The sequence below is a fragment of the Microtus oregoni genome, unplaced genomic scaffold (genome assembly GCF_018167655.1).
Source record: "Microtus oregoni isolate MIOR12 unplaced genomic scaffold, Mior012 000042F_ref0000377, whole genome shotgun sequence".
Taxonomy (NCBI): domain Eukaryota; kingdom Metazoa; phylum Chordata; class Mammalia; order Rodentia; family Cricetidae; genus Microtus; species Microtus oregoni.
The window spans coordinates 844,780-966,675 of NW_024543209.1; the positions used below are offsets into that span (position 1 = coordinate 844,780).

The window sequence follows — 121,896 nt, forward strand, 5'->3', positions numbered from 1 at the left end:
TAGATTGGAGGCTCCATAAACTAAGGCTCTTGAGTTCAGCACTTTTGCCTTTGAAGCAAAACCTGGCCTGGTGGCATTCAGAAGTGTCGTTAGCTTCACACATAACCTGCTGGGCTTCTTTTCCTCGTGGAGAAAGTGGGGAATATAGAAGGTAAGCATCCATGCCTAATTTTAGCAAAGCAGGTAATTTTTGAATGGGGAACAAAACACTAAATATGGCCAAGAGCCCTACACCGTCCACTCAACACACTCCCGAGACACTTTGATCCGGTCCAGGCTTCCCTGGGCAGCATCTACTCCCTCTCGCCCACAGTCAAGTATGACCTTAACAACCCAGCCAAGCACGCCAAGCTGGACTTCCTTAACAACCTGGCCACGGGACTGGTATTCATCATCGTGGTGGTCAACATCTTCATTACGGCCTTTGGGGTCCAGAAGCCTGTAATGGACGTGGCACCCCGGCAGTAGGGCACCCAGGTGAGTTGCTACCTGTTGCTACCACCACCATGGGAGACTTGCAGGGTATGGTGGGTTCTAGGCTGGCTGTCCCCTCATGTGGCATGGCCAGGCCGCTTACTAATCTTCTGAATGTAGTCCTTGATGCTTCCTGAGTATGTAGGTCATCTGGCCAGGAGGCTGGTACCAGGGCCTGTGGAAACTGGCCCCAGTCCTCCTGGCTCTGGAGATACTCTTCATGGTTATCTCCAGAGGTTTCAAATATTTGGTGACAGCATGATCTGCTGCTGCTGACAGCTGGAGTAGTGGCTTCTGCTAGGTGGGTGGCCATGATCACCATGATAGGCCCGTCTTTCAGTCCCGACAGAGACCCAGGAATATTGTATTCACCGTGAAAGGGCTGCAGCATCTTGCCCATGGTGGATAGATCCTTACACCCAAGACCAAGTAGCCCTGATGCCCACAAGCTGGTCACTGGCATGGACTAGGTACCCCGTCCAGCCTGGGGCACTGTTAGTTGGCCCTTGCAGCACTCACGCCTCTTTTCGTCTTCCCAGAGTCCTTAAAGTGATCTGACCCGCAGCCCAGCTGTCCAGACCCCTGCAGCTGCCGTGCCCTCCAGGCATCTCTCCTCTTGTGTGCAGCACTCCCTTAAACCACCAGAGCCCAAGCTGGCCACCACTGGACCATGGCCAGGGATGGACTTCCATCCAACTGTGACTGCTGTGTGGGCAGCCACCCAAGGCATGTGGGATCTGGATGCACGGCCATGAAGATTAGAACTGGACAGCCCCACAGAAACTCATGCCCGGAGAATGGTCGCTGCCCACCCAAGGACATGCAGCAAGTTCACGATTGGGCTCGATGAGGGGCCAGCACTGGCCTCTGTCTCAGGACATTCCAGAAGGACCAGGATATGCCCCTCCCTCTGTTGATGCATCACTGTCCCTATTTCCCATGGAGCCTGCACAGGTCACCCTGGAGACTGCTGCCTCTGCTGTTTCCTAACCCCCGGACCTTGGACAGCCAACGGTATCATCAGCTCCAGAACTGGCCAGTGGTTCTAGCCTCAGTGCCTGGGCTTGGCTGCCAATCATTAAGAGGCAGCCATGCCAATGGGGGCTACAGGTCATGCTGGCACCATCTGCCAGCAGTGACCTGGGAAGAACCCTAACCCCCTACTCAGGGGTTTAGGCCCCACTTTTCTAATCAGGAACGACAATAAAGCTTATATACTTCCCTGCTGGGTTCCATGTGCCACCCTCCCCTCCTGGGGCACCACCCTCTACTCCCAGACAGCCCCTCCCTGCAGGGGCATCAGCACATTCTAGCTAGGGTCTTTGGGATACCTGATTGAACTCTCAGCCTTTCCTCTTTCTAGGGTAGGTTTTGAGGCAGAAGTTGGGATCTGAGGCTCAACAACCTTTATGTACAGAGCAGTTTTAAGAGAGGCTGGGGAGATAGCTCCGTGGTAGAGTGCTTACTACACAAGTTTGAGGACCCAGGTTCAAATCCCCAGTGCCTATGTACAATTCCAGGTGCAGTGGCTTGTGCTCAGATTATCAGTGGGGGGGTAGCAGAAGGAGCCCTGTTGTCCACTGGCCAGCTAGCTAAAGTGACACCTGGTTTTGATATCTGGGCTCTACACACACATGCTGCACAATGTCATATGTATATATTGCATGCATTTGAGCGCACACACACAAGTTGCAAAAATAGTTCATAGAACACTCTCACACACTGAACGTCTTACTAGGCATATTCTCTGTTGTTCTGGAGTGTGCTCTGCTGGCCTTTTCAGGATTTGGGAGTACAGGTGCCCAGGAGTGTGCCAGCCTCTGGGTACAATGTTGGAAGGACACAGCAACTCTCTGCACTTTGACTGCCCAGTGTTGGCATGCCAAGTACTAGAAACTGCTGGTCTTCCCAAATGAACATCAGTCTCATGCCCAGGGCCTGTATCATTTGTAACAAAACAAGACAAAACCTTTCTTAGGACACCACATGCCCCTTACTACCTCTCCAAGTTCGGGAGGTGTCCCTCAGGCCTGCTCAAGTGAAGGAGCTCAAGGATGGGTCTCCTAGGTACCTGGGGTTGCAGGGCTGGGAGGTGTCATGCACCATGGCTGCCCAAGATTTGTCAACTGGAATCTTTGAGGCTGTCTCTGGCCATGCTGTACTGGGAAACAGCCATGTTCTTGTCTCTAGTTGCCAACGCTGGCCTCAGTGGGGTCACATGTGCTCTCTACCCACTCGAGCGCTCACTGATGCTGGCCCCTCTTGTGCTGACACTTAGACACATCTCTGTGCCGACTGTCGGACACCTCCAAAGTGGTGTCCAGCACTGCCCATGGTCAGCAGGGACCCTCTCCTTGATAGGAGATGGCCTGAGACTATCTTACCTAGAGGTCTCCCTCTCCCAGCAGAAGCAGGTTCCCAGGCCCTCCTCTCCTCTGCTCTGTTATTCTCACTGTCCCTCCCAGCCTCAGCCCTCCATCTGCCCCATTTCCCTCACACTGGCCCTGTGCTGAGGCATAAGACCCACCCATACCCGATCCCCTCCAGCCAGCCTCTGTCCTCTCTAGGCATCCTTCCCAGTTCAGAGAGTGAGGGACCAGGGCTTCCCTCAAAACCCCCACTTCCTATCTATCCCTCACTTACATGAATAAGCCCGTTTAGAAACCAGGGCTCTAGGACATCCCAGAAGCCCCTGCAATCTTGGGTGAAGCTGACCAGTCAGGTTCCCAAAGTAATGGATGAGAGAAATCACCTCTGGGGGAAATGGTCAGATCCCCTTTACATACTCCAGGAGAAACAATTTTATGATGCATGTTCGTAATTCCACTCGGGAAGTGGAAGCAGGAAGATCAGAAGTCCAAGGTTATCCTCAACTACCTAAGTAAGTTTGAGGTTAGCTTGGGCTACAGGAAAACCTGTCTTTAAAAAAAGTTCCAGGGGAAATCTGGGTGCAGGGGTACATATCTGTCATCACAGCTATTCGAGAACTTAAACTTGAAACTGCGGGCACACAAAGCAGAAGGCTGCCAAGTGTAGTCAGCAGAGTCCTGTGTGAGGGCCTGGGTCTCACCAGACCTGTCCCAGTGTGCCCTCCACCACGTGGACTGGCCAGCAGCCTCCTGGGTGCCTGGACTCAGCAGCCGGATGTTGACCAACACATGCTTTAATTTAGTTCCTTCTTCATCAAAAGAGGAAACCCCCAGATGGGACTAAGGGGCTCTGAAGTGGTTTCACCGAGGTTAGGCTGTAACCCAAGCCAGAGTCCCTGGTCAGGGTGGCTCAGCGTGAGCACATAGCCCTCTCTGCCATGGACCTGTGCTCAGAGCTGACCTTTGACCATCTTGATGCCCCTGGTGAGAAGAGGACCCCTCACAGCCTGATCTGATGTGTGTGTCCCTGTTCCGCCATCTCCATCCTTTGGTTTGTGCTTCCTCCTGTTGCCCACGGCTCTGTCCTAGACGACTCCCTCACACCGGATACCTATGCCAACTGTCCCCCACCAGCATGTAATCTGATGCAAGGCCAACACTGGCACCCAGGAAATAAGAGTTCTGCCAGGGAGCTCTGCTGGAGCTGGAAGAAATGGGTATATCCCGTTCTGTGCTTTTTTACTCTACACGCATGTGTGACTGTGTGTGTGTGTGTGCGTGTGTGTGTGTGTGTGTGTGTGTGTGTGCGCGCGCGCGCGTATGCACATGTGGAGGTCAGAGGTCAACATTAGATGTCTTCCTCAATCACTCTCCTTTTTTGAAGCAGGGTTCCTCAGTGATCCTGGAAATCACTGATTCTATTAGACTGGCTGACCAGCAAGCTCCAAGGATCCTGTCTCTAGAACTGAGACCCTAGGCAACACAGCCATGCTAAGCTTTGTATGGGGTGCTGAGAACTGGGTCCCCATACTTGCACAGCGGAGGATCTCCCCGGCTCCCTTGCTTCTCTTGATGAAACCTTGGCCTGGGCCAGCTCTCCACCCACCATTGCCCATTTGTCAGTGGCAAACACTGGCAGTGTCTAAGCATCAGGTTCCCATGCTGTTGCTCTGGTGTTTCTGTCCTTACCACGTGTCCTTTAAGAAGCACTGTGTGCAGTGGGGCTGGACTGGGAGGAGCGCCTGCTTGAAATGTGAGCTGGTCCTATCCAGCCAGACTGCAGGTGTCTCCTCCCACACCTGTCATGCTCAGCCTACCCCCTGTCCAACTACCCAGGTATCTTTTCTCCCCTCTGATTTCATTAGGGGCTTAATTCCATTTCCTACCCCTCTGCCTTCATGGCTTTCTGTTGTTCCTTCCAAAATACTTAATTTTTGGAAAGCACTGACTCTGGTGCCACTAATCTGGGAGGGAGGAAGGACACCCAGAGGCTGTCTTCTGCCAGTGGGTGCCACCACCCACTCTCAGGCCCGGGTAACCCTCCATCGCACCCATGTTACCTGCCAGGTTGACTGCAAAATGGAACTTAAGGATCCTTCCAACACAGCCTCACTCAAAGCCCCCTTGCTGCCCTGGTCATCAGCAAGATAGGGCCAGAATCTTGACTTGCTGTCAGATTAAAGCCAGGTAGTGGTGGTACACACCTTTGATCCCAATACTTGGGAGGAAGAGGCAGGCAGATCCCTGTGAGTTCAAGGCCAACCTGGTCTACAAGGCAAATTCCAGGCCTATACAGTGAATCCCTGTCTCAAAATACAAAAGAAAGAAAGAAAGAAAGAAAGAGAAAAAAAGCTAAAATAACAACAGAAAAAAAAAACAAAAACAAACAGAAAAATACCACAAAAAAGTAAAAACCTTGGGAGGGTGCCCTACAGTGATTTAATCAGTACCTCCCTAAGCTAGGCCTGTCATGCATACCCTCCTGTGTCTAGATGCCCCACCCTCTCATCCACCATATAGGTGAGAGACAGAGAATTGAGCAATGATGGGACAGAACAGTGTCCCTCAGCTTTCCATCGCCCTGAGGGCCCTTTAGCTGCTAAAGTCAGTGGGAAGAACAACAGGTCTGCCTGTCCCAGCTCCTCATCTGGTCTGGAGGAGAGGAGAGTAAGTGCCCAGGACCCCTTCAACTGAGTCATGGTCTGTGGCTGATTGGACTTGTGGCTAGGGGACCTTGGCAGGGCCTCACAAGCCATCTGCAAAGGGGAGATGGCCTAGCCCGCAGGGGCTGACCCAGCAGGAACTAGAAATAATGCCACCACACAGAAGCAGAGTCAGCGCACCCCAAATCGTCAGCTTGGGTTGTGTAAGCTGCAGATGCATTTCTGGGCTCCGCCCTCATGCGTCCCTGTGTCCCCACTGACCTGTGCGCAGCTTGCTCAGCACTCTGTCCCATTCTATCTGCTCCACTCCAGAACCCCCCCCCACACACACACACACTGGTTCCTTCACCACAAACTCCTCCATTCTCCGCTACCCTCGCTAGCCCCTTCCCTTCTGGGAACAGTGCCCAAGGAGCAGACCCTGTTTTCGTTTGAGTATCCAAGACAACCTAGAGGAGACAGTGGCATCCTACCTAGGACACAGAGGATGCATCAGAGGACAGATGACAAGGGGTGTCCATAGAGAACGGCTTATTCCTTACAGGAACCCCTTACACTGTAGTGTGCCAGCACATGACCCCAACTGTCCTGTGTTTCAAGGGACATCAGTGAGCAAGTGGCCAGTTGTGGCACTTGTTCCTTGTAGACTTAACTCATTCCAGGTCACAAGGTGACAAGGAGGAAGGCCAGGGTCCTATCAGGATGCTGAAGCCCAGGTAGGGGAGTTCCTGTACTCTCTCTTCCATGGGATACAGCTTGAGGGAGAAGGCCCGTGGAGAATCAGCCTATCAGAAGGTGGCAACTAAAGTCCAGGATGTTGAAAACCTCAGCCACAGGCTTTGAGTCCAGCTACAGGATGGGGCTCAAGTGGCTGGGAGGGGCATTCAGGGATAGCCTGTGTCCAGGGGTTGTCAGGCTAAGGGCCTCAAGGTAGGCCTTTACAAGGTCATGGGCAGAAGAAGGAAGTCAGCAATCCTGGGAAGCTAAGCAGGCCTACATTATGGTATCGGCCTCCTGTACAGCCAGGGGACCAGGCCTCACAGGTCTTCGAGGTGTCTCTAAGGAAGGACAATCATAGTGGAGTCAAATGGAGACCAGGCCCAGGACCTTCCCAGACACCATTCCCAGCCCTTGGCTGACAGAAGCTAGGGTTTCAGTGCCCCTAGAGACCCTCCTCCACTTTCCAGGGCCTGTCCACACAACTGACACAAGGGGCTGCCACTTCTACCCAGGCATCTGTCACCTTGAGTGGTCAGCTCACCCAGCGCTCTCTGTGGCCATGGTTCTCATAAGTAGGAGCCCAGAGTAGGGTTCCTGTGTTACAGGGGTACAAACTGAAGTTTGGACACTGGTAAGTACATTCCCTGCTCCTGCAGCTCTGAGGTGGGGCAGCGAGATGGTAACTGAGCACTGGCCCCAAAGCCACATGTTCTCACTGGGCACAGTGTGTCCAGGATGACGGAAAGGCACTGAAGAAACACCCTTCCTTCGCCTTTGCCCGCAGTTCTCCAATGGAGCATGCGCACTATGCCTGCAAAGCACCAGCTTTAGGGCCCGGGGTCAGCCAGTCAGCAGATTGGCGACCAGAGCCCTCACGTGCTCTATGAGCCTGAGACTTGAATGGAACCTCTTCCCGGGTACTGTGCCCGACTCGTCCCACATTTACGTTTGGGTCCTCTCAGTCTGCAACTGCCTGGGTAACTTCCACAACCTAGCACGTGTAACTCTGGAAACTCAGTGACTCCTGAAAACACAGACTCATGATGACTCTGTGAGTTGACAATGTTGTTTCCTCAAAAAAGCCTGTTTGGGAGGAACTGGCTGGGAGCCGCTTAATAACAAACCCTTCAGGCACCCGGCCCCGGGCGCAGTAAATGTCCTGACTCATATCCCGTGTCTGGTGCCTTGCATGTGTAGAGTATGCATGCAAATGGACCTGTGTATCTGTGCATACAGCATATATGTGAGTGAACATGTACACAGCATGAGTATGGATGTACTATGAACATGTATGTGCTGTGAACATGTATGTAAGTTTGTACGTATGTTGCTGTACAGGACTGTCTTCTGTGCCAAAGTGCCACCATCTTCAGTAGTTTGGCTGAGCCTGCTCACAAAAGATCAGCTGGCTTGTTGACTGTTGGCTTCCCTCATGGAAGGAAGGATGGGAGGAGTCATGGTACCTGCCCCTGAGTATACAGCCACCCCTCCCACCAGACGTGTGCAGTTCTGCCTAATGACACGTGGTCTCAGGTGGGCTGGCTGTGGCTGGAGACCTGTGCTGAGGACCTCAAATGTACCATGCCTTTTCTTCATCTCTAAGGGATCTAGAAGGTTCTATGAACTGGATGTCCTCCCGCCTGGGCAGGGTGGCTCCGGTAGGTCAGTGACAAGGACTGTGCTTCCTACAGCGTCACACACAGCTGGGGCCCGGTCGGTCTCCAGCCACACCCAGCCAGTCTGTGGCAGTACCGACCCCATCCCCACACTGGATATTGGACAGATCTGGGCTCCAGGGCTCGGCTCCATTAGGGCTTTCCTTTTCAGGTCAGGGTGGCTAGACAGTGATCACCAGGCAGAGGACAGGAGCTCTGGGGAAGGTAAGCCAATGAGGCTTCCTCAGACACAGGAAAGAACAGGGTGGACTGATCTCAGCCCCGACCTACTGCCCATCTCCCTTCATCCTGGCCGGGCTGCAGCAGCCAGTGGCTCACCTCCTTAGGGGAAAGTGAGGAGAATGGTCCACACTGTGAGGCTTTCGAGGGAAATGGTGTTTCTGAGTGCTGACACGCTTGGGCTCTTGTCACTACCGCTATCCCAGGGATCCAGTCAGCAACAGAGAGGGACTGCTATTCTCCCCATCCCCTGTGGGCTAGATGGCAAAAAAACAGTGATGGGGTCACCAAGGGTATCCAGGCAGGAAGAACCAGGAAGGCTAAGAGACAGCACAGGAGGGGCCTGTGCTGGGAGGGGCCTAGCAGGGGGCCTATGTGGTAAAGGGGTAGGGATGGTGTGGGACATCTCCAACGTGTAGATGATGGAGGAGAGGGATATCCGAAGAGGGAGGGATGGGGGAGAACCTGGAGGAGGCACTGGGCCAAGGCTGGACTCAAAGCCAGGAGCATCTGGGTCAGTCCTAGGTGAACAGCCCCTGTTAGAATATTAACACACACACACAAAACCAGCTCAAGAAGAGGACATGGGATAGGCAGAGACGTAACATTTCATGTTAAGCACCTTGTAGAGTGAAGGTGATGTGTTCTCATAGAAATTATAAATAATGAAAAATAAGTATTTAGAAAAAGAAGTGCAGATCCCACAGTGGGTGGCCAGGGGATTCTTTGGTTAAGCAGCAGGTAAGGCCCAAGGTCTGGGTTCGTTAAAACCCTCCGAGATCATCTGCCAGGAAGGCCAACAGGTAGCGGCTGACATGCCTGTCAATGATGACGGGTGAGAAGGCAAGGATGCGACGGGTCCCAGGAAGCACTTTGGGGTCTAGAAGACAAAGGGAGAAATGATAATCCAAGGACCAGCCATTGGTCACTGTCCAATTCCAATTCCCACAGTCTGCTTAGAGCGTTGGGGGCCTGCACTCACCTGGAGGGCAGCAGTAGAGGAGGAGGGCCAGGCCTGCCGCCAGGCCTAGGCCTGCCAGGAAGCTCATGGGTCCTGGGGAGAAAGGAGTGTGAATGGCCTGTAGCAGTGACTGAGGACTACAGGGGGGCTGTCCCCCAACAGAAAGCCAGGAATAGAACCCGATGTGGGATGGAGAAGCCCCTGGGACACAGACAGAGCCCTGAGGGAAAAGGGAAAGAAAAGGAGGTGGCGGGGGCGTTACCCCTGTCACTCAGCTCACGGCTCTCGCTGCCCCAGTCCAGCTCTCTGCAATCTGAGTTTTCTGGAAACAAAATTACAGAGCATGATTAGTAGAGGGCTGAGCTGAGAGCGGGGTTGTCCCCAGGGAAGCCCAAGGCGGCGCCTCTGCCTCCTGAAGGTGCTGGGCTCACACGTTTCTTCATGGCCACTGTACCTAGTGCCCTGGGCAGGCCCAGTTGGTCACATAGAGAGATCAGCTCTCCAGAGAACACTGCATAAATTTGGGTTTCCTTTGGTCTAGTTTCTAGGATATCATAGGTGTGGAGTAGGCTACTGTGTCCTTTTGGCCACACATCATCAAATGCAGGACAAATATCCACTATCAAGAGCCACCTGCTAGCATCATAGGGACTGTCATGGCAGGCAGAGGAGGCCAGAGCTTTTCCCTAGACTTCCCCACGGGGTTAGCAGACAGATGACATGCCACAGAGACCCTGGGGCACCCGCGGACCAGAAAGTGCTTCATTTCCAGTAGGGACATGGCTTGGATCCAGCTGGGTTCTAAATAAAGCCCAGGGAAGCAGTTTTTGTAGAGATGGGGGAGAAAGCCAATTCAGTCTGTCCTCAACTGTTCCCACTGTGCCATGTGAGGTCTGGGGAAGACTCCTCGGGATCAAAAACACCAGCCCAGGGTCCCAGCTGAGTGCATGGGCAGAGTCACCTCATCTGCCTGTCTGGAGCAGCAGAGCCTCCTTTCAGGTCCCCTGGCCTTATTCCAGGTCCTAGCAGCTCCAGTGATCCCAGACCTTTGGGACCTACCTGTCACCTAGAGCTCTGAGATCACACTGTCTCTCACCAACCACCCACACCTATACCCAAGGATGCCCTACAGAAACCCCACATGAGCAGACCGGTGAATACAAAAGGTAGACACAGCCTTGGGGTCTACGCAGGCTTGGTAACTCCCCGTTGGGATGACCAAGGGGCAGCACAGGGCTGTGAGAAGGAAGCTGCTATGAACTGAAAAATGAAGACACAGACATGGTAAACAAGGGGGTCAGACAGGATACATGGAGCACTGGCTTCTGTATGAAAACTGGTACGGGGGAGGGGAAAGAGAGAGGGAGAAAGGACAGAGGGAGAGACAGACTGATATCCACCTCCCTAGGTGGTCTCTGAGGAGGAATGGAGAGGGAAAAGAAGCCCAGGTTGAGCTGCTGCAGACTCAGATGGGCCCTGAGGACCACCATGCAGCTCGCAGTTGGCGCCCTCCCTGGTCAGTGTGAGGTGCTGCAGGTAGGGATGTGGGGGGAGGGACTTACGAAGAGTGTGGCGGCTGGGCAGGTTGCTGTGCAGGGGCTGGGCATGGATGTACAGTGCTCGGTAGAATTCCTGGCAGTGCCGCTCCCCACGCTGCTGCAGGTGGCTCAGAAGGTCACAGAGCCGCACACGCAGAGATGCCTTGGGGTTCCGGAACTGGGGGCAGAAGAAAAGGTGGGCTGAAGGGGGGCAGCTGTGAGGTGGTCCCCTCGGAACCCCAGCCTCAGTACCACAGACCTCAGAATGCTCTCAATCTCTCACACCACCTGTGTGGCACCCAACACTGGAGTAGTTAGTTAATTAACCGGCTAAGTCTCGGTTAATCCTTGTGTCTCTAGGGCTACAGGCTGGGAGAGGTCACCAAGGAAGCAGGGTGTGGGGGACATCACCCTAAGAAATGACACTCGGTGTAGATCCTTCCCATGTGGCCTCAGTGAGTCACTTCAACCCCCTGAGACGCAGTTTTCATAAAAAGAAAATAATCCCCCGTGGTGGGTGGTTACAGAGAACGAATGGCGGCATCCGTGACAGTTGCTCTTACTTTTCAGACTGTGGGAACAAGTGTCTAGTATTTCAAAAGTCAGTTGAGAAAAGAACAGTTTCTTCTGATGAGGTTGTGAAGGTCAGTAGACAGACCACTTGGCACTGAGTCCAGAAACGGGAGCCTGTGGTCTGTGCTGCCCCCTGATGGCTACAGCTGAAAACTGACCAGAGATAAGGGGAGCAGTAGGGCCTCTGAGAAGCGAGTTCCCCCTTTGAGGTATAAGCATCTGAAGTTTATGCATTTCTTATTGCAACAATGAGATGAATTTGAGCCTGTCACTTTTTAAAATCACTGGGTGGTTCACACTAAGTGTCTAAGTTGACACAAAGCCCGGGGACTGCATCTAAAGTGCTATCTCCGGCAGAACAGTCATGGTGTCTGTGCTGTCTCTCAGGCCTCAGTAGTCCCTTCTGCCAAATGGCGTGATGACTTCAACTATTTGTAGGGCTGTGGGTGAGAAGCAGAGATGACCCAGAGAGAGTGTGCTATTCACCTGGCTCAGGGGAACCAGGTCACATTCCGGTCTCTGAGCCAAGTGGATAGCATGCTTCTTCCACAGATGCTGAAGTTCCCAATGGGACCAGTCTCCCTCAAGCCTGCTGAGTAGGCAGGCCAAGCCTGGCTGCGGGATGAGGTCAGCTTCCCCTGCCCACCTATCACAGGCTGGGCCTTTTGGCCTTACAAATGCAAGGAAGACTGACCAGCAAAAGACAGTGAGTCTTTTCATACTTTGACCCTCTGGAAAAGCCACGGTGTGGTTCCAGGGTACCAGTAGGTCCAGACTTCTGGTGTGTGTGTGGTGTGTGTGTGTGTGTGTGTAATCTGTGTGTGTCTGTGATGCACAATTGATAAAAACTCAGAGAGATATATTGGAATTTAACCTGAAGGTCAGAAAAGCAAAGCAGCCAACCACTGGCTCTTACCTTTACCTAGTTCAAAATGGCGATCCTGCCTCCAGGAATTTCAGAATGAGACTGTGTCTGAGAGCTGTCTCCTCCTGCTTTATATTCCTCTCTAGTGCTGGGATTAAAGGCATGCACTGCCTGATTTCTATAGCAAACTAGTGTGGCTACTGTATTAAAGGTGTGTGTCAACACTGCCTGGTCTGTAAAGCTGATCAGTACATCTGTTTTACTCTCTGATCTTCAGGCAAGCTTTATTTATTAAAATACAAATGAAATATCACTACATGTTTGTGTGTGTGTCTACATGTGTGTGGGATGTGTATGTGGTGTGTCTGTGTGTCTACACATGTGTGGGGTGTGTCGGTATGTGTGTATATGGTATAGGGGTGTATGTGTGTATGTGAGGTGTGGGTGGGTGTGGATGAGTGTGTGTTTGTGTCTCTGTGTGTGAGTACACATGTGGTGTGTGTGTGCGCAAGTATGTGTTTATGTGCTTGTGGGTTAGGTGCCTACCCATGGTGCATGCAGAGGCCAGAGGTTGATATCAGGATGCTTTCCTCAATGGCTCTGCACCTGACTATTTTGAGACAGCATCTCTCATTGAACCTGGAGTTCACAATTTGACTAAACTGGTTAGCCAGCAAGCCCCTGGGCTCTATGTCTCTGTGTCTGCTGCACTTACAGGTTCGAGATCCAAACTCAAGTCCTTGTGTTCACACAGAAAGCATTTTACCAACCGAGCTATCTGCCCAATTCCACATCCAGACTTCCGATCCCTCCTTCCTCTGCCTTCCTTCTATTATTATGTTGTTGTGTGTTCTAATTTTATGTCAACCTGACACAGTAGAGTCATCTGAGAGGAGGGAACCCTAACTGAGAAAATACTTCCATAAGATTGGGCTGTAAGATAAGCCTGTGGAGCAATGATGGGGGAAGGCCCCTGCCCATTGTGGGTGGTGCCATCCCTGGGCAGGTGGTCCTGGGTTCTATAAGAAAACAGACTGAGCAAGGCATGAAAAGCAAGTCAGTAATCAGCATCCCTCCAGGGCCTCTGCATCAGCTCTTGCCTCCAGGATCCTGCGCTGTTTGGGTTCCTGTTCTAACTTCCTTCAGCTATGGATGTGGAAGCATAAGCCAAATAAACCCTTTCATCCCAAAATTGCTTTTGGTCATGGTGTTTATCATAGCAAGAGCAACTCTAAGAGACTGTGTATCACCTCCTGCAAACCTTCTCATAATTCTGGAAGGGCCAGCTACCACAGGACCATCTGGAGAAACTGAGGCATCAGCATCAGATCTGATGACAGGAGGCCACTTGCAGCTGACCAAGTGCAGCTGTGACTCCCATTCCTGAGATGGTATGGGAGGTCCTTCTGTCTATGTGTTGCTTTTATTGGTTAATGAATAAAGAAACTGGCTTCCCATTATAATTCAGAGTAGAGCTAGGTGGGGGTGGGGGAGGACAGGACTAAACTGAATGCTGGGAGAAAGAAGGCAGAGTCAAGGAAGACACCGCCATGTAGCCCCATGGGAGACAGACGTTAGAAATTTACCCAGTAAGCCACAGCCTCGTGGCAATACACAGACTAATGGAGATGGGTTAATTTAAGATATGAGTTAGCCAGAAATACACTAGAGTCATTGGCCAAGCAGTGTTTTATTTTTTTTTAATTTTTTTAAATGTTTATTTATTATGTATACAATATTCTGTCTGCATGTATGTCTGCAGGCCAGAAGAAGGCACCAGACCTCATTACAGATGGTTGTGAGCCACCATGTGGTTGCCGGGAATTGAACTCAGGACCTTTGGAAGAGCAGGCAATGCTCTTAACCACTGAGCCATCTCTCCAGCCCCCGCAAGCAGTGTTTTAAATAATATAGTTTCTGTGTGATTATTTCGGGTCTGAGCTGCAGGGCGGCTGGGAAACAAACGAGTAGCCTCTTGCTACACTAAAACAATTCAAGGCCTATGCCAGCTTCTCCCAGCTCAGAGAGGAGTGTTGCAAGATATCTGATTATACTGTGTTAAGGTGTGTCACTGTGACTGGTTTTTAAAAAAGTTAAATGTCCAATAGCTGGGCAGGAGGTATAGGTGGGACTTGTGGACAGAGAGAGCTCTGGGAAGAAGAAAGGGGGAGTGGCCAGTCAGACACAGAAAGCAGGACGTGCAGGAGAGGAAAAAGCTACAAGCACACGACAGCATGCAGATTAATAGAAATGGGTTAAGTTATAAGAGGTGGTTAAGAACAAACCTAAGCTAAGGCCGAGCTTTCATAATTAACAAAAGTCTCTGTGTCGTTATTTGAGCCCTGACTAGAGGGAGAGAGAGACCTGTTACAGAGGGGGCATGCCCAGGTGGTTACCCGGCCCCGCTCACCCCTCAGCACCTTTTCCGCCTCTTTGTTGGTAAGGATTTGTGGGTAGTAGCGGTTCAGCTGGAGGATGATCCTGTCCACTTGTTGCTCGCTCAGGCGACCCTGTCCGGTCAAGAAAGGTGTGTCTTGTACCAGCCGGTCACAGTAGGTCTGATCTGGAACACATATGGATAGCATGGGTGAGCCAGCGCAGCCTTAAGAGGCACCAAATACGGCATCCTTGGTGCTGACCACAGGAGGCCCACACCTGCTGGAAGGGCAGCAGTCTCTCTGGAGGGTGCAGCTACAATTCTCTCTCATGTTAACCACAACGAAGAAATCTACAGAATACACATAAAATAAATCAAAATGTTACCACAAAATATTGACTAAACACAAAAGGAGTCAGCAAAGGTAGAAACAAGGGCTGTAAAAGCTAAAAGGCCTACAAAATACAGATAGCAGAGACAAATCTTTCATTCTCAGCAATTACTTTAAATGTAAATAGGATAAACTCTCTAATCAAAAGGCAAAGATTGGCAGAATGGCCTTAAAAACATATGCTCCACTCTTTCTGGTCTTGGCTCCAAGGTTACCAGAAGAAGAAACAGCAGTCATGCCAAAAAGAGTTGTGGCCATGTGCAGTCAATTTGCTGCATGAACTGGACCCGGTGCATGTCCAAGGACAAGGCCATTAAGAAGCTCGTCATTTGAAACCAGAATATTGTAGAGGCCGCTGCTGTCAGACGCTAATCTGAAACTTTGACGCCTGTGTGCTTCCCAAACTCTGTGTCAAGCTGCATTACTGCGTGGGCTGTGCTATTCATAGCAAGGTGGTTGGGAATCGATCTCACGAAGCCTGCAAGGACTAAATACCCCCACTACGATTTAGACCTGCTGGTGCTACACCCCATTCTTTGTGTAAAGAAGCAGCTTTGTGAAGACAGAAGAAAGAAAACTCCTTGGAAAAATAAAATGTGACATATACTTAAAAAAAATGCTCCAAGCCGGGCGGTGGTGACGCATGCCTTTAATCCCAGCTCTCGAGAGGCAGAGACAGGCGGATCTTTGTGAGTTCAAGGCCAGCCTGGTCTACAAGAGCTAGTTCCAGGACAGGCTCCGTATCTACAGAGAAACCCTGTCTCGAAAAACCAAAAAAAAAAAAAAGGGGGGGGGCGCTCAGAGGTTAAGAGCATTGCCTGCTCTTCCAAAGGTCCTGAGTTCAATTCCCAGCAACCACATGGTGGCTCACAACCATCTGTAATGGGGTCTGGTGCCCTCTTCTGGCCTGCACGCATACATGGAAGGAATGCTGTATACATAATAAATAAATAAATATTAAAAAAAATGCTCCAACTAAATACCGACAAGACGCTCACTGAAGACCTAAAGACACAAACAGGTTGAAAGTAAAGTGAGGAAAAAGACAGCCCACCTAGGCGTGTCCAACCCTTTGACACTTCAACATGGGAAGTTGTCATCTACAAACATCATGCTCAAGAGCAATTTCCTAGTGTGAAGTCAGCTTGCAGTTTTGTGTTGGCTACAGTCACAGCTGTCCTCAGCCAGCCACATGTGGTCACAGGCAGCAGGTTGAACACACTTGATTGTAAACATAAACCAGACCAGAACACGGTGGTTGGATTAGAATTAGACTAAATAGACTTTAAGTCAAAATTGGTGCAAGGGATTAAAGGGCAAACAGCATATGTGGATTAAAGGTTAAGCCATCAAGAATATGTAACAACTATAAACACACCTGCACCAAGTATCAGAGCCCCAATGGGGAAATATTGATGGAACTGAAGGGAGAAACAGACAACTCTATGATATTTAAAGATGTTCATATACCACTTTAAACAACAGACCAGACAACTAGATAAAAGATCAATAAGGAAATGGAAGGCTTGAACAGTATCTAAACTGTACCTAAAAGTCATACGCAGAAAACACTACCCAGTAATAAAAAAAACACACTTTTCCCAAGGGCACATGGAACATACTCTCGATCACAAAACATACAGATCTTAAGCCACAAATAAGTCTCAAAATATTTAAAAGCATTTCAACTGAAGGCTCTTTTCAGATCACATGACATGAAGCTAGAAATTGATACAATCAGAGTTTACAAATCTGTAGGAATTAATACAGTTGTTCTCAACCTTCCTAATGCTGTGACCCTTTTGATACAGGTCCTCATATTGTGGAGACCCCAACCATAAAATTATTTTCACTGCTACTTCATAATTGTAATTTTGCTACTGTTATGAATAGTAATATAGATATCTGTGCTTTCTGATGGTCTCAGGTGACATCTGTGAAAGGATCATTCAACCCTCAAAGGGGTCACAACCCACAGATTGAGAACCACTGAAATAACAGGTCAAAATGTGGTGAGGGAGGTCCTTCTGTCTATGTGTTGCTTTTATTGGTTAATGAATAAAGAAAATGGCTTGGCCTATAGCATGGGAGGAGGAAGGCAGAGTTAGAGAGAAGCTATGGAGCCACTAGAGGTAGACGCTGGGAACTTTACCCAATAAGCCACAGCCACATGGTGATATACAGATTAACAGAAATTGGTTAAATTAATATAAGAGTTAGCCAATAAGAAGCTAGAACTAATGGGCCAAGCAATGATTAAATTAATACAGTTTCTGTGTGATCATTTGGGAACCAACAAGCAGCCCTTCTCCAACAAAAATGAAACCACAAAATACATTGGAAGCAACCTGAGTCAAATGAGAAACACACCAAGACCTAAGTAATGGAGCAAGCATACCTCTGAGAGGGAGAAGCAACAGCCATAAATAAATTCACACAGTTTACAAAGAGAGAGCTTGGGTCAGGTGTGGCATATGCTTTAATCCTACCACTCTGGAGGCAGAAGCATGTTGATGTCTATGGGTTGGAGGGCCACCTTGATCTATGTAGAGTCTGGGCTAAATGGAGTTACATACTGCATAGTGAAACCTCGTCTAAAAAAAAAAGTTAGCATTAATGGCTAACCATTACACCTCACCAACTTTAAAAAAGAAAAAAGGCAACTAAATTGGAAGGGAAGGAGGAAGGGACTAGAACAACTAGACAAGTCAAACAGAGCTAACAGAAAGAAGGGAATAGCCAATTAGAGTGAAGACAACCTCAAGAACATTTTTTTTTTTTTTTGGTTTTTCGAGACAGGGTTTCCCTGTGGCTTTGGAGCCTGTCCTGGAACTAGCTCTGTAGACCAGGCTGGTCTCAAACTCACAGAGATCCGCCTGCCTCTGCTTCCCGAGTGCTGGGATTAAAGGCGTGCGCCACCATCGCCCGGCTCCTCAAGAACATTTTTAAAAGAGAAAAATCAACAAAACCAAAGTCTATCCAACTTAGTGAAGCCCTGTGTCAAAATAAAAATTTTAAAGATACATTTCAGTGGTATCTTTCCTAGCATGCACAAGCTCCTGGGTTTGGGCCTCAGTACTGGAAAGAATAAACTAGAGACATGAAAAGATGTGGAGGGGCCTTAAACACACGTCATTGAGTGAAAGAGCCCGTCTGAAAAAGCCTTATTGTTCTAATTACACCACACTACAGAAAAAGCAATACCAAGGAGACAATAAAATCAGGGGTTGCCAGGCATGAGGAGGAAGGGAGGGATGAGTAAGCAGGGCACAGGGGAGGGTTAGGCAGTGAAACTATTCTGTATAATGGCATAAAGCATTTGTCAAAGCCCACTGAACGTCCAACACAAGGAGAAGATGCTAGTGCAGATTCTGGGCTTCGGCTAACAATAACAAAATGATAGAAAATGGTAATGATATGAAGGATGGAAGGGGAGTCATTTTCCTCAATCTCTGCACTATCTGCTCAATCTTCAGTCAACTGTCCCCCCGAAAAGGCCAGGCAGTATACACCCAGGCACTATAGGCCCAGGCAGTATATACACAGGAAGTATACACACAGGCAGTATACACCCAGGCAGTATGCACCCAGGCAATATGCACCCAGACAGTATACACACAGAGAGTATACACCCAGGCAGTATGCACCCAGGCAGTATGCACCCAGACAGTATATACACAGACAATATACACCCAAGCAGCATGCACCAGGAAGTATACACACAGACAGTATACACCCAGGCAGCATGCACCCAGACAGTATACACACAGACAGTATGCACCCAGGCAGTATACACTTGCAGTCCTAGCTACGAGAAAGGGTGTGGCAGCCTGAACAACAAAGAGAGGCTTTGGCTCAAAATAAATTCAACTAACAAGTAAAGTCTATTAAGAAAACTTATTTGAAAATTTCCATTGTTGATGTTTATGGAAAAATTGGGGCAGGAGGGGGAGTCATGGAAAGCAGAGCAACCCTGAGTAGGAATGCATTGAGAAGGAGCCCAGAGGATATTCTCTCACACCTCTGGTCCCCTGCTCCTTCCTCCTGGCTGGTCTGTCTTCTGACTCCTGCACCCTCCCATCCCTAGTGGCTTGTGGGGGTGTCCTTTCTACCCAGGTGGGAATAGCCTAAGAGCATGCCCACCCTATGCCAGGAACTTGGGGGTATTTTCCAGGGGTTCACAGTGTAACAGTGGGGGCTGCCTTCACCAAGGACATCCTCAGCCCAGGAGCCTGCTCTCAGAGGCTAGGGCTAGGGTTGTCCTGGTTGATAGTCATTGCTCCCCCAAGGCCCAGTCATCAGCCATTCCATCCCCTCTCTGCGGCCATCAGCACCACGCCATCATGGCTGCTGAGGACTGGGAATATTGGTAGAGCCCCTGAAATCTGTGTAGAAGACAGACTTACCAACAGCCCAGGGACACCCAGTAACTTGCCATATTACCAGGTGCCTTAGGTAGGCTGGCTCCAACGCCTGCAGCATCTCATTAACGAGTTCAGATGAACACTGAGCTGACTCAAAAAACAATCCACAGGCCAGGCATTTTCTGGTCCTATTTACACCTACTTATAACCTCCATCCTCCCACTGGCTCTACAGCTTCCACCCTCTCAGATAGGGAAATGAAGGCGTGGTAAACTTACAAAACTGCAGTTAGCACGGAGGTGACACAGCCACGCTGGGGCTGCCTGTAGACACCCCTGGTACATTCTGTTCTGTCACTAACATATGGATCACTTTGAATTCAGGGGTCTGCTGTCCCCACACTGTGCCAACGTGTACAGGGCTGAACACACAGTAGGCACTCACAGAAGAGTTCTGGAATGAATGGGCTCCAGTCCAAGGTCCAAAGGCGCGGTCTACCGGTAGATAGAGGCCAGAGCCTCATAGCGGCCTCCTCCCACCCTGAGAGCCGCTAGTTAGCCAAGATGGGACTCTGCTGCCCACAAGTCATGAGTCACAGGAGCCCTGAGTCACCTGCCATGGGTGGCCCAGCCCAAGGGTTGAAGCCAGATGCACCAGAGCAAGGCATTTCCTGTGTTTCCTGCGGCTCTTGTAAACTATGCATGCAACCACATATAGGCAGCCACTGGGTATCACGGAGACTCGGCAAGGCTCTGCCTGGATACCAGGCCCCTGTAAACAAGGCCTGGAATGCCTTTACTAGATGAAAGCAGATGGACCGCTCTGTGCAGAATCCATGAGCCTTTGCCTGTACTTCCCCTCCCTGCCAGCTGGTACCACGAGTATGGCCCTTCACATCATCTTGAACTTCTGCAGCTCAGACCGAAATCCTTACTCTGGCATTTGGGATCCTGAAGCTGCGGGCCCCACAAGCCCTTACTCTGCCATAGGGGTCCCAAAGCCTTCTTGTCTGCAGCTCACAACCACAGAGTCAGGACCCAGGCAGTAGGCTGAGAAAACCTGGTTGATTCATGCCCAGCATATTTAACCCCCTTCTGGGAATTCACTCTCCTGGGGTCTACAACTTGGGCATCAACTTCCCCTGAATCTCTTTCAGAAGCTCGTGTCATCACTGCATGGGTGACTATCTATTTTGTGCAGACACAACTCTCAGTGTTCTATAGCCATCAACACACACACACACACACACACACACACACACAGAGAGAGAGAGAGAGAGAGAGAGAGAGAGAGAGAGAGAGAGAGAGGATGCAAAGATTAATTTGTATGGTAGGCCCCCAGCAGGTGCACTAGGACCACAGAACAATGGATCTGTGGCCCCAGAGCTGCCCATCCAATCCTCTCAGGCTTCTGTCTTACAGTCTCCACCTCACACCAGAAAAAGGAAGGGCGATGAGGTGTCAAAAAGCCATCAAGTAGATGGAAAAGAGAAAAAGTGTTTGTCATTGCCATCGGCCACAGGCTGGCTGTGTCCTCCCAGCTAAAAGACACCCCATCCTCTACCGCAGTCCCACCTGTTCTCCTAGAGGTGGGATGCCTCATTTTCTACCGGTACCCTATCTGTGCAGTGGGCCCTTGGAGACCAACACAGCTGAGATCTGTCCCACACATCCTAATGAACTTACTAGAGGATCTGGAAAACCAGAGGCAGGGCAGGGCCCAGCATGAATGCTGAGACCAGGCCCCCCATTCTGCTCCTACCACTGACCAGCAGAGTGGTCTGGGGGCACTTACCCAGCCTGAGATTTCATCTCTCCATCCCTAAACAGGTTTAATATTCCTTATGTCTCCACATAGACATTCTGAATAAGAGTGTGTATAGGGACACAAGCAGGGCTCTATACATAGATAGTGCTCAGAACTTGCAGTCCCAAACAAAAAGGGCACGGAGTGATGACAAAGGAGAGCGTGGTAGTTGGGGTTTCCTCTAGTCTGTTTACGAAGTCATCAGGTTCCAGCAAATAAGGTCTTATTTTTGGGCATCACCAATTCTGACTCCAGTTTAGAGAGCCTTGGGTACTTCTGGGGCTACCCTGACTCCCTGGGCCATCCCAGGTGACCTCTGCTACAAGAAGCATAAGAGTGAGACTCCCAGGAACAAAAGTGCGGCATCTGGGAGCCACCACATTCCCGGGCTCTCTGCCAGAGGGGGGTCCCTCGCTGACTCATCCCCATGGCATTCTTTTACAGGCAAAACTCAGCACAGCAATGTCACTGTGTCTGGCTGGGATCAGAAATAAAGTGGGTGAGTCCCCGGAGCAAATTGCTTGCTCCGAATTCACTAGAACCATCTAGAGTAAGGGACGTAGCAGGAGTCTCACGAGCAAGCGGGAAGCACGGGCGTCTCACTGGTACCACAAGCTGCCCTGGAGCGCAGAGCCGGTCCCGCCTCCGTGGGGGTGAGTGCCGTTGCCGACCGCTCTAGAGTCTCAGCAGACTGGCGGTGAGCACCGTTTCCCTCTCTCAGACCCAGCCCGGCCCGGGACACCGCCCTGCTCTGCAGGTGCAGCCGGTGCCGTGCACCCTGCGGGCGCTCACCTGCTGCTCTGTTTCCTCCGCCCACGACGGCCCCCCACTCCGCACCCGACACCCCCGGAGCCCCTGGCCCGCCGCTCAGAGCCCGGGACACCCCGCCACCGCGTGCCGCTACGCCCGAGTCGTCCGTGCCAGCTAACACCAAGGTCACTCGGCTCCCGTCGCCCGCCTGGCCCTGCGCCCACCTGTCATGGCGGAGGACACGGCGCCGCCCCACGGCCCTCGGCTGTCCGCCGCCCGGCCCGACGGCTCCGGTGACCGCCGCTGCAGGCCGGGCCTTAAGTCCGGCCTCTACCCTCTAGGCCCCGCCCAGCTACGGCGACAACGTCTCCAGTCTCAAGCCCTTCCATCCAACTAGCCACGCCCCTTCTCCGTGCCGAGCTCTGGGGCTGCGTTAGCAGTGGGCGGAACCGGGACTCTACTATAAACCACGCCCCTCACCGAAACCCGCCCCCTGTCATCTTAGACTCAGGCTTCCCCCGGGTGTTCCGAACTGCGCGCCCCAGTGAGCCCCGCCCATGAGAAGTTTAGGCAGAAGCGGTGACCGGAGCCCCGCCCCCTCCAGTTTAAGTAATCGGGCAGAGGAGCCCAGTCCGGCTCAGGTCCCTGTCAGGATCAGAGACCTCAAGCCCCGCCCCACGCACGGCCTCTCCAATAGCTCCTGGGGTCCGCGCCCCTTCGTTAAGCTCCGCCCCTCCTCCGGAACGGACCCGGCTGCTCTAGGAGGTTAAGAGGTAGGTGTGTGCTTCTCGGAGGCTCAGTTTTCCGCAGCTGCGCCCTGGCCACCCCACCACATCTCCCGGATAAAGAAACTGAGTCTTCAAAAAGAGACGTGAATTACCCAAAGTCACAGAGCAGGTCAGGACTGGAAAAAAAAAAAAAGGCCGGTGAGCGTTCATTGGCACCCAGGAATTGAGACTTCACAGTGAGCTTGGTGGAACATCCTTTTATCAAGTCCCCTATTTACGAAAGGGGACAAGTGTCTGGCATTGCAGCCTAGTTAGGGAAGTTATTTAGCTTGACTGAGCCTCAGTTCTCGTAATTATAAAACACGCGGCCTCAGGCAAATCTTTCAACCTCCCACTTATTTCCCTTCTGTTGTAGGTAGGCCTGGCCCTTCCAGCTCTGGTGCTCACCACAAAAAGTCCCCAGGCCCAGGCCCAGCTAGGAAATGTAGGTCTGTGGGAGAGGCAAGACCCTCACAGCCGGCAATGGCAATGGCTGCAGGCACCAGTTTACCTGTCTCTGCTGGTGCTGCTACCGCAGCACATTTTAGAGCCAGAACTTGAGACGTTGGAACCAGACCAGGACTGCTGAAGGCCCCAGGTCTGGACACACTGCCGGAACAGCCCAGGAATCCCTGGGTCCCTGAGCCCTCTTCGGTCTCAGTTCTCCCCAGGGTTGTAAACTCTCATCTTGGGAATGGGAGGTTCAAAAGGCATCTGGAAATTGACTTGCAAGGTCGCTGGGAATTTCAAACTCTTGGACCCAGTGGTAGTGGTCGCTACACTCCTGCCCCATGCTAAACACTGCAGAAAACGAGGTTAGCTCAGATTCCCCAGGTATTTGGAGAGCTCCTCAGCACCAGTCTGTGCAGGCAGACGGACAGACAGCATGGACAGACCTTGTTCCAGGAGATAGTGTGCACCTGACCTACACATGTGCCTGGGCCAGATCCGGGCTACGTCCTGCCAGAGCCCCGCTAGGACCACATTGGGACCATTCTGAAGGGCCTCTGGGTACAGATTGACCCAATTATTCCACATATATCACTGCTATAGTAGTGGGGTGGGACTGAGGGCTCCCTGTGCCACCCATTTTTAGGCATCCCTTGCCAGACTCACCATCGGGAAGGCCAGCCTTCCGCCTTTACATCTTCTCCTGCGCACCCAACCTCCCTAGATCCCATGAGGGAAGCTGAGGCCTAGCGCAGAGTCCCCCACCCTAGGTCTAGCAGCCTGATGTGGCCTTCCAACTGCAGGCTTCTTGCTCGTTGGCACTTGAGAGTTTGTATGACATTTGATCCAATGACACCAACAGGAGGCCCTGCTACCCCAAGCGTGCAGGGAAAGAAGGCCTTAGTCTATGACAGGACAGCTATAGCCATACAAGGGGCTACCAACCACACCTGATGTCCACACCAGGATCTACACAAGGTGCAAGGCACTCCCTCAATCAGGGATGGGCCCTGGGTACTCCCACCTCATCCTGAAGGTAGGGAGGGGGAGATGGGCACAGACTGCTGCTCTCCCACTGGCAGGACCTGTGGACTTAAGATATGTGAGTGTGGAAAGTCTATGCAGACTCTAGGGTGCCAGCTGATGTTACACCCGACCTCCTGCCAAGCAGCTGGAAGTCCTTTTTCTTGAGACAGCCAAAGGAAAGCCAGAGCTGGCTAGAGTCACAGCCAGTGAGTCCAGACTTACTCAGGACCATTGCTGTAGATGGAAAGAATAAAAGCCAGCTGCAGAAGATAACTCTGGTCTGAATACAGTAAGATTTGTATGGGGTTTACGGGAGGAGACTGTGGAGGCTTGGCAGATACCAAGAGGCTGAGGCTCAGTTGGTAGAGTGCTTGCTTGCCTAGCACACATGGAGCCCTGGGTTAGATCTCCAGCACCAAATAAAGTAGGCATGGCAGTGCACACCTGTAATCCCAGTACTCAGGGGGCAGGCAGGTAGATCAGAAATTCAAAGTTGTTCTTGGCTACATAGTTCAAGGTTAGCCTGGGATAGGTGAGGCTCTCTCAAAAATTAAGATAAAAAGAAAGGCATCATCTGGAGTAAGGGAAGGAATGGGGCTGGGGAGATGGGATTAGTCAGCCTGTCCCACGGCATGAGGACCTGAGTTCAGAGCCACAGCATGCATATAAAAAGCTGGAAATAGGGCCGGGCGGTGGTGGTGCACACCTTTAATCTCAGCACTCTGGAAGGCAGAGACAGGTGGATCTCTGTGAGTTCGAGGCCAGCCTGGTCTACAAGAGCTAGTTCCAGGACAAGCTCCAAAGCTACAGAGAAACCCTGTCTCGAAAAACAAAACAAACAAACAAAAAAAAAAAAAAAACAAAACCCGGGAATGGCAGCATATGCCTGTAATCTGAATGCAGATTTTAGTCTTCACATGCACCCACAAACTCATGTACATCCTCAGACATGTATACACACAAACATGCAAAGTGTAGGGGAGACTCTGGCTAAAGCAACTGCTAGGGTTTGCATTGCACGGCTCAAACTCATGCAGATTAATTCACACAATGAGGTGTGACCAGATTGGACTGCCAGGGGGTGATTAGGGCTCTGCCCTCTCGAATGGATTAATCCATCTGTGAATTAGTGGATTAGGGGATTTGTGGGTTATGAGGAATGGCTTTGTAATGAAGGAAAGCTTGCTGCCTCTCACTCTGTCCTCCACTGAGCCGTCCAGCAGGAAGACTCTTGCCAGGGGCCCAGGAGATGCTGAGGGCAGGCCAGGGTGATCAGACACCACAGGGGTGGGGTGGAGTGGGGATGAGGAACTGGGCCTCTCCTAACTGAACCAAGCAGCTGATTTAACTCTCCCGAGGAACGGATTGTTTGTTCCCGCTGCCTTCTACCACCCATCATAGTCAGCTCCAGATATCAGAGTCTGTCTCTTCGGCTGCTTCTTCCCTCCACCTTCTCTTTCCTGGTGCTTGAGTGTCACTTGGAGTCACCTGCTCTGTCTCAGTTGGCTCCTGGGACCTACCACTGCTACAGAAGTTGCCCCAGTCTCACGCTAATGGTACCCATCATATAGAAGGGGAAGCCTCTCCTTTGTGATTTGAGATTTTTCTCTCTGACAAGTCTCCTGATTCGCTTGAGGACATCCCAGATTGGAATTACTCTTCTCTCTTCTATCCGTGATCCTTCTCCCCACATTTTCAGCTCACTCCTGGAGCTCACTCTGCTCTTGGCTGCCTCCTCTCTAGCTTGGCCTCTCAGTTCCCTCCTGGAACTTTCTCTTGTCTCTAACCAGGGCTAGCCACTTGTTTCTCTTCATCTCCCTCTAGGAGCTGCCTGAGCTGTCTCTGTCCCTATAAACTTCCCACTGGAGCCTGCTGTTTAAGTCCCCCAGGGACAATGGGCAGTTTCACTATGTCCTCCTGGGTTTCTTAAGATGTTGGATTCCTCCTCTAGCAGTGTTCCTGTTCATGACCCTTTCCCCTCTCAACCTTTCCCACCTTCCCTTCACTCTTTTCTAAAAGATGTCTTTTTTCCTGCTTGTTCCATTCTCAGCCGGGTCCTGTCTCTAACCATGGGCTCTTCCCATTCAGAATATCCACTGCCTTCTCTAATCAATTTTCCTCCTTGAACTCGGAGATGCCATTAAGTCTCGCTGTTTTACTGCAAATGACTTGGCCTCAGTATAGCCCAGTGGCCAAAGATGGCACACTAGATTTCCAAATTCTCACAGACTGTAACAACTTCTATGCAAACAAATGATCCCAAAGTCCCTTATCTCTAAATTTTATTTGCTCTCCACTCTCAAAAATCTCTTATCTCTAAGCCTTCTTTGTTCCACAGATGGAGAGACCATCTGATTGTTAAATTCAGTTCTAAGAGATTCAGATGTCTTTGGGGTGTAGATAATACTAAAATTTTGTTTTATGTTGTTCTACTCTATAAAAAGTTGGACTATGGCCCTTTCTCTCCAGACCCCAGCATGCTTGTTTCAAGGTTTCCTCCAAAATCTCTGTCCTGGGTCAGGTAGGTCACCTGACTCTGTGACAAGGAGAACAAAAACATAACAGCACAGGAAAAGACAGTATGTGTTTTAAACAGCCAAAAAGTAAACTATGCCCAATAGGGGTCTCAGCTGCTTCTCTCACACTCCTTCTCTTGATTTTGTCTAGTTCTCTAAATACTCTCATTTCCAGGATTTGTGGTGTGAAACTTAAGCCTGAAGAAGGGAACTAAGAACAAAGAAGTTTGTTTAAAACCAGGTATACTGATTAGACGATGTCCTTCTCAAACCCCTAGAGAGATACAATGAATATGGCATTGAAAGTGTTTACTGAAGAAGACTTTTCCTGATAGACAAAAGTGTTGGAACCAGTCCTCCAGCTGCTCTTTCCTGCTAGCGATCTTTACTAAAGGCTGTGTCAAAGTTGTTTACCAGCTCTGCTTCACAAGCACGTGTTGCTTTGGCCTTGAGGATCAGAGGATAAGGCTTTCACCTGTTGGCCCACTTGACTGTTGGGTATATAAGCCTCCATGGTGCTATTGAATAGAGGGGCTTCTTACCAGTGACTAGAGGTCTGTGTGTGTTTGTGTGTTTCAACCTCCAGGCCCTTGCCCGAAGCTCGGCAACTGTATGGTAGCGCATAGAGTGCAGACAGGCATTGTGCACTGCACAAAAGTACCAGCTTTTGGTGGCAGCAGCTGAGGCTGTCTTCATAGATGGGCAGCAATGGACTCCACCTGGAATTTACTTCAATTGTGGTAATGCTGACCACTGGGCGAAGAACTGTCCCGTGCCTCGTCTGCTGCAAGGGCCCTGCCAAACTGTGGACACGTTGGGTTTACTGCCCTACTCTGCCTTACCAATGTAGGCCAGTTTTCCCAAGTTCCTCCTCCAGAGAAAAATCTCTCAGACCTTCTGGATCTGGAGGCTGAAAGCCGATTCTGCTCTGTGTGTAAGCAGAAGGCTTAATGTTTTGTGTGACATCCCAAGACTGATGACCTGTGTCCCAGGGTCAGCGTGATTACAATGGAGGACCCCATGGCTTTCCAGGTAGAGGGCAAGTCTCTGACATTAAAAGGATACAGAGACCATTTGGATTCTACTCCCTACTCAAATTTACCTCCTCAAATCTCTGTGATGGTGCTGATAGCACCTGGGAAAGATACAGCTTTATCAGGTTAGCAGCAGCAAGCAGACCTGAGCCAGATAGCTTCTTCCCGCAAGGCTGCAGCTGCCTTGTCCATCTCATATGTAAAATTCAGGACTTGCTTTTTCTAGAGTTACTAGTAGGTCCCCTTCTGAGCAAGGCAGACTCACTGACAGGTTTACCTTGCTGACATGCTTCACACCGAAAAAGAGTTGCACAAAATGGGTTTCCATGTGAAAACTCAAGCGATTATGCTGCTTTCACTAATTAAAAAACTGTTTCTTTACTATTCTTTTATTTAAAGGTGTAATACTCAGCATCCATCTTTGGAAGCCCCCTCCCCCTGGGAGTTGCCTTGGTCAGGACTCCACCTCCAGGAAAGCCCACCAAGCAGTGGACCACCCCCACAGGCTATTTAGGCCGCTGCCCAGAAAAGGCACACGTGGTCTCTAGGCTTTGCGTGGTCGTCCCTGCTCTCTTCCCCTTGCCATGCTTTTCCTGGCCGCCTGGGAGCGCTGCATTAAACATGGGTATCTTTTATTCAGTCTAATTTGGTCTGATGGGAATTATTTGCATCGGCGGAGAGGCTCATCTTAAGAATTCTTCTTACAAAAGGAACTTGCTTTTCAATGACTGCTCTCAGTAACCAACTACCTATGACTCTGTGGTAAATGATTGAGTGGAAAAAAAAAGGTTTAAAATTTATGTAAATTGTGAGGATCTAAGGAAGCAAATTAAGGTATGTGGAAAAAAAGAGAATTAAAGATGATACATGATATTAAGGCCTCAAAAGTTCACAGTTTAACATATTTATCAATGTAGTTCTGATGAGTTATTAATCTAGCCTTGGTTAAAGCTCTTGCTACTATTATCATCACAGGCTCACATTTTTAAATTTCCTTTGGTGGTTTTCTAAATGTAGACTTAAAAGTCCTCCCACAGTGCTGCAAACATATATCCAGCCCTGTTTGGAGGACAGTGTTTATGTTTTTAACACAGAACTATATCCTTTTGGGTCTTCAAGCTTCTGCTGACTCAAAGGTGTGAGTCTACTCCAGCTGTTTATAGACACTGTCAACTGCTTTTTCTACAGTGAGGACTTCAGTGCAGATTGCAGACAGTGCTCATGCTAATACATCTAAAACTTTTATCTTTTCATAGACATGAAAAAGCTCATATAAGCTTCAGGGAGTCGCGACTTGGAGATCCACTTGTCACAGGCGAAACTGACTCCAGGTAAGTACTCCTGTCATCAACAGCCTAAGCTTTCCCACCCACTGCCTATCCCTGAGGGTGGGCTCTTCCCTTCCCCCAGTCTTGGGACCCTTCCATACCCCCAACTATTGGGACCACAGTACACACCCAAAATAAAGATTTCCCCCTAAACTCCTGAACTTTACCTTCAGTCCCTAGTGTATATCTGTCCCAGAAAATTTCCACTCAGCTGACAGACACCATCCAGGAATCCATTGTGACCTAAAGGCTGCTCCAAAATGGTCTGCAACATGTTAGCCCCAGGTATGAACTGACACGCCCTGAACTTGCTGAAAGCCTTTGTAAAGCCTATGAGACTGCTCCCTGCCTCTTCAGGTTGGGTCAGCAAATGAGATACTTCTGACAGATGTCCCCTACCATGGCCTGAATCCCCTCCCCCCACCAACCTTTGACTCCTGGGCCCCAACAACATCCTAATTTCAGCTGAGAAGCTGGTACAGAAGAGACTACATCACCACTTCTCATTAACAAAAAGCTTCAATGGTTGTTCCAAAGAAAACTCAAGTTCCCCAGACTGCAAAAGGAAGCCCAATGAGCTCAACCTGAACTATAGAATTTCTGATGCTTAGGTAAAAGCCAGCATCCCTCAAGAACGTGTGAAACTAGTTCCCATCTACCAAAAGGAGTCATTTCCCTTACCTCTGGCAGAAGGGAGTTATGGCTATCTGTGCTTCCTATCAGCATATCAAAGCTCATGCTGGCTTCCAGGCTCCCTCAGTATCACAAGTACCTGTTCCACACGCCAAAGTCCGTGCTAGCTAGCATCCTAACCCTTCTCATCTCCTCCCCTACCCTAAACCTCACCCAGCTCATGGGCTTCCCTCCCAACTCCTCATTTTCCTTATAATCCTGCTATTTCTCACAATGTGTGCACACTCTCTTACTCCGTTCTGTCTTCTCTCACTGTTTCCTCTATTCTCCTGTCTCACAGATAGCACTGGCCAGGTCTGCTTTAGACTCTTCCAGATGCCTCTGTTTTCTGTCATATTTACAATAAAAATCTTCTCTTTAACCATACCATGGAGTGGTCATCTTGTCAGTTTATACACGCACTAGCCAGCAAAGATAAACAATTGTCATCTTGTGCATGCATGCACACATGGTGCTGACAAACACGGGACCTTGTGTAGACTCACGTGTGCTCTCCCACTGGGCTACATCAGAGCACAGAGCTGGCTGAAGTGAGGGCGCTGCAGGATAACTGGGGAAGTGTTCTACAGTACATGCAAGTGATGTGGGATTGCCCTATGTGTGCTGTGATTACCATTAATGAATAAAGAAACTGCTTTCGGCCTATAGCAGAGCTATAGGGGAACAGAGCTAGGTGGGGAGAAAGAAGGGCAGAGTCAGAGAGAAGCCATGGAGCTGCTGGAGATAGACACTGGGAACTTTACAAGATAAGCCACAGCCACGTGGCGATATACAGATGAACAGAAATGGATTAAATTAATATAACACTCAGCCAATAAGAGCTAATAGGCCAAGCAGTGATGAGTCAGCCAATAAGAAGCTAGAGCTAGCCGGGCGGTGGTGGCGCATGCCTTTAATCCCAGCACTAGGGAGGCAGAGGCAGGCGGATCTCTGTGAGTTCGAGACCAGTCTGGTCTACAAGAGCTAGTTCCAGGACAGGCTCCAAAACCACAGAGAAACCCTGTCTCGAAAAAACCAAAAAAAAAAAAAAAAAAAAAAAAAAAAGAAGAAGAAGCTAGAGCTAAAAGGCCAAGCAGTGATTTATTTTTTTTTAATATTTATTTATTATGTATACAATATTCTGTGTGTATGCCTGCTAGCCAGAAGAGGGCACCAGACCGCATTACAGATGGTTGTGAGCCATCATGTGGTTGCTGGGAATTGAACTCGGGGCCTTTGTAAGAGCAGGCAATGCTCTTAACCTCTGAGCCATCTCTCCAGCCCCAAGCAGTGATTTAATTAATACAGTTTCTGTGTGATTATTTTGGGTCTAAGCTAGCCGGGTGGCCGGGAACCAATAAGCAGCCTTCTCCAACATGCAAGATCCATGAGCGGATTTCATACAGTAGCAGAGGCTGATGCCATGCACAGGTAACCAGCAAATAAAAGCAGCTTATCCAGGCTGGGCAGTGGTGGCCCATGCCTTTAATCCCAGCCCTCAGGAGGCATAGGCAGGCGGATCTCTGTGAGTTCAAGGCCAGCCTGGTGTACAGAGTGATTTCCAGGACAGGCTACAAAGCTACACAGAGAAACCCTGTCTCAAAAACAAAACAAACAAAAAAGTTCATCCAGACAATGGAATATTTTTCAGCCTTAAAAGGGAAGCAGAGAGCTGAGGAGATGGCTTATTAGTAGAGCATCTACCTAGTGAGACCTTGGCTTTGATCCCTAGCAATACATGAACTAATGTAGCACTCAGAAGATAGAGACAGGAAGATCAGCAGTTCAGGGTCAACTTCAGTTCAGGGATTCCTGAGCTTCAGGAAACCCAGCCTCAAAAATAAATAAATAAGCAAACAAACAAACTTTAAAAGGTGGGGAGCTGGGCTAGCTCTGTTGTCACACAGTGAGGATGGTACCAGCTAGTTGGTAGTCTGAAGCAGGGCAGTCTCTCAAACACACAAACTGGAAGCCAGCAGGGCAAGGCAGTAAGACCCCATCTCAAAAACAAACTAAAAATCAAATAGTAAAGTCCCTGATGACTTATGACTATCATCCCAGTCATTTGCGAAACTGAGGCAGGAGGATTTGAGCAAGGCAAGTGAGCCAAATTAGTGAAAAAAATGCCTTCAACTAAAAAAAATAAAAAGAGGCTGGGGCCTTAAAGCACCTGCTGCTCTTGCAGGGAACCTGGGTTCAGTTCCTGGCACCCACATAGTTCACAACTCTTTTAAGTGCCACTCCAGGGAGATCCACTGCCCTCTTCTGGTTTCTGTGGGCACCAGGCACACATATGGTCCATTCACATACATACAGACAAAATACTCATACACATTTAAAAAAATTAAATCTTTAAAAAAATTTTATGCACCCAATTGCAGGGGTGTCCAACCTCTGCCATCCTGATTACTACCAGGAAACAGGGATTGGAACTTAGCCGAACCCAGAGTCGTTTGCTGTCCAAGTCCAGGTTGGTGGACGAAGTTCTGGGAAAAGCTGGGCTGTTTCTGACCAATGTCCAGATCCATTGGAGCGAGGCAGACCCAGCCTGAAGCTGAGTGTGGGAACCCACACGTAGATTCCTTCCACCTTGACAAAAGGTCAGAGTTCAGGCCTATTCCTCCTCCCTCAGGGTTACTAACAGGATGTTTTGACCTAACTGGTTACTTGATGCTTTGGGTATTTGAGAAGCTAATCACTTTGTTTGTACCTTGCATTTTGGAAAGGTAGTCTTTTGTCTTCCCCTCCTCTTTGGATTGGGCTGTATAAAGCCGATGAAACATAAACGTGGGCAGATTTGGTATTCACTGGGCTGCCTAACCAACTCTATCCCATGTCCCTGTCTTTCTTCTTGTATATTTTTCTGTCTAACATTTCTAATCCACACACCCCTACCCTGGAATGTACTGAGGATGGACCCTCAGAACACCGCTCTCTACCACCAGCAAAGCAGGGAGAGCACTTCTGAGTCTGCCATCTGACATGCCGCTGGCTTGAATTCCGACCCTGGAAATCTGCAGCACAAGAGGTCATCAGGACAAAGGTGTGTGACACCTGGGAATATCAAACATCCGGTGTCTTTTTAGCCAGGATACATAATTTACATTATAAATGTGTGTAGAAAATATATTTTATATAATGTAAATTATGGGGCATTCATCAGAAGGACAATGTGACTTCTACCAGGTACATGATTACTGTTATGTAAGAAAATATAACCATGGTTTTAGCAGGCAAGGACAGCTGCTCCAGCTTCCTCTTGACTACTTCTTCAGGTTCTTATTCATGGCTCAAACACACAGGAAGGACACAGGACAAACTAACTTTTCTCAATGGCTAGAGACAGGTCATAACCCTAACTGTGGGAGGACACAAGTATGTAAAAAAAGTTGTTTTAAAATTATGTATATGTACACATAAGTACAAGTGCCTGTAGACAGAAAAAAAGTGACTTTCAAGGCAACCACAGCCTCTACCTGGAGCTTACCTTGGAAACCAGTCTCCAGGCTATAAGGAACCTTGAAGGAGGGGGCTATGAAAGGGAGAAGGTTCTCCCTGAATGCCAGAAGCAAACCCAGACCTGTAAGTAACCAGCGCTCAGTGTGCTTAAGTCATCAGACTCTATTAAGAGTCTCCAACAAGCTCAGAGCTCCAGGGAGTAAGAACACAAGATAGGTTTATGAAGACCGAGTTTGAGGTTCAGTTTTTCAAGACAGAATTTCTCTGTAGCTTTGGACCCTGTCCTGGAACTCACTCTGTAGACCAGATTGGCCTCGAACTCACAGAGATCCACCTGCCTCTGCCTCCCGAGTGCTAGGATTAAAGGCGTGTGGGCACCACTGCACAGCTCTATAGTTTAGACAGGGTCTCCTATAGCCCAGGCTAGCCTTGAACTTAGTACGTGGTTGAGGATGGCCTTGAACTCATATCCTCTTCTTTCCACTCTACCTGGTTAATATGGTGCAGGGGATTCTGTATGCTAGACAAGAATTCTGCCAACTGAACCACTCCCATGCCCACCTTTGTGTTTTTATGCAAAGAAAACACATTTATTTCTCCCACCTACAATTTACAGATGAAAGTCCAGGGGGTCCCTGCTTGCAGGCCATGAATGAGGTGCTGGCCACCTGTATTGCTGAAAGTACTTTATTAACATTTTCATATTCTATTATGCAAAACTATATCTGCTTAAAATTTTTCAGTCTCTGTAAAAGAACCCTGGTCATGGCGCAGCTTCTCTGGGACCTCGTTCCCGTAGCAGTTCAATGAGTGTGGATCCTGAACAGCCACAGGTCTCCTCCGGGACAGACGGTTCCCTGCTGGGGCCCCAGCCTTTAATGTCAGCTAGGCTCCCAAGAGCTCCCTATATCTGGAAGTGACTTCCCTGGCCCATCTCCAGCTGGGCAAGTGTTGAGTTGCAGGCCTCTGGTTAGTGTGGTCACCCTGGAAGGTAGACTTTGGGCCTCATAGGCATTCCAGGGGCCGGCCCTGCAGAGTTCATCGCATGGACCATCACGTAAGTGCATGGAGAGCTGGAGGAGCCACCAGGGCTCGGAGTTCCCATCCCAAAAGTCCAAGGGTCTTTGTCCACACTGCGGGCCACACCAGCCTGCTCTCTGATGTCGCTGAGGTCTCTGTGAGAAGAGGAGGCACGTGTTGGAGAAGGAAGGCTTTTCTCTGGACTTACCCAGGACCTTAACAGACTCAGGCTAGACCACTGCCCATGGGGCCATCTCCTTCTAACAGACGCGCCCACCCCCCAGAAAGCCCTGCAACAAGAGCAATTTCTTCCTGGACCCCAGCTCTCTCATGCCCAGCGCCCATAGAAAACAAACTCTCTGGGGCTGTTTCAGAGTATAGAGAACAACAGCCCAGCCTCTCTATGTAGCCCTGACTGTTTTAGAGCTAGATATGTAGACCAGACAGGCTTCAAACTCACAGAAATCCTCTTGCCTAAGGAGTGTTAGCATTAAAGGTATGTGCTATGACGCCCAGCTAGCATTAAGTTTTTTTTTTTTTTTTTGATTTTTCGAGACAGGGTTTCTCTGTGGCTTTGGAGCCTGTCCTGGAACTCGCTCTGTAGACCAGGCTGGTCTCGAACTCACAGAGATCCTCCTGCCTCTGCCTCACAGCATTAAGTTTTTTAACATTACAATAAATGGGGACAATTCAGTACCCTCATTTAGGAAGGCAGCAAGCATCTGGAAGAATTTAGAACAACACTACTACACATATTGGCAACACTTGTTAGAGTATATGTACCAACAGCAAGAGCAGAGGCCGGCTCAATACCCAGGCAGTGTGGGCCTTGCCTGAGGGGCAGATGGCCCCAGGCCTAGAGCACCCTTCTTCTTGGGAACCCAAGGCCAGGGGCTTTGAGGCTCGGGGTTATAAGCATCCACCATGCTAAGCTAGAGTTATCTGAAAGGAGGGAGCCTCAACTGAGGAAATTCTTCCACAAGATCTTGACTGTAAGGCATTTTCTTAATTAGTGATTGATGTCAAGGGCCCAGCCCATTGTGGGTGGTGCCATCTATAAGAAGGCAGGCTGAGCAATCCAGAGGGAGCGAGCCAGGAAGCAGCACCCTCCACGGCCTCGGCACCAGCTCCTGCCTCCAGGTTCCTGCTGTTTGAGTTCCTGTCCTGACTTTAGTGATGGACCACGATACGAAAGTGTAAACCAAATACACCCTTCCCTCCACAACTTGCCTTCTGATCACGTCTCACCAGTCATAAGAAACTCCAATTAGGACAGGGTGTCTGTCTATACGAGACCTCCAGCCTGAAACTCAGATGTGCACACCGCAGAGGACAGAAGCCTCCTCCCGGTTAGAGCCCAGAGGCCAGATGCTGAGTGCAAAGGCAGATACACCAATGCGACATAACCCTGGAGGTGGTTTCTACTCTACCTACCATCCAGGCAGCCAGATCCTAGAGTCAGAAAAGGCTAAGGAGATGGTTAAGTTGATAAGAGTGCTTGCACAGCATGCAGAAAGCCCTACGTTCAATTCCTACCATTGCACAAAGCAAGTATGGTGGCACCTACAGGTAATTCCAGCACTTGGAAGGTGAAGGTGGGCAGACTAGGAGTTCAAGGTCATTCTCAGGTCCTTAGCTCCAGAGCAAGCCTGAGGTCAGCCTACGTTACAGGAGACTATCAGAGAGACCAAGAAGGATTGTGCCTTTACTGGTTCATTAAAAAAGATAAAGCATTTCAAGAGAGAAAGAGCCATCGCTGCTGCCTACCTGGAACTAGGTGAAAGAGAAAGTGAGGGGACATGGGGACCCAAGAGAGAGGAAGGCAAGGAACTCTGGCAGAGCAGACAGCACAATCGGAGGGCACAAGATCTTTGCCAGCTACCGCATCCCACCAAGTTTAAACTCAAGGTGATCATACTAGATAGAGCAATAGCCAGGGGTGAATGTCAGTCAGGGCAGGACACTGAAACAGCTTTGGGGTTGGGAGTTGAGGCATCAGAGAAGTAGGTGCACTCAGGTCCCCAGAATGTGGGGTGGCCAGTGTCCCAGGACCTGGCAGAGATTGAGCTGGGGAAAGGGTATCCCTAACATTCCCCCAGTCTGTGACCAAGGTAACCCACGTGGCGAAGCTGTGGTTGTCATGGGCCTGGCTGTGCTGAATTCCTGGCTTGCCTCCGCCGCCACCACCTCCGGCGCCACCACCTCCGCCGCCACCACCTCCGGCGCCACCACCTCCGCCGCCACCACCTCCGGCGCCACCGGTGCTGCTGCTGTTGTTGTAGTTGTGTCCCTTGAGGCCCAGGTAGGCAGCTTGTACCGTCTCCAGGTCCTCACCTCTCAGCTGGTACCAAAGCTGTGCCGTCCTGGAGGAGAGAGTGCAGGATAAAAGACCTTGAGGGGCCCCTCATTCCCGGCTGTGCACATGCAGAAATACCTCACACAGCTCATCTTGGCTCTGGCTGGCAGCTAACAGCAGCAGGACACGTTTAGGCATGGGAGTGGGACACCTGGGCTATTGGATATAACAGCCATGGGCGGAGAAAAGCACGTAGGCTCCAGTGAAAAGCAGCTTAGCAGACAAGAGGTGGACATTTCTAGCACGAGGCAGTGTTGACCGCTGAGCACTGCGCTGAGACACAGAGCAAACAGCACTGCTTTTAAAGAATTAGTTTCTTGCCGGGCGGTGGTGGCACACGCCTTTAATCCCAGCACTCAGGAGGCAGAGGCAGGCAGATCTCTGTGAGTTCGAGACCAGCCTGGTCTACAAGAGCTAGTTCCAGGACAGGCTCCAAAACCACAGAGAAACCCTGACTCGAAAAACCAAAAAAAAAAAAAAAAAAAAAAAAAAAAATTAGTTTCTTCACTCATTTGTTTTTGCAGTGCTGAACAGCATATACAGGGTCCTAATTTTTTAAATTATGTTTTTATTTTGTGGGTGGAGGCACATGCACCACAGGGCATGTTTGGAGATCAGAGGACAATCTGTGGGTCAGTTCTCTCCTTCCACTGTCTGGTTCCAGGAATAGAACTCAGATCTTCACACTTGACAGCAGGGTGTTTTACCCATGAGCCACTGCACGTGCCCCAATAGCATCCTTAACAGTGAGTAACACAGTGAATTTATGTGTGTGTGTATTTTAACACAGCGAAACTGCCAGGTGTGGTGGTGCACACCTGTAATCCTAGGCTCCCAATCTGTGAGGACAGTGATGCCCATCTGAAGGGTGGAGCATCTATCTGTGGCAGTCCAAAATGTCGCTGACATAATAGACTGTCACATGTGTGTGCAAGCTCACTACGTGCCCCCCCCCCCGCATGTGCACAGGGAAATGGCTCAGTGGGGGAAACATTTGCTGTGCAGTATGAGGACAGGATGAGTTCAAATCCCCAGAGCTCAGATAAAAAGCTGGACACATAATACAAGAAGGGCAGAAGGGAAAATCTCGGATAGACACCCAAGGTTGTCTTGTGACTTCCACATGCATGCACCCATGTTCATACATGACCGACTGCACACGCACACAGACAGACAGAAAGACGCCCTCCCCACATACACAAGTCCTGTGCCTTCACAGCCCAGCTCTACGCCCCAGAATCACAAGAGCCACAGTACCCACAAGAATAGATTGGGCCTGTGGGACCCTCAGACACTGCCCTAGGGTACCTAGCAGGTGCGGTCAGCAACCCTACAGACAGGCCCACCTCCTGGAAGGACACCTGCCACCGTACCTGTCGACACGTCGCTGCTCACCCTTCTTCACGCACTTGAGGAGGCAGCAGGTGAGGAAGGCCATGGACATGAGCAGGATGATGGCGCAGCTCACGATGGAGGCGATCACTGCCACTTTGAAGCCGAAGGTCTCGTGCGGCGGCACAGCTAAAAGAGAAAGCCACCAGGTCCTGGCACATGGGCACTGGACAATCAAGACAGGTTCTGCCTGTGCTACACATACAGCTGGACAACTAGAAAGTGCATCTTCCTCCCCTGAGACAGGGAATCCAGGGCTGGCACAACCCTCACCCTCGCACTCCCAATTCCTAGAATTCTTGGCACCTAGAATAAAACATCCTTCAGGGGATGTCTGAGGCAATCATGAAGGGAGAGTGAGTAAGGAAGCCGGTAGGGTTTGTTTCCTCATCACAGATGACAGTGAGTGACCTGTCAGGAGTCAGGGCAGCGGCAGAATGGAAGCCAGCCCCTGGGTCTGACATCTGTATTCAGTCACGGTAGTAGGCAACAGGGGGAAAAGAATCCTCAATGATTAATAGCCTTCAGTGTTAACAGTATTTGGGGTCCCCATCTCACCAGCCCACCAGCAGCTGAGCTGGGGCACCTGGGGGGAGGCGGTTACCTTTGCATACAGGGCTTCCTGAAGACCAGTCGACGACACTCCCATTCCAGGCACAAGTGAGGAGGCCAGACCCCACCATCTGGTGTCCAGAGGGGCAGTGGAACATGAGCACAGTCCCCAGTGAGGTGCCATCTCCACGGACAACTTGCAAGGTGCCTCGAGGGGGCGGATGGAGCTGAGCACAGGTGCCTGGAGAAAGAGGTGGCCGTGAGGCTGGGCTGCAGTGAGCAGAGGAAGAGAGGAACTGCCTCAGCCCTCAATACACAATGATTAGATAAGCATTGTTCTAAAGGAGGGAGGGAGAGAGAGAGAGAGACAGACCAGAAAAGCGATGTTTCTCCTAATAACAGAAAGATAAACATTAACTCAGATGAACAAAACAAGGAAAGAGATTTAGAAAGTAAACAAAACTCCAATCTTTTTGATTTGCAAAGAGATATTACCAATGAGAGTTAAACACAGAATTTTCTTTTAAAATTGAGCTAATGTGTAAGCAAGGAATACAAGAGATATAATAGCTAGCAACCACAAAAACATGCTTACCACACAGCAAGCCAAGAAACTTGAATGACAGCTGATCTCTCCCTCGGCAAGGTTGCTAAGATTTATTTATTTTTTATGTTGCTTTGTTTTTGTGTTTTTTGAGACAGGGTTTCTCTGTGTAGCCATGGCTGTGCTGGAACTTACTCTGTGGATCAGGCTAGCCTCGAACTCACAGAGATCCTAAGGCCTCTGCCTCTCAAGTGTTGAAGTTAAATGTGAGGCACCAGACTCAGCTGCAAGGGCTGTTCACCATGAAAACAAATGAGATGGGGGTGTCACCCTGCCAGAGCACTGGCCTAACATCAAGGCTCTGGGTGGGTTCCGTCCCAGCATGACACAACCAATGACGATGATGACGAAACCCAGCACCCCTTGGGGCAGAAAAGGGACTCTTTGGGTTGCAGTGATGGTCAAGCCGTCCTGGATGGCATCTGGTGAGTGTGCGGGCTCACATGATGCACATCATGATGCTACCTCCATTCCTGGAAGCAGAAGGTCGCCTCAGAGCCTGGAGAGACAGCCAGAATCTGGGAAGCATCCACACTCTAGCAAGAAGCTGATTCACCCATCAAGGCACAAACATGCTAATGTGCAGCCACAAATCATAGCAAAAGTTAGGAGGCAACCAGGAACACAGAAAGACCAGGGAGAAGCTGGCTCAGCCGGTAAAATGCTTCTCATGAGAGCATGAAGACCCATACTAGCTTCACTGGCTTTGGGTCACTAGCTGTCACAGGTACGGTCATAATTTTATTTTATTTTATTTTATTTTTTTGAGACAGGGTTTCTCTGTGTAGCCCTGGCTGTCCTGAAACTCTCCATAGACCAGTCTGGCCTCAAACGCACGGAGATTCACCTGCCTCTGCTTCCTGAGATCTGGGATTAAAGGCATGCACTACTACCACCTGGCCATAATTTGAACTCTTAATTCCAGGGTCTCATCTCGCTCCATGAAACATCAACTCTGTCTCCACAGATATCAGGGCAGGACCGAAGGAAGCTGACTTCATGGACTAATCATGGTCCATGCTCCTGCTTTGCCTTTTCAGAATCCTGGAATGTGGAAACACACTATCTATCCCCTGGCCAGGGAAGTGGACATGGGATTTTGGAGCTGTGGTAGACATGGCTGGGCAGACATTAGCCAGGCCCAGGGCTCTTCCCCAGGATGCCAGGCAGCCAACACTTCCTAGTCCTCAATTTAGAGTCACAACTTCTGCATTCTTCTGCAGCTGAGCTGGCAGAGCAGAGGCCCACCCTCACCACCTGCTACCAGCCTGGTCACAAGCCAGACAGAGACGAGGTGGGGGTGGGTAGCAACACCCATAGTGGCCCACCAGCACAGGGCTTTGCTAAACTAGAACTTCATCACAAAGGGTCCAGAAGCAGAAGTATCTGCCACACAGGATGGCCATGACAGACTACAGCCCCAATGAGGGCTGTACCACAATTGGGCTAGCCCCGACTGTGGAGCCAGGGGACCTAGCTCAGGGCAGCCTTTATTACCTGGGGACTTCTTACCCTGGGCTTGTATCATCACCTGCAGATGAAACACCAGGCAGCGATGCGAGAGGACTGGACGAAGAGAAGTCTGTGGCCCATCAAGGAAACCACCCCGTGGTCCACTTCCCCTAAATATGTCTTAGCTGCAGAGAGGGTGGGGCACTGCAATGTCCCCACTTGGTTCACACTATGTCTGTCAGCAGCCACATCCGGTGCTGTGGGGAGGGCTCTGCTGGGACAGGGTGCCTGTCCTCAGCTAGCGGCTGTAGGCCTTGGTATACCTCACAGTCACGAATCTTAAAAGGCAGATTTCCTGCCTTGTCATGGAGCCTCACAACTGTGGGGGATGAAGGGCGAAGTTACCAACGGTGACCAAGGAAAGAGGGCCAACTAGCCCTGCCAGACAGGCTATCAGAAGCCCAGGAACTTGTGTCAAACTGAAGAGCTAAATAAAAGCAGGAAAACACCTCTAGTGAAGTCTAACCAGAGGGATGGCAGCCCCGGAGCAGAAGGTATGAAGTAGCCAAGGTGGAGAGAAGAACCTGGGGCAGACTCAGGATGGAGAGGCTTCAAGGGCAGTCCTGGTCCCAAACATGGCATTTCTACCAGCCCTCTAGGGAACTCACAGCGGGTAGAGTCCAGCCTCCTAACCACTGTTCTTCCATTTCAAAAGTTAGAGAGCCAGGGGGGGGGTGGTGGTGCATGCCTTTAATCCCAGCACTCAGGAGGCAGAGGCAGGGGGATCTCTGAGTTCGAGGACAGACTGGTCTACAAGAGCTAGTTCCAGGACAGGCTCCAATGTTACAGAGAAACCTTGTCTCGGAAAAAAAAAAAAAAAAAAAAGTTAAATAGAGGAGTTTGGGCAAAGGACGGGGGTGGACAGTGTGGATATGCCCCCTTTGTGTTACTCAAGGAGACTTCGAAACAGGTAGACCCAACTTTCTTTAAACAAGCTGAAGGAAGCACAGAGAAAGTGGCCCTGGCTGGGTATGTCTCCCCAAAACAAGTCCCCAGACTTTTCCCCCATATTGGGGCAGGGGAAGACACTTGGGCTCCTGGATCTGATTCAAGAACAAGTTCCAGCCCACATTTCACTCTGGCCTCAGACTTCCCCACCTGCAAAATGGGTATTCTGCCCTACTGGGTCCTGGGAGGGTAGGGCTGGTTCACAGAACCTGCCTCAGTGGAACTTGATCCATTGTCTCATCAGGCTGCCTTGAATTCACAGTGTAGCAAATCAACTGCTAACCCTCTGCCTCCACCTCTCCAGTGAGAGGATTAGGTGTGCCACCATACTGGGTCTGTGCCATGCCAGAGTTGGAAACCAAGGCTTCATGCATGCTAGGCCAGTATTCCACCAACTGAACTGCATCCCTCAAGTAGGAATTTAAGCCATGTCTCAAGCACTCCAGACTAAGGGTGCTTGTGGTGATATTTTATTTGTATTTTAATAAATAAAACTTGTCTGAACGTTCAGAGAATAAAACAGCTGCACTGATCAGCCTTATAGACCAGGCAGTGGTGACACACATCTTTAATCCCAGTAGTGAGACTAGTTTGCCAAAACTGGTAGTGGCACATGCCTTTAATCCCAGCCCTAGAGAGAAAATAAGATGGGAGGAGACATCTCTCACACAGTCTCATTCTGAGATTCCTGGAGGCAGGGTCGCCACTTTGGACTGAGGTAGAGGTAAGAGCCAGTGGCTGACTATTTTGCTTTTCTAACCTTCAGGTTGAACCCCAATTCCTGTCTCTGGGTTCTTATTAATTGTGCTACAGGTACGAAAACACATGCAGGCACACACACATGCACAGTCTCCATCTCCCGAGTCCACAGCACAAGGGACCTTCCTTTTGCCCATCCCTGGGCCTGCAAGGCTAGTAGATTCTGCTCTGGGGTAAACTCATCTTCTAGATGAGGAGGCTGAGGCCTACAGGTCTGCTCAAGGCAAACACCAGGGTGGGCACCTGGGTTTCCTCAGCCTCGAGTGGCCTTTAAATGATTGCACAGACGGCACCGGGCTGGCAGAGATAAATGCTGTCAAAGTCTGAGGCCTGCGATTCTCTGGATGCAGTGGCACAGGCCCTCAGGAGGCTGGAGCAGGCAGGGCCGAGAGCTCAAGACCAGCATGAGTGACACAAGTAGACCTCTTCAAGGGATGCTTCAAGGCGTTTCCAAGAGCCAGGCATGCTGGTACACGCCTTTAGACCCAGCACTTGAGAGGCAGAGGCAGGCAGAGCTCTGAGTTCGAGGACAGCCTGAACTACAGAGTTCCAGGGCAACCAAAGCTAAACACAGAGACCCTGTCTTGGAAAAACAAACAAACAAAGGGTACTTAGAGATAGACCTCCAAACTTAATCTTCAGACCCACAGTTACTCCTCATCAATGCTCCACAGACTCCTTATGCCTAGGGTCTAAGAATCAAGCCCATCCGCCCCTCCACTGCTCAAAACGTCCCACCAAGCCCAGCTCCAGCGGGTACACTACTTCCTAACTAATGTGAAGACACCCCATGTTCCCAGGCAGGCACCCAGCTAAGGTGACAGCAGGTGACTTTCAGCCCTCTCTGGGAACTGCCCCTGGACACTGGACACAGGGTATCCCACAGTCCATCATGTCTATGCATCTGACCGTAGCTCCTCTGGGCAGCTCTGGTACAGCTTTTACTTCAGTAACTCTGGGGCGTGGGCACTTTTTGTTCCATGTGAAAGGAAATCTTCAAGAGAGTGAAAAGCAACAGAAAAAAAAAAAAGAAACAAATGGGATTAATGCTAATATGAAAAACACACACGACCCAGCCTGGTCCTCTAGGCTCAGGACGGAACAGAGGACAGATAGGCACAGCAAGGTGACCCTCCCAGCCCATGAGAGAGTCTCTAGCCTGGCCCACCTGACATCTCAATCCAGTCCACATGCAGTAGCTGTGTTCCCAGATCCTTCTACCCTGAGATGCACAGGGCTGGATCTGGGAGAGGCCCCTCTCCTCCTCCCTTTTCCTCCCCCAGTCCTTGAGGCCAGCCGGATGCCTGGAGAAAGAGCCTTGTTTGTTAATCTTTTATCTGGAACCTTGGACCATAGGCGGGGACCAGCATCTTCTGTCCTTCCTGGGGCCCACAGCCCCCTCACCCTGACCTTGTTAATAAGTTCCCTTTTATGTTGGCAGAGGCTGTGTGAGGCGGGCTTCTGGGCACAGCCTCGCCAGGACTTGGTGGCCAGGCTTGTGTTCCTACCTGCCAGTGAGTCCTTACATAATTTTCTCTGGGTCTGCATCTCTCCAAATGCCAAATGTGAATCACGGTGGTGGTGGTGGTGATGTTGTTTCAAAGTTCTTTGCAATGACTGACTTGCACATACACAGGCACACTGACAGCAGGGACCTTGAGACACCAGCAGCCAGGACAACATGCGGCTCTAACACTGAGTACGCAAGGCCCAAAGCCTGGCCGTGTTTCCCCTGGGAAGCCATCTGTCCCTTCTGAACCGATCTTCCCATGCCCCTGAAACCATGGGCCAACTAGGCTGGGGTCCATATCATCAGCTGTGGGCTCCCTTCCATGGCAAGACAGAATATTCTAACTAAGGGAAATGTAGCCCTGAATCTTCTGGGGGAGTATATGGCAAGGGGAGGGGAGCCTCATGCTGAGGCTCATGCTATCACTGGGTCTCAGTTTACCCTACATAATATAGGCACAGCAGGCTTCAAGGATGAGGTCAAGAGGACACTCAAAAGGCCCACCAACCCCTTATCCATTGAGCTTCTCTTTTTGTACTTTTCAAGGTTCCTTCCGGAGTTAGCAGAAGGTGGCTTGCAGTCACTGGAACCCTGTGTTCCTGGAAAACCTCCTGGACTAGGGAGTTCAGGAGCTGCCCTTGGGCTGAGGAAAACCTTCCCTCCAGTTCAGATAGGAGACCCTGGCTGGGGGGGCGGGGGGGGGGGACAATAACAACACTCTACTCTTGCCCTCACGACTGCCTTTCCTACCCACAGGAGACCTGACCTTCAGAATGCCCATTCGACAGATTGTAGGAGCCAACTATAATTTAACATCCCAATTATCTTTTTTTTTTCCTTTTGACAGCACCAAACTATCTCCAAGAGGTTTCAGGCCCCTTCTTTTGCCTTCCCAGCCTATAAAACAAATAAGACAGGCAGCCGGAAGTCCCACTACTGCATTATTCAAGGACAAGGACTCTCTTTGTACTCGGCTAGCCCTGCCCCCAGTCTGGGGGCAAGAACACAGCACTCACCTTGTGTCTCCTAAGGGAACTGAGGCACCGGGGTAGGACTCATCCCAGGTGTGAGGGGACGCAACCAAAACTCAAACAATGGGGACTTGGGCGTACTGAGAGGACACTAATTCTTCCTGAAGCCAGGCAGGGCCAGGGACAACCAAAAGTCTCCTGACCTTCTCCTGAGATTCCCTATGCAAATAGTCTTTTATGTGCAAAGTCAGCAGGGCCTCAGGCCACCCTCCGGCCACCTTTTCCAGTTGGTGACCTATTCCTCAAGGCAGAAGGTGCTCACCACTGGAACGCCCCTTTTCTCCAGTACTACCAGACCCAGGGCTGGTCTCCATAAACACACAGGTAATCCTGTGGATTAACAATTAGGAAGCTAAAACTAAGCACACCTGTGGGGTTGCTGGCCCGCTGGCACAGTATCAGACAAATCAAATCCACTAAAGCAGCAGTTCTCAACCCGTGTCTGGACACCTTTGGAAGTCGAAAGACCCTTTCACAAGACTATCAGAAATCACAGATATTTATCAGAAAACACAGTACTCATAACAGTAGCAAAATTACAGTTACAAAATAGCAACAAAATAATGTTATGGTTATGGAGTCACCTCAAGTTGAGGAGCAGTATTAAAGGGTCGTGGCTAAATTAGGAAGGTTGAGAACCACAACACTAAGGTGAGGGCAATGCTATCTCCAGAGCAATGGGGCCAAGCCCTCCTCAGAGACACCTCCTGGCTGCACAGGATGGAGCTCTTGGAAGAAATGAGAGGTTCAGTTTTGGTTGTTTCTCAGATTTACCAAAACTGAGATTAGAACCCTTTTAAAGAGGCCGGGCAGTGGTGGCGCAAGCCATTAATCCCAGCACTGAGTCTACAAGAGCTAGTTCCAGGATAGGTTCCAAAGCTACAGAGAAACCGTGTCTCAAAAAACCAAAACACACAACACACACACCACCAACACCAAAAGCAAAACAAAACCCTCTTAAGCACATTTTAGAAACGACACACCTAAAAGTCACTTTGCCGCCTTCCAGAGACCTCTCTTGACAGCCTGGCGCAACCTAGGGCCGGGGCAGCTGGATGACCTCAGCCTCTCCACTCTCACAGGCTCACTTTCCCGTTTTACAAAGTGAGGTTGGAGTAGTCACCGAAGAACTTCAAAGATTAACACCTCTCTCCCACCCAGAGGCCACCCCGGCAGCTCCCTCCGCCCCCGGGCCGCGCACCCCGCCAGGTGAAGCTGGTTTCGACTTCCGCAGGCGTTCGGGACGGCGACGGGGCTACTATCGCCGAACTCGTGCAATCGCTAGGAGATGCCCGCCGCCTGGTTTCGAGTCGCTAGCTGCCGGTTTCGGCTCAGTTAGGGGTCGCCTGTTGCATCGGTGGGAAGTCGGGAAAGTTCCTTCTCGAGAAGGCCTTGGCGGTGCGACGCACGCCCCCTTCCTGGACACGGTCCCCAGCACGGCAGCCCCTCGCCCCTCCGCTTCTCCGTCTATGAAAAAGGCGCTGAGACCCGCGGCCCCAGTCCTCACCTGTCTGGTTCCCTGGGGCCGGCGTGGCGTTCCCGGCACGTCCCCGTGGCTTTGCCCTGCCACGGAGGGCCGCGGACACCCGGGGCATCCTGAGCGCTCTGCAGCGGTCAGGGGCAGCCTGCCTAGGTGAAGGCGGGGCCTAAGTGAGGGGCGGGTCACTAGAAGGCGGGGATGTCTCGAGTCAAACCCAGGACACGCCCTCCAAGACGCTGTTATAGAACTTTAATCAAGTCCCGCCTTCGCCTTAGGGTGGGACCAGGCTGACTGAGGCAGAGACTGGACACCAGGTAGTGCGGATTTTGAGAAGTCCCAGGCTGATCGCCCAGAAGTCAGCACTTGAGCTTGAGTCCCCCTGGTAATCGTTCTGCACACCTTCGGCTCACGGCCCTCCTCAGGACACGGGCCAGGCAGGTGACCTTGGAGAGTACAAGTCCTGGTAGAGAACAGAACGGGGTTCCGGCCGGGAAGGCTCTCCAGCCTCTGCTTTCTGAGCAGTGAGAGATGCATCCTCATTCTCCTCTGGAGTCAGGGTTGGTTACACCCACTAATATCCTCTTTCCACTTGAACTTGTGGGTCACACGTGATGGCTTTCTTCAATTTCCTTACATGGAAATCGTGAGAAGTAGGTCCCGTCCACACACCTCACTATACTAATCCCCCTCCCATCTTCCCCGAGCACACTCTGAGACACCAGTGTTTCCTGCCCAATAGCCAGGGATCCCACTGCCCTGTGTGGCCCCCTCTCTGCCAGTGGGGACTTGCTCGGGTGGAAGCTGTCACAGATGAGAAAATGGTACCCACCACCATGTGTAGCTCAGGCCTCCAGGTGTTCGGCACTGCTGGCCAACAGACTATTTAGGTGGGGATGTTTCCTAGGTCTGCAGAACAAGGAGCTCCACAGAACAACAGAACGTGTTATCTCATCACACAGGAGGTGGGAAGCCAGAGACAGGGTCTGGGCAGGGCCAGAGCAATCCAAAGTCTCCAGGGAGCATGTTACTTTTTTTCTTTAGATTTTTATTGTATTTTCTGTATATGAGTGTTTGACCTGCATGTATATGCACCCTGTGCATGCCAATGTTTGGTGTGTGCGTCACCATGTTGAGCGCTGGGAGCCAAACTCAGTCACAGTCTAAGAACAGCAGGTGCTCCCAACTGCTGAGCTATCCTTCCAGCTCCTGTTGTCTTGATTCTGTTTCTTTTCTTTTCTTTGAGATAAGGTTTCTCTGTGTAACTTTGGTGACCTGTCCTTACTCCCTCTGGAGACCAGGCTGACCTCACACTCACATAGATCCACCTGCTTCTGTCTCCCAAGTGCTGGGATTAAAGGCATGCTCCACCACCACCCAGCTTTGATTCTTTGTTCTAGTTTCTACTCAATAAAAAAAATGATAATTTTATCCTCAAACCCTTTCACAAAGTCAGGCAGTGGTGGTGCATGCCTTTAATCCCAGCACTTGACAGACAGAGGCAGGTGAATCTCTGTGAGTTTGAGGTCAGCCTGGTAGACAGAGTGAGTCCCAGGGCAGTCAGGACTGTTCCACAGAGAAATCCTGTCTTGAAAAACTAAAACCAACCAAACCAAAACAAATAAACAAAACAAAACAAAACAAAATCTTTCACAGTGGACCGGACACCTAAAGTTCTGTTGTTAAAGGCTCATAAGATTCAGATAAGCATGAAAAACATGTGGGCTTCTGCTCTTTTAAAAGATGTTTTGCCTTTTAAGAATAAAAGAAATAACCCAGATTTGTACCTCCAAAAAGCTAGATGTTAGGGGAAACCAGAATTTCTCTCACAATGTCTGCCAGGCTCTGTGGAACCTTCTACAGGTACCACTGGGGTTAGCTTCTTGGTGGCAGGTTAAGGGAAGGATATGCGTGGGGTTCTGGTTATGTCTGGGTTATGACCACTTTGCTGTTCTACCTGGCAGGTGAGCCAGTTTGTCAACAACTAGCACCATCCCAGGTTCAGAAATGATGGCTCGGGGATACCTTGAGGATGTGTGTGTGTGTGTGTGTGTGTGTGTGTGTGTGTGTGTGTGTGTAGGGGGTGACTGCTGAACACCTGCCACCTACCTGGCCAGTTCAGGAGCGGAGGACACAATGGGGTACTAGGGGAAGGGGACACTATCTATTAGGAAGCTGGCTCTTCCTGCTTCATGCCTAACTGCTGTAGGACAATGAGGTTTCAGGCATTCTTTCTTCTGGCCTCTTTACTCTTTCCTGGATTTTCTGACTTTGCTACAATGAATGAGTGTATTCTCTTATCAGAAAACAGGAAATAGGGGCAGCAAGATGGCTCAGTGGGTAAAAATGCTTGCTGTGCAGGCCTGGCAGCCTGAGTTTGGCCCCCAGAGTCTACTAAAGGTGGAAGGAGACTACCAGCTCCACAGAGTAACCCTCTGCCTTCACACACGCTCATGCATGCACGTATACATATGCTAAATTAACATGAAAAACAGGGAACAAACATTCGAGGAGGGGGAGGAGGGAATAAAAATGTCTGTAGAGATGCCAAAGACAGCATCAGATCCCTGGAAGCTGGAGTTACAGGGAGCTGGGAGCTGCTTGACGTACGCATTGGAAACCAGACTCGGGTCCTCCAGAAGAGAGCAACAAGTGCTCTTACCTGCTGAACCAACACTCCAGCTCCAGGTGACAGATATCTTTCAAAGATTCATACCCATAAACAATTTCAAACACACCCAAGGCCATTGTGCTTTGTAATTGTCAAAAAAAGATGTAGGCTAGTTGATCATGGGGCCCATGTCTATTACCCAACACTTGGGAGGTAGAGGTAAAAGGAATAGGAGTTCTAGGTCAGCCTGTACCTGTGATGTTATCTCAAAGAATGAAGAAAGGGAGGGGGGACGGACAGAGCGACAGAGGGAGGGACAGAGGGAAGGAAGGAAGGAAGGAAGAAAGGAAGGAAGGAAGAAGGAAGGGAGAAGACAGAAAGGGTATGAACTAATGCTCATTCTACAGATGGGGAAACCAAAGGTCAGAGAAGGATGCATCTGGCCCAAGGTCACGTAGTTGTTAGGATTAGCCTCCTTATGATGACCTGAAGAGTTCCCTTCTCTTAGCTTTCCAGAGGCAGCCTTGTGTTTTCATTAGCGGGAGGGAGGCTGCTCCCAGATAAGCTGGGAGGTAAGAAGGTGACCGGGTAACTCAAGGGTGACCAGAGGCTTAATACGCTGGGGCCTGCTAAGCTGCTTTGATACCTAGCACCCACACAGTGGAAAGGGCAGGCCTCTAGGGCCTGGGCTCCAGACAAGTGTGACAGCCTTGCCCGCCCTCCGTCCCTTCCTCCCCCATGATGCCCTTACTTATGCTAGACCAGCAGCTGCTTAGTCTTTAGCAACCGTGGGGTTCCTATGCCTCAATTCTGACTCTTCCTGTCTCTGCTGGGCCTGGCCTCTGGGGGCTCTGAGTAAGCCTCTGCCCCTTGGGGGATGGGGTTCCTGTCTCTTTCTCCAAGTCTCAGTGAAAGAGTGACAGTTTGTGGCCTGCCAAGCACCCCAGCGAAGGTATTCTTTTTTGTTGATGGAGGAAGGTCATTGGCTAATAAAGGAACTGCCTTGGCCCATTTTATTGGTTAGAGGATAGGTGGGAGGAGTAAACAGAACAGAACAGAACGCTGGGAGGAAGAGGAAGTGAGCTCAGTCTCTCGACAGCTCTCCTCTCGGGAGCAGACGCCTGAGAGAGACGCCATGCCCCGCTCCCCGGATGAAGCTCCGACCCAGGATGGACATAGGCTAGAATCTTCCTGGTAAGCGCACTTTGGGGTGCCATACACAGATGATTAGAAATGGGCTAAATTAATATGTGAGAATTAACCTAGAAGAGAATGGGCCAAGCAGTGTTTAAATGAATACAGTTTGTGTGTTGTTATTTCGGGGCATAAGCTAAGCTAGCCGTGCGGGCGGCTGGGGTGCTGGGGACACAGCCCCGCTGCTCTTATTACTACATTTTGTGACCTAGGGAGTTTGATTAGGGTTTGCTTACAGGAGCATAGACAGATAACTAATGGTTACACCACAAAAGATGGGGTTTCTCAGTGTGGGGAGGGGCCTGAAAGTTCTTCCTCTTCCTGGGGGTGTGTGTGCATGTGTGATTCTTGACTCCTCCAGGGTAGGAATTCCAGAGGGATGTCTCTGTATCCTCTAAGACTGGCCAGGGCTCATCCAAATGTGGGCACAAGAACGACTCTGACCCTGGAGGTTGTTTGCAGATCTGCCACTTTACCAAGGCCTGGCGCACCAATGAGGGTCTGCCCTGAACAACATGATCCATCCCAGATCCTCCAAAATGGTGAGCCAAAATGACCCTTTATTCTTCCTAAATTAACTACCTTTAATTTGTGGATGATTGGAGAGTGATTTGGTCCAACACAAATCTGAATCCTAGCAACAAGTTCCATTAGGAGTTATGGTCTTACACCAGACGCCCATGGCTTGATGCTGTGTTCCCTGAGCCCATAGCAGTGACCCTGCTCATTGGGACCTTGGTAGCAGACGCTGGCCTGCTTTCTCCAGCTTGCCTTTGCCACGCTCCAAGTTCTGGCTTTTTCACCTCACCAGTCACCATTTATGCCTCCCAGTCCAGGGTAGCCATGTTTCTCCTGTTGTGATAGTCTTGGAAAAATCTGTCAGTGTCCCAAGTAGCTCATGGATGCCATCTGGAAAAAGCCTCTACCCCCAGATATTTCTGGATCTTGTACTCTGAGATGAACCATGACCCATGGGCTACACCCTAATTTCTTCAATAAGTAATGTTCAGCAACACTTTCAGCATTGTGTTCAGACAGCTCGTTCCCCCTCTCCCTCCCTCCCTTCCTTGCTTTCTTTCTTCTTTTCCCCCAAGACAGGGTTTCTCTGTGCAGCCCTGGCTTTCCCAAAACTCGCTCTGTAGACCAGGCTAGCCTCAAACTCACAGAGATCTGCCTCCTATGTGCTGAGATTAAAGGCATGCACTACTCTGTCTCAACAAGGCATTTCCTAATTTTAGCAACCTGGACAGGCTATGGAATTGCCTGCAAAGCCTCAATCCCCTAATCCTCTGCAAGCATCCCCTAAGTGGGAGAGAGAGAGAGAGAGAGATCCCAAAGTAGGTGAATTTTATGAAAAAGAGAGATTCATTTAACTCACTATTCTGCAGGTTCAAGGACATGACATCAGCTCAGCCAGGTCTGGGGAGGACTGATGGTAAGTAAGTACATGGGAGGAAGCAGTGGTTCTCAATTTTCCTAATTCTGCGACCCTTTAATACAGTTCCTCATGTTAGGATGCCCCCCCCCACCATTAACTTATTTCATTGCAACTTCATAACTGTAATTTTCCTACTGTTATGAATTGTAATGTAAATATCTGATATGTGACTGCTGTAAAAGGGTCATCTGAACAACAGTGCTGTGACCTACAGGTTGAGAACCACTGGGAAGAGGTTACATCTGAAAACAGAGAGACTCGGGTCCCACAGTCTTTTCCCAGGAGACCTCCAGTGAGGTAAAGACCTCCCACCAGAATCTACCTCTTCAAGGTCCCACCCTTGTCACCTTTCTAAGGACTTGGTCTTTGATAAGTGAGGTTTTGAGGGAGTTACCAATTTCCACACCATAGCACCCCAGTTTCCACATCATAACATCCCAATTTCCACATCATAACATCCCAATTTCCACATCATAGCACCCCAATTTCCACATCATAGCACCCCTTAAAACTCTCCTGGCACCCGGAGGCAGTGGCGCATGCCTTTAATCCCAGCACTCGGGAGGCAGAGACAGGCAGATCTCTGTGAGTTCGAGACCAGCCTGGTCTACAAGAGCTAGTTCCAAGAGAGGCTTCAAAGCAAACCAGAGAAACTCTGTCTTGAAGAAACAAAAAAAAACAAATAAAAAAAAAACCATCCTGGACCTCACTGAAGCCCCACACCTCACAAATCACAGCAGTGGCTTCATCTGAATTTGCAGGAAGACAGGAATCTGAGGACTCCATTCAATACTTTACACCTGTGTTAGCGTTTGGTCCTTCTCAGTCTTGCTCCTTAATTGCTTTCCAAATAAATTCCTTGAGCCTGAACCATATTGCAGGGTCTGCTCCTGGGAGGAGCAACAAGGTCCTCCTCTGTAAGTGGGAAAGGACAGAAGCTTTCCGGTGAGGCTCTGCAAGGACAGAGGACTCAGGCTCCCCTGACTCTCTGAGGTGGTTGCTTTGAGATGAGAAACTCTCTCCTAGAAATGGATGGGCTTGGGGGATATCAATAGTTTTCCAGTTGTCTTTTGGAGATAGGAGTTGCTTTTCCTTCAAAAGGGGCAATAATTTACATCTTTTGAATTTTAATAAAAAATGGAAAGCTGAGCTCCTTTTTGGGATGGAGACACATGAGGAAAGGAGCCATAGTGTTGGTGCAGGGCTCACAAGATCCCAAGACTAAGCTTCCTGAAGGGTGGGTGTGGCCCTGGCAGTGTGGGGGGGGGGTTCCTCACTGAAGTGCTGTGAGCCTGGGTTCTGAGTGTCTAGAGAGTCTAACAGCTGGGCCCTGTTGGCCGTGGCTGTGTGGGCAGGTCCCCTGTTTGTTGGAGGTCTGGTCCAATAGAAACAGATGTTCTGGTGTCTCTGCCTGAGGTGCAATCAGAGCTCAGCCTGGCCCCCTTGCCTGTTTGGAACTCAGTGACAGCTTCTTTCTTCTGGCTCCAAAATGATCTGAACTCATGGGTAGCTTACTGCTCCTGTGGTCACTTCTTAGCATATTCTTTTTTTTAAATATTTATTTATTTATTATGTATACAATATTTCGTCTGTGTGTATGCCTGCAGGCCAGAAGAGGGCACCAGACCCCATTACAGATGGTTGTGAGCCACCACGTGGTTGCTGGGAATTGAACTCAGGACCTTTGGAAGAGCTGACAATGCTCTTAACCTCTGAGCCATCTCTCCAGCCCTTCTTAGCATATTCTTGCCTTTTCCAGAATTCCAAGCTGCAGTGACACTTTCCCAGCCTCCAGTGGTTCTCGGAGATGATTTGTGTTCCTGAGACCTGTTGGCACAGTTTCCTGTTGTCCTGTGTTTTGCCCCAGCTGGTCAGAGATGGCTGAGTCCAATCCCTGGACAGCAAACAGGGAAATTAAGCACAGAAGGAGCAAAGATGGCAGAGATTGTGGGTACCATCCTCAGAGACCTCTGGGAATGCGTCTACCCAGGGCAACTTCTGGGTATGTGTTCCCTACGGCCCAGCAGGAAGCGGTCTAGAAGTCCTCAGGATCCAAAGGCAGAAGGATAGGTTGGGCAGTGATGCAGGGTTTCTGCGAGGCCACGCCCTGTCCCACTGGAGGCTAAGAAACAGATTTACAGAGGATTGCTGGAGGCTGTGTTTGAGCTCCTACCTGGGAGCAGGCACCCAACTCAGACACTCCTGGGCTGGGCAGACCAAGGATGCCTGGAATGTGTAGAATGTTGGTTGGGCTGCTGCTTCCCCAAAGCCTGCCCTGGTCTGCTGCCTCTCACCTTGTCTCACCCAGACCTGCCGCCCTGGCATCGGGACACCTCAGCAACCAGCGGCGGAGCACTGGTCTGGGAGGAGGAACCTGTGGTGTGGGTGGATCCCCTCTCCTCTCAGTCTTCTGACTGATAGCGATGGATGCGCATGGGAGAAGCTTGGTGGGAGGACTGGCTGGCAATGCTGAGAAGAGAGACAGGCTTGGACCACACCCATGGATATCTGGCCCCATCCACGCCCCTGAGGAACCCTGCAAGGAAGACAGTTCAAAGTAGCCACTGAAGGATTTGGCCGTGGAATCAGCACGCAGCAGCCTTGTGACTGCCGGCCAGGCCCAGACTTCTCCCTGCCATACCCTTGAGACCTGTCTAGGGACAAAGCTGAGCATCTCCCTTCCCTGGACACCCAGTGCCTGGACTGGTTGCCAAAGGGTAACAAGAGACATCTTGGAGCGACTGGGGCTTAATGCCCAAACCCCAGAGACCACACAAGTGGCAGGAAGAGTTGATGGCCAGCATGCCAGGAAACCTAGAATTTGGCAATTTAGGCTGTGGGCTAGCCCTATTGCCTCTGTAGGAGAGTGAGAGGCAGACACATTTGGAGCCTGGCCCACTGGAACCAAGCTCCTGTCTACCTAGGGTGTGGTCTTAGGGTATGGTGGCCTATCTGGGACTCAGTTCCCCTGTCTCTACAGTGGAAGTTGGTATGAGCAAGAGCTGCCTCTGATGCCTTGGGAACCCTGGTTGAGTCAGGGGAGTCTAGACCTCCTTAACCCTTCAGAAGCCTCTATTTTTTTCCATCTGCCACTGAGAAGTCCACAGACAAGCCATTCAGGGGCCACACTGAGCCTTCCCAAGCTGCCTGCAGTTATTCACTGAGCTCTCGCTGCATGCCAGGTCCTGCTCTGCAGCAGCATGCTATGTGTAAGCTTATGTATATGTGTGTGTTCATGTGGGTGTGCACATTTAAACATGCATATGCACATGTGTGTGGTGGCCAGAGGTCACCATCAGGTGTCTTCATCAATCTCTCTCCACCTTATTTTTTGAGAAAGAGTCCCTCACTGAACCCAGGTTCAGTGGAGTTCACCACTTTAGGTAGGCCTGCAGTCCAGTGAGTTCCAAGGATCTGTTGATGTCTGCCGTCCCCAGCACTGTGATTGCAGATGTCCTCAGTGTTCTGCCATACCTGGCTCTCCCGTGAGGTCTGGAGATTAGAACTTAGGTCCTCATACTTGCTGAGAGGACACTTTACCCACTGAGCCATGCCAGCCCACTCTTGGTGCTCCAACTGCACATGGGGCAATAGAACAAACAAGAAAGCTAAAACAAACAGGAAGGTGGGAGGCCTAGGCTAGACAAGACTAGGTCTCTCACAGGCAGCCATCTAAGGTCTCAGGAAGAGCCCTGCCAATGCCCCAGCACAGGCAGCAACAGGTGCAAAGGCCCCGAGGTGGCAGGAGGCCAGCCGTTTCTGCAGGCTGGTAGGTTGAGCGTGACTTGGGGTGGGGGAACGATAGTGTCATCAGGAGAAAACAAGGGTGGAAGTGTGACAGGGCCGGGAGCCACAGGCAGTATCCAATACCTCTGATGTCCATGTGGCATCCAGTACTCCCACTCCCCTGTGAGACTGGCACTCAGGATGGGTGGCAGCAGTGCCTGGTATGTGAATGAATGGGTGACCAGGGAGTGAACCCCAGCTGGCCCTCTCACTGGGTGACTTCGGGCAGGTGTACTCCCTCTCTGTGCCTCAGTTTGCACCATGCAAGCTGAATTATGATTCTGACACCCGGCCCATCCTAGCCTGCTGCAAACTGACCTCTTTTCCTTGGGACGGTGAGGATGAAGCCGGTGCTCTGGGGGTAGTGGGGCTGGAGTGCCAGGTGAAGTGGTTGGTGGGCTGAATGCTGACACAGCAGTTGGCTTTTGCCCTCCATGTGGGACCCTCCTCTCCATGGTTTTATAATATTTCCTCCAAGTGGAGCTGCAGATGGTTGTGAGCCCTTTGTTGGGAATCGAACTGGAATCCTCTGGGAGAGCAACATGACCTCTGAGCCGTCTCTCTCGCCCTTTTACACTATCTCCTATGCACACGGACATGGAAGCCTTTTTTGATGTTGTCCTGAACTGTCACCTTGATGGATTTATAATCTCCAAGAAGACAAGCATGTGCCTGCCTGTGAAGGTATTTCCAGAGAGAATTAACTCATCCTGAATGAGGATACCACTATTATCCCACAATTTGGGATCCAGGACTGAATTTAAAAAAAAAAAAAAATCGAGCTGAGCAAGCAGCACTCATTGCTCGCTGTTGCCTGGCGATGGAGGTAATGTGATCAGAATGTGACCAGAATGTGACCAGCTGCCTCAAGCTCCTACTGCTCTGCCTTCCCTACCCTGAAGGACCCACACCCTCTCACTGGGAGTCCCACCCCCCAGCCCCTTCCTTCCTTCAATTGTTTTTTCAGACCAAATGAAAAGGTAAATGATACAGAAAACTGGTACCAAGGAGTAGGGCTACTGCTGTGTTAAACCTGCCCATGTGGTTCTTGGGCCTTTGGAATGAGCTGGCAAGAGGAAAGTGAATGTCAGAACTCAGAGCTGCAAACTAGAGAGGCCTAGGATTCTCCATGTAAATAGAGCTTTCTGGTAGGAGTTCAGAGGACCAGAAAGAGGGGAGAAACTGAGAGGGCCTGGCTCATGAGGTTTTAGAGGAGATCAAGGACTCTCTGGGGAACTGGACTACACAGCCAGTGTGTGGTATTCTGGCCAAGGATCTGGCTGCTCTGTCCGTGTTCCAAAAGCTCGCGTGAGGCTGAATTCAAAGGTAATAGACCCATTTGTTTGATGGAGCTCACTGTTTGCTCTCCTAAGTCTACAGTAAAACAAAGCAGAAACTGGAGTAGAAAAATATTAAAAAGTGTGCAGCCTGGTGAGCAAAGGAGTGTGAGGGAGCGAGGGAGGCCGTGTTGGGAAAGCAGTTGTCATTGTTAAAGACAGTAACACCCTTAAAGAGAAACCTCAGCTCATCACTAGGACAACAGGGAAGAGCCCACCCATGGAAGGCTCCAGCTTGCAGACCACAAATCCGCAAATCCGTTTGAGAGGAGGGAGCCTGGCCTGTGAGTGCCACTGAGGTTTCCTGCTTGCAAACAATCACCTCGAGAGCGTTTCCTCTGATTAGGCCACCCTGGTACTCAAGCAGCCACAGCTGGGGTTGAAAGGAGCCAGACTACATCTGGAGCCGGAAGCAGAACTTAGACACAAGGGTTTCAGCGTTTGGGAGGCTGGCACTGAAGTCCTAGAAGGCAGCTGAGGCCAGACAAGGTGTGATGTGGCCAGATACTCTTCAAATGAAGAGATGTGAAAGACCACCGTGTGAAGTCGTGAAGGTAGGGCCTAGATTGCAGACTGAGGCTGCCAGGACTGAGATGCCTCTTGAGGAGAGCTGCAGGTATGGGGTGGAAGGAAAGACAGGCTAGGTGGGCTGCAGGAAGCAGAAGTGGAGGGAGGGGATACCCAAAGCTGCTGGAGCCTAGATGATGCCAATGCTGAATCAAGATTTGGTGTTGGCCGGGCGGTGGTGGCGCACGCCTTTAATCCCAGCACTCGGGAGGCAGAGGCAGGCGGATCTCTGTGAGTTCGAGACCAGCCTGGTCTACAAGAGCTAGTTCCAGGACAGGCTCCAAAACCACAGAGAAACCCTGTCTCGAAAAACCAAAAAAAAAAAAAGATTTGGTGTTTATCTTGCTGGGTTACAGCTTTGCTTTGATTCAGTCTTACTTGGTGGCCTCTCTAATCCTGTTTTGAAGATTTGTTTGTGTGTGTGTGTGTGTGTGTGTGTGTGTATGTTTTCACATGCACAAAAGGGCATCGGATCGCCTGGAGCTGATGTGACAGGCAAACTGTGAATCACCTGACAGGGTGCTGGAAACTGAACTGTGGTCCTCTGTAAGAGCAGAGACTGCTCTGAACTGCTGAGTCTCCTTTCCGTGCCCCAGGGCTCACTTCTGAACTGGGAGGACTTATTCTGTACCACTGCATATTAGAAGAATATAACTTGTATTTTTTTTTTTTTTATTTCACAGGGCCTCACAGTTAAGAGACTGCCTGAGACTCAGCAGAAACTTTGTGCTTATTATACCTTGGGGAAAATTTGGAATTGGGAAGAGTTTGCAAATCCTTTATGAAAACGAGCAGGAGGTTCCGAGGGTGGAATACTGAGGTTTAAAAGTGATGCATTTGACAAGGGGTGGACTTGTGATGGTTGGTGTTGTCAACCTGGTATGATTCAGAATACTAAGATGAAAACATTTGAGCTATGTCATTAGAGTGTTTCCAGAAAGGTTTAATTGAGAAGAGAAAACAGACCCTGCATGTGAACAGCAACATTCCTTGGCTTAGGGGCCTGGAATGAATAAAGAGGAGAAAGTGGGTGGAGCCCTGCTCTCTGACTGTGGATGGAATGCAGCCCACACTGCTGCTACCATGTTTTCCTCAGCATGACGAATTGTAGCCTCAAACTGCAAGCCAAACAAATCCTTTCTTCTGTAAGGTGCTCTTGTCTAATATCTTCTCAGGGCAACAAGGGGCCCCCAAACTGCAAGCTGACAAGTCCACACCCTGGGGGCAGGATACACAGAGGCATCCTCCTCAAGCTCTGCTTCTTCAGAGGATGGGCACTTGGCATCCTTGAAATGCAAAGGCCAGAACTTCTACGAGCAGGAGGAAGCAGCAGAGGATGGCAAGAGACTGAAGGCTTGTGTCTGTCTGGTGCATCTTCCATGCAGTGTGCCCAGCCAAGGAAGGTGCCTCCTTCCTTTGTTGTTCTGCCTGGGCCACCTTCACCACTGCCCCATCCAGAACTGGGTGACAAAGGACTTCACTGCCTTGAGTAGCCTCATTCCTCCCAGTGTGGAAGTGTTCTGTCTGCTTTGCTGTTTCAGCTCAGCATGGCGAGTCCAAGGCTGCTTGCAGCAATCCTCAGGCAGCCCATGCCCAGCCCAGCTGGCTCTTGCATAGACTCAGCTGGGTTCTGACCCTCGCCTGAACCCCTGTATTCTGCCCACCTCGTCTCTGCCCCTTACGTCTTCCATCTGCCCCTTCCACCTCACTTCTGCTCCAGCCTGCTTTACTTTTACCCTATCCTACCTTACCTGGGGCCCCATCTCACTTGAGGCTCCACCTCATCTGTGCTTCCCAATGCTACCTAGAACCAGCACCCATTATCCCCTCGCCCACCAGGTGGTTGCCCTTTTGCCTGCCCAGTTGTCTCCGCACAGGGCTGTGCTGATACTAGAGAGCTGGAAACCCGAAGGACCAAAAACCCCGTCATTGTTCTCTGAATTTCCTGTTCCTCCAGAGGCAACACCCTGAGTCCCACAACCTTTGTCACATCCCCGCATCTTGACTGGCAGCACCCCCATCCTGACGTATGGCTTAGCTGCTCACCCACTCCCTACAGCATCTGGGATACAGAACCACTCTCCCAGACAAGTGTGTGGTCCATGCCATTTTGTCTCCTGCACCCATCATCCCTCTGCCAGTCACCTGCCTTGAGGGGAATTCTGCTAAGAGTGGATTTGAAGGTCCCTAGGCTGACAGCCAGCATTTATTTATACTGACAAGCATGGCACCTGCCCACAGAGAGACCAGTCTGAAATCCCATAAACCTGCCACACAGGGGTGAGGGCCTGCCTCCCCACAGTCTCTGAGTGTGGCTGTTTGGGAATGGTAGGATGAGAAGGCCCTTGCTCCTTCCCCTTCAAGGGCTTGGCAGAAACGGTAGATGAGCAATGCTTCAGGAGAGGATGGGGTGTGGAAGTGGAGCCCAGAGGAGTGGAGCCCAGGTCATGATCCAGCTCTCACAGCGGATAGATGGACAAAAGTCAGGCCAGGTTACAGACATCTCTGCCTTTCCCAGAGTGACATCACACCAGGTTAGACATGCTCACCCCTGGGCAGTGCCCACCCGATCTCCTTGTGCCTTTTGAGGGCTGGTATTATCATCCAGTCCACTCAGATGACATTTGATAGTTGGTAGTGGCTGTTCTCCCCTGCTCTGACCACAATGCTGGGATGGGAGCCAGAAGCCCAACTCTTGTCTAAGACCTGTTGAGTGATCTTGGGCCCACTGCTACACTTCTCTGGGCCATCAGTCCATCCTCGGTGGTCCCAGGAGTTCTTAATTGCTTCATGTGACATCTACGGTCACTCAAAAAGAACACAGGCTAACAGAATAGTGGAAACGCCAGCAGGAGGCTCTGCTCATGGAGTGTCAGTGCTTGCTGAGGCTTGGGGCTGCGCGGCACCAGGTCTGTCCCCAGTTGTGTCCCCACAGACAGCAGTGCCCAGAGCTTCCAGCCAACTCTGCTGCAGCTTTGCGGAGGGGGCGCTCAGCCACCAGGTCCGTGGGCCCTGATGTAGCTTCCACACACATCCTGTCTCCAGCCCCTCCTCAGGGTCAGGCACCGTTATAGTACAGCCAGAGAGAGAGATGGAATGCAACAGTCTGCCAGCCTGCAGGAGAGACAGGGGGTCAGTGGGGCCTCCAGCTCATGCCAGTGGCCACACAAGCCGGTCACCATGCCCAGGCCCACATAGTGCAGCCAGTCACCAGGACAACTGCAGACAGGTTGCCCGACAGGCTTTCGGGTAGTTCCTGGGAGGAGCTTTTGTCTGCTTCAGCAGACCTCCCCAGACCCATGGCTTCCCTCAGAACCCCTGTGCCAGGGTAGGTGAGGCAGGATAACTCTTATAACTTAGCAACGGGAGTTAAGAGTAGCCGGACAAGGCTCAGAGTGCCCAGATGCATCTGCCTGAGATATATGAATGAACGAAGGGTGAGTATGTGTCGGGAGGAGGGTCCAGCCTCTGTGTCCTTTGACTATCCGGCTCCCACTCTGACATTAGAGACCCGTCTTCCATGAGAGGGGAGCAGAGAGTTATGCCGGGCATTGGAGAAGTGTGGGCCCAGGTTCTATGACTAGAGTGGTCCAAGTAGCCCAGACCTGCTATGGGCACTTCAGGCTTGAGGCTCTGCACTGTGGTAGCAGAGTACATCTCATAGTACATAGGCCTGGACATGAAGAGGGACAGGGACACATACCTGGCTGCCTTCCAGCAGGTCCAGCACGTGGGGATCTGACTCACGGATGTCTGCCCACACGTCACTCCAGGCTGTACCATTGTCAGACAGACGCAGGGTGCTGCAGAGCCGAGGATGCACAGATGGAGGCTTCTGGAGACAGAACAATAAATAGGGTTGGGGGTAGCCTCACCTGTAGTGATCTCTGTCATCTGAGGAGCCTGGGCTGGCCCAGGGCCCATGCTTGGAAGGAAATGACCACAGAGATATAGCTAAAGCCTGGATATAGGTTGAGGGCAACTTTATATGGGTCTAAGGGTCACTGGAGGTCAGTGGCAGGTCATGTGGTCTCAAGTAGTGTTTGGAGCTGGGCACTCTTGGGAGAATGAGACCATTCCAGGTTAAGACAATGAAGTATCAAGGGGAAGCCAGGTATGGTGCTATGTGTTTATAAACTCAATAGTAAGTACAAGAGTGTGGGTCACGAGGTGAAGGGACCACATACATTATACCTTACACCTTCTACTCACCACACATACACACACACACTTTCCACATCACATATGTGTACACACACACCTCATGTATGCCTCCTGTAGACCCTGCTTCCCTTTTGACATGTTGTAGTGCTATCACAGAAACAAGACTCCTGAGCCACATGAACATGATTCCAACACCTCTTGCTGGGAAATGGTTTTCCCGAGACTCAGTGCACCCTCCAAGGTCTTAGACCACATCCTCAGGACTCCCAGAATGCATCTCCAGATGGAGAGTGCAGAGTACAGGCATATCAGTAGATGGGGCCAGAGCCTCACCGTCAAGGCCACTGCAGCCTCAGTCCTTAACAGCCTTTTGTCTTGACTTCCCAGATAGATTTACCAGCCAGGGAATTAGGAGCTTTGACAGCTGCTGACCCTAGCCTTCTTGGACCATCCCACACCATCTTTGGGAGGGAGACTGACATCTGAGAGAACTCCCAGGAGACCACAACAGCACCGAATCAAGTGGGGACAAAGGAGAATGTGGTTTTCCTGGAAAACAGAGGCTTCCTTTTCAGGGATGTTCTGCTACTCCATAAAAGGGACTGGGTCTTTAAAGAAAGAAGGCTGGAAAAATAGCGGCCACACTCAGGAAGAAGAGGTGGTAATGGAGAGGAGCTGACACCCCCAAACCTAACCCTACTCCATCATTAACCACTATCATGCACACACACATCTAAGGTTCTGCCTGCCCCAAGCTGAAGGAGGGGCTCCATGAACCTCAATGCCTAGAATTAGGGGCAGTTTGATGCTGCACCTCCAGTCAGTCCAGAGTGGAGCTGACACATTTCCATCTAACTCCTAGGTTACACGTGGTTCCCAGGCTCTAGACCTGACTAGTCCTGAGAAGTCTTCAGACACACATACGCTCCAAGTATCTTTCCCTGATTCCAGACCTGTGGGCCACATTAGGCTGTCTCCTTCATCTGTCCTGGCCCCAGGAACCAGGGACACCCACCTCTGCACTCTCTTTGAGCTCAGTGGGAGTCTCAGAACTAAGGTTTGCAGGGACCAAGGGCTCTTCCAGGAAACACTCTCGGCAGACACGGTTCTGCTTACTGTTCTCAGCCTTGAACTCTGAGCACTTTCGACAGATGACCTGCAAGAGAAGAATGCCCTTGACCATGCATGCATCCTGAGCAGATGAAGAGGAAAAACCTGTAGAGGGAGAGGAAGAGGCGAAGCTTGACCTGGGATGCTGGAAGCCACATCTAAAGGCAGAGAGTGACTTTAGTCGGACCTGCTTGCCTTACCAGGACCATCCAGAGTTCAGAAACCCTGTAGAAGAACATGGCCCACTCACATAAGAAGACCCAGGACACTACCATTAAGAAAATCAAAGCCATGGGGTATAGCTCAGTTGGTAAAGTGCTTCCTGTTCAAGCATGAGGATCTGAGTTCAGATCCCCAGGGTCTGTGTAGAAGCTGGGTGTAGTGACTTGGCTCTACAGTCCAAGTGCTGGGAAGACAGAGATGGACAGGTGATTTGAGCTCACTGGCCAGCCAGCCTAGGATCTTTCCTCACTTCAACTGCAGCCCAGGCCTGGGTAAAGCAGCCCTCACCCTCACACCTCTTCCATTCCTTTTTTTTTTTTTTTGACGGGGTTTCTTTACATGGCCCTGGCTGTCCCGGAAGTCACCCTATAGAGAACTCACAGATCTCTACTGCACAGCCCATTCCTCTCTTAATAGAGACCACAGATTCCAATTGTCTTCCAGGTGCTCCTACATCAGTTGCAATCACTGCAACCCACTGCAACTCTGCTAGGAACCTCCTGGTCTTGGTGACGTCTTTAAGCCCATGCACTTGGACTGGAGCCCCAGCCGGCAGGCTATTCGGTGCTCTCCAAATTCCTCTTGTACTCATCCATTCACCCATCCAGCCTCCTCTTCATCTATCATGCATTTACCACCCACTCATCAACTCCCATCCATACCTGTCTATCTATGCACTGAACAACCATCTATCCATCAATCTACCATCCCATTGTTTAGATATTTATCTATGCACCATCCACTGTACACCCATCACCTGTCTGTCTATCTATCTATCTATCTATCTATCTATCTATCTATCTATCAATCATCTATTTATCATCTATATATCTACCATCTATCTATCTATCAATCATCTATCTGTCTATCTATTTATCTATCTATCATCATCCATCCAAAAATTCATTTTTTTATTCTTCCCTCTCCCCCACCCCAGCCAGCATGGTGCAATTTTATGAAAATGTGTAATCAGAGAACACCAGTCTTCACATCCTTTGAATGAATAGCTTCAAGTAAGTCTGGGTGAGACACAGCTCTCTCTCTCTCTCTCTCTCTCTCTCTTTCTCTCTCTCTCTCTCTCTCTCTCTCTCTCTCTCTCTCTCCCTCCTCACTTCAATCCCTCCCCCAGATGCAACTTGGATATCTAAGTCTAAACATACTTAAACCATTAGTTCCTTCTTCAAGGAAACTTTGAAGTAATGACTCAGTTGCTCATTCCCAGGGGCACGGACTTTGGGGTGGAGTGAGGGAGACACCAGTCAGTGGTGGCCCCTTATGGCATGATCCCATCAGACCTTGCTCACCATTGGCTCACTCCCACCATGATCAAGCCCTCCACTTTCTCCTGCCTCCTCAACACCTTACATAGGACAGCATTCTCACCTCTCTATTGCAGGACAGAAACGCTACATTTTACTCAACTGCCAGCTGGGGCAGTGAATCTCCAGGGCTAGCAGTATTCCAGCTGGAAGGAATATTGTCATACATTAGAGCTGCCCAGAAACCAGCTTCTACTTCAGAGGGTCACACTCATATACATCTATATGTAGGGGACAGTGTGCTGGTTTAAAGGTGAAATGTCCCCCACAGGTTCATGTGAGAACACCGGGTATCTGGTACGGTTTTGGAAGATTGTAGAAAACACTGTTAGAGGAAGTAAGTCACTAGGGGTAGGACCTACTATTTGATTGCCCACCCCCACTTCCTTCCACTTCCTGCTTCCTGACTGCAGATACAACATGACCCAGATACTTCATACCCCTGAGTGCCATGCCTTCCCCTCAACAATGGATTGTGTACCCCCAGACTGTGAGCTACAATAAAGCCTTCTTCCGTTAAGTCGGTTTCCCTCAGGTATCACACGTCACAGAAATGAAAAAAGTAGCTAATACAGGATCTGAAGGAGGCAGCCTTGCCAGGCCACCATGTGGCTCTTGGAGCCCCCCCAGCTGTGCACATGACGACTCTCAAGAAGCACATGCCACCCACTAACAGTAGCTGCTGCCCACCCTTAGAACCTGTGAAGACTCTGTGAGTAGCAACCTGGCCTCCGTCTAATCCACTCCCCCACCCTTGCCCCATGCTCACCTCTCCACACAGCTTGCAGCGATGCCTCCGCTTGGTGATAGAGTTGAAGGTCTCACCACAGCTCTTACATCCAGGCTTCTCTTTGTCACGTCTTGTTTTAGAGGACAACTTTCTGGACTCGATCTACAAGAAGACGAGTGGCCATTGTCAGCTTCAGAGTGTGAGCACAAGATGACACACTGTGGATCACGGTGGGGGGTTAGCTAAGGATTCTACAAATGGCCATGCCCAGAGCAAAAGTGGCATCTGCAGAAGGGAATAGGCAGAGCGAAAGCAGCTGCACCCCTTCCCGGCTCCTATCCCAGGGACCACCCCAGTACATCACGCAACACACCATGCACTGCCCGAAGGAAGGTTCCAAGAGGTCAAGACAGCTTGGCTGGTGGCTTTGTTGGGTATGTCTGAGAAAAATACTCTGAGGCAAAGCAGAGGAAAGTGGTTTGGACAGGCACCTGCTGCCACAGCCTTGAGTGTCCTTGACTGCAGCCCAGAGGGATCATGTGACCTCTAGATCCTCAGGGTCATCTGTGTTGAACGCTTGGGGACAGACACACCATGAACACACATGTGCCTCCACACGCCTGTGTGCCAGTCCTGCAGAAGCAGGTCACGTGACCAAGCCAGCTGAGGTTGTGCTCAGACTTGACCTCTTGCTGCCCACAGCCACTGCCTTCTTCCGTCTTGTGAGTCCTTGCTCCAAGGACAAAGTTGAAAGCTGGCCTTGACTTCCTCCCTCTGCAGTGTACTTACTTTTCAGGTTCACTGTCAAGCTTTGTGTCCAGTGGGTGGAGGGCAGGCACGCCAGACCTGACGTGCAAAACCCTCACTCCCAAGAGCTCTGAGTCTTTCTGCCTCCGGAAGTGTACCTTTCACCTAGTCTCAGGAGCCCCCAGCCCTACATAAGACTTTCCCATTGTGGCGTCCTCTCGGGACTGCCTAGACCAAGTCACAAAATGACCCAGCAGTCTACTCGGACACAGGCTAAGAACACCAGGTCCTGTTGGAAGTGGTTCCGACAGGAGGTCGCCTGGCTCAGCTGAAGCTGAGGCTGGTCCCTCTATTCTTCTAATGGCAATTCTGGTCTGGAGCCTAACGGCAGGTACAGAATGGGGTCTTATGGAGAAAAGGCAGTTCCAGTATCACGGGAAAGCTGTTGACTTCTGGGTGATCAGGGACAGTGCTTCTATGGCAGATAAGATGGGGCTGTGTATCTCTCACAGTAGGTCTGGAGCTCTGGAGGGGGCTTTCAGACTGTCAGTGTGTGTGTGTGTGTGTGTGTGTGTGTGTATGTGTGTGTGTGTAATTCTGTTAAGGCAACTGGACTTTTAACAGAATGAGGAAGCCTTTGAATTCTGCAAGGGTGTTTGCAGAACTTCCTGGATGGGGTTTGGCTTCTCTTAGGAAAGAGGGCCTAACAGAAGCTGCGTGTCAGAAGGCACAGGGCACATGCCCAGTACACTGAAGGGATTTATTTTCCTGTCCAAAAAAGCCAAGAAGCAGTAAAAGTCTGGCACCCATGGTTGAAACCATTTTGATTGAAAATGAAACCTTGCTTTTGAGCTTCTTGTAGGTTTCCTCTGTGGTTGACCCTATCATGCTGTTCAGTGCAGGTCCATAGACGCCTCAGAACCATCCTGAGCTCACCAAAATCTCAGCTCAGCTCAGCTCAGCTCAGCCCAGCCCAGCCCAGTGCAGGAATCAAGGGAGAAGCCCATGGCCATACTCTACTGGGGTACCCGTTGTTTGTGGGCCTGTTTGTTGAGGAAGGGCTGGCCTCAGCTTGGTTTAGTGAGGAGAAAGGAACAAGGACATCAGAAAGTGAACACTGTGCTGCTGTGGCGTGAATGTTGTGAGCCTGTAAAAGACTCTGTCCTAGGTCAGAAGCAGGAAAAACAAGTGAGAAAGACCAGGCACCAAGTATGGCCATGGTGCCCAGCAGGTGCGGTGACCATGTTGTGAGATCCAGGCAGGCCCTGGGTATGGTTTAAGGCCTTGACTCTGGGGCTCCCAGCTGTCCCTTCCCAATCAAAGGACATGGACAGCTAGCAAAAGCAGCCTGTATTTGGTACCCTAGAGCTTCCCCATCTCGTTCTCAGAAGTCAGTAAGGCTGCAGTAAGCAAGACTCACCCGGGGCCTCAAACCAGAGCCAACTGTAGTTCCTTCCAGCTGTATCCCCCTAATCTTGGTTCTGACCCCCATGGAGCCCCAGCTGTGAGATGGCTCACTTGCAAGCCCCACTGCTAATGTCCTCAGGGCAGTCACAGGCACTACTGTTCCTATAAACAGTCTCTACCTCTACCTTGAACCTCTGCCTGCCTGCAACTCCTGGAGGCTGAGGGTTCCCTTTCCAGAGCCTGTGGGCTTAGCCTTAGAGACTGCACAAACAAAGAACTGGTGATTTCCTGGACCTGGATGTCTCAGCCATCAGCTGGTCACCAGAAGTGGCTCCATGAGCTGACCCCAGGGCCAAGGATGGGACAATGCAGGAACAGAGCCCATGGCATCATCAGGAAGATGGTCATGGACACCCATCCTGGCTGAAAGATGTGGGCCCGGCTTGGGAGAATTTCAGACTATGAGTTCATGAACTGCTGAGCCTGGCTTGGCCAGGTGACTGTGTGTCCCTCTGGAAGCTCAACTGTGGTGCAGCCACAGCCACATAACCACAAGCTTCAGGAAAGAGACTAACAGGATTGCAAGGCTCTGGGTAAGACCAACCTCATTTATATCTATCTATCTATCTATCTATCTATCTATCTATCTATCATCTACCTACATATATATATATATATATATATATATATATGAATTGTGTACATATATATTAGCAACTCAGAAGGTTGACACTAGGTTAGGTGTCATGAGAATGAGAAATATTTAACAGGAACCCTGAGACAAGCCATGGGGCTTTCTGGATGTAGGTAGAGCTGACAGTAGGTACAAACGCCTGGCGCCTGGCGGAGCCAGCGGGGACCAGAATATTGCCAGTAGGTGGCAGGAACAGGCAGACTAGAGCAGGAAGGCACTGGGGGTGTCTACATGTTTGTTTCCCCCTCGGCTGCATGCAACACATTTAGACTTCCTGACTTCCAGTTTCAACAGAGCTCATCCTTGGGGTTCCTGTCTGCTCTGTAGTGGCCAGACTGCAGCAGCCTTTCAACAAGGGTCCCTCCTCTTGTCCCATTCCTTTTATTTCAGGGTTCGCCTTGCTCTTTCCTCAGAAGGCCTTATCATGTCTCAGCCCTCCCTCACCTCACAGTGCTCTCAAGGTTGCCTGACCAATGACCAGTATGAGCTTATATCTGTGGGGCCTGGGAGAGCTGCGGTCACAAGGAGGGGAACAGCAACATTCAGGGCCACCCTGAGAGGCTTTGGCTGCACACTGTGCACTGGACTCATTGCCACACCAGCCCTCCTCTGTTCTCTATCCCAGGTGGCTCTGCCTACGGTCTGTCTCTCGCCTGTTTCAAGGCAGCTCACCCGACTGACCTGAACCTACGTCTTTAGGGGAACAAACCCCAGCAGTTATAACCTAAGAAGGTCTTAGTCTCCGAGCTGCAGGGCCAAGTCACCAGCTGTTCTGAGCCCCATTCAGGGCTCCAGTGCAAGGAGATCCAGGCTATATATGAGCAACTGAGAGATGGAGATGGAGACAGAGGAGAGAAACATAGAACAGACATGGAGAGACAGAGACTGTGAAAGAGAGACGTAAAGACAGAACAAGAGACAAAGAGAAAGGGGGGGGTAAAGAGCAGGAACACTGGGAAGGGAAGAAGATGTGCAGGAGAAAACAGGAAACTGTACCCCTATGGTACTGTCAAAGGGCCCAGGGAGAAGAGCCTATGTCTGGGATGGGCTGGAGACATCTTACCAGATGGCGCCAGTCACTCCCCTAATGCAGTAGTCCACCAGGACCCAGCAAGCCGCTAGGCAGAATCATCACTGCAGGCTACAAGGGACGCTGTGCCCCAGAATTGCCCCTACTACTATTGTCACAGGTGTTTGTGAATGCCAAGCCCCAAAGTGATGCTCTGGCTTGGTTGCTGGTACTCGGTCCACAGCAAGCATGCATGCACCTCAGCCTATCACACATCCCCAATTAAAATAAGGACACCCCCCCCAGCTCCCCCTCCGGGATCAGTCCCTAGTAGATAGGCCCATGTGCCCAGTTTCCTGGCCCTGAGGACACAAAGGGTGAGAGATGAGGTGACCACGGCTTCCGGGAAACCTGCCTGGTATGAGGGACAAACATGTCCTTCACATTGCTGTCCTGGGGAGCTGGCACTTCTTTACTGCACATGTTATCAGGGTGAAATTTGCACACAGCAAGTTTATAAGCGTGCACACAGAGATCAGATGGCACGCATAGTTGTGCGATGTCTACAGACAGGCTCCCCGTGGCCTCCACCTTTGGTACTTAAGTCACCAGTACCTTGCCTCAGGTGCAGCCTCACATCTGGACACCCAGGCCCAGAGAAGGCAATCCTCACCCTCCAGGATGCCTTGGTTTGACCCCAACCCCAGCACCTCCCATTCCTGCTAATCCATAGGTATCAATCACTCACCCCAGCAGGACCCCCATTACTGTCAGCTACCCCTGTAGTTTCCACAGAGCTGGCACTCGTGATCTGGAAGAGAAGAGAGACCAGTGTGAAGTGATTCTCCAGTCACATGGCACGCCCCGTGTGGCGGAAGACATTTCCTCCACCTAATACCTCTGTGTATCGAGGGATAGTGTGTGTGACAACTGGTCTAATAAATGCTGGGACTCCAGGAGCTACACCACTCCCTGAACTGAAGGCACCTGGGTGTCAGCAGGTGAGGCTGACTTAGCCTACCCTAATCCTGATACTGAAAAAGTCACACGTTATAGAAGGATGAGGTGGTCCCTGAGGATGCTCTCCCCATCCTTGTGGTCCGTGAACACTCTGCAGGCTTTCTAACGCTCCGGGCCCTGCTGACTAACAACAGCCTGCTCTGTACCCTTTGTCTCTAAGTTACTTGCCCTCAAGGAGTTCACAGGATCCTTCTAAGAACGCTAACCTTTCCTCAAAAATATATCCAGGGCCAGGTGGTGGTGCATGCCTTTAATCCCAGTACTCAGGCAGAGGTTCGAGACCAGCCTGTTCTACAGAGAGAATTCCAGGACAGGCTCCAAAACTACACAGAGAAAACCCCGTCTTGAAAAACAAAACTAAACAAAATCCCAGGAAAAATGGGAGTAGATTTGATGCAAATAATAAGGAAAAGGCAGACCCTCTGAGGGCAGGAGGCCAGTCAGCTGGAGGTGGGTATAGACTGAGGAGTTAGGAGGGGCCAGGTGTTCCCTCCAGATGTACCTGGTGCACGTGAGCAAGGCAGCCCATGAAGGTGGGGGGGAGTGTGTGTGGTGGGGAGGGGTGCACATCACTGTCCCAGAGGACTTCTCTCCAGGAGATTTTGGTGCACCCTCTGGTGCAGCCTCTAAGGCTGCCCTCCCACAGGGCAGAAATCATTTTCCACATCCAGTCTGCTCTCTGATTCTGGGGAAACCCCAACGTGAGGGATGGATGCCCATCCCCAGTCCCTGCCTCAGTCGCCTCTTCTTATTGTACCCTTGGGGCCACTCCACAAGGGATGGGGAACCATATACTCCTGGTACTACTGGCAGAAGGGTTGGAGCTGATACCTCAGGGGTGCAGGAGAGTTTGGGGAGAAAAACATAAACACAAAAAGGCATCCACTTGCTGTTCCAAGTGGAGTGGAAGAGGGGCACCGTGACCTGAGAATATTTGTACCACTGCAGTGACCTGGGGGTATCACTGAGCTTCAGAGGCTCAGTTCTAGGAAGAAGATAAGGTTCTTTGTTGCTCGTGGCTATCTTGATGATGAAATAGCACTTAAGGAACGCTGCCTCCACACAGACGCTAACGTGCAAGGCAGCAGGCCCAGCCGGTTGCAGTGCTCCGCAGCATAGGGCAAGCAGAGAAATGTAAGTTCAAGCTGTCTGCATAACACCCCCAGGCCTCTCTCCCTGGCCTAGAGTTGACTTCCCACTTCCCTTTGACGACAGGCTGCTGACTCACAGGCTGGTCTGGAGACAGGCCGGGCTCTTCATCCTGGCTACAGGCACTGCTGAAGGCCCTGAAGGTCTCGCTCTTCTGTTTATGCTTCTCCACGGTGGCCTGAATAACCTGGACACACAGCAAAGCCACGGGGCTGTCAGGAAGGACCCTGAGAGCTCATGGTCCAGGTGCTCCAGAGAGCACCCTTGGTCATCTATGTTATCCTCATCGATGACTCATGCCTTGGAGCCAATATGACCAAAGAGACTGGCTCCAGAAAGACATACCTAGCCCGAAGCCCCTCCTGGCCTTGGTTTCTTACTTGTGGAGAAGGGGCTCAAACAAGTAAATGAAAGGCTTATGGTACCTGAAAGCGTAGAGAGAGGCACCCCATGGCCACTTCCTCCCTTCGGCATGAGGACAGGCAGTACTAGCATTAAGGAAGGGTACCTAGGCCATGTGGTCCAACATGAAATGGCCATACTACAGTAACATGAGGATGTAAGGCATACATGGTGATGCATGTCTGAAATCTTAGCCTTCAGAATCCCAAAGCAGGGGGCTTGAGGGTTTGAGGCCAGTGTCATTCCCTTAACAAAACCTATCCCCAAAACATAAGAGCTGGCAATTGTAGCTAGCAGCCGAGCCCTTGCAGAGCAGGCCCCAGGTTCTAGCTTTTATCCACAGGAGGGAGACACAGAGAGAGAACAAACTTGAGAAGCTTCACCTGAATCCATTCTTTCTTCTCTTCTTCTGTCCTACGAACACAAAACCAGTATTTTATTAGTCCATCCACAGGTACCCACTGCATGCCTACTTAGCCACTCGCTGTCTTACGACTGCAACTCAAGGCTGGAAAGGTAGTTTCAGTGTTCAGGACACATGTGGGCCCCTGGGGCTAGTTCACCTTGTAGACCAGCAGCACCCTGGACCCTAGCAGGTGATTACCAAGTTCTCATGTCATAGGTGAAATGGGACTGGATGTCTGACACACAGCCAGCGAGAGCTCAAGCTTGGCCTTGGGGGACAGCGTGACCAGACAGAGCAGGCACACCACATGCTGACCAGTAGTTCCCCCTCAGAGTCACATCTCACAGAGGCAGCAACACGTGTGCACAAAAGCCCAAGTATGGGACTCTGTTCTTGTCACAGTTTGCAGAAATGAGACTCGGACTGTCAACAAGGGGCCCTGTTGATGATTTTTTAAAAAAATATCATTACAGTTTACTTAAAAGTTTTTGTGTATATGCACGGGTGTTAGTACCACCTATAGAGGCTTAGGGGACAACTTGCAGGCGTTGGCTTTTTCCTTCTACCATGCAGGTCCCACCATGAAGGATGACACTCAAGTCAGCAGGCTTGGCAGTGGTGTTTCTACCCACTAAGCCATCTCCCTGGTGCCAGTTGATAATACTGACAGGGTTTGTGCTATTCTGGGAAAATATGTGAGATTATCAGATGAAAAAAGCAAGATGAAGAACTGGTGTCCTGGCCAGCGTTCTGTCAAACTGACTAGGAAGAGGACCATCAGGGGAGAGAATGTCTCCATCAGATGTCCTTTAGGCAAGTCTTGGGGCATTTTTTTTAATGACTGATGTGAGAGGATCCAGTATACCGTGGGTGGTACCGCCCCTCTGCAGATGGCCCTGGGGTCATATAAGCAAGCAGGGTGAGCAAGCCACGGGGAGCAAGCTGGTAAGCAGGTTCCTCTATTTCAGTTCCTGCGCTGACTTCCTTCAGTGGTGGATATGACCTGAGAGTGTGAGTGGAATAAACCCTTTTCTCCAGAAATTGATCTCAATCATAGTGTTTTATCACAGCAATAGAAATTCTAACCAAGAGGCTAGAGAGACGATGTGGCTCAGTGGTTAAGAACACTAGCTACTCTTCCAGAGGATCACAGTTCAATTCCCAGTATCCACGTGGCAGCTCACAACTGTAACTCAAAGGTCTGACACCCTCACACAGACACGCATATAGGCAAAATGCCAATACACACAAAATAAAATTAAGTAAATCTTTAAAAAAAAAAAGAAACCCTAAAACCCTAACCAAGACACATGCTATTTGTTATAGCCACCCTTGAGTGTGTCTGTGTGTGTTTGTGTGTGTACATGTGTTCGTGTGTGTACATGTGTTCGTGTGTGTAGAGGCCAGAGGTCAGTATTGTGTGTCTTCCTCAATCACCATCCACCCTACTTTTTGATACAGGACGTCTTACTGAACTTTTAGCTCATTAATCCACTAGGGTGGCTAAAGAGCAAGCCTGTCGCCATCTTCACAGGACTGGGATTACTGACACACACTGCTGTGTCTGAATGTAGGTCCTCATGCCACGTGGCATGCACTTTATCTACTGAGACAGCGTTCCATCTTTAATTAAAAAATGCAGACACATGGGGCTGGAGAGATGGCTCAGAGGTTAAGAGCATTGCCTGCTCTTCCAAAGGTCCTGAGTTCAATTCCCAGAAACCACATGGTGGCTCACAACCATCTGTAATGGGGTCTGGTGCCCTCTTCTGGCCTTCAGGCATACACACAGACAGAATATTGTATACATAATAAATAAATAAATAAATAAATAAATATTAAAAAAAACAACAACAAAAAATGCAGACACGCTGGGCAGTGGTGGTGCACACTTTTAATCCCAGCACTTGGGAGGCAGAGGCAGGCAGATCTCTGTGAGTTTGAGGCCAGCCTGGTCTACAAGAGCTAGTTCCTGGTCAGGCTCCAAAGCTACTGAGAAACCCTGTTTCAAAAAACAAAAACAAAAACAAATCTGCAGACACACACATACACACAAATGCATGTGCACACATGCATACACAGATGTGCAGAATTTTCTAGACGATTACTTAAGAGATGGTTAGTATCATAGTAACACAGGCCTAGAATTAAAAGGCTTAATTCGTAATTGTTGTTGGTAAGCATCCTTAGTGAAGTGTTGAAGTACAAGCGAATAAGAACATATTGAAAAGTTATCTCCTTCAGTAACAAGCCATCTGCTACAATCTCAGGCCAAAGGTGTTCGTGCAGCTGCAGATTGCTAGCGCCATACCGAGTCTGAAGCTCCAGGGACCTTTTTCTTCCTGTTATGATGAATGTGCGTGCTGCGTTTGGTTTTGCAATATCTTGCACCTGCAGGAAGAAGAACACAGAACAGAGTAAATGAAGGCGAGCTGCCATTTTAGCTGTTCCTTAACCCAGACCCATGGTCTCTGAACCAGAGGTTTTTCTTTCATTTGTTTTTCCTGTGGAAGAGTCAAGGTGACCCCAGGGGCTCTCAGATCTATAAGATGGGAATACTGAGGCTCAGGGGGAGGGCAGGTCACTGGTCTTGCCCACCCAGAGCTGGGCAAGTCTCTGTGTTAGCCAGCAGCTTGGCAAATGTACCTGTCCATCAAGACTCCTTGAGCCATTGTCCCCCGGCAGCCCTGGCCAAGTCTTTCCCCTCCGGCACAGCCGCACCTCCATGGGAGGGATAAAAAGTCTTGGAAGATCCTTGATTATGTCCCTCAGATGGTGCTGGAGCCCACATGGACAGGTGCATTATGGGTTTACAGGAGTGCACCCAGACAGAGTGAATGGAGTAGTGTTGTTTCCTTGGGGGCTCTCAGATTTCACCCTCTTCCATCAGCACAAAACCACAGAGCACAGTTTCTCCCGGCAGCTCTCGGGCTGGTCCCTGTAAGAGTCCCTGACCTTGGTCAGCTGGTTAGGGATCACAGAGATGCAGACCTGGGCCCAGCCAGAAACCTCCGGGCTTTCTCACTGCATGTTGAAAAATGGTATTAACGTATAAAAGCCATTCTTAAAGACTTATTTATATGTGTGTGTCTGTGTGCTGTTATGTATACAAGTTCAGGTGCCCGAGGAGGCCAGAGGGAGAAACTGAATCCCCTGGAGCTAGAGTTAGAGGCAGTTGTGAGCCACTCAGTTCGGGTGCTGGGAATGAAGTTGGATCTTCTGAAAGAGCAGCAGGAGCTCTTGACTACTGAGTCATTTTTCCAGCCCAGGACTGATTTCTCATAGAGCAACATGGTAAAAGTGGATTCTTCTAACTATGGAAGAAGCATTTTTTTTCTTCTCTAGCAAGTCATTGCTTGTAATTATTTCTTAACCTGGATCCAATGGAAATTCTATGGAGTGGGCAGTTGTTTAATCAAATCTTTGCCTTTTCAGATACTTAGAGTCATTTAATTAGAAAATATTTCTGGAGCAATTATTATTTGGAGCAGTAGACTGCCCACCCAAGGCTAGTCTACCAGGACCAAGATGCTGGCTCGGAAACCCCTGAGTCACACAAGTAGTCATCAAAGCCTAGCATTCCCATCCCTGTTTTTACCCATTCCAGGGCAAAAGCGGGGAAAGAGGGACCCACCCACCTGGAGATCAGAGATGTCCATTTTCTCCCGTACACTGAACTTCTGGCCCATGAGCCTTAGTTTGGGTACACAGTAGAGCATCACATTGTTGAACTGCAAGAAAGATGCCATGGGGAGAGGCAGTCACAGGGAGCCCCTCACAGGGGACCCATATAAGCTTTCTTTAATGTCTTAAAGTAATATATATATATATATATATATATATATATATATATAGTAAGTTATACATCTATTTATTTAAAGATTCACACATGCCTTTAAGCACAACATTCAAAAGGCAGATCCTGAGCCTATAACAGACAGCAATGGCCCCACTAAATTCCAGAGACTAACAAACAAAAAGCCCAGTTTTAGGAAAGTGTTACTTCTTTTGGAGTGACTGGCCACTGAGGGCCCATAAACCCCCAACAGTACAGGCTACGGCCAACGCTCCTGGTTACCCTCCAGAACTTGATGGCTCTCCTGCTGAAAACGCCACATACTGAGTCACAGAACATGGGGAAATCAAGTAGTACTGACCTGGAGGCTTCATTTCTTTTTTTTTTTTTTTTTTTTTTTTTTTTTTTTTTTTTTTTGGTTTTTCGAGACAGGGTTTCTCTGTGGCTTTGGAGCCTGTCCTGGAACTAGCTCTGTAGACCAGGCTGGTCTCGAACTCACAGAGATCCGCCTGCCTCTGCCTCCCGAGTGCTGGGATTAAAGGCGTGCGCCACCATCGCCCGGCTGGAGGCTTCATTTCTATAAATAGCTTCTATAGCACAGAAAGATGCCACGCACTTTACCAGAGGAGCCAACGGTGAACCCTGTGAGCTACAATAACAACTGGTCTGGCAAGACATACCCACTGGTGCAATAGTGGCAGGAATGTCATGGGAGGAACCAATCACTTTCTGGTTGGATTTAAGGCCTATCCCATAAGTTGAAACCCATATCTAGTATTATTAGCCAATAACCTGTGGTTAGATAGGTCACAGGCCTTAGACTGAAAAAGAAAAACTTTCAAAGGTACAGCTACTTATTCAATAATAGATGAAGGACTATGGGTGCGAGGCAGTGGGATAGGGTGCTTGCCTAGCAAATGTAAGGCCTTGGGAAGAAGAAAGAAGAAAGAAGAGGAGGAGGAAAGAGAAGAGGAAGCAGAGGTAGGGGAAGAGAAGCAGCTATAGAAAAATGGAAAAAAGAATCGTGTCTCTTCCTGTACATCAGGTACTCGAGGGAAGCCCTCACTATAATTCCTTCCTGTCTTTTCACCTCCCTATAAACCAGAATTAGGTTCTGGGGACAGTTGGGATCTTGATGTTTGGCTACAATTTCTTTTATTTCTGGTTTCTGGAGATTCTTTAATTGTAACAGAGGTAGATCAAAGAAAACAGAAATGCTGGCTATAAGGGACATCAATACTAGATGCTCGTGGAAACCAGGGCAGAGTCATTGACAAGAGACAGCCCAGCCAACTATCGGGGAGGCCATGGAAGAACCTCCTCCTTAGGCTTCTGAGTCTTGCTAGTACTGCCCAGCGTCTGAGAAGGCAGATGGGGAGTTCTGTGGCTGGGATAGCAGCCTGGCTCACCAAGAAGAGGTGTCGGTCCTGAGCGGTGCCGTTCTTGGCCGACAGTTTCTGGATGTTGCCCTCCTTGATCAGCTCATTGGCTGGGTTGACGATGTCCTCTTCCCCACCCAGCTGCTCGTACACCTCCAGGAGCTTGTGCATTTTCTCCTGCAAGGGGACAGGAAGTTCTGGCAGCTGCAAGGTCGCACAGGCTGCTTCGCACCCAGAGGTGAGCAGAGCCATGCTCTGCAACTGTCACCCAGAGTCCGACGCAGCAATGAAATGACCACTTGTGAGAAGGGAAGGAAACACAGGGTGACGTTTGAGCCGAATAATAAAGGTGACTAGAAAACCAACATTCGGAGAATCACAAACCTCTGCAAGCTCTACGAGGTGAGTGGCATTGTTATCCCAAGTTACAGACAAGGAAACTGAGGCATGTAGGGATCAGCTGAATAGCCATGACCCAGACTGGGCCAATCCACATATCGCGTTCCCCAGGCCCGGTTGGAGTGACATGATGCACAATGATACATTGGGGACAAGGTTAACAGTTCATGGCCCCTACACAAAGTAGAATGGAGCTGCGGTGTCCTGTCCTGGGACTTGCAGAAATTACAAGTGTACCTAGAGTGGGTAGGTCAGGCTGGCCCTTTATGTTTCTAGTATGGATCCCAGAGATGCTAGTGGACCAAACAACACAGGATGCATGGGACCCTGGAGGGCAGGGAAGAACCCATGGCCTTGCAGGAGCTGGCAGGTACGTAGAGGAGTAGTACATATAGGTGTAGTCATGGCGTGTCCTGGCTTGTATTGGGAAGGTGGGTGTGGTAGAAAGAATATAACTGGCTCCCATTAAGCTCACAGGAAGTGGCACTAATAGGAGGTGTGGCCTTGCTGGAGGAAGTGTATCACTGTGGAGGCGGGTTTTGAGGTCTCTTTTTGCTCACACTCTGCTCATTATTGACACTGAGACCACTTCCTGTTGCCTTCTCAAGACGTAGCTAGTACCACGTTTTGTCTGCACGCTGTCATGCTCCCCGCTGTGATACTAATGGACTGAACCTCTGAAATGGTAAGCGAGCCACCCCAGTTAAATGTTTTGCTTATAAGAGTTACTGTGGTCATGACATCTCTTCACAGCAATAGAAACCCTAAGACAGAGGGCATATGCCTCCTTGCTTTGTACAGAAAGAGGCTGAACCTGCACTTGGTATTACCAGGGGGTACTGGGATGTGCACCTGGCATGTCTTGGGGAGACAGGATACACATGTGCTCACTGATGGGGCCCACCTGGAATCGGGGTAAAGGTTCCCCTTACCCCCGACCCTTCCTGCATAGCTTTGCTTCCCCACAGCAGACTGCACTCACCATCTTCCTGATGGCAGCGTTGGAGTGGTCAGCAGCTGTGGAGATGAGCTCCAGCGACCCTGAATGGGGAGAACTGATTGAGACTAGGCACGTAGTAATGCCACAAGTTCTTACTGGAGAGGCTGATATTGAAATGGAGGCATGGCTTCCAGTGGGAAGATATGTTCCCGTTCCTTGCTCAGGGTGACCAGACTGCTCCAGAGGTCTGGCCCAGAGAAGGGGCAAAGCTCAGAGCCACTTGCTGATCCTGCTGGGGCCCACACAAGTAGGACCCCTGACTCTCTTGACTCTCTTGCACAGTCCCCAGCCCTGTGTTGCCCCCAGTTACATTGGTTATGTCACTTGAAGTAAGAATGTCCTCACTGTGGGGCCCATTGCTGGATCCTAAGCTCTGAAGGGAGCCAGGGTTTGGCAGTGTCTTTCCCAGAGACAGCATCCTTTCGTATGATCTTTCTCCTGCCTTTGTGTGTCTCAGCCCAGGGTTCTCAGCCTCCTCCAGAGATTCCCCCTCATGGTGCTACACAGATTATTAGAAATGGGTTAATCAAAGATATGAGAGCTAGCCAATAAGAGGCTAGAACTAATGGGCCAAGCAGTGTTTAAAAGAATACAGTTTCCGTGTAATTATTTCGGGTAAAGCTAGCCGTGCAGGCAGCCGGGCAGGCAGCCGGGCACCAGGAATGCAGCCCGCCGCTCCTTCAATACTCAGCCTTGCAGTCAGGTCCACTTACTCTCAGCATCCTTCCGGTCCGGGGCATCCCTGGGGAGCCTCTTTAGGTAGTCTTTGAGCAGCAGCTCGTAGCGGGGGATTCTCTGCACAGGCTCCAGCATGTGATGCTGCAATGTCAAGTTCCCACACACCTCCTGCTTCTGGGGGAACAGAGAACACACATGGGGTCACCAGCCTAGTCCCTGCTTCTGGGGGAACACACACGGGGTCTCCAGCCTAGCCCCTGCTTCTGGAGAACAGAGAACACACACGGGGTCTCCAGCCTAGCCCCTGCTTCTGGAGAACAGAGAACACACACAGGGTCACCAGCCTAGCCCCTGCTTCTGGGGGAACACACATGTGGTCACCAGCCTAGTCCCTGCTTCTAGTAACACAGTCCCTGGCGGTTGTCTGGAGCTGCCTGCTTTTCAAGACACAGTTGGCACAGACCACAGGTGCCTACAATGGAGGGAGAGATGCAACTCTCTGGGTAAGCAGGTTAGAGTTAAAGAAAACAAGCGCCAGGACCAGGCCTCCCCCCACAAAAGTGATTCCCACCCCTATCCCATCCTTGTCACCCTCAGGTCCACTTCCTCCGTTTCAGGTGGAGGCCATCTGTGCCTAGCTCCCCCCACACAATAAACGGAGAGAGCAGGTGGGGGCAGGAAGGCCTAGCCCTGTGTTGTCCCCATACACACCTCCCCTCCTCCCTCCAGATCACAGCTTCCCGTCTGCCACACTTTAGAACCTTCTTGGCGCAGGCATCAGGAGTCTACACCCTTGACCCTGCACACTAGCCTGCCAGCGATGACTGCCAGGACGCCATTGCCTCTTCGCTAGCCGTGGGCTCTTCTGCCATGCTGCCTGGTTCATCTGCCTCTGCCATGTTGATAGAGAGAGTCTGCTGTTTCTCATCCTGTCCACTGCCCTGCCTGGAGCAACCTCAGGGCTCCAGCTACCCACACCTTCCTTCAGTCCCAGAACAAAACTGGTAGGATGGGCTTTAACTCTTTTGGGTCTAACAGGTTCTGGGGATCTGAACTCAGGTTCATAAACATAACATTTTACCCACCAAGCCATCTTCTCAGCCCCTAAAATAATTAGGGTTTTTTGGGGGGAGGGGGAGTTGTTTTGTTTTGGTTGTTGTTGTGGGTTTTTTTGTTTTGTTTTTTGTTTTTTTGTTTTTTTCAAGAAAGGGTTTCTCTGTAGCTTTTGGTTCCTGTACTGGAACTAGCTCTGTAGACCAGGCTGACCTCGAACTCACAGAGATCCACCTGCCTCTGCCTCCCGAGTGCTGGGATTAAAGGCATGCGCCACCACCGCCCGGCTGTTTTTTTTTTTTTCAAGGCCACTTTCCTCTGCCTCCTGAGTGCTGGGATTAAAGGTGTGCGCCTCCATGTCTGTCTTTGTTTTCTAAATGAAGGTTGCGCTTATGAAAAAAAAAATCTGAGTTTTGGTGCTGGAGAAATGACTCAAAGGTTAAGAGCACTTACTGCTCTTGTAGAAGACCTGGGTTCAGTCCTAGCAACTGCACAGCTAATGACATCCTGTAACCCTAGTTTCAAGATATCTGACATCGGCCGGACGATGGTGGCGCACGCCTTTAATCCCAGCACTCGGGAGGCAGAGGTAGGCGGATCTCTGTGAGTTCGAGACCAGCCTGGTCTATAGAGCTAGTTCCAGGACAGGCTCCAAAGCCACAGAGAAACCCTATCTCGAAAAACCAAAAAAAAAAAAAAAAAAAAGATATCTGACATCAGCTCTGAACTCCTTGAGAACCAGACATGAATAGGGTTCACAGACATACATGCAGGCAAAACACTCATACACAGACAATTTAAGAAAATCTGAAAAAAAGTCTGGGTGTCATGGTGCTTGCTTCTAATCCCAATTCTGGGGAGGCAGAGATAAGCAGATACCATTGGCTAGTGTGCCTAGCAGAATCAGTGAGCTCTGGGTTCAGTGAGAAACCTACCCCAAAACATCAGATGGGGAGTGATAGAAGGCACTTGACCTCAGCTGACCTCTGACCGCTGCTTGTACATACATATATGAGCATACCCACATACATACATACATACGTGTTCACGGGCATATACCAGAGAGAGAGAGAGAGAGAGAGAGAGAGATTATTTCAAGCAAGAATCAAGGGAAGATGCGGGGAATGGATGTTCACAGGGCTACAAGTTATCTCCCTGCTAGGAATTTATGAATAGAGGAAAACAAAACAAATCAAAAGGCTTTGCTCCAGCGACACTCACAAAGAGGCACAGCCCCAACTGAATCATGGAAAAACCACAGAGAAACCCAAGCCAAGATGCAGCCAGTTCCCTCAAGAGGATAAGGACAGAGCGTGTCCTAGGGAAGGACTCAGCCTGGTAATGAGAACAGTGCGTGGTCCTGGAGAGAAAACTTAGAAGTGCATCGCCGGGATCGCTGGTGACTGTGTGGGCTGTGAGGTGACAACAGCTGTGGCAGCTATGTGAGCTTCTTGATTTCAGTCAGCACTGTGGATGTGTGGGAGACACTCTCCTTCACACTTAGCCCTGAACCTGCAGTACTGTTTGCAGATGAGTTTCAAAAGGCAGTAACCATCGTGCGTGTGTGGAGATGATGGCGTAGAAGGTCTGGACTGTCTGTGAGTTTGTCCTTTTGTGGTCAGGCCTGGGTGTGCTGTGCGCATGTATATCTCTGGCTAAAAACTGAGTTTCCTCTAGGCTTGCCCATCAGTCCCGGAATCTACCTGTCACGTGACCCTACCCTCGGCCACTGGCACGAGGGTTCAGACACGTGACACCATGCCTGCCTTCACCTGGTGCTAGAGATCCAAACTCTCTTCTTGGCTCTTTCTCTAGTCTTAAGTTGGTCATTTTACAAACTCTTAGTAAACATTTGGATTTTAAGGCCTATAATTTAAAATATGCTTTGGATCAAGCAAAGAATTCTCCAGAGACCAAGGGAAATCTGATGGTCATTTGATCCCATTTTGTCCAGGTCAAGGCATCTCAAACAATGCAGGAGAATTTTCTGTTGTGGGCAGTTCTGTGCACTGTAGACCTGTCCCAGATTCTAACCTTCAGATACCAGAAGCAACACCAGTGTCAACAGACACAGTCCAGGTCTTTGCTGAAAATGGCTAAATTGTGTTGAGGCCTAGGGACAGAACCATGGCTGTGTCTATCAGGAAGTATCCCCAGATGGTACCCACTGTTCAGGGATAACAGAATCCTGAGGTGGTCAATACAGACAAATTGTCATCCCAATCCTATATGTGCTTTGTCACCTGAGGACCTGCTGGACCTGAGAGCCTGGTCTGCCCTGTGTGGACAGGGACAGTGGTGTGTGGTCAGGTTGAACAGTGCCTCACCCTCTGGAGGGAGATATGTGTAGAACTCACAGCTGATGTGGGGTTCCCCTCATGCTATGATTACCATTAACGAATAAAAGCAGAGCTATAGGGGAACAGAGCTAGGCAGGGAAAACTAAACAGAATGCTGGGAGAAAGGAGGTGGAGTCAGAAAAAAGCCCTGCTGGAGACGGATGCTGGAACTTTAGCCGGTAAGCCACAGTCACGTGACGATACACAGATTAATAGAAATTAGTTAAATTAATATGTAAGAGTTAGCCAATAAGAAGCAGAGTTAATGGGCCAAGCATTGATTTAATTAATACAGTTTCTGTGTGATTATTTCTGGGGTCTGGGTGGCCAGGAAATGAACAAACGGCCAAGTGGCCTGCTACTACACACAGCACAGACGAGTCTTGTACTACGCACTTGTGTGTGGAGTTAGTGCCACCACTTCTCCAGAGACCTGGGATGACGATGTAGCTGCTCAAAAGCATGAGGACCTGAATTCCACCCCAGAACCCATGTAGAAAAGCCAGGCATGCTGATGCGGACCTGCAATCCCAGCACTGCATAAACCAGGTGTGGTGGTGCACGCTTGTAATCCCAGCACTCAGAAGATGAAGTTCAGGGTCAACTTTAGCTACGTAGGGAATTCAAACCAGCCAGGTCTAGAGACCATGTTTTGTTGTGGAAGGTTTATTTGTTGGTTGGTTTTGTTGTTGTTTTTTGGTTGTTTGTTTCTGTTTTGGACATGGTCCTAGTACATAGTGCTGTTTGGTCTGGAGTTTGCTATATAGACTAGGCTAGACTCGAACTCACAAAGATTCACCTGCCTCTGCAGTCACCTACCTGGATGCTGTGGATGACTTCACTAAACTGCGGAGAACGCTGGGTCCATGTGCTCACCAGCCCCATTGCCCTGTCAAAGTTCTTGACATACTCGCCATACATCTTCAGGAACGGAGCCAGTTTCTGCAGGATGTCTCCGAGCCGAGGGTTTGTGTCCCTGTGTGGAGAAGCACGGTCGTCAGATGCACAGTCTAGGTGGAGTGGGGATGGCGAGTCTCTGATGGTCACCCTCCCAGATTGTGGCGCAGAAAACAGTGTTTCTGGACATTAGGAGAGGGTTTCTCTAAGTACCTCAACAGTACTGGCTGAGGCCCAGAGCCCAAACACAGGGTCCTCACAGAGGTGCTGCCCTCAAGTGGCAGACGGCGGTTATCAAAGATGGTCAGTGAAGCGCCATTCCAAATAAACACAGGTTAGAAATTACGGCTCTGTGCACTGGCACCAAAGTCACAGAGAGAAGACTTTGCAGGACTGCAGCCATCTTGAAGTCACCCGTGCTCACTGCTTCAACTAAGTTGGGACTGGGTGGAATCCACTTTTTAATTTTTTAAAAAATTTCTCGGTCTGTCCTTGGAGTCCTATCTTAGGTAAGTAGGTATTGTTCACATCTCCATGGGAAAAAAATTAACATAGTAATTTTTGACCTTAGCACTCTCTTTTGGAGATTTATCCTTAGTGACTACCAAAAGAAGAGGAAAAAGGCACAGGTACAAAGCCACCACTTGGTGCTCCTAGGAAGCCGCACCAAGGATTGATTTCATAAATTGAGCAACTGGGGATGCAAGGCAAGTGGCCCTGTGTCATCCGTCACAGGACTGCAGAGATGGGATGGACCCAGAATTCCAGAGCACAGGGGGGAAAGCCTGTGCTGCCAGATACGGACTTTGTCACCAGAAGTCTATGCCCAGCTCTCAGCACATTTAGGACACAGTGCTACCTGCTCCACAGCTTCCGAAGATTCCCAAAGTGGCCCAGCCACACAGAGACAAAGATGACAAGACACCCTCACAACCACACAAGGCAAAGTCAGGAGACAAGAGGAGCATGCAAGCCCTGCAAAGGAAGGCAGGCAAACTTCAAGCCTCCCAAAATGCAGGGGGGGTGCAATGGTTAAAACCAGTGGACCTCTCCCTCCTGCGCCATTGCACTCCTTATGGCTTGTAGCTTTTGCTAAAATCGGCAAAAACTGAGGGGCACAGAAAGCAGAGGACTTAGAACCACTCCCGAGGATAAGGTCCTTTTTTTTTTCCCCCTGAGACAGGATTTCTCTGTGTAACAGTCCTAGCTGTCCTGGAACTACTTCTTGTAGACCAAGTTGGCCTTGAACTCACAGAGATCCACCCGCTCTGCCTCCTGAGTGCTGGGATTAAAGATGTGCACCACCACCACCCGACAAGAAGGTTCTTTTTAAAAGCAAAGGTAAAACCAAGCTGAGAGGAAAATAAAATCATCAGTATTGTTCATTGTGCTGCTTCCAGATGTCAGATCTCATCTAGATCCACAAGCTAAGAGATGCCCAAGGCCCAGCCCGGTCTCAGCCAAAGGAGGCACTCAGGCCTCCAGGTGACAGCCTCCACCCCCAAGAACCTGCCAGGCTGCCAGGCAGAAGAACTCAGGTTTACGGACCCTGTGGGTGGCCATGGACCACACTCACCATTCCTCCGTGATCCTCTTCTGCAACTCAGGCAGGAGGAACTGCCCATGGAAGCGGTAGATGGAGGAGATGTTGGAAAAAATGCCAGTGGTCACTTCTGGAGGGATCCCTGCTTCTGTCAGCTTGGTGCAGAAAACCTGAGCACAGAGAAGCCCACAATGGCCCCTGAATATGAGCCAGCCAGACACCTGCCACAGGAGTGGGCTCTTGGGTTCCTTTTTTTTTTCTTCTGACCTCAAACTCACAGAAATCCACCTGCCTCTGCCTCCCCAGTGCTAGGATTATAAGGATCAGCCCCCATGATTAGCCTGGCATTTTTACATGAGTTCTAAGCATCAAACCCAGGCCCTTGAGCACACAAGGCAAGCACTTTACTGACTGAGACACCTCAGACCCCAGCATCCATTTATGTGTTCAAACGATACATCCTCCATGAAGAAATGTTTCCCAAAGAGAACATACTAAGTTCTGCCCCAGAGCCACAGCACTGAGAACAAAATGTTTTCAGTCCAGACTTCACTTTATCTGAATTTTAGTATTCAATTTAGAGTCAATTCATACTCTATGCATAATAACTAAACAATATGGGGCTGGAGAGATGGCTCAGAGGTTAAGAGCACTGACTGTTCTTCCAGAGGTCCTGAGTTCAATTCCCAGCAACCACATGGTGGCTTACAGCCATCTATAATGAGACCTGGCGCCCCCTTCTGGCTTGCAGACACACGTGGAAGGAATGCTATACACATAATATAATAAATAAATAAATATTAAAAAAATAACTAAACAATATGAAGGGACAGATAGTCTGAATTCTGGGCATGGAGAGAAGGGGATCCCCAGCCCTATGGGCTACCTGGTCCAGCAAGTGCAGCCGCCTCACATAGGCTTCCTCCGTGTGCAGGAGCTCCTGGGCAATGTGCAGCAGCTTCTGTGGGTCAGAGCACTGTAGAGAGAAGGGAAATCACTTACTTGGGTGGAGGGGTACACCCACAATACACCAGGATGCCCAGGGGCAGAGAGATGTGGTATTTGGTTCTCTTAGATGCTATTTCCATGGAGTGTTCTAGAAAAAGCACAGCAGTTTCTGCCAGTCTCCCCGAAGCTACTACAGTACAGATGGGCCAGTTCTGTTTCTGGACTTTTAACTAGGGAGCAGCCATAGCAACCATATGAGAATCCAATGAACAGGTGGGGTGCAGTTCAGTGAAAGAAAATTTGCCTACCATGTTCAAAACTTTTTCATCAGTGGCAACGAGCGTGCACGCGCGTGCGCGCGCGCACACACACACACACACACACACGTCCTACTGTGATGTGGAATATTTAACATATAAATATGTGTTATATTTATGCCAGGTAATATTACTTTAATTGTGTAAAGGTGTGTTACATTTGTTTTTGCTGCATTCGTTAAATTATATAAAGATGTGCTGCCATTTCACCTTGTCTGCCTAAGGCACCTGATTGGTCTAATAAAAAGCAGAAATGGTCAGTAGATAGGCAGGAGATGGATAGTTGGGGCCAGTGGACAGAAGAGAATAAATAGGAAGATAAATGTAGGCAAAGAAGAAGGAGGAGGAGAGAGGGACACGCCTGGGGCCAGAAGCCAGGCAGCTGTCATCAGACATGGAGACTGTAGGAAAGTAAGATAGGAAGGAAGGAAGGAAGGAAGGAAGGAAGGGAGGGAGGGAGGGAGGGAGGGAGGAAGGAAGGAAGAGGCCCCAAGGCAAAATGTAGATAAAGAGAAACAGATCAAAGTAAGAACTAAGACAAGGCCAAGCTAAGGCCAAGCATTCAAAACAAGTCTCCAAGACATGATTTGGGAGCTGGTTGGTGGCCCCCATAAAAGCCTACTACATTACTGCAAAGGGACATCAACAAGACAGTAAGCTGCAGGTCCTCCACAGAGACACAGATGAAACAATATACGAACCAGAAAATCTATGAGATTTGGAGACACAAACTGAGCGACCACGGCTCCTACAGGTGATGCCGAGAAGGGGATCCCCGGGGAAATGGTGGCACTGGGTGTGCCTGAGGTAGTCTAATTGTTTGGCAGATAACAAAATGCCCGCGAGTGTACAGTTTATAAACTGAAATGCATTCCATGGCTATGGAGGCTGGAATTTCAAGATCAAAGCACTGGTGGTTCTGGTGTCTGGTGAAATCACAAGTCTCTGTTTCAAAATGGTGACGCTAATGCTTGCGCTCACAGTGCGAAAGGGGCAGAAAGGTGAAGAGGGGCGAGTGCTGCGTCCCCAAGTGACAGAAGAACAGAAGGAAAGGCACCCACAAGCTCCTCCCTGAGCCCTATTTTATTCTTAGTACTGGGGATTGAACTCTGCCCTGACCACACCCTGAGGCAAGCACTCAGCAGCTGAGCTACATCCAGGCATTCCGCTCCCTTCTGTGGGGACACTGATTCCATCCTCATTTCTTAACACCTCCTAAAGGCTAACCATGAAGCAGACTATGATATAAGTAGTATCACATTGATGACAAGACTCTAGCAGGTGGGGCTGGAGAGATGGCTCAGAGGTTAAGAGCATTGCCTGCTCTTCCAAAGGTCCTGAGTTCAATTCCAGCAACCACATGGTGACTCACAACCATCTGTAATGGGGTCTGGTGCCCTCTTCTGGCCTTCAGGCATACGCACAGACAGAATATTGTATACATAATAAATAAATAGATATTTTTCTAAAAAAAAGACTCTAGCAGGTGACTTTTGGGGTGCACATTCAGTCTATAGCAATGCCCTGCAGCATTCCTCCTCTTATGCAATATGACACAGAACAAATGGGAGGGAACCTCCACACCAGGGCTCCTCCCACCCCAGGACTAGGTCTTCAGGGCAGAAACAGAAAACAGGCACTGATAAACTGGGCTCCTCAGAGCTCCACCCAGGGGACTTGGGACTGTGGACTCTGTCTTGCGTGAGCGAGCAGACGAACCCAGAACTAGAGTGTGAAAGTCACTGAAAACAAAAGCACATTAGAATTCCAGTTCCACAGGCAGACGCTCTGAGATCCCCGGCTGTGTTGATGGGGGAAGTCTTCACCTAAAGCACAATTTGGAGGGATGGTTTCTTCAGATGCCTCCACGCATCCAAAACTAAAAGCAACAACAACAAAAACCTTATAAACCATAAATAGAAGCAGGAGCATATGGCCCAATCAGAAGAAGGAAACAGCCCACGTGAAGTTAACCCTACAGAAATACAGATCTGAGACTGAATGGTGATGGCGCACGCCTTTAATCCCAGCACGCGGGAGGCAGAGGCAGGCGGATCTCTGTGAGTTCGAGGCCAGCCTGGTCTACAAAGAGAGTTCCAGGATAGCCAAGATTGTTACATAGAGAAACCCTGTTTTGAAAAAAGACAAAAAACAGAGCTAGTTCCAAGATAGGTTCCAAAGCTACAGAGAAACCCTGTCTCAAAAAAACAAAAACCAAACCAAAACAACAACAAACAAACAAAAACCAACCAAACAAACAAACAAAAAATGAAGCAAATATTCTGGAGTCTGAAGAGCTCATAAAGAGGGTCCATGTAGACCTGAACAGACAAAAGAAACAGCAAACTTACAGAGAAGTCATTCAAACAGGCAAAACTGCTGTGATGGTCTCCTCTTTTTTATTTTATATGCATCAGTGTTTTTAGCGGCTTGTGTCTGTGCACCTGCGCATGCAGTACCCATGGGGGCCAGAAGAGGGCATCAGATCCCTGGGAACTGGAGTTACAGAGGGTTACAAGCTGTCATGTGAGTGCTGGGAATCAAACTAGGTCCTCTGGAAGAGAAGCCAGTACTCTTAACTGCTGAGCTCTCTCTCCAGCACCACGCCTGCCTTTTTCCCAAGACTTATTTATTTTTATTTTATGTATACAAGTGTTTTGCCTGCGTGTATGTATGTGTATATGTACTGGGTGTGTGCCTAGTGCCTGAAGAGGGCATCATATCCCTTGAAATTGGAGTTGTGGGTCATGGGAACTGAACTCTGGTCTTCTGCAAGAGCAGCCAGTGCTCTTAACCCACAAGCCATCTCTCCAGTTCCCATAGAAGTCACTTAAAATCAGTGGAGAAAACCAAGAAAGAAGAGAGACAAGCATAGGGATTCTAAAGGGCTTTCAGGACATCTGTCTTCTGGTAGACCAAGATCTCCATATGGGAGTCACAAGGGATAAGAGACAGAAATCATTTGCTGAAATGATAATGGGAGACTTCCCAGTCTTAGGAAATAAATGAATACACAAATCCAGAAGTTCAAAGAACTCCAACTAGACTAAGAAACAGCCACCTAATTCATGCTTATAATCCTGGCACTCATGAAGCTAAGGCAGGAGTATGATCCAGGTAAGTACAGGGATACGCAGCCCCCCACCCCCAACATACACACACAACAGACTCACACATACTGTGGAGGTTTGAATAGGAATGGCTCCCATAGACCCATGTGTTTGAGTGCTTGGCCCATAGGGAATGACACTATTAGGAGGTGTGGGCTTGTTAGAGGAAGTGTGTCACTGTGGGGGCGGGCTTTGAGGTCTCAGATGCTCAAGTTATACCCAGTGTGGTACAGTCTCCTGCTGCCTGCCTATGGGTCAGGATGGAAAACTCGCAGCTCCTTCTCTAGCACCATGTCTGCCTGCATACTTCCATGCTTCCAGTCATAACAGCAACAGACTAAGCCTCTGAAACTGTAAGCCAGCCCCAATTAAATGTTTTTTTTTAATAAGTGTTGCCACAGTCACAGTGTCTTTTCACAGCAATAGAAATCCTAACTAAGCCAGGTGACGGTGGCACATGCCTTTAATCCCAGCAGCACTTGGGAGGCAGAGAAAGGCAGATCACAGTGAGTTCAAGGCCAGCCTGGTCTTTAAAGTAAGTTCCAGGACCGCCAGAGATGTTACACATAGAAACTCTGTTTTAAAAAACGGAAAGGAAGGAAGGAAGAAAAAGAAAGAAACCCTAACTAAGACATATACTAATAGTAAATAAATAAAAAGTACATCTTTGGGGAGAAAAAGAATGGCAAGAACAGTCTTTCAAGTAGAGATGACAGGATAGGGCTGCAGATCTAGCTCTGTTGGTAGAGCCCTTTCTTAGTGCACAGGAATCTCTGAATTCAGTTCCAGCACCATGTAAACTGGGTGTGGATGTGGTGGCACAAGCCAGTAATCCTGTCATTTAGGAGCCTAGCAGGAGAATTATTAGTCTGGGGTCATCCTGGATCACACACCCCAGAAACAGTAATCAGAGAAATGTTATACGGGTGAAACTGTGACATCAGGAAGGATGAAAAGACTGGAAATTTAAAATGTTTGACTAACAACCATGGTAGCTAGAAGTAAAACATCTACGGACATGCACAAAAGGAAAATGGAGGGATTCAAAGTATGTCACCAATGAAATAAACACAAAGAAAAAGGGTAAGAGAGGAAAGGAGAGCAAGAAAGTGACAAGGTGCAGACAAGTGACAAGGGTGCTACCTTAGGAGTGGCCTTCATGTCCTTCCCCATCAGTACTGATGTTACACGTAATCGTGTTAAACTCTTCAGAAAAAAAAATACATAGATCTAATGAACGCCTGTAATCCCGAGAGAACTGGAAATATGACACCAGGCAGGCGGGTTGGTCCTGGGGTACCAGGAATCAAGCAAACAATTAATTATGGTTTAGTTTGTTTGGTTGGGGGCAGGGTCTCCTGTAACTCAGACAGGACTCAAACTCCCCGCATAGTGGAGGGTGAATTTAGGGTTCTAATTCTAGGATTGCTGGTGTGCACTATTACACGCCCTCTATCTTGAATGTGTTGTTGTGGAACAGGCTTTTTGTACACTGTAAAGATTTATCTCTCAGGGGGCTGGAGAGATGGCTCAGAGGTTACGAGCATTGCCTGCTCTTCCAAAGGTCCTGAGTTCAATTCCCAGCAACCACATGGTGGCTCATAACCATCTGTAATGGGGTCTGGTTCCCTCTTCTGGCCTGAAGGCATACACACAGGCAGAATATTGTATACATAATAAATAAATTAATTAATTAAAAAAAAAGATTTGTCTCTCAGATCGGTTTAATAAAAAGCTGAGCGTCCAATAGCTAGGCAGGATTTTCGGAGCAGAGAGGACACTGGGAAGAAGAAGGGTGGAGATACGGAGAGTCGCCAACCAAAGATGGAGGAAACAGGGAAGCAGCATGGGCAGGACAAAATAAAGGTGAAATGGGTTAATTTAAGTTATAAAAGAGCTGGTTAGAAACAAGCCTAAACTCTTGACCAAGCTTTCATAATTAATAATAAGTCTCTGTGTCGTGATTGGGGAAGGGACTGGAGAGACAGAAAAAAAAATCCACCTACATATGCTATTCACAAGAGACTCATTTTGCATATTTGCATGTAAGAACATACAGGATGAAAGTGGGGGAAGATGGGAGAAGATATCATATGCAAATAGCAACTCTCCTGCAAAAAAAAAAAAAAAAAAAAAAAGAGAGAGTGGCCTTATGTATAGCAAACAGAATTAGGTGTTTGCCACTAAACCTGCTGACCTGAGTTCAGTCCCTGGGACCTACATTGTTGGAAAGAAAAGAATCCATTCCATTCCCATCCCTCTGACTGCCACACCCCTCCACACACTAAATAAATAGCCATGTTTTTAAAAATTAAAAATAACTATAAAAACACAACAAAATGATAAAAAAGTCACCAAGACGATATAAAAATATATGAAGTAAATTGAACTACATTAGATGGAGAACTAACCAGCAACAAATTAATAGCCAGAAGCCTCAATACCCAGTTTTCTGTAACGATGGAACATCTAAACAGACGATCAGCAAGCAAACCGAGTCTTGGACAACACATAATGGTTCATCTGACATCAGTGTAACCTATGATAGACCATGTGCTGCGTAAGACAGGGCTTAACACATTCAAGGAAGCTGAAATTATTCAAAATATCATCTTCAGTCACAATGGAATAAAGTCAGAAAAAGGGGCAAATCCACAGATACAGGCATATTAAGTAACACTGATGCATTCAGGAGGCAGGGTCAGGGAATCCCAGGACAGGCTGGTTAGCTACACTAGCCAAATGGGAGAACTGTAGGCTCAAGGAGAGCTCCTGCCTCAATAAATACAGTGGAGCGTGGTCTAGGAAGACACCCAACATCAGCTCAGGGCCTCTGCATGCATTCCCACACAGGTGTGCACGTGCCTGCATCCATGAGTATGCTCCCCACGGGTGAATACAGACACTCAAAAGACAAAGAAAGAAAAACGTGCGAGAATGTAGCTCAGCGACACAGCACTTATCTGCCATGTACAAGGTCCCCCGTTCCATTCCAAGCATGGAAAAATTATATATATTCACAAACAAGCTAACTGCACATATTGAGAAACTAGAAGAGCAGAGTAGGCTAAGCCCAAGGCTAGGCTAGAAGAAGGAAGGAAGTAAGAAAGATCAGAACGGAGATAAAAGACAAAGAATGGAAAAAAAAACAATCTCAAAAGAGTAACCAAGCTAAAGTTGGTCTTCTTAAAGGCTCAAGAAAGCTCACAAACTTTATCTAGGTTACCTTAGAGAACAGAGAGACGACTCAGTCACCAGTCAGTGAAAGAAGGGTGGGATTGTTACAGCTGGTGAGGTGAAGATACAGTTTATAAGAAAATGAGTAAGTATGTGCTAACGGGTTGTATAGCCTAGAAAAAAAAAATGAATCCTCAGAAATACTTGGCTATAAAGATTACTGAATCATGAAGAAATAAAAATATCTGGAGAAAGCAATGAATAAGGACCTTGAATCAAAAATTCCCCACTTCCCAACAAAGGGTAAGGCACAGGCGGCTTTACTGACAAATTCTACCAAATTTTTAAAGGAGAATTAATAATAACTATCTATGAAACATCTCTCTCTCTCTCTCTCTCTCTCTCTCTCTCACACACACACACACACACACACACACACACACACACCACATCAATTAAAAGAAACCACATTCAAGTGTCATGGATGAGCACACCCAGGGTATCTGGGGCCTCACCATCAGAGGCATTCTCCTTGCATGGAGCGAGTGTGTGGGTACATTTCCTGAGCACAGGTGTGGGTGTTACACACTACAAATCTCTGTCACTGCCCAGGCACCCTGTGTTGGGTGTAAAGGAAGGGAAGCTTACCTGAGTCAAGCCGACATTCTCCTCTGGCCTGGAAGGGGTGATCTTAGGGTCAGGGTCCTCACCCACACCACTATCTTTCTCCTCCTGCGCGGTGGTATCTTGTGGGACTTGGCTGTCCACAGCTGTCTCAGGGTGTAGCCTCAATATGGCTGGGCCTGGGGAGCCCTCACTACCCTCTTCACAGGGGAAGTTCTCACTGGCCACGCTGGAGGATGGACTGTCAATCCCACTGTCCCTGTTGGGGATCTTCATGGCACCACTTGGCTCCCCCAAGTAGCTGTCCCCTGCTGAAGCTGGGCTGCCAGGAGCCCCTTGGTGGGCACCTGGCCCAATGGGAAGTACTTTAAGCTTCCCCAGTGGGGAGCTTTTGGGCCCAGCACCTAGTACCCCAAGAGGGGCAACGGCTTCTTGAGGAGTTGAGGAGCTCCCACCCAGTTCCATCTTCACAGCCAAACTTGCTGGGCTCTGCTCAGAGGATGACCAGGGACTTCCTGTTAGAGAGAAAGACGCAGGCTCGGTATGGTCACTGAAAGCAACCCTCAGAGAGCCAGCCTCAGTCAGACAGGGCAGGCTGGGGCTGTGTGGGAAATATCACTTCACAAAACCGCACTGGCCTCCGGTGGGTTCTATCCAGCCAGTCTTCGAGAGAATGGCAAAGAGAGTATGTTTTATCTGAAGAGTAAGGTTTTTACCGACATAAAAAAGTAATCCTGTCCTGGGGAGTCCGTGGGTAAAGAGCTTGCTGCCGGGCAAGCACGAGGACCCCAGTTCAGAGGCTTTAAAAGTCGGGTGTGGTGGTGCGTGACTGTGCGTGACTGTGCATGCAATCCCTGCGCTGGGGGTGAGGGCTGTGGAGACAGCTGGATCCTCGGAACTCAACGGCCGGCCAAAGGAATGAGTTCTAGTGAGTAATCCTGCCTCAAAAAAATAAGAGGGAATTTGGGCAGTGGTGGTGCACGTCTTTAATCCCAGCACTTGGGAGGCAGAGGCAGGCGGATCTCAGCCAGTTCAATGCCGTCCTGGTCTACAAAGCGAGTTCCAGGACACCCAGGATTGTTACTCAGAGAAACCCTGTCTTGGAAAACATAAAAACAATAACAACAATAAAACATAAAAGACAGATGCTGATATGACCTTTGGCCCCTTCTCTCTCTCTCTGTGTCTCTCTCTCTCTGGCTCTCTGGCTCTGTCTCTCTCTCGTATACATAGATGAGGATATCCCACCCCCACCCACACAGAAGTTATCCTGTGGAACAGTGTGTGACGCAGCCAGCAGTAGGGTGGCAGCTTCCATTCACAACACACTGCTGTGTCCACACAGCTTTTTAAACCCTGGCATTCTCAGGAGACGAAGCCAATGACCTGGGCACTACAGGCAGTTCATGTGACACTTGTACACCGGACAGGAGACAAAGTCAAGTGTCAATTCTCAGAGCTCACGGAATTGGTCAACAGCTCTAGGAGGGTCAAAGGTGAGACTCAACTAGAGGGAGAGAGACGGTCCCTGAAATCATCTTCTTGAGGCTAAGTACAGCTTCAGAGGAACAAGGGGGCTGCAGACAACAGTCTCTTACCTGTTACCCGATGCTGTTGCCCAAAGAGGCAGTCAGAGATTGACTGGCAAGCGCCTGCTTCCTCCTGGGCTGTGGGACTGCCCAACAGAGGCTGGCAGAGTCTATAGAAAATTTCTTCCCCAGACCATTGGAAGTGGAGATGTTTAGACAATACTGGAAAAACACAAAAGAGAATGGTGTTTGGAAGGGTCAAAGCCAAGTTCTAAAGGAAGGAGCTGGAGAAAGACATCTTAGGCCTCCACCAATCATACCAAACCCAAAGCAGAACACAGGCTTCCTCGGGGTGGATGGAGGCACAGCAAGGCTCACTGTCAGCTTCTAAACCATACAAGTGACCTAAGAAGGGTCAGTGCCCATAGCTGAGCAGTGCCCTGTAGTCAGGGATGAACTGGAATGCACGGGCCACGCCCAGGTTTAGGAGAGCTGGGTGCGTTCTCCCTAGCCCACACTGTCACCAGATACACTCCTAATAACTCACTGTAGAGTCCCCCACGCACACACAGTAGTGATCTTAAACACTCACACACAGTAGCTCTGCTATTCATGCGGTCACTCACACACACCCACACTCTCCTAGCCACACTCTATAACACATTCTGACAGTGGCCCCACCGGACACACACAGCCAACATGCTCACACTGTTCCTACCCTGGACACTCGGTAGCTCGATGCTCTTGCTGGCTCCCCCACACTCACTCTCAGATATTCCCTGGCCCACAGCTTCTTTCCTCACGTCCTTTTTCCCTGGAGAGCAAAGTTAGAACCATGGGTGCAGCCTCACACACTCTTGTGCGCACAGAGAGAGAGAGAGAGAGATGTCTGTCCTTGTCCTGGAGCTACACTTGACTGCCTTGCCTCTAGACTCTCACAAGGAGTCAGTGGTGTCCCCCTTTCTCTGGGAACCAATCGGCCACTGGACACAGCTCCTCCCACCCACATAGGCTCCTGAGCTCTTACCTTCCTGTGGCTAAACTATCTTGGAGTGGGTTTTTCTGTCAGCGACTCCAAAGTCACTTCAGGAAGACAGTTTTCATTGGCTAGCGTCACATTTTTTTTCTTTAAAGGAAATAGCTTTATTACTCAGGTTACTATGTAACAGTGCCTCAAGGCCAGTGCCTGTTAGGTGTCCAAACGTCTATAGTAGCTGGACTGTAAGTGAGTTTACCTGTCAAATTCCACCAGAAAGAAGTTTGTTGAGCATGCTCCAAGACGGTAGCAAGTTAAACAGTAACTAGAATTCACGTTTCATTCTTTGTGGGCTCGCTGGACAGAAACATTAGACTTCCAAACAGAAAATACATGTTTCGCTGCATTCTTGACATAGCACGGGAGATAAACTGCTAGTTTCCAGAAGTCACACATGACACAGCAATAAAAAGCTCTGTAAGGAACGTGAGTATCGAGTTCAGTCTCAGCGTGGTCAGAGGCTGCGATTCCGGCAGAGTAGAGGCTGTCTCTTCCCTGCTTCTGGTCAAGACGTGTTTGTGTTTGTGTGCGTGCCAGAAGTCAACACTGAGTGTCCTGCTTAGTCACTGTCCATCTTATTTAGACATGGCCTCTCACTAACCCTGAAGCTCAGTTTGTTTAGACTGGCTAGCCAACAAACCCAGGGATTCTTCTTTGTCTACCCAAAACTGGGATTATAGGAACTAGCTGCCGCGCCCAGCTTTTATGTGGGTGCTGTGGACCCGAACTCAGATTCTCGTATAGTACAGCAAGCATCTTACCAATTGAGCCATCTCCCCACCTCATCTTTGTTTTTAAGATAGGGTCTCATGTAGTTCAGGCTGGAGCCAAACCTGCTAAGTGGCCGAGACTAGACTAACCTTTAACCCTTGACTCCTACTGCTTCTATCTCCCAAGGCCTGGGATGCTGGCTGTGGACTGTCATGTCCAGCTTAGAAACCAGATTTATTTTTAGTGGAGCCAACATCAAATGGAGAAGAAAATGCCCATTACAATTGGTGTGCTGAAGCCAGGCGGTCGTGACGTGGCTTTAATCCTAACACGTGGCTTTAATTGGAGGCAGAAGCAGGTGGGTCTCTGTGAGTTCAAGGCCAGCCTGGTCTACAGAGCTAGTTCTAGGACAGCCAGGCTACGAGGAGAAATCCTGTCTAAAAAAACAAACAAAAAAACAATAAAAACAAAATGGTGTGCTGTATGCTACTATATACCATAAAAAGGCAAGTTCACAAGATAACACACGTCAGACAGCAGAGCCCCACTAGCCTTGAGACATGGGAACCAGTCCGGTGAGATCGCTTGTTGACTGCCTAAGGATCATTGTGAGCCACGGAGCAGGAAGGAGAGCCCAGTGGGCTCTCAGAGGTGAGAAGATGTCCCCCATAGTTGACTAAGAAGGCTGATGGGGCTGACAGGACAAAGCCCTACAGAGAAGAGAACTTCACAGAAAAAGACCCAGAGACCTGCAGAGATGCCCCCAGGACTGTCAAGTACATGTGGGAGGAAATCTAGAAACCTGGACCGAGAACAGCCCCTCAGAGGACCAGAGGGAGCATTTGTTCCTATGACCATGTCCAGCGGGAAACTGCAGAGCTGCAAGAAGTCAGGCCCAGTACTCGGGAGGGTCTCACCTCAGGGAGGTCACTCACCTTCTACTGGCCCACTTCTGCCCTCCCACTTAACAAGTCTTAACAGGAAGGGCAAACTGTTTACAATTTAGTTTTATCCTTAAAGAAAACTCTAAAATATCTAGCACCCAGCAAGGCAAAAACAATAATTCCTAGCATCTAATCAAAAAACGCCAGGCAGGACTGGGGACGTAGCACAATCAGTAGAGGGCTTACATAGTATGCATGCCCTGGGTTCAGTTGCCAGCGCACTAAACTCTGTGTGGTGTTGCACACTTGTAATTACTCAGATGAGAAGGCAGGGGGGTCAGAAATTCAAGGTCATCTTTGGATATATGGGAGGTTAGAGGCTAGTCTAAGCCACATAGACCTTGTATGGGGAAAAAAATTCTCTCCTCCCAAATACCAGACACATGATGGAAAAAAACCCAAACCAAAACCCTAGTCAGTTGAAACTGACTCATAACTGACAAGGATGTTGGAACTATCAGACAAGAACATTAAGATGTACCCTATATCTAAGGATAATGACAGATAGCTGTAGGTAAGCCACTTTGGGTCCTTGCTTAGCTTTTCCTTGGCTTAACTTAATGGCTTCACATTGAAAACCCACCAAGTCCAAGTAGTGGTGGTGCATGCCTTTAGACCGAAGGTCGGTGGCTCTCTGAGTTTGAGGTCAGCTTCCAACCCAGCAAGATTAATGTCACCTCACGACCCAGAGGAGCCTAGGAGCGATCAGCACTCATTGTGGGTTCTCAGTCTAGGAAGGGCTCTAGTTGCTGCAGCTGTGGCCAAGAGCCCCCATCTTCCCCCATCTCCCACAGGGAGGTGTCTGCTGAGAGCATAATGGGGTGCCTCATGCCTTGGAATTGGGGGTGGGATTAGTGGGACCTCAGAACAGAGCAGGGGTACGAGGACAAGCTAAGTGCAGAAGAAAGACGATAACGCAGTATCTTTTTTTTTTTTTTTTGAGGCAGTGTCTTGTTATTGTCCAGACTGACTTCAAACTCAGCATCTTCCTGCCTCAGCGTCCTCAGAGTTGGGATTACAGGCATAAGCCACCATGTTCAGAGGAAACAGTTTCTTTTGAACCATCAAGGGGGGTAAATGTTGGGATCTGTGAACCCCCAGATTCTGAATTTCTTGTAAACAATGTGTTATGCTTGCAGCTGCTCTGAGCACGAGACCCTCAGGAGTTCCTGATGGCAGGGGAGTGGTTTCTGGTGGGTTTGGCTGGAGCGTGGCTATCAATTAAGGATCCCTATATAAGCTGCCCCTGGACACAATAGAAGGGGGCATTCTGGCATCAAGGATGACCTGTGTCTGTCTGTGAGTCTTTGTGTGTTTCAATCTCCAGCCCCTTGCCCGGTTCACTAACTGTATGGTAGTGCATAGAGCACAGACGGGCGTGGTGTGCTACAGGTAAAAGCTGTGAGAATTCACATCAAGATGCAAACATCTCAAAGCACCTGAGTTTAATACAGGTCGAGTGGCGCTCCGGGAGCAGTAGGGCACACAGAGACCTCAGCCATGCAGAGGACACTCACCACCCTGTTTCTGAAGCCTCAACACACAGATTTGGTTCCCTATACCACTTACCCTCTTTTCACAGTCCTCCCCACAAGATCAAGGCCCAGCTGTACATCCTGTCACCTAGGGTTGAGGCTAGGGACAGTGAGTGGTGGCACAGCATGGGGGAGCTGGTATTGTGGCCCTGGTATTAGTACAGCTTCAGCATGTAACTCTAGGAAAATAAATGCAAGAATGACTTTCTCGTGGGCTACATTTCTAGGTCATAGTCATTTCCCTGGATGACAGACCCAGAGACGGGAGAAGGGGAAAGCAGAAGGAGAAGGCTGGACCCCTGCATATCCAGGAGTATCCATGTCATCCACCTATCAGGATCTACTTCACAAAACATGGGACCAGGTCATACCATCTCATCGGATCTGAGCGCCCAGGCTAACCCACCTACAGGACCTGAGAGCATGGGACCAGGTCATACCATCTCATAGGCCCTGAGAGTCCAGGCTAACCCACCTACAGGACCTGAGAGCATGGGATCAGGTCATACCATCTCATAGGCCCTGAGAGTCCAGGCTAACCCACCTACAGGACCTACGAATCCATGTCATTCCATTGCCCAGGTCACCCATGTCTTAAGAGCAGGGTGCCCAAGTGAGGGTAATAATTACAAGGAACTTAAATGCTTTCTATTGCAAGAATGATCCCCGGGAATGCGACCTTTGCAATGCTATTTTGTAATCTCCTCATCTTTAAAGATTTTTGTTTACTTAAAGGCCCTACCCCATTCCCAAAATTTAATGGCCAGGGCGGAGGACCCCTTTTCTCATTTCATTCATTTTCTTTGCACTGAATTTTTCCCTCTTGTTTTTTATTAGTTCTCTGAGAATTCCACACAATGTGTTTTATGCAGTCACTCCTCTCCCCTGACTCCTCCCACACTCACTCCCTTCTCTACCCACCCAAATTTGTGTCTTTTTATTTTAAACCATTGAGCTCAGCTTGCTTTGCTCGTATGTTGGATATGTGGCCTTCCACCGGAGTATCGTCGGCCTACCAGGGGCTACAGTCTTAAAGAAAGCGAGTCTCCATCTCCCGGCAGCTATCAACTGCCAACAGATCCACTGCTAGGCGTGGGACTCCGTGTCCACCTCCACTCTCAGTCCCGGGGTGTGTCCGGCCAGGGCTTGCACAGACTTGGTATGTGCTGTGCCAACCATTGTGAGTTCATATATCCACCTGTCCTGCTGTGTCCAGAAGACAGTCTTTCCTTATAGTCACCTGTTACCTTTGGCTCTGACAATCTTTCTGCTCCCTCTTCTGCAATGACCCCAGAGTTTTGGAAGGAGGGGATGTGACAGAGACGGCCCATTCAGGGCTGCGTATACTGGAACAGGACGAATTAAATTGGGATGGGGTGAGAGGGCAAAATAGAGGAGGGATCCAGGAAGGGATAAATAACACTAAAGACTTTTCAAAAAAACTTATATGAAAGCCTATTATACATGTTTCTTTTTAAAAAAAATATTTATAGCCGGGCGATGGTGGCGCACGCCTTTAATCCCAGCACTCGGGAGGCAGAGGCAGGCGGATCTCTGTGAGTTCGAGACCAGCCTGGTCTACAGAGCTAGTTCCAGGACAGGCTCCAAAGCCACAGAGAAACCCTGTCTCGAAAAAAAAAAAAAAAAAAAATTATTTATTTATTTATTTATTATGTATACAATATTCTGTCTTTATGTCTGCAGGCCAGAAGAGGGCACCAAACCCCATTACAGATGGTTGTGAGCCACCATGTGATTGCTGGGAATTGAACTCAGGACCTTTGGAAGAGCAGCTCTTAACCTCTGAGCCATCTCTTCAGCCCCTACATGTTTCTTTAACACACACACACACACACACACACACAGAGAGAGAGAGAGAGAGAGAGAGAGAGAGAGAGAGAGAGAGAGAGTTAAACTAGAGCTACCCTATAATGGGGTGACTAGTAATACCCCTACTAAACACCATAGGCTAACAAGTAAAGTACCCAGGACTAAGAGTGGGTTACCTCTTTTGGAGTTGTTGTCCAATGAGGCCCCATAGACCTCCAAACTTTACAGGCCAATGTTATTGGTCACCCTACAGAATTTGATGGTAAGACCCAACTGCTGAAGATATCACATATTGGAGTCATGAAACATGGAGGAAATAAAGTTGGTGCTGATCTGGAAGTTTCATCCCTGCTAGCTAGCTTTCATGGCGCTGGAAGTTGCTACCAGAGGAAGAAAGTAACCAACCGTCAGTCATACCCAGCTGTGTCCTGAGCTACCATAATGACTGGCCTAGAAAGACAGGCTCAGCATTGTAGTAGTGGCATGAACACCATGGGAGTAAACAACAACTTTCGGATTGGGTTTAAGGCTCATTCCATAAGAGGAAACCCATACCTAGCACCATTATCAGGCCAAGAACCTGTGACGAGACACATCACAGGCCTTAGGGAAGAATCTATTACCACTATTCTACCAAGTAGACATTGTCTTAAACACTCTCCTGACGACTTACTAGACCCATAGATTAGTGTGCCCTTCCATCCTCATCAGAGAAGCTTCTATTTGTAGTAGGTGACAATTAACATAGAGACTCACAAACTTGCACTGGATTTTAAACTAGCCAATAGCAAGTAAGGCTGAACCCCAGCCAGTGGGGAAGAGACACAAGACCCTCGCATTAGGATAAAAACTTGCTCTATGTGCTTGCCACCTAGAAATGTACCCTTTTGCAAAAGTAAAAGTTGCTTTGTCAATTTATTTCACTTTGTGTGTTCTTTGTGCAGTATTGGTGGGGTCTTTAAACTCCAGATTTCATTTCCAGCATAGATCACCCCACCTCCTAGAACCTGAGTGTCCAGATCACCCTGCTTTACAGAACCCACGCATCTAATTATCCTTCATCCCTAGGGGTTCAGAGATGGGCAGCGACACAGTAGAAAGGGAAAGGTAACAAGAGTGAAGTTAACAGACCATGCTATGTATTAGCGGGGCCATCCAGGGCAGGGGTCACTGGCGTGGGTGTTGGGGAAAGGACTTGAGACCAGTAAACTAAGTTCAGTGGCCAGTGTAGATGAAAGCTAGTAGGCGCAGCCCCAGTTGGGGAGTTTTTGAAACAAGGTCTCACTAGTCAGCTTTTTAAAGGAAAATCAAATGTGAGGCTCAGATGCCACAGAGCCTACCTGCTGACCGGAAGAGGCTGTCCTAGCACTGAGAGCACCAGAAGGGAGAGTGGGAAGAACCTCAAGATGGTCCAAATGTCTGCCTCACTGTGGGTGCAAGGCATGTCACCGGGCTGCACTTGGCTGGCCCTCAACCCATCATGGTGCTGCCTCCATTTTATATAGGATCTGCCTTATTACGCTCCTCCCACCAGCACAGACCTGTCGGGTCTAACCCCTCGTTCGCCTGCTGGGTATCTGGGGCATGGAGGATCCTGTGCACAGAGGGAAGTGACCACAATGAATGAAGGGCCTTCTCATCTCTCATTTCCTTCCTGGACTAGCTTGGTCCCTGCCCAGTCAGTCGCCTTGTCCAGAGGCAGGCAGAGACAGGCCATCACAGCCATGACCAACCCTGTGCTTTCTTCTGTCCTGGTTCAGCACACACCCATCTCGGAGCCTTCTTGTAGCACTGAGAACAGTCCACAAACCCCGCATCATCTGGGGTTTTATATCTGCCCAATGCTGCTTTTAACTCCCTTCCCAGTCACTTTACAAAGGAGCCTCAGTTTTTCTATCTGTACATAGGGGATCAGTCAGCCTACCAAGGGCCTATAAGAAGGTGCGATGCAGTGGAAACTTCCTGAACAGGCATTAAGATATCCAAAGTCACCAGGAGGTTGTGGAGCACACCTTTAATCCCAGCACTTGGGAAGCAGAGGCAGGCAGATCTCCGTGAGTTAGAGGCCAGCCTGGTCTACAAGAGCTAGTTCCAGGATTAGTTAGGACTGTTACACAGAGAAATCCCGTCCCGAAAAACCGAACCAAAAAAAAAAAAAAAAAAGATACCCAAGTCCTGTTGTAGCCTATGGAGTTGACTTTCACCACAGGGCAGCAGGACCGTGTTCATCAGTCAGGCTTCCGAAGACAAGCTCATTTCAGTGCTAATCTCATGATGTGTTTGACCTCTGTACACACAGTCCAGTGTGGCTCTGGGGCCCCTGAACATTGGGAGGTACTGATTCCTCTAGAAACAGAAGTTATAGCCTTCACTTCTACCCCCAGGAGCAGAAGCAGGCTTCACTGGGCCTGTAGCAGCCCAGTTGAGACAAACCACTTCCTCCTGTCCTTGCTGGGTCTGGCCCCACCCATCCCCCCCAAGCACTCTGTAAGTTATCAGCTCAGAGAGTTTCTGTGGGGACCGCCAGTTCATTCACAGGCTTGAGAGGCCAGGATGAGCTGACAGAGTACTCTGTACGGGCTCCCTCTCTCACCAAGCAGGGCCTGGGAAGAGACCTCTGTCAGTAAACCACTTGCTTTGCAAGCATAAGGACTTCAGTTTGATTCCCTAGAACTCAGGCTAAAAACAAAAACAACAGCTGAGTACGTGGCCTGCTCTGGTAATCCCAGTGCTGAGGGTATAGAGACGGATCTGGGGCCCATTGACCAGCCAGCCCAGTCACGCTAATGAGAGGCCCTGTCTCAAAAACAAGGAAGACAGGTCCTGGAGAATAACACCTGAGATTGTCTTCTGGCTCACACACATATGCCTGTACACACACATGCATGCACACGCGCGCACACACACACACATACACACGCACGCACGCACGCACACACACATGACTCCCCAGGGTGTTTGAAGGACTAGAGGCAGCGCTGCATAAGCTCTAAACCTCAGCAAGCTTGGCGTCATTCAGATTCCACTTTACGGACAGGGAAATCAAGGCAGAGTCTGAGAAGTTGCCCCAAGTCGCAGTTCTAGGCTCTGCAACTGCCCATTACCCTGTTCCCGGCTTTCTTTCTCCATCAGGGTCCTCTCCTTGTCCCCTCAAAGCTGCTCATCCTCTACTCACACAGATCCCCAGAAAAACGGAAACAGGCTGGTCATTCACAATGACAGTGAGTCCTGCCCCACACTCCCAACAGGTCCCAGAGCCCGGCTTTTCAAATACGCCCTGCCTCTTCTGTCTCTGTGCCCTCTGCACGGCACAGAATCAGACTGTGATCACAATCCTATCGATCCATCTCTGCTGCTGTGATCTTGCCTGCCCTAGGGCTGACAGGCTCCTAAGGTACCACTCACTCCCAGAGCTGCCCAGGCACAGCTTGGGGGTCCCAAGGAGTCCTTGATGGGCTCAGCTTCCTTTCCTAGCAGTGCCCTACTAGGCAGGTGCATCTGTGAATATCTAAACTGTAGATTCTAGAAGATTCCAGGCCACCTGGAGTGGGAAGGCCTATCCCCCACTATCCTCCTCAGCTTAGACAGAGACCTGCTTTCTTTCCCTCAAGCCTGGAGGACAGGAGAGGACACCCTGAATGGGGTCATCACTGCCTGGGGTCAGCCTTGGATCTGTGCCCCTCTTGAGCTTCACCATCTCATCTCATCAGTCTGAGCCGTGCCCCATCTGCCAACAGCACGTCCAGTACTCTGTAGTGACAGAAGTCTCTCTTCTTGCCAGCCAATGCCTGTAGCAACTGTCTTTTCTCCAGTGCGAGCCACCGAGGGACAACGACGAGAAATGAGCTGCCGCTAGCACTCCCCAGCAACTTCCTGCCCTGAAAACATCTGCCTGCCTGAATGGTTCCTGTTTGGCTTCTAGTGTTTCCCCACTACCCTCCCCCATGTAACACCCCTCACAACAGCGACAACATTTTAGGGCTCACCAAAGATCCCAGGAGCCAGTCTCTACTCACCGTTCTTCCAAGACCGGTCTGTGTCTCCGCCAGGGCTGAACTCACTCAAGAACAAAACCCAACTTCCTCTTTTTAATTTTTGCAATATTGGTCACACAACAGTGGTGTATTTGCATTTCCGTAGCAATGACGCAATGTGAGAGGAGGCTGCTTTGCTGTTTCTGAAGGGCCTGATCTGCTTGTGGTGGGGATGACTTCGAAAGCGTAATTCTCAGTCACATGGGCTCTTAGCCCTGCAGGAGCAGCAGCCAGGGCTGAGTTCAAGTTTAACAGACCCCTGGGTGAGGACCACTGCAACCGCCATCCTGCATCTGACTTGGTGGGCTCCTCTGAGCAGACCTAAGATCACTGAAGTTTTCAGAAAGAGGATGCGAGACACAGGACACAGGTGACCCAAGCCAGACAGACTCAGAAACCCCACGTGGTCTTCAAACCTTGCTTGGAACAGCAAAATGACTACAGGTTTGAAGAGGCAGACCCCACCCCTGAAAGACTGCTTCAAGGCCACTCCAAGAGACCTGGAGAACCTCTGGTGAACTGGCTGATGAGGACTGCCCGCCCCAGCAGGCCTGAGTACTGCCCATCAGCCCTAAGGAGAAGGCCCTCTCATTATCTCAGGAAGTCAATAAATAATGGGGGCATTTGCCTCCATTTTAGTAAAAAAAAAAAAAAAAAAAAAAAATTTTTTTTTTTTCAAAACAGAGTTTTTCTGAGTAGCCCTGGCTGTCCTGGAACTCACTCTGTAGATCAGGCAAACCTTGAACTTAGAGATCTGCCTGCTTCTTGCCTCCCAAGTGATGGGACTAAAGGCGTGCGCCACCACATCTGGTTATCAATGCCTTTTTGATCTATCCTATTTTTTTTTATTTGGGTTTTGTTGAGATAGTCTCACGAAGTAGTCCAGGATAGTCTTGAATTACCAAGTGGTTCCAACTGATTTGAATTTACACTATTTTAATCTTTCAAATGTGGGGATTGCTATTGTGTATCACCGCATCAGTTCATCTTAAATTCTGTGTGTGTGTGTGTGTGTGTGTGTGTGCAGGTACACATATGTGTAAGTGTGTGTGCTCACGTGCACGTGGAAGCCAAAGGTTAAAGTCAAGTGTCTTCCTCAATTGCTCTCCACCTTATTTTTTCGGCACTTACTCTCTAAATCAACCTGGGATCAATCAGCATGGAGATTGGCTAACCAGCAGCCATCCCCAGGGTGCCTTCTGCCTCTGCCTCCCCAGTGTTGGGATTACAGGTGTCTGCTACTGCACCAGATTTTTCCCATGGGTGCTGGGAACTGAGCCCAGGTCCTCATGCTTGCCCTGAGTCATCCCCTCGATTCTCTAAACTCCTATTTTATTCAGCTGACTTTTTCTGTGCATATGAGTGTGCACCCGTGTGCATGGGTGTACATGCACCTGTGTGCACTTGCACCTGGAGCCAGAGGACACGCCTAGGCATCATTCTTCAGATGCTGCCCATCCATTTGTTTTTAAAGCAGGGTTTCGCCGGGCGGTGGTGGCGCACGCCTTTAATCCCAGCACTTGGGAGGCAGAGGCAGGCGGATCTCTGTGAGTTCGAGGCCAGCCTGGTCTACAAAGGGAGTTCCAGGACAGGCTACAGAGAAACCCTGTCTCGACAAACCAAAAAAAAAAAAAAAAAAAGCAGGGTTTCTCAGGGGACCGGAACTGAAAGTAAAAGCTAAGGCCGGCTGGCCAGCAAGCCTGAAGGACCTGCCTGTCTCTGCCTCCCCTGAGCTGGGGTTACAAGTGCTTGTACCACACCCAGATATTTTATGTGGGTTCTGGGGGTCAAACCCAGGTTCTCATGTTTGCAAGGTGAGCATTGTCCTCTTCCAGAAGCTGAAGACTGAGGTGATGCAGAACTTTTACAGGTTCTTCTGATTCTGTTGGCCACTGTGTGGGACACACACACACACACACACACACACGCACACACACAAAGCTGCTGTATGCAGAAGTGATAGGCTAGAATGGTCCAGATCTCCAGGAGCTCAGACCTTAGCTCTCAGGACGTGTGTCTTTGATAGACTGTCCCAGAGCCTCAAATTCTTCTTCCATAAAATGGAGAGGTTATGCGCTTTAGAAGTGTTGTGAGGAGTGAGGGCGAAGCCAGACAAGGACCTGGAGACTCAGTCCCTGTCTGAGGACCTGGAGACTCAGTCCCTGTCTGAGGACCTGGAGACTCAGTCCCTGTCTGAGCCTCCCTTGCCGTGCTGCCAGTGTGAAGCCCAGAGACCTTTGCTTCACTCCCTGAAGGACCCCGTGGCCTGAGGAGGTGGCCTTGGGCCACCCAGATGCTTCCAGCTCAGGCCAGGAAGCACAGCACCTGTTGTCCCTCTGCTGCCACATCCTGAGTCTGGAGGCCAGCGGTGGACTCTCACCAGGCCTGGGAGCCATTCCGCCAGGATCAGCTGGAGGAAGTCAAGATGAGCAGCGGCAGGACAGGCCAGGTGTGAAGACTGGAGAGAAGGGCTCACCTGTGTGTGCATGGGTACATGCACGCAAGGGTGCACATGTATGCTGAGGTCAGAGGTCAATGTAGGGTATCTTCCCTATCTCTCCCCTCCTAACCTTTTATAGTACATTTTAATTTGAGTGTTTTTGAGTGGGTGCACATGGGCCATGGTGTGCATGTGGAGGCCAGAAGACAGTTTCAGAGGGAAGAAAGTAGGGAGGAGGGAGAACCCCTATGGCTTAAAAGCAAAGCCAAGGCCAGGTGTGATGGTGCTCGCCCCTAATCCCAGCACTCAGAAGGCAGAGGCAGCCAGCCTTGTCTACAATCCAGTTCCAAGACAGCCAGGGCTCAAAAAAGTGAGGGGAAAAAAAAAGAGGTCAAAATGGAGGGAGGCCAATGCCCTCTTGGGAAGAAGCATTGCCTGGACTTGGGGTGACACCTCTAAAAAGAACCCCCATGAGCTGGATGGTGCTGGCACACAGTTTTAATCCCAGCACTTGAGAGGCAGAGGGAGGCAGATCTCTGTGAGTTTGAGGCCAGCCTGGTCTACAGAGCTAGTTTCAGGACAGGCTCCAAAGCTACATAGAGAGCCCTGTCTCAGAAAATGACTATATCCTGATAAACTCTTTCATTGCCCCTCCCACTACGAATGACTCATAAATACTAGTGTCCAATACAGCCTGCATAGGTGGCCGGGTGACTTCCTAGATCGGGTCATTCACACACAGCACTGCTGTTTCCGTTGCGGCAGGGTAGAGTCAGTCTCCATGTTGGAAGGGTAATCAAGCAGCTCTAAGACTTATGCACAAGAAACCGAGACCCCAGCCAACAATCAGCACCAACTTGCCCTGATTGAAAGAGTGAGCTACCTTCGAAGATGCGTATCCCAGCCACCATCTGACAGTAACTAGAGCCAGGCCACACCCAAATTCCTGACCAGACAACTGAACAGTGGTAATAGATTCACTACTGTGTGCTTGTGTGTGTGTGTGTGTGTGTGTGTGTGTGTGTGTGTGTGTAGGATATGAGTATATACATGTAAGTGTGCTCACCTGTGTGTGCATGGGTACATGCACGCAAGGGTGCACATGTATGCTGAGGTCAGAGGTCAATGTAGGGTATCTTCCCTATCTCTCCCCTCCTAACCTTTTATAGTACATTTTAATTTGAGTGTTTTTGAGTGGGTGCACATGGGCCATGGTGTGCATGTGGAGGCCAGAAGACAGTTTCAGAGGTCAGTTCTCTACTTCCGCCATGTGGGATCACTTCCGCCATTCTAGAGATCAAACTCATTTCATCAAGCTTGAGAGGAAGTTGATCTCCACTTAGACCCAAGTGTGTATATCAAATGTCCTTCAAGGTTTCTTGTTTGGGAATGAGCTGCCCCCCAAAACTCTGTGACAAGGAGGAGAAGACAGCCTAACGGACCAAGAGTGAAAACACTGTGTCCTGGAGAACGGCACTTCCAAGAGGGCATTATTATCTATCATATGGTAGAAAAGAGCCTGAGGTGGGAAGAAAAACCAGGGGCACAGTCATGGGGAGAAAGCTCAACCAGAAACACTCGGGCTGCCTGCCTCAACTTTCCCGGTCCATGTCTGCTGCTAGATATTGTGAGCACTGGATTTGATGAGGCCATTTTCTGTGTGGTGTTCTTTGTTCTTTGGGTTGGAAGCCTCCCTGGAAGGGACGCCAATACAGAACATCCCTGAGCCATCTTTCTGGCCTTTCATGTTATTTTTCAAGACAGGGTCTGACCCTGACCCTGGACCTCACTCTTTCAGCTGGACTGGCTGGCCAGTGAGCTCTGGGGATTGACCCTGACCCTGGACCTCACTCTTTCAGCTGGACTGGCTGGCCAGTGAGCTCTGGGGATTGACCCTGACCCTGGACCTCACTCTTTCAGCTGGACTGGCTGGCCAGTGAGCTCCAGACATACACTTCTTTCATTTCCTCAGAACTGGGTTACAGAGAACTGCCCACAATGGCTTGTGTGTGGGATCTAAATCACTCACCCAATCATTTCCTAGCCCCTACCACTTTTTTAAGCCACTAAATTCTGGGTGATATGTTAGGCAGCAGTAGATCCACGGTACAATATTTTCATCAGGAAAAGAGCAAGGAGGTGACCTGAGGTCAGAAGGAGGGAAGCTCCGGCCCAAAGTAGAAGAGTGGGCACTGGGAAGTGAAGGCACATGTTCTAATTTTTCTGATCATTTCAGCCAAGAGTATGAGAGACCAATGGCCTGATGAACCCACAGCCCTACAATGTTCCTGATGTGTTAACCGTGTATCACTGAGACACATTGCCTGCCAGATACGGCTTAAAGGAGGAAGAACCTATCCCGGCCAACGGTTTCAAGGTTCACAATCTATCAGTCCATTGTGGCAGTGGGAATGTAATAGAATGCTTTACATAGTGACTGATCAGGAAGCAGAGAGGGTGGGACTGGAAAAAACCAAGGATAATACACATCCAAGGGATGCCCCCAGTGAGTGATGTACTTCCTCCAGAGAGGTCCCACCTGCTAAAGGTTTATGACCTCCCCTAATAACTCCACCAGCTATGAAGCAGGAAGCTAACACTAACCAGCCAGGCATGGTGACACATGCCTGTCATTCCATCCCTGCAGAGGTGCAGAAAGGAAGATCAATTCAAGGTAGTCCTTGGCGACGTATTGAGTTTGAGGCCAGCCTGAACTACATGGAACCCTGTCTCAAAAACTGAAACAAACACATGAACTTGTGAGAGACATTTCATATTCAAACCATAACACCGTAGACATGAAAGCCTGTATATGCTATTCAACCTCAAGGACCCTGAATAACTTCGTGCAGCCAGAGGCTCTGCAGAGGAAGGCCACATCGGCTCCAGGTCCCCCTCAGATATCCATCAGGGGTGTTTCCCTCTCCCGCCAAGCAGCTCACTGCACAGGAGGCAGCTCCCAAGAGGAAGGACACCCCTTCCTAGGCCCCTATCCTGCCTATAAGATCCCTAAGCCTTATTCTCTAAGAAACCTAGCAATGACTTAGGGGGAACCAGGCCCCTAACTCGGGATCCTCTGTGAAGATCAAAAGCCCAAGAGCAGACTCAGAGAGACCTTGAAGGAGAGGGAAGTGGAGCAGAGACCTGTCTACAGGGGAATGTATGGGAAAATGCCACTTTCTGGGAATCCCCATAGGAAAGATCCACTTGCCAGGACAGAACCCACAGCTGAGGCTGAGCCAATGCTGTTTACCTAGTCAATGACCCTTTACTAATCAGCTGCTAGACACAGAACATATAGCAGGCTCCACAGGCAATTCCTGGAGAAGGAAAGACAGTGAGACCTTGCAGAGCAAGGGAACCCCCGTGCTAGCCCTTCATTTGTTTGGGTCCCAACCAGTCACTCTAGCCATGAGGGCATGGAGTTTTCCAGTTACCCATCTGTTCTTGGGAACTGAGAGTCACAAGTCCCAAATCCTTCCTGGAACCCTTTAGAATCCAAGTGCTGGGCAAAATGTCTAAGTCGGTCTTATCTTTTCATAAAGACAAATAAACACCAGACCAACAAAGCAGAAGGGTGGAGACCCTTCTAGTACTTCCAAGAGGCATGGACAGGGAGCATCTTTGCATGTATGTGTGTGTGCATGTTCATGTATGTGTGGGCACATTTGTGTGCATATATGCATGTGGAAGCCAGAAAGCAACCTCAAGTGTGGTTCCTTAGGTCCTGAACACCTTTTCTCTCCCTTCCTCTCTTTTTTTGACGCAAAGTCTCATTGTGTAGTCCAGTTGTCTCAGCACTGGGGTTACATGCCAGTGCATCATGCCCAGAGAGGTGTGTGTGTGTGTCTGTGTGTGTCTGTCTGTCTGTCTGTCTGTGTCTGTGCATGTTGTGTTTATGTGTGTATGTGTATATTCATGTGCAGGTGTGAATGTGTGTGTGTGTACATGTTGTGCTTATGTTGGTAGTGTATATGCATATGCAGGTATGAATTGTGTGTGTGGGCACATTTGTGGGGAAGCCATCAGTCAAGATCAGTTATGGTCCTCAATTTCTGTGTCTGAGTGCTTTGCCTATATGCATGTCTGTGTGTGTACTATGTGCACACCTTGCCCTCAGAGGCCAGAAGAAGGTTAGACTTCCTGGAACTGGAGTTACAGATGGTTGTGAGCCACTGTGTGGGTGCTGGGGACCAAACCCTAGTCCTCTGGAGGAGCAGCAATGCTCTTACCCACATCTCTCTAGCCCCTTCCTTACTTTTTTGTACATGAATATTTTTTGCTTGATTGTTTTTTTTTTTTTTTGAGACAGGGTTTCCTCTTGTCACAGTCTTAGTTATCTTGGAACTAGCTCTTGTAGACCAGGTTGGCCTTGAACTCACAGAGATCTGCTTGCCTCTGCCTCTGCTGGGATCAATGTGCACGGGTATTAGGGATGTAAACTCAGGACCTAATGCTTGCACAATGGGTGCTTTACCAACTGAGCCATCTCTTCGGCTCCTTTTATGTAAGATCTGAGGGTTGTACCCAGGTCCTTGTATTTGCAAGGTAAGCACTTTACAGACGGAACTATCTTCCCAGCCCCCAGATATGCTTGTCAGCTTCTGGGCCCAACAGCCAAACTCCTTCTGACTGATAGCCTAGACCCAGGAAGACAACGCTTCCAGGAGACCACTTGTGTGGGTCTGTTGGGGTAATGAGCATACAATAATTTTTGTTTTCTTCTCAAAATTTCTCAATAACTCACACATTTTACGAGATTAATTCACAATATTTGTAACCAAGAGAAAAGTCAATCCATTTAAAAATAAAAGCGCAAAACTTCTGGTTGCTCGTCCAAGATTCTCAGCCCAGAGTTCTTGTGCAATGAGAGCCAGCTGTCTCCGTGTCTGTTTATATATGGAGATTTTAATCCCTACTTCACCGCCCTTAAATTTCCCTAAGGAAAAATGTAGCCAAGAAACCAAGAGAGGGGAGCTGAGAGCGAGTCCCTTTTCTGAAAACCATTTTCTTTTCTTTCAGAAAGCTTTCTAGGTCATTCAATTACAATGGCACTCAGGTCAGGGGTGAACAATATTTCCCAAACTTTGACAAAATCTTACCCGGGCTTGCCTTCTCCTCTCGGGGAAATAGCCGCAGGGTGCTCAAAAAAGGTCTGTGTGTGAAATCAGTCAGCTCATTGACCTTGGATGGGCCCTCAACTCCAGCTAGGTCGTGCATGTAAAATGCTGGGAACAGAGAGTAGCTAATTAATGAGGCTTCTCTATACCTCTTGATCTTAAAAATAAAAAAGCTTTTCAAATATTTGATGGTTCAGTCATCTTAGTGCACAGAGCATTCAGCTCTGAACTGAAGAGGCAGTACCAGCTCAGTGCCTAAGTGAAATGGCATTTTGAGAGCATCCCAGACAGGGGACATAATTACAGGCTGACTCTGGCAGTCCCTCCGATAACAGTTGAGCCTGAAGTGAAAGCAATTGCTTCTTCTTACTTATAACAAAAAGCTCTGATGTGTCTGCCCTTCATGCGAAGTCTGTGACTGGTGCTCCCCCCTCCTTTACACTATAAGAAAAAAAGCGTTGAAGCATAAATAGAGTGATCCATAAAAACTAAGGCACTAAAGGGGTGGCCACGCCCCTACTCCATCAGGCCCTGAATAGACCATAATTCCAGCTTTGTTCCGGTGCAGCTGCGCAGCGTCAGCCAGGAACACCCTCTGAAGCCTGAGCGATGTGGAACCTGCCTCTACCCTCCGCATCCAACCCAGACACTAGATCCTGCCAAATGGTTATTTTTACCACCACTTGGACCCAACCTTTACTCTTCACTCTTTATTCCCAGCTCCTCCCTAAGCGAAAATTGCTCAGGGTTCAACAGCAGGTGTGTACTTAGAGGATCCTTCTAACAGGATGAGGCTGAGCTGGCAAGCTCCGGGTGTGGAGAACTGGAAAGAACCGAGCTGTCAGTAACTGAGGATGCCCACAGAGCTATCTAGAAAAAGGGAGATGGGGGGAGAGAAGGAAAGAAGGGAGGGAGAGGCAGGTGGATCTCTATGAGTTTGAGGCCAGCCTGGTCTACAGGAGCTTGTGCCAGGACAGGTTCCAAAGAATACAGAGAAGCAGAGAAACCCTGTCTCAAACAAACAAACAAACAAACAAAAAAGAGAGAGGGAGGGAGAAAAGGAGAGAAGGAAAGAAGGAAGAAGGATGGATTCTATTAATTAGTTTTATATCTATCATAGATCTATCTATGACCAGATGTCATGACCAGATATGATCAGCGATTGGTTAGTTAGGCCCCTGCAGTAGGCACAGGGCTTTTGGACATAGGGAGATTAAAAGTTCCTCAGTTGGCCTGGTTGACTCAGCTGGTACAGCACCTTCATGGGACAGCATACATGAAGCATGGGGTTCAATTCCCAGAACTGTGTAATCTGGGCATGGTGGTACACACATGAGAGCTGGAGACAGGAGGATCAGTAACTAAAAATCGCCTTTGGCTACAAAGCAAGTTTGGGAACGGACTGAACTCCACGAAACTGACTCAAACAGAGCTCCTCAGCGGACTGCGGGAGGGTGGCTGGCTATCCCTTCGCTGGCTCACACAGATCGACGGTAGGCACAGATGGCTGCACCGTCGCTGGCTGCACACCTGGGACTGTGATAGTCATCCAGGGGCAGGTGCTGATCTGGACAGGGCAGTCGTCAGTCTCTTCCCTCTTCCTGAACACATCTCTATCACAAAGCTTCTTAACCTCTTATGGGACCGTAGGCCACAAAGACACATATGGGGTCTCAGATGTCCCTGGAACGCTGAGCTGAGTCTCCACCCCAGCTTGTTCTGTCTCTGATAGTCCCCGCTCAGCCTCCCTCCATGGGAGAGAGTGTACGCCCCAGCCGCTCTCTGAAGCTGCAAGGGTGATGTGACGCTATATCCATTAAACTTAGTAAATGGACCAGATGTGTATGGTCTCCCAGAAGGCTGGAAGTGGGGAGCTCTTATCAGACCCGACTGCCAGCCACTCAGGACATAAAAGTACCCTTGGCTCTTCCATGCCACAGAAGGCTGCCAGTAGGTGACACATGATCCTCTTACAGTGGGTGCTCTGACCCCAAGGCCACGTGTGTGTAACCCACTCTGCTGGAACAGTAGCAGACCAACAATAGGCTGACTCTCACCAAACAAGCTCTCACAGCCCAAATAAGGAAACTAAGGTCTCTGTCAGGATCCTGAGCTCTGAGTCCCTGGGCTCAAGGATGAGGAGACGCCCTGGGACCCAGCCCAGCCTTGGGGCGGAGGGACTGGAAATCAGTTGCCCACCCTAGATAACCCTGGTTTTCAGGCCTCAAAGCCAGAAGCCCTTCAGTGGACCACCCCCTACCCCAGAACAAAGTCAGGGAAGGAGAAGCTGTAAGCTGTGGTCCAGGAACAGCTGGGTTTACCACTACAGAGATCCTTGACTTACTTCTGTGTACAAGATACAGCCCCTAATGACCTGCTCAAACCCCTCACTTACCCCCCACCCCACCCCCACACAGCTAAGCACACATTCTTTTCACCTCAGGCTAATTTCAGCCAACCATGCCTATGTTCTCAGTTGCTCTAGGAAATGAGAACTCTGTCTTAGCTTACAGAGTGATATAGAGCAGTGGTCCTCAACCTTCCTAACGCTGCGACCCCTGAATACGGTTCCTCATGTTGCGGTGACCCCCAGCCAAAAAATGATTTTTGTTGCTGCCTCACAACTTTAAATAATGAATGAACTGCTATGAATCATAATGCGAAATCTGATATGCAGATGGTCTTAGGCAACCCCTGGGAAATGTCTTTCAACCCATAAATGGTTCATGGCCCATAGGTTGAGAACCACTGATATAGAGCATAATCTACACACAGCTGAGCTGGATAATGGATACTGTAGTGTGTGTCTATAATCTCAGCCCTTGGAAGGGAGAGGATTTAAGAGTTCCAAGTCAACTACATGTGAGTAGGAGGTTAGCCTAGGCTAACATAAAAACAAGAAAAGGAAGGAGTGGAGGATGGAAGGGAAGGAAGAAAGGAAGGAAGGAAGGAATGAAGGAGGGAGGGAGGAAAGGAGGGAGGGAGGGAGGGAGGAAAGGAGGAAAGGAAGGAGGGAAGGAGGGAGGGACTGGGACTTTCTGGAGTGCCCAGGGGCCTGCACCAGAAAGTGCAGACAGGCCACACTGCATGACCCTTGGATAAAATTTCCCCCTCCTTCACCTAAAGAGCAAGTTTCTTTCAATGATCCTCCAATTCCCCACAGAAAAGCAGACTATCCCTTTTTCTCTTGGTTTATTGTCACTTGCATTAGAGGTGACTCTTGGGAGAGCAGCACTAGGAACACTAACTAAAGGAAAAAGGGGTGACAAGATGCTTGTCCACTGACATGGGGCCCTTACAGGCAATGATATATTATTTAAGTACATTATTTTCCCTTGCTGTTCATTTGAAAACAAAATCGGAAGAGTGGACTAAGGGTGGAGAAATCTCTGCATATTGTCTAATAAATACCTAGACAATTAATTCTTTGTGGAAACTGGGGACCCCAGAATCACAGCAGACAGACCCAGTGACTTCCTCACAGCCTCACTCAGGAGGCTTCAATTACACACCTTCCTCCTCCTTCAGAAAGAGTCCTGCCTGCCGGCTCCGCCCCTTGAAAATCAGCCACACAGATCCCCCAGACAAGGCCCCAAAGCCACCTGAAAGCCAGAGTACTTACCGACTTCCTTTGGGAATGAAAGTCATTTTAAAACAAACGAGGAGTTCGCGCCTTCCGTCGCCCCAAGCAGGCAACCTTGGAGACTGGCACACTTTCGGAGGGACAGCTTCCGGAGGAGCTCACCCGGGTCCCAGAGGGCAGCGAGCTGGGGGGTCTCCTCAGAGATGTCAAGAGCTGAGCTGTGCTTCAGGCCCTGATCAGTCCGGCTTGGGGTCCTGTGGGTGGTCCTGCCTCCCCGGCAGAGCCCTTGTCTTCTGCTGGCCACAGCTGTGGAGACAGAGCCCTGACAAAGCCAGCACGTGGAGAACTAAGGAGGCAGGCAGGCGGGGCTCAGCCCGGGATGCCACAGGCTGGTCCCCATAGCAACAGGGCAAGGAGCTAGGCTGGTGGTGCCGAGCTGGTATTGAGTGGAGACAGTGGCCTGGGCGAGCAGGAATCCATGGGGGTTTAGGTTCCAGGCGGGTGCAGGAGAAAAGGCTACTTTTTATTTTTTTTGACACCATCACTCACCTACCACTTCTGACAGACTCTTGAGGGGACTGAAGCTGCAGGGATCCTTAAGTACCCTTAATACCACAGAGAATTCCTTTTTGTGGTGTGAGGACACTTTTCCTGTGTACAGGGAGGATACAATGAAAGTAAACGTGCCTTTTTTTTATTTTTTGGTTTTTTGAGACAGAATTTTTCTATTTGTATCTCTGGTTGTCCTGGAATTCACTCTGTAGACCCAGACTGACCTTGAACTCACAGAGGTCCGCCTGCTTCTGCCTTCTGAGTGCTGGGATTGAAGGGGTATCACACACACACACACACACACACACACACACCAGCTAATGTGCATTTTCTTTAGGAGGTCTTTGTATGGACGCTGTGCCAGGGTGTGTATACACATATGTGTAGTATAAAGAGTGTGTGATGTGCGTGCCCAATGTGTGGTGTGTAGGGCACATATGTGATATCCATCACATAAGTCTGGGTATGTGCCATGTGTGGTATGTATCTATCTGTATTGTAGGTATGTGGCGTGGATATGGTGTTGTTTTGTAAGTAAGGAATCTAAGAAGTCTGGACAGTCTCTATGGTGTTTATTTGTTATAAATGGGGAAACTGGAATAAGCCCTAAAGAATCCCACAGTCCTGGGTGCTACCAGCTGGCCAGGATTCATGAGTCAGTAGCTCTGGGTGGCCAGTTCTGTCCAGCCATCTGCCTCTAAGCCCAGAGCTTCTCGGGTTTTGTCCACTTGTCTATATACCCACCATCTCATTACACACGTGGAATTCATTAGAACAAGGCCAAAGTCCCACAGATGTCCCTGAAGTGCCCTCCACATGCTAGGAGGGAGAGGAAGTCAGAAACTTGGGTATCTAAGATGCTACTTGGGAGATTAAAATCAAGTGCAATGAAGAAAACCCATCCTAAAGGAAAAGAGTATTCCTGTGAGCAGAATCAGTGGGGGCCTGAGCTCAGTCTTCACCTGGAGGGGTGGGTCTTGCTCTGTGAAGATCTCGAGTGAGCTCTCAATCCTCAGTGCTGGATACAAATGCTTGTGCCTCTCTGATACAGGGTCCAGCTCACAGTCATTGCCTAGGTAATCTGCAGGTGCGATCAGTATTTGCATGTACTTCTTATTCTTTAACCAGCATCAACCCCACGTGTAGACACAGTTTTCCCGCTCTTCGACCAACTGTAAATGTTCTGTTGATTCCGCGTCTCCCTCCACTGAGACCCTTTCCGCCCAGTCCCTCTGCTCTCTGGCCTGCTCTTTTCTCAGCCTTCTCCAAGTCCTCCTCATCCAAACCCCGACAGAGGCACTTCTCTCCCCCCCCCCACTTCTCTCCCCCCCCCCCCCCCCCCCGTGTGCCAGGTTCTCTTCTCCAGCCCTGAACCACAAGCCCACGCAACCTCAGCTGCCAACCAGGATGTCGACCACAGATGGTGACTCATTTTTACCCGGCCACGTGGCTATTTTAGAGATGGATGGAGAAGTTTTTGCCATCTTAAGATGCCTCACACTCCCCAGAGCGTGCAGGCCTGCGCCCCTCCGTATCTCAAGCCCTGTTTGTTTATTTGGAGATTTATTTAGCTCATTGTTTTTGTTTGTTTGAGACGTGTGTCTCTGGCCTGCCTTGAACTCACTATGCAGCTGAGGATGACCTTAAACTCTGAGGCTTCTATCTCCACCTCCAAGTCCTGGGATTATAGGTGTGTGCCACGACATCCAGTTTGTGCGGTGCTGGGGATCCGGCCCAGCACTCCCTGCATCCTAGGCAAACACTGGACTACACCCCCACATCCAGACCCCGTACGACCACATTTCTGATTTGTTCCTGAGTGTTATGTCGGGAAAGGAACAACAGGGATCTGGTGCTCTGCACCCCAATCCCATAGCTGCAGCTTCCCACACGGTGGTAGGCTCGCCTTGTGTGTGAGACTACAATCAGGGGAGGTGCTCGGCACCCCAAAACTGCTTACCTTTCAACCCTCCCCACTTGGAGGCAGCTCTGGCTTTGAAGCTGCAAGTGTCCCCATCTGGCCTCCACTATGTCGGGAAAATCCCTGAAATAACAGCATTGGCTTGAGGTCTGGGATGAATTCTTCATCTTCTGAGGAGCCCTTGCTGTGAAGAGCTGAGGCACTGCATGTCATGTGGTCACCAGAATAACCAGAGGGTGACACAGTAACACAGGGAGTCACTTAAAATAGGTGGGATGGCAGGGCTGTGGTTAGCACTTGGAAAAAAATGATTTCTGGAAATGTGGGGCAGGCAGAGCATGGGGGTCCATGGGAAATGCTCTCTCCTTTCCCACCTGCTACTGTGACAAACAGTAAACAAAAGGCAGGGCAGAAGGGGATTTCCTTTGTTTCCGGAGTATTCATTGTGTTACAGGCACACTTCATAAATGGCTTCATTTAATTGTCCAAATTCAGATAATTTTATCCCAAACTAATCCATCTCTTGGGAAGAAAAAGGAAAAAAGGGCTGCTGGGATATATCTCAGTTGGTAGAGTACTTGCCTAGCATGCGTTGGTTTCGAACGCTGCACTACACAAACCAGGAATGGTGGCATGTGCCTATAATCCCAGTGTTCGGCAGAGACAGCAGGATCAGAAGTTCAAGATCATTCTTGGCTATGTAGCGAGTTAAAGACTAGCCTGGTCTTCACGGAACCTTGTATCAAAAATAAGAAAAAAGCCTGTTTTGTAATCCCTAAAACACTGGGGAGGGGCAGAGTGGGGAGCAGCACTGTCTCATTTCCAGGATTCATTCCAAATTCTACTCCCCAAAAGAAGTCCCCAGCGGTGCTAACCACACGTCACACAGAATTCACCCCCAGAGGATCTGAGCCTATAGTGGACTTTGTAGTTCAAAATCTAAATTTAAGGTTTGAGGAGTGTGGGTTTCCCAGAAGCACACAGAAAAATGTGGGCCACATTTTCATCCTGAGCTTCATCTGCTGGGTCTGAAGAGGACCCTAGCTGCGGGCTGTGCCTGTGGGAACTTTCTGTTTTACTACAGAAGGGAAGGAAGGCCAAAGAATCTCAGGGAATCTCTCTGTCGTCTCTCTCTCTCTCTGTGAGTGTATGTGCGTGCACATGCGTGCAGGCACACACATGCCACAGCACCCACATGGAGGTCAGAGGACATCTTTCAGGAGTCACTTCTCACTGTCACCTTGTTTGAGACAGAGTCTCTCTTGTTTCTAGAGCTGGGCTGGGAACTGCTGGCCTTGAGTTCCCAGGTCTCCTTACCACTCAGCCTTCTATCACCACAAGACAGTGCTAGAATTAAAGATGTGAGGGCCTGGTGTGCTCAAACGTGTTCACAGTGATTAACCCATCACTTATTCTGTAAATATTTAGTAACCAATTCTCATTTAATTTTTGTTAAATATATGTAGTAATACTTTATTTCTGTCTTTTGACCTCATACAGAATAAAAATTCTGAATAACTTTTTAAAATGTAGCTCAGTATTCTCCTGCCTCAGCCTCCTGGGTAATAAGATTCCAACTATACACTATCAAACCTTGCCAAATTCTGTTTTGAGGTGGGTTTTCCTTCCAGGATATTGCTCATTTTATCTTGTGTTGGTACACACTGAGATACCTGAGATGCCATTTCTGGCCTGTGGGCCCTGGCAAGCCTGATACACGGTAGTTCCCCAGTGCTGGGATACTAGCTTGGGAGTTGGGGGAGGAGTTGATGTTGCTACTCTTTCCCCTCTGAATCAGAGTCACAGGTGGTGACCAAGGGAGAGGACCTGGGCTGGGTGTGTTAGGCGACACAAAGTTCCTATTCATTCTGTAAAATGTTGCAAGCATAGGCAAATGTGACAAAGGAAAGAAATCTGGGCAGGGGTTACAACTCAACTGATAGAGTTTTTTTGGTTTTTTTTTTTTTTTGTTTTTTGTTTTTGAGATGGTTTCTCTGTTAGCTTTGGAGCCTATCCACCAGTCCACCAGGCTGGCCTTGAACTCACAGAGATCTGTCTGCCTCTGCCTCCCAAGTGCTGGGATTAAAGGTGTGTGCCACCACCGCCCGGCTAGTTGGTAGAGATCTTGTCTAGCATACACAAAGTCCTGAGTTCCATCCCAGGCACCAAACTAGGCATGGTAACCCCAGATCTTGGGAGGTGGAGGCAGGAGAAACGGGAGTTCAAGGTCACTCTCAGCTGTGTCAGTTTGAGGCCAGCCTGTCTCAGAAGTAAAGGAGCAAGAAATCCAGGCAGATGGTTTAATGAGTACAAATAATTAAAGCACATGACTAATGTACTGAGCTCAGGTCCCCAGAACCCACATAAAAAGCTGGATGTGGTAGCACACATCTGTGGTACAAATTCCCTGTGGTAGGGAGAGCATGCATGCCAACTTAGAAACCAACACAGACAAATTGGCTGAAAGATTAAGGAAACACGAGCTGCAGAAAAGGCAAATTCAAGAAGATGGTTTTCTCTGAGGAAGAAGGAAGAAGCTGGGGGCTGGAGGATAGATTGTTGGGAACCGCAGACTTCAAAATGACATTGTTCTTAAAGTCTGCAATAAAAATGACTCAGTGAGAGAGAGAAAGGCGAAACTCAGCAGGGCAATCATTTATGGGAACAAACACTTCCAACACAGGCCCCAAATTTTCCATTATGGAGTATTTTTCTATGTCTCCAGGCTTTTTTTCCCCTGAAGACTTCTATCCATAATAAGAACTGGTCAGGGGGTTTTGTTTGTCTGTCTGTTCATTTCTTTTTTTAAAAAAAATATTTATTTATTATGTATACAATATTCTGTCTGTGTGTATGCCTGCAGGCCAGAAGAGGGCACCAGACCCCATTACAGATGGCTGTGAGCCACCATGTGGTTGCTGGGAATTGAACTCAGGACCTTTGGAAGAGCAGGCAATGCTCTTAACCTCTGAGCCATCTCTCCAGCACCTCTGTTCATTTCTTCATGTTTCCCTCGATGAAAAATAAATTAATGAATGAACAAATAAATAAAAATGTTTTTCCCTGGCTCCTAGTGGAGCATCATGTGGCAAGCACTTTTGAGCTCGGCTCATGGGCCTGGATATCTGGTATTTGCAAGGGCTGTCTTGGAGATGACACTATTCTCTTAGAATCTTACACCCTTCTTGGTCAAACTCCCCAAAAGGTGTCCCCCATTCACCTCTCCTTTTCCTATGCAACAGGCACCCTGAGTCAGGCCATTTGCACCCTGAACATATTGACTGGGTCAAGGAGACATCCTGTTCCCAGGCCAGGGGCCCCGATGTCCTCATATATGGCTGAGATAAAACCTGCTTTCCAGGTTCAACTTAGTTGGACAAACGACCTGCGGAGACCTTCTCTGCCAGGTGCTAAGGGCAATTTTTGCAGCTCGCTGGGCTCTGCGACTTGTGAATACCGGCCAGGCTGAGTGTGCAGAGAAGAGGATGATAATTCACACTCCCTTCCTCTTTCCCAAGGTCTCTTTACTCTTCGTGGTGTCTCACGTCTGCACTTAACATCACTGAGAGAAAACTGAACATTTGGAGGTTTGTTGTCTTTTTTTTTTTTCTTTTTGAGACAGGGTTTCTCTGTGTAGCCCTGGCTGCCCTGTAACTCACTCTCTGTAGACCAGGCTGACCTTGAACTCAAAGATGCCCCCCCCCCCCCCCCCCCCCCGCCTCCTGAGTGCTGGGATTAAAGGTGTGCGCCGCCACCACTACCTGGGAAATTTCAAGTTTTAACATCTGGCAGGAGAGATGGCTCAGCAGTAAAGAGCACCTGCTACCCTTACAGAGGACCTGAATTTGGTTCCCAGCACTCTGCAACTCTAGCTCCAGAGGATCCAAGGCCATATTCTGAGCTCCTTGGTCACTACACTCAAGTTTTAAT

General features: G+C 49.5%; 4 protein-coding genes across 7 annotated transcripts in view; 1 reads left to right on the forward strand and 3 right to left on the reverse strand.

Moving 5' to 3' along the window:
• The window catches only part of LOC121434034 (ninjurin-1), a 9,244-nt gene extending 7,548 nt beyond the window's left edge, over window positions 1-1,696 (forward strand). Inside the window, exons 3-4 of the mRNA XM_041632789.1 lie at window positions 314-477; window positions 1,014-1,696. Of these exons, the coding sequence (XP_041488723.1) occupies window positions 314-468 (155 nt within the window). The 3' untranslated portion in view covers window positions 469-477; window positions 1,014-1,696. The remainder of the gene's footprint in view (window positions 1-313; window positions 478-1,013) is intronic.
• Window positions 1,697-8,711: 7,015 nt separating this feature from the next.
• Window positions 8,712-22,107, reverse strand: LOC121434075 (caspase recruitment domain-containing protein 19). 2 transcript variants are annotated; one of them, XM_041632871.1, is made up of 6 exons: window positions 21,971-22,107; window positions 14,479-14,621; window positions 10,645-10,798; window positions 9,345-9,404; window positions 9,104-9,175; window positions 8,712-9,001 (listed from the first exon to the last, which is right to left on the reverse strand). In XM_041632871.1, the coding sequence occupies exons 1-6, from the start codon at window positions 21,975-21,977 to the stop codon at window positions 8,886-8,888; spliced, it is 552 nt and encodes a 183-aa protein (XP_041488805.1). In that variant the 5' UTR covers window positions 21,978-22,107; the 3' UTR covers window positions 8,712-8,885. The 2 variants fall into 2 exon arrangements, with proteins under 2 accessions (XP_041488805.1, XP_041488806.1); XM_041632872.1 differs by lacking the exon at window positions 9,345-9,404.
• An 11,572-nt stretch (window positions 22,108-33,679) lies between these two features.
• Window positions 33,680-46,289, reverse strand: LOC121434144 (sushi domain-containing protein 3-like). The gene is made up of 6 exons (XM_041632965.1): window positions 46,190-46,289; window positions 38,371-38,559; window positions 37,748-37,895; window positions 36,275-36,381; window positions 36,139-36,220; window positions 33,680-34,173 (listed from the first exon to the last, which is right to left on the reverse strand). The coding sequence occupies exons 1-6, from the start codon at window positions 46,275-46,277 to the stop codon at window positions 33,978-33,980; spliced, it is 810 nt and encodes a 269-aa protein (XP_041488899.1). The 5' UTR covers window positions 46,278-46,289; the 3' UTR covers window positions 33,680-33,977.
• Window positions 46,290-58,758: 12,469 nt separating this feature from the next.
• LOC121434017 (FYVE, RhoGEF and PH domain-containing protein 3-like) lies at window positions 58,759-115,754 on the reverse strand. 3 transcript variants are annotated; one of them, XM_041632758.1, is made up of 18 exons: window positions 115,533-115,754; window positions 94,330-94,482; window positions 92,756-93,246; window positions 85,442-85,531; window positions 84,589-84,725; window positions 82,935-83,091; window positions 78,759-78,897; window positions 78,028-78,086; window positions 76,677-76,823; window positions 75,110-75,202; window positions 73,783-73,862; window positions 71,449-71,479; window positions 70,743-70,850; window positions 69,243-69,305; window positions 64,677-64,799; window positions 62,272-62,412; window positions 60,796-60,927; window positions 58,759-60,206 (listed from the first exon to the last, which is right to left on the reverse strand). In XM_041632758.1, exons 3-18 carry the CDS (start codon window positions 93,194-93,196, stop codon window positions 59,955-59,957), a joined length of 2,193 nt encoding a protein of 730 aa, XP_041488692.1. In that variant the 5' UTR covers window positions 93,197-93,246; window positions 94,330-94,482; window positions 115,533-115,754; the 3' UTR covers window positions 58,759-59,954. The 3 variants fall into 3 exon arrangements, with proteins under 3 accessions (XP_041488692.1, XP_041488693.1, XP_041488694.1); XM_041632759.1 differs by lacking the exon at window positions 115,533-115,754 and adding an exon at window positions 104,333-104,389; XM_041632760.1 differs by lacking the exon at window positions 115,533-115,754 and adding an exon at window positions 95,027-95,120.
• Between the last annotated feature and the right edge of the window lie 6,142 nt (window positions 115,755-121,896).

What these genes read in the sequence shown, in the direction of transcription:
- LOC121434075 (XM_041632871.1), bottom strand. An exon ending in CCAACAAAGAGGCGGAAAAG is followed by an intron (nt 10,799 to 14,478) that starts GTGCTGAGGGGT and finishes TTCTGCCCCCAG; the next exon opens with TTCCGGAACCCCAAGGCATC. An exon ending in GCCCAGCCGCCACACTCTTC is followed by an intron (nt 9,405 to 10,644) that starts GTAAGTCCCTCC and finishes TTTTGTTTCCAG; the next exon opens with AAAACTCAGATTGCAGAGAG.
- LOC121434017 (XM_041632758.1), bottom strand. Translation starts at nt 93,196, where the DNA reads ATGGAACTGGGTGGGAGCTCCTCAACTCCTCAAGAAGCCGTTGCCCCT. An exon ending in AGAATGTCGGCTTGACTCAG is followed by an intron (nt 85,532 to 92,755) that starts GTAAGCTTCCCT and finishes TTCTCTCTACAG; the next exon opens with TGCTCTGACCCACAGAAGCT. An exon ending in AAGAGGATCACGGAGGAATG is followed by an intron (nt 83,092 to 84,588) that starts GTGAGTGTGGTC and finishes TTCTCCACACAG; the next exon opens with GGACACAAACCCTCGGCTCG.
- LOC121434144 (XM_041632965.1), bottom strand. Translation starts at nt 46,277, where the DNA reads ATGCCCCGGGTGTCCGCGGCCCTCCGTGGCAGGGCAAAGCCACGGGGA. An exon ending in AGGAAGCCCTGTATGCAAAG is followed by an intron (nt 37,896 to 38,370) that starts GTAACCGCCTCC and finishes TTTCTCTTTTAG; the next exon opens with CTGTGCCGCCGCACGAGACC. An exon ending in CAACAGCAGCAGCACCGGTG is followed by an intron (nt 36,221 to 36,274) that starts GCGCCGGAGGTG and finishes GTGGCGGCGGAG; the next exon opens with GTGGTGGCGCCGGAGGTGGT.